We start from the raw sequence: 144,179 nt of genomic DNA, 5'->3' as shown, positions 1-144,179 counted from the left end.
CACTTTTATTTGCAGGTGTGCTTTCTAAATTTTCTAAATTATTGGATTGTGAGCCTCATAGTGTTCTGTCTCTTCAGCTCTGAACATTTGCAAGAGTTTAGAGATTTCTTGCCCAGCTCTTCAGCTACCTGTCCCGTACAGCATCATAAACAGGCAGATGCCTAAGGTAGAGGACGGTATACTGTGCTTAAGGCTATCTCTTTCTTTACCAGGTCTTTGTTTCCTAAACCAGTCAATACTACGGGAGATTTTCTTCTGTCTTTTAGAAATTTTCAAATTAATTCTTCAGGCTCTCACACTGTTCACAGAATAGCCAGATAGCAGAATAGCCGATAACCTATCACACAGTTATCTCATGGGGAAGCATAGTCAGGTGGTTGCAGACCTTCAGGTTATAATGTGTTACTCCATCTGTGCACAGCTGCTAAAAAATAGTTGGTTTCTCTTTCCCAAGCACTCTTACCCCAGTCTTCAGCTAGTATCCAGGATCTGCAAATGCCCCCAGGAGTGAAATGTTTGGAGATAATTTGACCTAAGTGATGAACACACAAATGGACAATGGCAAGACTGTATATGAGAGCAGACATGTGACCACACACTCTGTAGCAAACAGTCAAGAAAGGCAAATCAAAGTCTCTGCAGCAATCAGAACAGTCAGGACTTGGACAGTGACTATGGGCTTGCCTAATTTTTGCCCTCACTTACAACTCAGAGCCAACTGGAGAAAGCCAAATATGCTCCCCGAAACAATCATGTAAAATGCCCCACTTGTATGTAGTTAAGCTACCTCCAGCTTCCCCATGCTAACAGCCTCCGATGGAAGCAAACCTAAGCCTTCTCTTTTTTCCACCATAAACCTTTTCTACTACACTGCCTGCCTTTGAGTCTCTGCCAGCTGCTATGATGGTAGCTGTGACTTGCTTCCTATAGCAAGCTCTGAATAAATAACCTCTGTTCTCACTTGGTTTGCCTTTGTTTATTTCCACATAATTCATCTCAGAAGGGTTCGTCTCTCCCTGGAATTTTAGATTATCTAAATAGTTCATGATATTAATTTATGAGGTTTTGTTTTGAATTTATCTGATTTTTTTTCTGGTTTTGGCAGCAGACACAGTGATATGTCATGAACTCCTGCATTTTTGCTAGGAAAAGAGGTCTAGATCAAATGTTCTTTAAAGAATCCTCAAAGTCTGGGACAGTTATGGTGTTTAACTACATGAAGCCCAGCTACCATCTCACGATGAAAAATTCTCTCACAGACACAGAATGCTGTCCATGCTTCACACCTCCAATTCCTTAACCTCAAAGTGTCCTGGGAATTATAATTGAATGGTTTAGAGCAAGGGTTGGCAAATAAGGCCCTTAGGGTAAATCTAGTTAGCTATCTGCTTTTGTAAATAGAGCGTTACAGGAAGATAACCACACTTCTTTGTTTATACATTGTCTATAGACTTTGCTTAAGTGCTACAATGGCAGAGTTGAATAGTTGTGACCAAGAGTGTATGGCCCATAAAGGCTAAAATACTTACAGTCTGGCGCTTTACAGGAAAAGTTTGATAACTCCTAGTTTAGTGTATGTTTTTCAAATGTTGTGTTTTTTCAGCTTTACAGTTTTTACTGGATTCTTTCTCATAGTTTTAATCTCTCTCCTCATTGAGTTTATGCTTTTCTTTAAACACTTGAACATACAACAGCTCTTTTAAAGTTTTTGACTACTAATTACATCATATCTGTCATTTCTGCTTCTCTTTATGTTGACTAAGGTTTCTCCTGGTCATGAATCACATTTTCATGCCTCTGTAAGTACGGTGATTTTTAATTGGTATTGTGAGAGTTATACTGATGAAAGTCTGCGTTTTGTTGTCTTTCTTTGATGTGTGTAAGTATTTGGGTTAGTGACCAGTTAGCCAAGCTTTGTTAGAGCACATCTAGATTAGTTATAAATGTAGTTTAATTTTAATAAGAGTAGTTTAATTATGAGATCAGTTAGAGCATATCTGAATTAACTGTAAGAAGTGGTTTAATGCTAAAATGTGGAATTTCTGGGGTCTCTACTGAATGCTCTTGATATTTAACTATGTCTCTCTACTATGCCTGTTTAGAATTTGATATCTGACAGCCAGCCCTGTTCAGTTCATGGCTAGTGCCTTTTGTAGTTGTTTTCTATCTAGTAGTTATTCTTTGATCAGCTTCATAGAGTCTCACTCTATCCATGTGCAGTTTAGTATTCAAAAAAGATTCAAAGGAATAGTGTGCAAATTTATGGAACTCTTCATCTATGTAGCTTCCTCTTATCTTATGTTCTACCTCAAATTTAAAGCTATTGTAGCCGTCCTGAAACCTGATCAACTCAGTAATAATTGCTGTGCTCTGCTTTAGTTATTGCTTCTTGTACTGCAGTCTGGAAAGTGTCTCCAGGCAGAAAGCCAGGGTGATTGTAGGGCTCACCGAGTTTGTTTTCCTTCTCTCAGTCCTATGCTGAAAATAGTTATTTAATATATTTTGGATAGTAATTTAATTATTTACAGTAGAATGGGTAGTTTGTTACCACTAACAACACCATGGCTGGTTGAGTATTGATCTACTAGTCCTATTAGAAAAGCAACACAATTAAATGATAAATTTAACAGGAATGCAAGGTTTTATGGGCTGAATTTTGTCCCCCAAAAGTTCATATGTTGAGTTCCTAAGCCCCAGTATTCAGAACATGACTATGTTTGGAGACTGGGTCTTTCAAGGGGTAATTAAGTTAAAATGAGGTCGTTAGTGTGGGCTTTAATCTGATACTGATGTCCTTATAAGAAGAGGAAATTAGGACACAGACACACCCAGAAGGAAGATCATGTGAAGATATGGGGAGAAGATGGCCATCTACAAACAAAGGAGAGAGGCCTCAGAAGGAATAAACCCTGCCAACAGCTTGATCTCAGATTACTAGCTTCCAGAATTGTAAGTTTCTATTTAAGTCACCCAGTCTGTGGTACTTTGTTATGGCAGCCCTAGAAAACTGGTACACAGGGTTTACTTTAATTAACGTTAATAGTTGGTAAGCAATAAATGGATCTGTAATCATCTGCATGAAAGTAAAGGGGTGATATAAAAATATTTAACTACCAGTAAGGCATAATCAGTACCAGTAAATCAGAATGATGCCAGCTATATCTGCATTTACTGGTTGAATATAAGTCCTGAATAAAGTGAATGGGATAAAAAATTTGTAAAGCAAATATTCTATATTCAAATGGCAAATAATATATGTTGTTATATGAGCAAGTGTATTCATTGATGGTCTTCAAGTTATCTATAAACTCATTGAAAGTGTGAGCAATGTTATGGAAATTATTGTTCTTGTTTATTTTTTTCTGGAGATGTTTTTGTAGCATTCAGTATGTGCTGGTCAACATCTTGAGACCAGTAACTTAAGGAGAATCACTAATCTATGATTAGGTACAGTAATATGCTGTAAGTTATACTAGTATTTAATAACATAAACTTTATGAGTGTATACAACATTTTAAAGATATCTTCATATATTAAAAAATGTTATTGCTCTTTAAAAATAATAAAGCATGATATTTGTAGTAATAACATGTGACTTCTAAACCATTTGATTGATTTCTGAAATATGCTTTTAAAATGTCAACCTATCAAAAAACATCTGTTGAAAGCTACTGTGTTCTCAGTATTTAGCTATATAAAACAGTTACTCATCAGGGTAATAGTATACTGGGTCTAATAATCTAGTGGACCTACATACTGAGCACTATTCTTGGCCCAGAGAAGAGGGCTAAACCTAGGAAAAGAAAGTTTTGGGCCATGGTCATAATGTGGTAAGGTAAATGGTATTAAAAGAAACAAATAAACTGAAAGGCCTAAGAGAAGAGGCTGACAATTATGAGATGAAGTGTAAACCACAAGCCTTTCTGGAATTGCAAGATGTTAATATGCTGGGCTGCCTTAACAAAATATCACAAATTGGGTGAAATAAGCAAAGGGGATTTATTGCTTCACAGTTCTGGAGGCGAGAAATCTGAAAGCAAGGTGTCAACAGGGTTAGTTCCTTCTCAGGGTTGTGAGGGAAGGATCTGTTCCAGGCCTTTTTCATTGGCTTATAGATGACTGGTCTCTTCCTTGTGTTTTTGGTTTTTTTTTAAAAACATCTTTATTAGAGTATAATTGCTTTACATTGTTGTGTTGGTTTCTGCTGTATAACAAAGTGAATCATCAGCTATACACATACTTATACCCCCATATCCCCTCCCTCTTGCATCTCCTGCCCACTCTCCCTATCCCACACCTCTAGGTGGTCACAAAGCACCGAGCTGATCTCCCTGTGCTATGCAGCTGCTTCCCACTAGCTATCTGTTTTATATTTGGTAGTATATATATGTCCATGACATTCTCTCATTTTGTCCCAGCTTACCCTTCCCACTCCCCATGTCCTTAAGTCCATTCTCTACATCTTCATCTTTATTCCTGTCTTGCCCCTAGGTTCTTCAGAACCATTTTTTTTTTTTAGATTCTATATATATGTGTTAGCATACAGTATTTGTTTTTCTCTTTCTGACTTATTTCACTCTTTATGACAGACTCTAGGTCCATCCACCTCACTACAGTTAACTCAATTTCGTTTCTTTTTATGGCTGAGTAATATTCCATTGTATATATGTGCCACATCTTCTTTATCCATCTGTCGATGGAGACTTAGCTTGCTTCCATGTCCTGGCTATTGTAAATAGTGCTGCAAAGAACATTGTGGTACATGGCTCTTTTTGAGTCATGGTTTTCTCAGGGTGTATGCCCAGTAGTGGGATTGCTGGGGCATATGGTAGTTCTATTTCTAGTTTTTTAAGGAACCTCCATACTGTGCTCCAGTTTACACTCCCAGCAACAGTGTAGGAGGGTTCCCTTTTCTCCACACCCTCTCCAGCATTTACTGTTCGTAGATTTTTTGATGATGGCCTTTTTGACGAGTGTGAGGTGATAACACATTGTAGTTTTGATTTGCATTTCTCTAATGATTAGTGATGTTGAGCATTCTCTCATGTGTCTGTTGGCAATCTGTTTATCTTCTTTGGGGAAATGTCTATTAAGGTCTTCTGCCCATTTTTGGATTGGGTTGTTTGTTTTTTTGATATTGAGCTGCATGAGCTGCTTGTATATTTTGGTGATTAATCCTTTGTCAGTTGCTTCATTTGCAAATATTTTCTCCCATTCTGAGGGTTCTCTTTACGTCTTGTTTATGGTTTCCTTTGCTGTGCAAAAGCTTTTAAATTTCATTAGGTCCCATTTGTGTATTTTTGTTTTTATTTCCATTTCTCTAGGAGGTAGCTAAAAAAGGATCTTGCTGTGATTTATGTCATAGAGTGTTCTGCCTATGTTTTCCTCTAAGAGTTTGATAGTGTCTGGCCTTACATTTAGGTCTTTAATCCATTTTGAGTTTATTTTTGTGTATGGTGTTAGGGAGTGTTCTAATTCCATTCTTTTACATGTAACTGTCCAGTTTTCCCAGCACCACTTATTGAAAAAGCTGTCTTTTCTCCATTGTATATTCTTGCCTCCTTTATCAAAGATAAGGTGACCATATGTGCATGGGTTTATCTCTGGGCTTTCTATTCTGGTCGCATTAATCTATATTTCTGGTTTTGTGCCAGTATCATACTGTCTTGATTACTGTAGTTTTATAGTATAGTCTGAAGTCAGGGAGCCTGCTTCCTCCAGCTCTGTTTTTCTTTCTCAAGATTGCTTTGACTATTCAGGGTCTTTTGTGTTTCCATACAAATTGTGAAATTTTTTGTCCTAGTTCTGTTAAAAATGTCATTGGTAGTTTGATAGGGATTGCATTGAATCTGTAGTTTGCTTTGGTTAGCATAGTCATTTTCACAGTGTTGATTCTTCCAATCCAAGAACATGGTATATTTCTCCATCTGTTTGTATCATCTTTAATTTGTTTCATCATTCCTCATGTTTTTTCATATTCTCTGTATGAATATGAGAGAGAGCTCCAAATTTTCCGTTTTTTTGACACCAGTCATATTGGATTAGAGTCAACCCTAATACCTCATTTTGAATTGATTACCTAATTAAAGACTATATCCTCAAATAAGGTTACTGAGGTTCTGAGGGCCAGGACTTCAAAATTTGAATTTTGGGGGATTATAATTCAACTCATAACACAAGACAATTGAACAAATGACACAGTGGCCAATAATTCCTCTTTTGCAGTGATCCAGCTGTCTATTTGAAGTCCATTTCCAGTTAGATTTAGGACAGGAAGTGAATTAGGTTGGTTTGCATATAAACACGAAATAGCAGTGGTTTCAAAAAGCTAGCAGTACAGTTTTCTCCCAAGGGAAGGAAGACCACATCTAGACCAGAGTCTTCACGAATATTAGGGATCCAGCTTCATCCTACTATTGTATGAAACCTTCTGGACATCCATTATCAAGGCCACTTCATATTCTAAGAGATCTGCTAGAGCTCTAAAAATCATCACTGTATTCTCAGGCTGTTTCCCAGGTAGTCAGGTCTCATTAAACAACTTTCTTGGAAATCCTAAACACACTTCTACTTACATCTCATTTACCAGAATTTAAGCAAATGGATTGCTGTAGCTGAAAAATGTAGTATTATAGTTGGTTATATCACTTTTGTAAATAAAATTTTTAGTTTTTAAGTGAAAATGGGAAAATGGATATCATTTAGCTACTATAAGCCTCTGCATCATTTGTCAAGGATGATGACAGATATTGCAGAATGGAAAACTAACGCCCTGCAAACAGACTAAGGGTCAAATAAGAGAAGTTATTTTATTTAGAAAAACTAGAGAATTTCCCAGGTTCTTTAGAGAATTGCTCTTAGAGAGGGGAGAGTGGTAATCAATGGTGAGGGGAAGAGTTGCATTACCATTTACCCGTTTACCATTGTGAAAAAACACATTTCTAAGCTTACTTCTCTATGGGAACTCTGGGTATGATTAGAACAATTCCGTTCCTACACTCTGATAGTCAGCAAGATAAGAATAGCTAGGTCTGCAAAACAATGTACAAATCCATATTAGCTATGATGTTGCTGTCAGGGCATGAATTAACAATAAGGGCTGTAGGCCATGCTCAATATAATATAGGCTCTGATGTGTTCAATTAGATTTCTATATAGACAGACCAATAAAAATTATGTTATTACAAGCTACCAGTTATTAAGTCTACCAAGCACTGTGCTAATTATCAATTATCTAATTATTACTTTAATTAACTCTTTATGACACAGGTTACATTCCAATTTATCAAGAAGGACATTGAGGCTTAGAGAAGTTATTTAATTTTAATGGTAACACAGTTGCTTAGTGGCAGGTTTGGGATTCATAGCCACATCTATCTTACGTTAAAGCCATTATGATAAGATGAACTCTATATGAAAGTAGGCAGTAAAATACATTCTTTTGAAATCAGACAATTGAGGCTAAATCAGTTTTTTTGAGAAAAACATGTCATGGTTTTCTCTCTCTTCATGACATATTAAAAAAGGCAATCAAGTAAGCTAGGAATGTGCATCCTGGAGAAAGTCTTAGGGGAAAATAAATAATCTTTAATTATATAATGGCCTATAATATTGACAAGGCAGTACTGTTTATTCTGTATGGTCTCAAGAATAGAAGTAGGGAAACAGGGCTAATGTACTTAGGCTATAATGAAGTTAGTTTTTTGTATGTTTGTTTGTTTACTGTAATTCTGAGCTGTCCCCTGATAAAATGGGTAATTTCATAAAGTGTGGGTTTCTAATGTCAGCAGAAGTGTGTAAGCAGCGTTACTTGGGATTTCTCTGTGTCGTAATAGTGAATGGGTTAGTGGAGACGCTTTTGAGCGTCCCTGTTGTGGGTTGATCTGTGTTCTCCCAAAAGATATGTGGAAGTCCTAACTCCCCTAATATGCGAATATGACCTTATTTGTAAACAGGGTCTTTGCAGATATGATCAACTTAAGATGAAGTCATACTTGATCAGTGTGGGACTTAAATCCAACGACTGGTGTTCTAATGAGGAGAAAGAGACTTAAGAGACACACAGATACACAGGCAGTCATGGGGAAACGGAGGCAGAAATTGGAGTGAGGCATCTACAAGCTAAGGAATGCCAAAGATTGCCAGTAATTACCAGAAGGTAGGAAGAGTCAAGGATGATTCTTCCCTAGAACCATTGGAGGGAGTAAGGTCCTGCTGACACCTTGATTTTGGACTTGTTTCCAGAACAGCAAAGGAACAAATTTCTCTTGTTTTAAGCCAGCTAGTTTGTGGAACTTTTCATGGCAGCAGTAAGAAACAGATACAGTCCCGTTCAAACCTGAAAACCTCCAGTCTGTTCAAAGAGATTATAGGCCTCATGGAAAAGAATCCTGAAAATATTCCAAGGAGGCAGTGATCTGGGGTTAGTTTGTAACTAATGAGAAAAAAAAGTGAAGTCAAATAAGGAGAGGGAAACCATGTGAGCCCACACCCAAAGGTTAGAATAGGATGTAGTTTGTGTGTATACAGAAGGAATTAGGAGACCAGACTGACTGAGGCAGCTAGTTTGGAATATTGTGAAATAAGCCTGGGATGATTAAGTGTGGCAGACTATAGATGGTATGCAGTCCACTACAAGGGATTCAGTCTTTGATGGGTTAAGGAGACAGAATGAAGGATTAAAGCAAGGAATATATACAGAGAAACGGGTACGGGAATAGTCTGGAATCACCTGGAAGTTTGGCTAAAGAACAATGATGTAAGGTTAACTCTGTAAAAAATGAAGTTCTGGAAGTGGTGGTTAGAATACAAGAAAAAATAAATGTGGGCAATATTCAAGAGGGTGAAAATTACAGGAATAATTGATAAAAAGAGAGACAGATAACAGAGAGTGACAAGGAAACAGAGAAAAAGACCACTTAGAGTGCCCACGGAAGGGGGCAGGAAGGAGGGAAAGAAGGGGAACCAAAAATGGTAAACGTGTGTTTTGAATATCTGGGACAAAGGAAAATAGTGAAATGTATGTTTAGATCTCTTGTCTCTATAAAGGGTTAGGAAGTAAATACAGGTTTTTGCAGACCATAGTCTCTATCACAAGGATTTTACTCTGTTGTTGCATGTAAATAACAAAGATATATAATTTTCCAGCATTTTCCCCTTCAGGACCACATGATAATTTGCCATTTCTTAATACAAGTGGATTTTACAGATCCTCATCTGATATCCAGGTACCTTGAAGTAGATAGCATTGATTTTTAGAAACTGTGATTTAATGTTTCTTTTCTATGGCTTCAATTTTTTCAAATATTCCTTATCCTGAAATGAAACTTAATTTCATTTCACTGTGCTTTTATATTCTTTAGGCATGTGATAAAATAATATCTTGAGGAGTATCCAGGTATTAATGCAGTTAGAGGGAGAGTATTTCCTTCTGAGTATTTCTTCAAATGGAAGCCTAACAGTTTCCATGATAAAAAATATAAATCTGTACAAGTCAGAGAGATACATCTATTCTTTCCTTTCAGTAATAGGTTTGCATTTTTAACATGCCTTTCATGAACCAATGTCATTTCATTGCAGGTGATTGCTTATAAGCAAGTACTTCTGATTTTATCTAGATCATTTCTGATGCAGGGTGTTATGAAGGCTTCAATTAGGAGCGGAAATGTGCTGTTCTACTTTCACATTTCCTACAAAAATTTAAACCTAAATTCAAAACTGCCTGCCAGGTCCTTAATGTAAGAGCATCTTTGTTCATTTAATATTTTTGTCAAATAATGTATCATACCTATCATGGCATGTAATTGCTATGATATGTGTACAGTATTCAGTTCTTGATATTCCTTTTATTTATATAGGGCTCTTAGAAAATTATTTTTCTCAGTTTAATAAATGCTTTTTATTCCTCAGTATGATTTAAATAAACGCTTCACTGACCTTTTATGTTTCTTTTTTAATGCTACAAAAAGGGTCATATTCCTTGGTAATTGAAAATCAAGTGAATATTAACAATCTGGTAATCAGAGAGTAATTTTATAAAACACAGCCTATAAATTATTCACCATTTGAAGTAGTGTATTTATATTTAATTTTATAAAACTGCCTTCCAGGCTAGTGACAAGACACTTAGTGGTGCTGTGAGAAAAGTGGTGTATCTAGATCTCTTATATCATTTGATATATGTTTGAGAAAACATTTGGAAACTTCATTAATTTATGTAAAATTTGTAGAGTCGCTTTAACTGGATTACTGTACACTTTAACTTGAAGTTGAATTCAAGTGCACCAGGTTGATTCTTTCTCTTGGCAAGAAATTACAATGCTAATGAAGCTGGGAGGGGGATGATCCCACTTCATTCTCTGCTGTGTGATGTGAGGATTTAAAAAGTGAAAAAGGTTTTTGAGAATTGAATGATGAATATTAATTATTTGGGATACTGTAGCATTAGAAAGTAATTAGATAAAAGTCATTATAGGGTTAAAGATTATCTATTTTCCTCAAGTTGAAAAATGGTGTATTTCAAATATTTTGCATGTTTAACTGAGAATAGAATTTTGACTTAGTATCTTTCTCTGAGGAGCTCACAGTTCTTTTTTCTTTTTATTGGAGTATAATTGTTTAACAATGTTGTGTTAGTTTCTGCTGTACAGTGAAGTGAATCAGCTGTATGTATACATATATCACCCCCCTCTTGGACCTCCCTTCCCCTCATCTAGGTCATCACAGAGCACCGAGCTGAGCTCCCTGTGCTCTACAGCCGGTTCCCACTAGCTATCTATTTTACACACAGTAGTGTATTTATGTCAAACCTAATCTCCCAATTCATCCCACCCTCCCTTTCGCCACCTGTGTCCACACGTCTGTTCTCTACGTCTGTGTTTCTATTCCTGCCCTGCAAATAGGTTCATCTGTACCATTTTTCGAAATTCCACATATATGCGTTAATATATGATATTTGTTTTTCTCTTTCTGACTTACTTCACTCTGTATGACTCTAGGTCCATCCACATCTCTACAAATGACCCAATTTCATTTCTTTTTATGGCTGAGCAATATTCCATTATATATATGTATCACATCTTCTTTATCCATTCATCTGTCGATGGACATTTAGGTTGTTTCCATGTCCTGGCTATTGTAAATAGTGCTGCAATGAACATTGGGGTACATGTGTCTGTTTGAATTATGGTTTTCTCAGGGTATATGCCCAGTAGTGGAATTGCTGGGTCATATGATAGCTCTATTTTTAGTTTTTTAAGGAACCTTCATACTGTTCTCCACAGTGGCTGTATCAATTTACATTCCCACCAACAGTGCAAGAGGGTTCCCTTTTCTCCACACCCTCTCCAGCATTTATTGTTAGTAGACTTTTTGCTGATGGCCATTCTGACCGATGTGAGGTGATACCTCACTGTAGTTTTGATTTGCATTTCTCTAATAATTAGTGATGTTGAGCGTCTTTCCATGTGCCTCTTGGCCATCTGTGTGTCTTCTTTTGTGAAATGTCTGTTTAGGTCTTCCACCCATTTTTTGATTGGGTTGTTTGTTTTCTTGATATTGAGCTCCATGAGCTGTTTGTATATTTTGGACATTAATCCTTTGTCCATTGCTTTGTTTGCAAATATTTTCTCCCATTCTGTGGGTTGTCTTTTCATGTTGTTTATGGTTTCCTTTGCTGTGCAAAAGCTTTTAAGTTTCATTAGGTCCCATTTGTTTATTTTTGTTTTTATTTTCATTACTCTAGGAGTTGGGTCATAAAAGATCTTTGCTGTGATTTATGTCAAAGAGTGTTTTTCCTATGTTTTCTTCTGAGAGTTTTATAGTGTCTGGTCTTACATTTAAGTCTTTAATCAATTTTGAGTTTATGTACTAACATTTACATGCTCATTCTACTTCTGTCTAGAGGAAGATTCTGGGCTTTCAATAGTAAGATAAACTTAAACAGTATATTGTTTTATAAAATATGATAAAGTGAGTGGCATACAAGTTCATTATTTCTCTGACTCATATAATTTCCTTGTAAATGCCACATGTGCCGTGTATGCAATTGAAGATATGGTACATTCTATTGAATAAAAAGAGAAACTGGGATTTCTAGATAAGTTTTTCTATGGTCAATCTGAACTATAGAACTTTAATTTCCAAAGCCAGTAATTATTCCAAAAGGCATGATTACTTATAAAAAGTGATGAATCAAAGTAATATTTTAACCTACAGATTCCCGTGAGAGATATAGGCAAGTGATCCAGGGCCTTTATGTTTCCTTAATTCAATTATGCATTGATCAAATATGTATGGAGTATTTATTATGTGCTGTAAATTGTCCTGGACATAAAAAAGATGAATAAAAACATACCCATGATTCCAAGGATTATGCAGTCTAGTTGGGAAGACATATGCAGAATTGGGTAATATAAAACAATGTAGAACATGCAGTAATAGAAGGGTGCAAGGGACATTGGCCCTTGGAAAAATGGTTCAGTAGACAGAGCTTGAATATTTCCATGCCACCATTTTATTCATTACTTTTTCAAGAGACAAACAGGCTACCCTGTTTCCCATAATACAACACTCCAAATGCCATATTTCCCATCATTGCTTCCAAGTTTTGCTCTCAGTTCCATGGCTCTGGTCATCTGATATCTACTGTTAGAGGTAGAGAAACTTGAATGTAAAGAAGCTTCATCTGCAGGGCCCCTGTCTTAGCTTGGGCTGCTATAATCAAATGCTATAGACTTGGCAGCTTAAAAAGAGACTTTAATTTCTCACGGTTATGGAGGCTAGGAAGTCCAAGATCAATGTGATGGCAGATTCAGTGTCTGGTGAACGCCCTCTTCTTGTTTTCTCATTAAGTCCTCATATGGCCTTTCTTTGATGCTTGCGCGCGCGCGCGCGCGCGCACACACACACACACACACACACACACACACACACCCCGTTCATAAATTTAAAATCCGTTCTATCTATATCTTTCCTCACATGCACTCCCATGATTCCTCTCCAGTAAGTCCATCATTAAAACACCAGTAATTAGGGAAATAAGTGATAGGCAATTAAAACACATTCATAAATTTAAACATATTGGAAAGCTACCCATAATCAATTACATTTTAGTAGAACAAGAATGAGCAATCATTTCTAAATAATGTTGTTGTATTAAATTTATCTAATAGTGACACTCTACCTTAATCAATCCTAAATTGGATCATTATTTAATGAAAATAGGCACTAATTAAATACTCCTGATTTTCACTTGTATCATGAGATAAATTTCCTGATGAAATTCAGTGTGAGGATTGGATAGAGTTAGATTCCTGTTTTCAAATTTCACTACAATGGAGAGAGCTCATTGTAAGAGGAAAGGTTTTATAAGCTGTTGTCACTATAGTTCAGTAGCTGCAGTGTTGTTTTATGATCACAGATCAGACAACGCAGGAAAATCAGGATAAATCTAAATGGTACCAGTTTATTTTATGATCTGTGATGGTTGTAAATTGAGACTTGTATTCCTTATTCACGAAACACATAATTCTAGAACATAGGATCTGCAAATATCCTTAGAATCTCTAAATGGAATGACCACATTTTGCAAGTGAATAGTAGGCCCCTAAATACTGTAGATAAAAGACTTAGCTATTGAGCTGAGGCAAAAATCGTATTTCCTGACTCCCAACTTGTGCTTTTAGCAGTGCATCACATTCAACACTTTTCACATTAATGCATTTAACTGGCTTAGAAGTTACCCATTCTGTTTTCAACACAGCCAAGCACACCCCTCCTTTGATGTTGGGCTTTAGCAATGGCTGATGTAGAGGCATAATTGCTTCACTCTCTAAAGAATGCCGTGAAAGATGGTAATGTCTACAAAACCTAGATAGGTCTTCATTCTATTTGCGCCACTAATCTTTTCTACTAACAACTGTAAGGTTTGGAACTCCCTGAAACAATATATCAATACTTTCCACACATATCTTTGTAAATCATCAGGAGACAGACATCTCAATTTTCAGACTCTAAAACTTGAGGGAGAGATCATTCAGTGTGGGGCAAAAATAAATACCAAGAGAAGGGAAAGTAGAAGTTGTAGTTGGAAGAAAAAAGAAAACTTACAACTGATTTTAAATGCCTTGGTTAGTAATAGGCTTCATAATATTTTAAAAAATCATTATGATTGCATGTTAAATATCACCTACACTTGCATGTGTTCAATTACATAGCTTTTACAATTTCTTTACAGTTTCCTTTGCATGAGATATAGGAATCTTTGAATATGACAGGGAATATACTTAATTTATGTTCTTAGCTTTGCAAAATATATTAGTTTTAGACAGATGTGATTAATTTCAATAGAATTATAAAGATGACATCTGTGAGGGACAATCCTATTCTGACAAAGAGTGAAAGGGTTAAACAACCCCTTAATTTCTCCATTTTGGCAAACCTCCCAAGGCTTTCACTAAGAGACTGTTTATGCTTTCTGCCAGGTGGATGCAAATTCACTCTACAAAAAAGAATTAATTTACTAAGGTATGATGCATCTTTTCTCTTTTCTATTCTGGTAATTGAATATTCATCACATAACAAGTGCTGCTAATTTGCAGATGATTCCATTTACTGGCAAATAACGAACTTGTTATTCCTATCAAAAGAAGCAAGAATTGAAAAAATTTAAGTTTTTATTTGGTTACTACTGCTCAAATAACTTTAAAAATCCTCAGAACATACAATGCATTTCACTGTAAGGAATCATTATTTCGTAACTACACATAGGATTTAAGCTTTAACCTCTTCAAGAAATGAAGGTTTCAGGTTAACATTTAGTCAGTGTAACAAAATCTCTAATCTTAGCAAGGCTGTGTATTTGCCTGAATTTAGTAGTTTAGTGAAATTAAGAGTGATTGTGGGCATTTCCTTAGTTTTTAAACTTATTTAAGGTGGCTAAATCATTTAGGGAGCTGTTTTAAGAGAAGTTTGTTCTAAGAATCTTAATTATATACTTTGGTACTTAACAAGGAGGCTACTTAACTATTCTTCCCAAAGGATAATTGATAAAGTGACTTAATCATTAAATATATTTCTCATTTGCTGTAATTATTTTATCATTACAATAAGTCCTTTTATAACTTCTGTATCTTATGTTAAGTATTATTTCTGTTAAAAAATAGTGAAATGATTGACAATGGAGAGGCCATCTCTGATTATCCTCTATATAAAGGAAAACTTGCACCGTACACACCCCCACATTCACCCCCTATCATGTTGTAGGACTCCTCATTGAAAATATGGGGTTTAAGTGAAATTCTGGGTGCTGAATGGTGAGAGCATCAGCTTCATTGCTCAGCTGAGTCCAGGCTTTGTGTCTTAGGCAATAAGTTGGAGAATATGAAGGATTCTGTGGAGAAACTGGCTAAAAAGGAAAGTTTTACAAATTTTCTCATTAAGTGGCCAACTCCCCATGGAAGCATTCTTTATGGAGGTCCACCAGGAAACAAGGCTCACCCAAGTTCCTGTCAGCAATTTAGTGTCTGTGAACAGAGAGGGAAGAATCATTAAAAACTGAAGAAATAATCTAAAATGGAATATGAAGACTAAACCAACAGAGAACAAGAAGGGCACAGAGGATACAGAAACAATGACAAAATAGGGATATAATGGATCATAATGAAACAAGTGGAACATGTATGTTTTGGGTTGGAGGTGGGGAATGTACAGGAGAGGATCCAGTTCAGAGAATGTTAAAATCTAACTTTCCACTGTTGGATATAAATAGTCATGTTTAAATTTTAAAAATCAAGAAAAAACTTTATAAGTATATTCTTCAGAAATACGGATACAAATACAAGATTCCCCTCCCCCGCAAAAAAAAAAATTAGAATAGCTGAGTGTAGTTGCCTCTAGAGGATGGGCGAGGAACTATAGCTTTTCTGTATTATCTATTTTATGTAGGTAATAGTAATGTAGAAAGAAGTGCTTATAATGTAATTAAATGGTTTATAAAATATGTAATGGAGAAGGCCAATCAAAGTTTTAAAAATGAGTGTTAATTAATGTAGCTATTTTCTGATGGTTTTAAGGTTGTACGTGGGAGAAGTAAGGAGTGTGTAGGAAATTATATCACAATTCCTTTCCCCTCTAAGGAAGGCAGGAAAGGAGAGAGAAAGATCACAACTAACTTGCTGTGTGTCCCAGAAGATTACAGAGTGGCACTGAGAACAGAAACTCTTTGGATTGGAAAGAGAGAGGAAATAGAGAGAGAATCAGATGTAAAGAAGGATAACTCTTTTATGTGGAGGAAGATAATGTATCCTTCAATATTTGCTTTTTGAGATATTTATAGAGGTGATTCAGTGAGATTCGTATGACTGGTAACGTTCAGTTCAAAACATGTCAAGGATTCTGGTCCTGTGAATCTACCAAAGAAAGTTGAAGCAGTCTGCATTTAAGCTAAAATGAACTGCTCATCTGTGAAGTCCAGGGACTAACAGAACACTGAGAATGTACAGGCACTCTGAATACTGTCCGAGCCGTATCACCTACCCAAGCCTAAATCCATCACCAGCAAGGGGAATGGCATCACTGGCACAGGCTTAGGCGAATCAAAATCCATTCCTTATGTCTGGGAGGAAAACTGGTTCTTCAAAGGACATTGGTGTCTTGTGCAAAGAAGAAGGGATGGGTGGCCCTTTTATAGGAGCTATTATCATATCTATAAGTAGTTATAAGCTTGTTTCCTACTTTCAAGTACTTATAGTTCTTATTTAGTTTCTCCTCACAGGGAGCTGGGCTAAAAAGTTTAGGACATTGATACAAAATAGTAGAGATATCATAACACTTCGGCTTTTTACTTCAAAACATGAGATGTTTGTTTGAAGTTGATATATTTTTCCATTTAAAACATTTTTTTTCTGTGTTTTTCTTAATAAGAGGTCTTATTTTTAAAAATCAGGTATGCATTTCAAATTTGATTAATTTTTACACCTGTCATATAATTTTCCATGCTATGTATAATTATTTTTGTCCTGTTAGTTTGAAAAGATTATTAATAGATTTATTTCATTGAGACAGCCTAATATGTGTGGGGTAGTTATGTACTAATCATGGTGTATTATTCTATAAATGTACCTCAGTATTAATTTTACTATTTCATGTTTAGGGTTTATTTTCTCTCAATATACTCTAGTTTGTGAGTTATTTAATCAAGGTTATCTTATTATCCTAGTTTTTACAAAATGAAAATTGTTCTTTTCCTATGCTCTGTAGAAGTTTACTTCACAAAAGAATTATGAATACCTTCAAAGTTGAAACAACCTATGACAGTGTGAGCCTGAGAGCTTTTGGAAGATTTTTTTTTTTTAAATTTCAGCAGTTTCTTCTACAATTATTGTTCAGTTTATATTAACTAAATTTTATGTAATTATGCTGTTATATACTATCTTAAAAACTCAGCTATTTTATCTAGATTTTGATGTATTGGTATAAGACTATATAATGTATTCGATACTTTTTTTCAGTACTTTATATGCTTGTTCTCATTCCTAAATTTATTTATTTGTACTCTAATTTTAGTTGATTAGAATAGCTAGAAAATGTAGTTTTGTTGATTGTGTACTTCAGCTAGTATATTTGGTTGTTTGCGGTTCTTATTTCTTCTAAAAAGGAGAGAAGTTTATAACAGTATCAAGTAGGTGTAACATTTTTCTCAAATTGTCTTTATAGTTTTTTTTTTTTCTGCGTACATTCGAAGGTATGGTAAGGGAAAAGTGAAGAAGCAGTACTATATCATATTTTAAAATATGGCTTCTGGATATAGACTCTCTGGATTCAAACCCAGCTTTGGTACTTACCAACTCTGGAATGTTGAAGAAATTATTTAATCTCCTTCTGCCTTCCTTTTTTCAACTTGAAAATGAATTTTATAATGCCATCTAACTTTTAGGGTTAGCTTGGAAGTAAATTAATTAATACATGTGAAGAGCTTAAAATGCTACTGCCACAATGTGCAAGTTCAAAGAATATTAAGAGAAAAATCAAGACAGTTTTAGCTTTAATGCAGATTGTAGGCTTTATCAATGACAGTGATTATCTTTGCCCTATTTACTGATTTATTTTTTTAACCTCAGATTGCATTTTTCCAATATTTATCTCTCTCTTTCTGTGTTGTTTTTTGTTGACACTATGTAATTCCTTACTCCTCCTTTAGGGTTGGCCCAAAGCAACAGGAACCTGGGCACAGACCAGGTCCAGGGCTGCTGTTAGAATTCCAGCAGGACTTCATGATGAGTAGAACTAAAGAAAAAAGGATGTGTGATTATATGTTATTGTTTACACTTAACTTGAATGGAATAACTGAGAGGAGCCACAGGGCAGCAGAAGCTAGACAGTCCCTGGAGAGCACAGGCTCACTTTTCTGCGTAAGCGATATGCTTCCTCTTTAGGACTTTTCTTCTCTATCTTGACCCAACTCTTCCCCATTCACCATTCCCATTTGTAGCCCCACCACTAATTCATTAGTGTATTAGTCAGGGTTCTTCAGCGAACAGAAACAATGGAGATTTTTTATATATAATTGATCCTTAAATAATCTGAGAGTTGGAGCCACTGACCTTCCATGCAGTCAAAAATTTGTATATAATTTATAGTTTGTCCTCCATATCCGTGGTTTCTCCATATCTGTGAATTCAACTAACCAGAGATTGTGTAGTACTGTAGTATTTACTATTGAAAAATATCTACCTGTAACTGGATCTGTGCAGTTCAAACCAGTGTTGTTCAAGGGTCATATAGAGAATGGTTTGTTTATATATATACATATATACATATATATATACATATATATGTATATATGTGTATATATATATACATTTTATATATATATATATAGAGAGAGAGAGAGAGAGAGAGAGAGAGAGAGAGAGAGAGAGACAAGAGAGATTTATTTTAAGGAACTGGCCCACATGATTCTGGGGCTTTGAAAATCCAGAATCTTCAGGGCAGGCCAGCTGGTTGAGATTCCAGCAAGAGTTGATGCTGCAGTTTTGAGTCTGAAGGCAGTCTGGAAAAAGAAATTTCTTTCTTGGAAGACATCACTCTTTGCTTGTACGGCCTTCACCTGATTGGATGAGTCTCACCCACCGATTCTAAATGTTAATCACATCTTAAAAAATACCTTCACGGCAACATCTAGACTAGTGTTTGACCAAACAACTGGGCATCATAGCCTAGCCAAGTAGACAGATAAAGTTAACCATCACAGTTGGGATTTTTGTTATTAAAGTGCCATTGCTCTCAGACATGGAGTTTACTGCTGGGCTATTTGGACTGGATGTTGTGCAATGTGACAGCAATAGGACCTTTAACTCTACCTGATCAGATTCCTTTGAAACTTGATTATCTTCATTCTTGTGATTAACTGAGTGCAGCACATTCCACCACTTTGCCTGTTTTCTCCATGCATGACGACTGCCACCTCTTTTTGAGGTCTGAGTAATAACCTGTAGTTTTTCCTCAGAAAATACTAATGAAATAAGATATAAAAATGAAAATAATGCAATAAAGATATTCAGGTATGTTTGGAGCATATAAATACAGATATAAGCTACTCTAAAGAGGAGAGCAATTATATGGGAATTATCAAAATTAAATTTTATAATTTTTAACTACTTCATTAATTTGGTAGGTGAAATGACATATTACACTCTTTATTTGATTAATATACAAAAGTTTTTAACAAAGTGTAAGGAAAGCAGGAAACAAATTAAAAGCAAATTGTTGAGGTCATCAGAAACAGGGAAAGGCTGAGAAACTGTTACAATCTAGGAACCTAACGAGACATGACGAATAAATGTAATGTGGTATCATAGATGGGGTCCTGGGGTAGAAAAAGGACATTAGGAAAAACTAATGAAATATTAATAAAGTATGGCCTTTAATTATGTAGTTAGATCTGTTCATTAGTTGTGACAAATGTACCATAGTAGTGATAACAGTAGGGGAATCTAAATGTGGAATATGTGCAAGTTCTCTGTAATATTCTTGAAACTCTTTTACGAAGCTAAAATTATTCTAAAATATATTTTTTAAAAGTTTATTGAAAAGGCAAACTGTTGAATTTTGCTCCCAGCTATGATAGAGTAATGAAGACTAGGCATAACCTCAATCACAACAGTGGAAAAAATTAGGAAACAGTATCAATCGTAACAGTGAAAAAAATTAGGAAAAAATATATGAAAAACCTTTTTTAGACATTCAAAAATAGGCAGTATAGGACTGTAATCTCTGAGAGAAGGAAAACAAATGAGGTAAGCCTATGATTCCCCCACTTTTCTGCTGGAGGCAATTTCTGGACCTTAGGTACATGAAGAAGGAAACCAAACAGAATCCTATGTCGTCACTGAAATGAGGAGGTGATGATTATGTTTGGGGGAGTTGAGGCAGCAGCATTTGTAGGGCAGAATTAAGAAAGTTATGCAGAAAGTGAGCTCCAGGAAACAGAGTAGGCATCTCCTTGAGTCCTTACAAGAGTAAGGAGTAAGAGTAAGTCCTTGTAAGAGTTCTTACATATGGAAAGTCATAGTGTAGAAAGTCAGCAAAAATCCACCAGGGAGTTGTAAGTTCAATATTCTCAGAGCTCACAGTGTTGAGGAGCCGTTTGAGTTCGAATCAGCCAGAGTAGAGAATCCTCACTGATGAACTGGAATTTAGAAGGGACTCCAAGTGGGTCACACCTTAGCAGAGTAAAATACCTCTGTAGTGAAGGCTACTCCAGACCCTCCCTAGAAATGCCTTAAAAGTTAGACCTGAATGCGTTTGAACAAAAGAGGTTAGCAACTTAGAATAATCATATATATATATGTATATATATAGCTATGTACAGTGTGTATGCTATGTAATATCTTTGTATGGGGACAACTATAATTTTAGACTTATCTTGGCGATCATTTTGAAATGTATAGAAATATTGAATTACTATGTTGTGTAACAGGAACTAATATAGTGTTGTAGGTCAATTATACTTTAAAAACAAACTCATATAAAAAGAGATCAGGTTTGTGGTTACCAGAGGCAGATGGTGAGGAGGGGGAATTGGATGAAAGCAGTCAAAAGGTACAAACTTACAGTTACAAGATAAATAAGTACTAAGGATGGAATTTACAGCATGATAAATATAATTAACATAGTGGTACATTATATATGAAAGTTGTTAAGAGAGTAAATCCTAAGAATTCTCATCATAAGAAAAAACATTTTTTTCTATTTATTTAATTTTGTATCTATATGAGATGAATGCTCACTAAATTTATTGTGATAATCATTTCATGATGTATGTAAGTCAAACATTATGCTTATAATACAGTGCTGCATGTCAATTCTGTAATAAAAAAAACTGGGAAAAAAAGATATATATATACCTGAAAAGAAGCAAGCTAAACTGTCAATAACTGCCTGCCAAAACAGCACTTAACGTTCTTTATAGAAGACATTTTAAAAAGTGCACTCAATAATGCAGTTTTCACTAAGTTCAGCACCCAATCAAAAATCCTAAACACACCAAGAAGCAGGAAAATGTGACTCAAAACCAGGCATTTTTTTAAATCAATAGAAATAGACCCAAAAATGTCAGAGGTGATGGAATTAGCAAGAATCTTAGACGAGCTATTATACTTTTGTACAAATATTTAAATGAAAACGAACATAAAAAAGAGAAATGAAATATTTGAGAAAGAACTAACTGGATTCTCTGTTCTATTATTAGGAAAAGGCAAAGATTTTCGTTATTATTATTTCCATTCAATATTGAACTGAACATTTTGCTAATGAAATAAATCAAGAAAAAGAAATCTAGGCATACAGCTTGAAAAGAGAATTAAACAGCCTTTATTTGCTGAAGACATAATTGTACATTTAGAAATCCTAAGGAATCTAATAAAAGCTGCTAGAACTAACAACTGACTTTTATAAGACCATAGAACAGAGTTGATTGAAAAAAATCATTTGCATGTATAGATCAGCAATAGACATAATTTTTAAAAATGAGCAATAAAATCATCAAAAGCCTCAAAAATGAAGAATTTTTAGATATATTAAATAAAATGTTTAATAATTTTACAACAGAAACTATAAAACACTATTGAGGGTAATTAAAGAAGGTTTAAATACCTGGATATTTTTACCAGGTTCCTGTGTTGGATGACTCAATATTTTTTTTTTTTTTTTTTGCGGTACGCGGGCCTCTCACTGCTGCGGCCTCTCCCGTTGCGGAGCACAGGCTCCGGATGCACAGGCCCAGCGGCCATGGCTCACGGGCCCAGCCGCTCCGCGGCATGTGGGATCTTCCCGGACCGGGGCACGAACCCGTGCCCCCTGCATCGGCAGGCGGACTCTCAACCACTGTGCCACCAGGGAAGCCCTGACTCAATATTTTTAAAAGGGAAATTTGATCCAAGTTGATCTATAGATTCAACACAATCCAAATCAATATCTCAGCAGATTTTTTCTTTGTAGAAATTGATAAGCTGATTCTAAAATACATGTAACAATGAAAATGTCTTAAAATCCATTATTGAAATCTATTATTTAAAAAAGGGCTGAGTTGTATGATGTAAATTAGCTGGTTTCAAAATTTCCTATACTGTTAAAATAATTGACACACATTTGTGCCAATAAATTTTTGACAAAGACGGCAAGACAATTACAAAAGAGAAAAGATAGTCTTTTCAGCAACTGGTACAGACACAATTGGATATCTCTCTACATATTTAAAAAAGTGAATCTTGACTCTTACCTCATGTGATACATAATAATTTAACTCAATATGGATCACAGACCTGATTATAAAAGCAAAAATTATAAAATTTGTAAAACAGACAACCACAAAAAAGTATTTAGTAGAAAATGATTGTTATGATTGACAATGATTTTCAGATAGGCAAAGAAATCATGAAGCAAAAAAGAAAAAAAAATGATGAACTGACTTCATCCAAATCAAAAAACATCTGCTCATTGAAAATCACTCTAAAGAAAATGAAAATTCAGGCCACAAATTAGGAGAAAATATTGTAATAAATAAATCTGAAAATACCCTGTATTCAGAATATAAGAAATATATATGAAAATATTTTTGTAGCCTAAGTATTTAAATCTCTTAAAATTCAATCATAAAAGAACAACAGTATAAATATAACAAAACTATAAATGGGTAAAAAATTGAAGAGATGCTTTGTAAAGGAATGTATATGAGTGGTCACTATGCACATGGAAAAATGCTCAAGAGCACTAGTCATGAAGGAAATGCAATTTAAAACCATAATGAAGTAACATTACACACCCATTATAATGGTAAAAAAATAAGGACTTACCAAAATCAAGTATTAGCAAAGATTTGAAACAATTGGAGTATTCAGAAATTGCTGGTGAAGTGACAAAACCCCTTTGGAATACACCCTTTTTGTTCCTTACCAATTTTAGCTATAACTTTCCAGAGAACCTATTTCACTGCTAGAAATTTACCCAAGAGAAATGAAAGTGACCGGAAGTGGTCTGCGGCCTGTTAGGAACCAGGCAGCACAGCAGGAGGTGAGCGGCAGGCAAGTGAGTGAAGCTTCACCTGCCGCTCCCCATCGCTCCCCATCGCTTGCATACCCCCCCCACCCCCGCGTCCCGGTCTGTGGAAAAATTGGCTTCCGTGAAACTGGTCCCTGGTGCCAAAAAAAGGTTGGGGACTGCTGTACTATGGTATTACCAAAATTGAAAAGAAAAATAGTGTATAATTTAAATATATGATACAATGAAAACCTACTTTTGATATAATATTTTAATAAAAATAAGTAAATAATATAAATGGGAATTATCTGTTTCAAAATATTGTCTATTAATATTTTTCTTATTATACAAGAGTAATGAACTTTTTCAAGAAAAAATTGGCAAAAAAGTGTTAAAAATTACCTATAATAACATGTCTTGGATATTAAGACTTCTGTTTTGTGGGGCTTCCTTGCAGTATTTTATATAAATGACACAATATGTGTGTATGTGTATGCTTTTCGTATTATATTTCTTAAACTATGAAAAATATTATGTTGATAGGGATTATTTCTGGGAAATGGGAATCTGAGTGGTTTTCATTTAATTTTTTATTCTCTTCCATTTTTGGAAAATAAAATATGCATGTAATAATATAATCAAATAGATACTGACATAAAAACAAAATATCTTTATTAAAGAATAATATAGGATAATTTTATCTCCAAAATTTTTATATATTACTTGAACTTAATATTATCTGATGTTCTTATTTAAGACTAGTTTTAGTAACCTTTTAACATTTTGTGATGTCTATACAAAAGTTTCTGTTCTGATATTTCAACTTTGTAACTTAACTGTTTAAAAAAAATTAATGGTGATTTTAATTTCAGTATTTATAGCCAGGTTTTTTTATAATACGAATTCCTGATTCTTGTTTTCTCTATATTGAAGTCACTTTGGTTTAGTTGGATTATGCATTCTAGTACTTATTTGCAAGAGAGATTTCTTGATGCTAAATTTTAAGTGTGACATCTTTAAATTAATTACTACAAACCTCACAGAGATGCACCTAGGTCTGAGTTTTTATTTTTTTGTTTCTGTTTTTTTATAAAACATAAAAATGAACAATTTTGTCTAATTTATTTAAAAGCTATGTTGTTAAGTGTGTATACATTTAGAATTCTTATGTCTCCTTGGACAATTTACCCCTTTTCTTTATGTAACGTCCTGCCTTAATGCTGACAATATCCCTTGCTCTGAAGTCTATTTATTTAATGTTATTTTAGATTTATAGCTTTCTTTAAATCAGTCTTTGCATGGTAAAACTTATTTCTCTTAGCGTGGACAAAGACTTGTTTGTTTTATTGATCTTTTCAAAGAACCAGCTTTTGGTTTCATTGATATTCTTCATTGATTTCCTGTTTTTCATTGCAGTGACTTCTGCTCTAATTCTTATTACTTCTTTTCTTCTACTTACTTTGGATTTAATTTACTTTTCTTTTTCTAATTTCCTAAGGTGGAAAATTATTTTATTGATTTTAGACTTAGTTTTTCTTTTCTAATACGTGCATTCAACACTTTAGATTTCCCTCTCAGCACTGCTTTTACTGATCCCACAAATGTTGATAAATTGTGTTTTAATCTAGTTCAAAATATTTTAAATTTTCTTTTGAGTTTCTTCCTTTGACCCATGAAGTTTGTTTAATCTCCACATATTGTGAGATTTTCCAGTTATCTTTCTGTTATTGATTTCTAGTTTAATTCCATTGTGGTCTGAGATCAGTCATTGTACACTGTTGGCCTTTTCATAACGTTGGATGGGATTAACCTTGCATTACCTGAGGAAATGGTAATTGCTTCCACTGAGGCAGATGCCATGCAAGACAACATTAGTTTTTCCCAGGACCCACCGCCGCCAATCCTTCTTTGCTTTTAGACCTATCACTAGACTCAAGTGCTAGCAGGCCCCTAAGTGTGAAACATGAGGAAGTGTACTACACTCCAAAATAGCTTTCTGAATTTTTAATTTATACAAGCAGTATTCTGGGAAACATGTGTGAGAATGGATACTATGGGTGTGGGATAATGGTGGAAGGGACATAAAGTTGGATCAGGCCAAATTCATTGATATGGGCCACTAAGCGGAGATTCCGCATTTAATTTTGCAGCCTGAGTAGCTTGTTTGATTGTTGAAAGATAGACCAAAAGGTGGCCCACCATGAGTGAATTGGAAATGCCAGATCTCCCTTGGTTTTGTGGACTTAAAAATTATTCACAACCTAAAAGTTGAGAGTTATGTTTTATGCGGCAGGAATTTTTAGGACTTTAAGCCCGGGAGACAGCATCTCAAGTAACCTGAGAGAACTGCTATGAGGAGGCGAGAGGGGGAGGCAAGTTATATAGAAGTTTTGCAACAAAGGAAAGGTAGTCCAGAACATCAAAAGATTATTGTTGGGCTTCCCTGGTGGCGCAGTGGTTGGGAGTCCACCTGCCGATGCAGGGGACACGGGTTCGTGCCCCGGTCCGGGAGGATCCTACATGTCACGGAGCGGCTGGGCCCGTGAGCCGTGGCCACTGGGCCTGCACGTCCTGAGCCTCCGCGACGGGAGAGGCCACAACAGTGAGAAAAAAGAAAAAAAAAAGATTATTGTTAATTAAAGAAAACCAGATATCCCAAGTCAAGGAATTTAGCACTTTTCTGTGTATGGGAAGATGCAAGAGTCTGGCTCACTGAAATCATTCCTTTGATATGCACCTCAGCTCTCTGAGGCCAGTATCCTGCAGTTTTCACATCCTGAGTTTCCTCAGGGCTCACCATAGGGAGTGGCTGCAGTCTGATGGCTGCTAGATGGCAAGTATTCTTTCCTTCCTGAGTTCTCTCAAGGCTCACCAGCTCACCATCCATGGTGGCTGCAATCGCTGATGACTGTGACATCCTTTGTTTACTGATATGGCAGGAAGTATTCCATTTCTCAGTTTAATATAGAGGAAGGGATTCAGAGGCTTAGGGGCATTGAAATAGTAGAGTGGATTTGTCATTTAAGACCTACTAACCCATACTAGGAGGATCCAGAAGACATACCTTTCATCAATACTCGAGAAATAAATTTGTGAGGAAGCCCCGCCATCCTTGAAAGCTTCATTGCTCTTTTCTGAAGGCCAGACCTTAGAGTGGGAACCATAGCCACTCAATTGGGAAACTAAATTATTTCTCTTATTTTAAATTTGTTAAAGTGTGTGATATGTCTCAGAATGTGATCTATCTTGGTGGATACTTCATGTAAGTTTGAGAAAAATATTTATTCTGCTATTGTTGCGTGAAGTAGTGTATAGATGTCAGTTGTATCCATGAGAGTAATGTAGAGTTCAACTATGTCATTACTAATTTTCTGCCCACTAGATCTGTCCATTTCTGATAAAGGGGTGTCAAAATTTCCAACTATGATAGCGGATTCACCTGTTTCTCCTTGGAGTTCTATCAGTTTCTGCCTCACATAGTTTGACATTCTGTTATTAAGTGTAGAAGTATTAAGGATTTTTATGTCTTGGAGAATTGACCCCTTTGTCATTATGTAATACCCTTCTTTATCCTGATAACTTTCCTTGCTTTGAAGTCTGCTCTGTCTGACATTGACATAGCTACTCCTGCTTTTTTGTGAGGGGGGGATTAGTGTTAGTATGGTACATTTTTCTCCATCCATTTACTTTTAATCTGTATGTGTCTTTATATTTAAAATGGGGTTTTGTAGACAACATATAGTTGGGTTGTATTTTTTGATCCACTCTTATAATCTCTTCAAATTGGTGTATATCAGCCATTGATGTTCAAAGTGTTTATTGGTATAGTTGGATTAATATCCTCCATATTTATTACTATTTTCTATTTGTTGCCCTTGTTCTTTTTCTATTTTTGTCTTCACTCCTTTTCTGCTATTCATGGTTTTAATTGAATATTTTATATGGTTCCATTTACGCTCCTTTCTTAACATTGGTTATACATTTTTTACCTTTTTAAGTGGTTGTCCTAAAGTTTGTAATGTATATTTACAGCTAATCCAAGTCCACAATTAAAGTTATTTTAAATTGCCTTTCTAATTGTTCTACTGTGTGTGTCATATCAGAGTCTGCTTCTGGTGAATGCTTTGTGGCTTCAGAGTATGCTTTACCTTATAGATTTTACGCCTCATAACTTTTTTGTTTTGCGGTACGCGGGCCTATCCCGTTGCGGAGCACAGGCTCTGGACGCGCAGGCTCAGCAGCCATGGCTCACGGGCCCAGCCGCTCCGCGGCATGTGGGATCTTCCTGGACCGGGGCACGAACCCGTGTCCCCTGCATTGGCAGGCAGACTCTCAACCACTGCGCCACCAGGGAAGCCCCTGCCTCATAACTTTTAATAAAAGCTAGAAATATTGTATAAGAAAGTAGATGATGATATAAATTTTTTTATGCTCAGAGGTGAGTGTTCCATTTCTTTTGTCAGACCTTTAGTAGCTGGGCTTAATTGAGGTGTGTTGTTGCTATGAATATCCTCAGTGCACCACAGGATTCAAATTCTTCTCCTGATACCTTAAGGTTAGGGAAGGACCTAGTTTTCCAGAGGTCATTTTCTTAATGTCTGCTTCCTGCCTGGGTTTGAGTCTTTCCTTTGTGCTAGTATCTAGAGACAATACGTCTTTCAACTCTCCTAGCTGTATTGTTATTATTTGTACCCAGGTCTTGCTAGCTTGATACTGGGGGTTGGGGAAGGGCGTGCACTTCTGTTCTAACTAAGCCTCAGTCTCAGTCAGGCACTGTGTCTCTGTATCAGGGCATGTTCAACAGGTGCCCCTCCTCCAGCTGTAGTGCTGGGCAGAGTAAATATTCCTGCCCCTCCCCTGGTTAGTGATTTTTTTTTCACTTTCTTTTCTCCACTGCAATTGGTTTCTACCAGTGTCCTAAAATGGATTTTTTGTTTTTCTTCCCCTGCAGATGAAGGCATGTGATCCACGGGCAAAACAGGGGAGACAGTTTTGTTTCTGGTATTGTTACTGATTGCCTTTCCGTTCTGCTCTCTCAACTAGTACCACAAGAAAAGCTCTCTAAAGATTCTCTCTCATATTCCCTGTGAGTACCAGTTGGGGTTCGTGGGGAAAAGACCTCAACAGTGCAGGCTTTCTTTTATCTGTGACCTCCAAGGTCTTTACAGTCTGTGCTTAATTCAGAAGATTCAGCTATATCTTTTTATTGGCTTGTATGAAGCCCAGTGATGTCTGCCTCATTTAAGCAAATGTTCAGGACCCGTTTCTCCCTTTAGGCAGCTCTCTTTCTTTAAATTTATGATTATTCGATTGTCCTGAGACCTCAGTTCTTTGGTGAGTTTGAAAATATAATTTTCAGTTTCTCCAAGTTTTTCTTGTTGTTAAGTGTGGGGGCCACTCTCTTTTACAGCTGTTTGCATCTCTGAGCTTCATTATTATTATTTTTAAAATTAATTTATTTTTGGCTGTGTTGGGTCTTCGTTGCTGTGCGCGAGCATTCCTAGTTGCGGTGAGCGGGGGCTACTCTTAATTGTGGTGTGCTGGCTTCTCTTGTTGCGGAGCACGGGCTCTAGGCGCGCGGGCTTCAGTAGTTGTGGCTTGCGGGCTCTAGAGCACAGGCTCAGTGGTTGTGGCGCACGGGCTTAGTTGCTCCGCGGCTCGTGGGATCTTCCTGGACCAGGGCTCGAACCCGTGTCCCCTGCATTGGCAGGTGGATTCTTAACCACTGAGCCACGAGGGAAACCCTTCATTATTTTTTTTACTATGTTCATGAATTGTCTTTTAAAAACATTACAGTACCAGGCTGCTTTAATACATTAATAGCATTAATATTATTTAGAGGACAAATAAACAAGAAACAAGCAGTAAAAAGAAGAGAAAGTGGGATGCCCTATAGAGCCTGGGAAGAGAAATTAAGATTAAAATATAACTTCCAATATTGTCTATAATTTTGAATGAATATAATTTCCACAGTGACTATAAAATACTTTGTTCCAATCCCTGTTATTCTGAATTATAATAACTTATTACACTGTGGCTATTTATTAATGATAACCTTGTATTGCCAGTAAAGGTTAACTGATGTTGTTGCCTTTGAAATTGAAAAAGGAACTGAATGAGTCATGAGCATGAGAATAAATTCCTCATCCACATAGTTCATTAAGCATCATTCTTCTCTCATAGGATCTTATATTTAGAAACAGAGATTCTGGTCACCTTGAGAGACAATGTTGGATGCTTTTATTATTGTAGTAAGGCATTTTTTATTTTTACAGTGTGATCCAATATTCGTCTGACTTTAAACTGGCACATCAGCCCTCTGACTATCTTGCTCAGCATCCAAATTTCCCTTTCTTGTGTATCAAAGGGCAGTTGTAAAATTAATCAGCCACCGCCTACACATTAGCATTGCACAAAGTAATAAAATACAGGGATAATAAAATACAGGGATAATGATAATAGTCCAGTTTAATTTTCAGCAATAGGAAATTGCCAACAAATCAGGATATGACATACTATGTCTCCACCTTCTTGTGTACTGCTTTTTAATAAAATATAGAAACAGATGCACCCAGAGTTTCTTGACATCCAAAGAGTAAAATCTCAGTATAAGAAGCCATGTTTCAGATTTTCAGCTTTCAAAGTGGCAATTAGAGCGCTTGAGTAATGCATTGGAGAGTACCTCGTATCCAGCTTTTTTTCTTCTTTCTCTTTCTGTCTGAAATCCCAAGACCTAAATTTCATTATGGTGAAGTTTATCTCTGTAATGTACCTGATACAACGTAATTCATTTTAGGTCAAATGAATCTAGCAAGTTTATCGAATGTGTGGTTGTTGGTCAAAACTTTACCTCTAATATCATTTCCTCCTGGGATGTGTGTGTGTGTGTGTGTGTGTGTGTGAGAGAGAGAGAGAGAGAGAGAGAGAGAGAGACATAGATGTGTTTTAGTTTTCTTTCAGTCTGTGATCAAATAGAAAGTTCTTTTAAGGGGGATAAACATTAGGAGACTAAAAAACAAACCTTAAAACATCAGCATTACTGAGTCTGTACATTTGTTTAGACAAGTTTTGCATTTGTTTAGACAGCCTCCTTAGTCAGGCTGTGGTTGTGAACTGCCTTTGTTGTAACTTTATACCTGAGCATCTTAAGATGTTTGATATTTTGGCCTTTACATTTTCATGATCATATGAAAATTATTATGAGAATTGGGATTAGGTTTTCTCATCCTTAAATATTTCATTTGTAGTTTTGTTATTGGACTAATCATTTATTTCTATACTATACATTCTGTTTTAGTGGAGTTCAAATCCTGTCTCATGCATATGTACACCTTTAAATTCTTATCATTTTTAAAGCAGTGAATTCTTTGATAATTTAACAAGTGCCAAGCTAATTAAGTCTTAGACTCTTCTAGGTACATAAAAACTTAATTTAATTTAGTATATTTACTATCATGTCTAACCTCTTATCAAATTGATATTTTAAAATGTATTGAAAGCTAACCAAATATAAAAGCTAATTCCTATGGTATACATGATAATAAGGTGAGGAAATGAATGCAGGTTTAGTGTCAGAAGGCTTGGGTTTAAGAATCAGTTCTACTTCTATACCTATGTGAATTTGATGACTTCATTAAATTTTCAAGAGTTTTTTTGTTTGTTTTAAGAACCTCAATTTTCTCACCTGCAAAATAATTGGTAAGAACAATGCCCTATTGCTTCACAGAATTTTGTTATAATTACCATAAGTAAGGTATGTGAAAAAATTTAACTGCATATTAACCTTACATGTTTTAATTATTCAAGTTATATAGACAGAATTACTAGGTAGATACATAGATGGTTAAACAGATATGATGGATAACACAAAGTGAAGTTTTACTTAGTGGCCCTTCCTGAAAAAGGGTGAAGACAACAGGAGATACTCTTATTCGTAATAGAATGGAGTTTCATTCTACTAGCGATAATAACTTAATAAGCAAGACATCAAAATTTATAAGTGATTTGAAGAAAATAAAGAAGGGTAAATTGAAAGTGAAGGAATAGGGTAGGAATAGGAATAGATAGAAAGTCAACAAAGAAACAGCAGCCTTAAATAAAAGATTAGACCAGATGGATTTGATACACTGATACAGAACATTCCATCCAAATGCAGCAGAGTACACATTCTTCTCAGGGGCACATGGAACATTCTCAAGGATAGGCCATGTGTTGGGACACAAAAAAAGTCTCAAATATCACACCCTTTGCAAGAGCTCTCCTGCTACTCAATCTAAAGTAGCTTCCAGTCACTTCCAATAAAGTGACTGAGGTTAAAAAGACAACAGTAACTAGTGTTGCAGATGATTTGGAGCAACTGGAATACATACATTGCTGGTGGGAATGCAAAATCATGCATTCTCCTTAGAAAACACTATAGCATTTTCTCATAAAATTAAACATCCAGTTACAGTATGACAAAGAAACTTCACTCCTAGATACTTATTAAAGTGAAATGGCAATAAATATATGTACATAAATGTTCATAGCTGCATTATTTGAAATTGTCAAAATCTGGAGGCAAACCAAATGTGCGTTCACCTGTGAATGGGTAAACATATTGTGATTATCCATACCATAGAAAACTATTCAGGCATAACACAACATGAATCAATCTCCTAAGCTTCATGCTAAATTAAAAGAGTCAAGCCAAACACATGCATGATTCCACTTATAAGAAATTCTAGAAAAGGCATAATTTTGTGAAAGAAAACAGATCAGTTGTTGCCTGGAGCTGTGGTTGCGGGGAGAGAATTGAATGCAAAGGGACACCAGAAAATGTTTTAGGGTAAGGGAACTGTTCTATATTTTGATCTTTGTGATAGTTTCATTATTACATACAATTACCAAAATTTCTCAACCTGTATATTTGAAGTTGGTAAAATTTGCTGTATATAAATAATACATTAATAAACAAAAAAGAAAAAAAATCCCTTTAAAAATGTCACCTCCCCACAGAGGCCTCTGCCAACCACTCTATTGAAATATTTCCCTTTATACCTCAGAAAGTTAAGTGCTGTGGATGTCCATCTTTGAAGTTAATCCCTGCTCTGCTATAGAGGCTTATGGTCCATATCCCTGATCATTTCTCTGTATTTTTGTTTTACAGTGATAGAAAAATGCAAATGAAAAATAGACAAATCTAGATATTCTAAAGTTGTGGGGGTTTATGGAGCAGCCAATATAGAAATTCTCATTTTAAAGAATAATTCTTTAATAGAGCAAATGATGTTTTCTCAGCTCAGTATTTTTTGGTTATAAATGAGGCTTGGTGTTTTCTTTGCTTATTCGGAGAACAGAAGTACATTCTGAAGTTTTTCTTTTTTTTTTTTTAATCTAGGAAGGCTTATCAGAACATCTAGCTAACATGCATCTGGAAAGCAGAATATATTTTTAAAATATTTTTCTTCATAGGAAAATTATATTTCATCTTCTTATAAAGCAATAGATGCTGGCTTATCTGTTACTATGATACATACCTGAAGGCAAAGATAGCCTGGCTGTATAACATAACATTATCTATTCACCTACAACTACAATGTAAAACTACAAAAAACAAGCAAAATTCCAATTTAAGAGGATGTATCTGAATTGACTTCTGTTTAAGATTAGAAGTTGCAAATGATAATTGCTCTCTAACAATGAGAATAATTGAGGTAAGTTATAAATCTTTGCCTTTTAAAACCTATCAGAGAGCTGAGGACAAGTGCAGTAGATAAGTAAATATATGTGTATATGTGAGCGTGTATGTGTGTGTACGTGTGACACAGATGAAAATAAGACCATGGAACAAGTAGGCTAGGCAAAGTGAGCATAAAAAATATGATGAAGGTATGTTAATATCACATAAAGTAAAATTTAAATCAGAGTATTATCAAAGATAAATGCAAATATTTCATAGTGATATATTAAAATGTTAGACAATTTATTAAGAAAACATAACAATTCACATGATGTCATCACCTTTTTACAGATATTCAAAACATGTGTGTTAAACATTGGCAAAAAAAAGGAAATCCAGGATCATATCTGGATATTTTATTATCTGATATTTTATAAAACAAGTAGACACAAACTCAGTAATAATGTAGAACACTTGAACAACGCTATCCACCAGCTTAGTCTAATGACATGTATAAAGTGCTATCCCCAAATGGAGAATACATCTTCTTTCTAATTACTCTTGGAAATATTTACCAAAATCATCAAAAGACTTGGCTATGACAAAAGGCTTAATCTATGTCAAAGAACTGAAAACATAAAACATACGTTCTGTAGTGATGATGGTATTACATTAGAAGTCATTTACAATGAAGTATTGATAAAGTCCATAAATATGTGAAAATTTAAAGACACGTTTGTAACAAACCATGACAAAAAACTATGAGGGGATTCAGAAAATATTTTAAACTGAATGATAAGGGAAACAGAACATTTTTTTTTTTTGGTGGTTGAAGTTAAGCAGTGATTAATGGAAATGTATAATATTAATAACAAACTTCTCATACAAATGCCTTATATTAAAAAATAAATAATTAATTACCAAAGCTTCCAAAATAAGAAGCTAGGAACATAAAAGCAAATTAAACCTAAAGAGAGGCCATCATAAAAATAGGGGTGAAAATCAGAGACATAAAAATGAAGAAAGAAATTTTAAAAATCAAGATAAACACTGATATTTTTGAGGCTAGTAAAATTAATAAGCCCTTGGTAAGACAGTTGATGATGGCAAGAGTAAAAAACACAAATATCACTATCAAAAGATCCTGTAGACATTAAAAAGAAGATAAAGGAATATTATAAGCATTAGGCCTATTTCTGATACATCCACAACATACTATAAATCTCAAATACAGTTTGTTGGGTGAAAGAAACTAGACACAAAATATACTTGCCATGTGATTGCATTTATATGAATGCTAAGAGTCGGGAAAGCTAATCTATGGTGATACTAATCAGAAGTGGTCACCTTTGAGAGAAGAATTTACTGGAAATAGGCACAAAATAATTTTCTGAGATGATGGCAATGTGCTTTATCATCTTTTGGGTGGAAGATGTATATGTTTAATCAAGTATTAAAACTCAGTTTCCAGAACCCTAAGATCTTCACATTTTATTTTACATAAGTTATACCTTAAATAAAAGAAAGATGTTTTTGATCAATTTCACTTCACTTTCTATCATTATATGCCATGATTTATTAGTCTTGTATTATTAATTTTCTTATGCTTTATTTTTCCATTAATATTTTTCACTGTGTTTTTCAGAGTGTGTGTGTGTGTGTCTGTGTGTGTCTTCAATAGAGTTAACGTTGAGGTAAGAATATTTCTAATAGAAGAGATCCAAAATTGTGGTTGATTCTTGCTATATTCTGAATGTTTGTGTCCTCCCAAAATTCATATGTTGAAATCCTGACCTTCAAAGATGATGGTATTAGGAGGTTGGACCTTTAGGGAGTGTTTGAATCAGGAGGGTAGAACCCTCATGAATGAGGTTAGTGCCTTGTAAAAGAGACTCCAGAGAGATCACTGGCCCCTTCTGCGATGTAAAGACACAGTGAGAAGTCAGCAGTCTGCAATGTGGAAGAGGGCCTTCACCAGAACCCTACCATGCTGGCACCCTGATCTCAGACCTGCCACTCTGAGCTCAGACTTCCAGCTCCCAGACAGTGAGAAATATATTTCTGTTGTTTGTAAGCCACCCAGTCTGTGGTATTTCATTACAGCAGCCCAAATGGACTAAGGAAACTCCCTTTGCTTTACTCAATTTGCCTTGACATGGTATTTATTAGACAGCTGATACGAATTTCCTAGATAAAATTGATGTATGTTAAGAAAAGAATTTCTGTAAGGTATCTAGATATAAGAACTCATGCCTGCTTGAGTTTTTTTGTTTTTTCTCTTTATTTCTTAAAATTACCTTCACTGCTACAATAATATTAGGTGGTTTCTATTAAATAAATTAGATTTAATTAATTGCATATGCATATAGATATCTATGTCTCCAATTGGTTCGTGGCTCTTATTCAATAAGTACAGAGAAAAAGGAGAAGAAGCATATCCAAGCTCTGCTTTTAACAGTTGCAAAGGTCCTGTTTTCCTATATGAATGATAATGATCCCGCTGAACTGACTATTGTTCTCATTCTCCTCACAGCTGGCAGATGATATAGTAGAGACAGTCCTAATTACCTGATGGTCTATGAATAAACAAGGGAAAGATCAGTAGTTTGGTGATTTAATCACTGAATAAAATTAGTGTGGGACTCATTAATTTCCTTTTATATACAAACCACCATAAAAAGGCTCTTTCAACTGATTTCAGTATTATTGCAACTAATTAGAAATTTTAAGTAATATTATCTCATACAGTTTTCCTCCAATAACAATACTGTTGAACACTTTCTCTGCTGGAAATGTTATTGAGAAGCTGTTTAAATTACTGAGGCACTAAAAAATCAACCTAATTGAAGTATAAGGTACCATTTTTAAGTGTACATTCTTCTGATGAGTTTTGCAAAATTTATACACCCATGTAAGAACCACACAATCAAGAAATAGAATATTTCTATTACCCGTGTGCCCATCTCAATCAATCGAACCCTCCCCACCCCTACGCCCAGCCCAGGAAACCACTGATTTTGTGCTTTTTATTCCTATAGATTCTGTCCCTATAGATTATTTTCATGTTTTTTAATCCTATTTTCTCTCACCTAGTTAGACCCTTTTCCAATGAAAGAGAAATAAACCAATTATATCTGAGATCCAAATAAATTAAACTACTTTTTTCTTTTTATTAGAAATTACTGAATACTTACATTTTTCTGCTGTTCACTTAGCAGTGTCATGTGGTCCTGTTATAACATTGTGAATGAATTAATAATTATTACTAATAATTCATTTATAAATTGGTTTCACTATATAGCCCATGCAAGAGTCATTTGAAAATTACGTATTGAGTGTGTGCCATGTTTTAGGCACTCTGCCAGATGCTGATATACAAAGTTAGGAAAGACATACCAGCTAAAGGACGTAAAGCACAGCTGACAATTATAATTTTGGGTGATGAATGAGTACGGGGCCTTTGGAAGTGCATGTAGGAATAGACAGTACAGTCTCCCACCCTTTTTTTTCTTGGACTCATAGAAAAAAGTTTGAAGGAAGTGACATCTCACCTGAGACCTGAAGAAAGTACAAGAATTTGCAGGTGAAGATGCTGGGAAAATAAGCTCAGTTATAATAAAGAGCTTGAGCAACAGTCAAGAGCCAGCATTCAGCTGAAGCCCATAGGTAAGGTAACGAGCAAAGTTCTTGAAGTTTGCCTTATAGGATTTGTATCAAAGACGATAGGAAGCCACAGGAAGCATTTAAGGGGTGATGGCATCATCATATTTTGGCAAGGTTATTCTGGCTTATGAGGAACATTGACGATCGTGTGCAAAATTTCAGAGTTGATGCTATAGGTTTGGAGAGAAGCAGATATATTTAAATATATTCAAGAGAGAAAATCAGTAGTAATTGGGGATTGATTAAATATGTGTGTGGAAAGAGAAAGCAGTGTTTCTGAATTTGATGAGTGAAAGATTAAATCATTTATTGAGATATAGGAAGCCTAAAAATATGTCCACTTTGAGATGCCTATGAAATATTTCTAATGAATGAAAAGAACATTTATATATTCTTTACCTAAATCCACCAGTTGTTAACAATTTGTCATTTTCCTTCTCTCTTTCCACACACACACACACACACACACACACACACACACACACACACACACACATACTCATGCACAAACCCTCATGTTTATAGCAAGTTATAAATATCATGGCGCTAAATACTTCAGCATACATCCTCTAAAAACATATTTTACTACAGAACCATAACTATCACATTATTCAAGAAATGTAACATTGGTACTTCACTGTTATCTAATATGCTATAGTCCATATTGAAATTACCCAGTTGTTCCAAATATGTCTTTTATACATAGTCATTAAATTGCTCCCCTATACTCACACACACACACACACACACTTCTTATCTAAGTATAGCAAATATGTATAGTAAAATGTTTACCTGTATGTAGTAACACTTATACTTTTCAAATTCTTATGAGTCCAAGGTTTTCTTCAGAAAACAGATTTACTTCACTTTTAGAGGATAAGGATGAGGGTAACAGTATAATCTGATGATGATAAAAATAGAATGAAAGGGACCCTAAATATCCTCACAAAATGTTAAAAAAGTATAGTAGTATACAGTGTTTCACAATTTTTACTTAGATGATTTTTCCACATATTAGCAACCCAACATATCTTCATATCTGACATTTGGCATGGCTATAACTCTTTTCATGAATTTCTGCCTCCAGCAAAATTCTTACATCTTTAAGAAGAGTTATGATTCACAAACTAGAGTTTTTCAATCTAATTTTGTTTTTGTTTTGTTTAAGCATCAAAGCTGTGTAGTATTTCATGAGATTATCATACACACACTCACACATGCACACACATTAGGATTTAGGAGTTGGAAGGAAATTCCCTGAATCAAAACACAAAATTTGAAAAAAAAATTATATGAAAATTGCAGTTTTTGAATGATTATCATGCTTACTATTTTGCTTATCAATTGCTTATATGAATAAATGTACATTAGCAGTAAATTGAATGTAACTTTCAATAAACTTACTCAAATTGAAAGTTTCCTGTGGGGTAGGTTGGGATGTGATTATTCCTAAGAACTTTGGGTTTTCTAAATTAGATTTAAGGAGCCACAAACTGAAAAGGACACTGGCGTAGAAAGAGATCTGTTCTTATACCAGAACTTGACTGGGTTGTTCATGTTTCAGGGATTTCTTCACTTATTAAATTAGGATGTTGGAGTAAATACGTTTATAAGGCTCCTTCCTATAATAATTGTATTGTAGAATTTTATAAAAACTTGAAGGCAAGATACACTTTGTGTTGCTGTGCCTTAATTTGTTTCTTCCTTATGGGTTCAAGAAAGTCAAGTGAGTTCTTGGAGTTATGATGTTGCAAAGCTGGAAAAGTCTTTGTGGTGCTCAAGTCTATTTCCTGACAGATTTGAGCATATGTTTTCATATTCCATTTTGCAAAAGCTTTGAAATCTCTCACTGTGGCAATTCCACTGCCTCTGACCTTGCTTATGTAGCTTTTTCTCATAAAAGTAATTGCCAAAGTGAGAAATAAATGGAAATGGCTTCCAGTAACATGGATGACTGACCTGATCAAAAATTTCTTGCATGAAATATACTGAAATGCTGGGTAAAATAGAATCACCATTTAAAAATCAGAGTTGAGCTCAAGAGAAAAGAAGGAAACATGCTGGATTGAAGAGTGAACTCAAAGTAGGAATGGAAAACTCATGATTTATCAATAACTAGGAAATGATGGATAATGGAATAAAATTGGAATTAACCTACTAGCAAGGGACTTTATTTTGTTTTATTTTATTTATTATTTTGGCTGCTCTGGGTCTTTGTTGCTGTGCACGGACGTTCTCTAGTTGCAGCAAGCGGGGCTACTCTTCGTTGTGGTGCGTGGGCTTCTCTTTGCGGTGGCTTCTCTTGTTGTGGAGCATGGGCTCTAGGTGCATGGGCTTCAGTAGTTGTGGCTCGCAGGCTCTAGAGCGCAGACTCAGTAGTTCTGGCACATGGGTTTAGTTGCCCCGCAGCCTGTGGGATTTTCCTGCACCAGGGATCGAACCTGTGTCCCCCGCACTGGCAGGCGGATTCTTAACCACTGGACCACCAGGGAAGTCCCGGGACTATATTTTAAATAAGGAAATATGTATGCAGTTTTATCCCTTTTGAGATGGAACTAAAACCCCTACATAAAGGAATATCCCTCAGTAAAAGTAAATGACTAAGAAAACTTCACTCAACACACTGAAGGAGTTCAGAAGTAGATAGTTTTCCCAAGACTGAGAAGAGAGGTTTGGAAATCAGGCATAGGGATAAGGATCCAATAAGATAATTAAACTTTAACCTAAAGCCACATGAAGTGGGGGGTAAGAATACAAATGTCCAGATTTATATTTTGTCATCCAGGATGTGCAGTAATCCATAACTATAGGTTAATATTAAAATAAAAACAGTATCAGTGTAAGCTCTGGACACCTGTAGATGTAAACTTAAACTGCTTGGTAGAAGCCTGTCCACAAATCAGGTTGCATACAAGTTAGCAAAACAATCCCAAACTAAGCATTGGCTAAAGAAGAGCTCACATTTAAAACTTTGAAATTTAGAATTTGAAAAAGAATAGATACATGTATATGTATAACTGAATCACTTTGCCGTACACCTGAAACTAACACAACATTGTTAATCAACTGCACTCCAATATAAAATAAAAAGTTAAAAAAAATAAATAAAACTTTGCAATCAAAGAGTTATAAGTGTGTATGAAATAATTAAAGGAATGAAAATGGCACAGAATTACAATGGAAGTTATAGTATAATAAAAACAAAGCTATTATAGTGAAATGAATAGAAATTATAGGAACAAAAAGCAAAATTAATAAGAACTACATAAATCTTCTAGAAAAAATATCTACATCTATATAGCTGTATCTCTATTTACATCCATATTTCCATATCTATAGCATCGATATAAAATAATGAGTGGACAGGTGAACAGTCAAAGCATAACATTAAACACAGCTAAAAAGAAACAGTTTAAAATTTAATGTGAATCTGAGGAAAGTATGTAAAATAGGTAAAGGGAAGGAAAATGTGAAACAGCAGTTAATGACCAAATTATCTCTAATAGGAATGCAGAAGATAAGATTAGAGGTAATGATATTCACAAAGATAAGAGAGGCAAATTTTTCAGAATTAAAAAGGCAATAGAAATATTTAGACTTAAGAAGCGTAATGAATGTTTATTAAGATTATTAAACATAATTTCACTCCTACAAATACTGGAGTGAATACCAAAAATAAATAAATTTCAAAATCAACTGGAGAGAAAAGGAAGATTATCTACAAAGGAACAAATTCTTAACAGCAGACTTCTTACTCAGAGAAATATGTAAGACAGGAGATATAATACGTGTTGAATGCTGAAGGAAAAGTCATTATCAACCTAGAATATGTTGGTCATTATTGGTCAAGATGAGAATAAAATAAAGACGGTGTAATGCATAGAAAAAAATCACTACTTAGAGGTCTTTATTGGAGAACTAGTTTTAGGTATATTTATTAAAAAGAAAACTGAACACAGAAAAAAGGAATGGATGATACAAATACTTACTATTTAGTTTTATCAACAAATATCTTGATAAAACTAAAAAGTAAGTAATAATGTGGTATTTTAAAACATTAGAATTAAAATGTTATATTGCAATAATATGGAAAATGGATGTAATCCGAACTAAAACTTTAAATTCCTTGTAATTTTCTGGAGTAGACGAGAGGAACATCTGTAGATGGGCAACAGTTACTTAAGAAACATGCTCTGATTCTCAGATACAATAGCAAAAAAGCTGTAGTAATATTGTTTAAAAGTATTCATACTTAATATATGACATTTTGTTTAAAAAAACAAAATGAATGTACTATTTCCAATCTATTAATTGGGAAAAATTAAAAAAAAAGTGTATGTGGAGTGTATTTTTCTCTCTTAAAAGAGAGAAAAAGAAAGAGGTAAGTAAAGTAAATAGAAAATGAACAAGATGGTGGACATTAATTCAAACATATTAGCAATCAATATATTTATACAGTTTAAAGTCATATGTTAAAAAATATTTTTAAATTATTTATAGATTTGAGAAAGAGAGAGAAAGGGGAGACCTAAAACATGTCACAGACAAGCTGAAAGCAAAAGCAGGTAACAGATATTCTGAGATAATAATAATAACAGCAACCATAACAGCAACAACAACCAAATAAAGCTGTCGTAGTAATATTAGTAGCAGATGAACTGATTGTAATTGGTATTAGGATCGTTAGTTGATTCTAAAATAAATAATATATGAGAAATATAAAATGATCCTTGATCTTTATGCACCTAATAAAAGAGACTCAAAATATTTCAAATAAAAGCTTATCCAATACAAAGGATAATACAGAAACCCTTTGGGAGATTATAACAGAGTAACTCAGAATGTGATACAATAGGTTGCAGACCTTAGTGCGGATATAAAAATTTTTGAGTAACAAGAAAATAGCTTGTTCTAATTGGATGGAGCCTGCAACATATATTTCAAGTACACATTATTTTGAAGCACATCCTTGAAAATCCTTTTCAAGGATTATTTTAAAAAATTGATCACTTATCCATATGAACCAGCAATCCTCTCCTGGGTATATATCTGGAAATAATGAAAATACTAATTCAAAATATACAGGCACCCCATTGTTCATAGCAGCACTATTTACAATAGCCAGGATAAGGAAGCAACAGAAGTATCCATCAACAGATGAATGGATAAGATGTGGTACATATATACAATAGAAGATTACTCAACCACACAAAAGAATGAAATTCTACCTTTTATAGCAACATGGATGGACCTAGAGGATAGTATGCTTAGTGGGAGAAGTCAGACAGAGAAAGACAAATACTGTATGATATCACTTATATGTAGTATCTAAAAAGTAATACAAATATATATATATGTCTGTGTGTGTGTGTGTGTGTGTGTGTGTGGCAAAACAGAAACAGACTCACAGATATAGAAAACAAACTAGTGGCTAGAGGAGAGAGGGTCAAATTAAGACTATGGAATTAGGAGATACAAACTATTATGTATGAAATAGATTAGCAACAAGGATATATTGTATAACACAGGGAATTATAGCCTTTATATTGTAATAGCTTTTAATGGAGTATAATCTGTAAAAATATTGAATCACTATGCTGTATACCTGAAACTAATGTTGTAAATCAACTATACTTGAATAAAAAGTGAAAATGATCATTTATTAGGTTAAAATGATCCTAAAAATGTTGATCTTATATTGCAGAAAACTAGCATAGTACTTACACTTTTGGAAGTAGTAATAATAATAATAACTACACTTAAAATTCATGGAGGTCAAAATAAGTGAACTAGATTTATCGGTATCTGTAAATCGCGATAACAAATTGGTAAATGATGCATAAAATAATGTCTTTTATGTATCTTTAAAACTATACAAAAATCACATACATTTATGCAGTAAATGGATAGGAGAGATATATGTTAATCTTTAGTGCTTACCTCTGTGTAAGATAGTCCTGCGTGGCTTATGAGTGTCTATAACATTGCTAAAGTAAAAAAGAAAAGCTTAAACACATCTGTCAAGTTGTTAACATTTGCTAAGTCTACGTAATAGAATATGGGTATGTGCTACATTATTATAATTTTGGAAAATTTTATATTACAAGTTTCATTAAATATGTGAATTCAAAAGAGTATTCACAAAAAAGTATTATAATCATCATCTCCGTTTTATGGTTAAAGAGACAGAACAGTGCAGAATAGTTAAGTAATTTTATGTATGGTCACATAGGGAGCAAATAACATCACTGTTAAGTAACACAGCTAGGATTCACATACAAAATGATGGGTTTTAAATTTCAAGCTATTTTCACTATACCTAATATTCACTAATCCTGTTATAATATTTTAATTTTCTTTAATTAATAAGGAATATTTTAGTATTTAAGGGTATAGCGATGCTATCTCATAATAAGGATAACTTTTAAATGATTCATTATAGGTCAGGAACTGTACTCCACACTTTATTGCTTTTTCTCCTTTAATTCTTTCATTTAATCTTCACAACAACCCTATAAAATAGGCGCTATTGTTATCATCTCTTACTTTATAAGTGAAGAAACTTATTACCTGATCTCTTACATATTGGGATTAAATCCTTATAGGAATTAACTTTTTATATCTAAGCTTCTCACTATGCTGCGGCCATTGCTTTATTAACCATAATCATTCATTACTAAAGAGATAAAGCATAACTGATTTAACAAAATATAACTGTAAATTTCATAGTTAATTTTAGTGGAATTTTAAAGAAATACAGAACTTTAAAAGGCAAAGAATTTTTTCGAATTTGAGAATATAATGTTTTCTTTTTCAAGAACAAGAAAAAATTGGATAATAATTTTATAGATATTTTATGCATGTTTAGAAGGAAATCTGAGAAAAATATTTCACATTATTGTACTCATCATCTTATTTTCATCTTATAATTATTTTTCCTGTATGGTTTATAAATTCTGTAAGTTAAATGATATAAATACTTCTATGAACTAAAAGTCCAAATTAAAACTGAATGGAAATTGTGGACAGTAACAAGGTTTCTCTCTCTTTGTATGTGTATATTTTTATACCAATTCAGATAATACATAAATAAATGGATCAATAGATAGATATGTAAATACATAGAGAAATCGCTCCCTGATAGAATAGTAATTTTAAATATACAGTAAAGAATGGAATTAGAAAATCAACACTTTGCAACTATCATATTAATTAATTTAGCCAAAACAGACAAATAAAAAACTGATGCTAAGATCAGTTTATGAAAGTTTGATGAGGAACAATATTTTACAGGGTTCCAAAGTTTCCTCGCACAAAATATTTGTTGACAACAAATGGAAAAATAATATATTTCTTTATAGTGGATAAACCTAGTAGATCTTAACAAAGTTATCTTATGCTATGAATAATTGCATATTACTTTGTGTGAGTTGTACATCAATTAGGTTGATTAAAAAATCAGTAAAATGTCTAAAGCATCAGGAGGGGATCTGGGGGAGGAATGGGAATATTTCCATATCTTGAATGTAAGCGTGTTTACTTGGTGTATCTCTGTCAAAATTCATCTAACGACACTTAAAATGAGTGCATTTTATTTAACATAAATTGTACCTCAGTAAAGTTGGTTATAAACATTCTACCTAAGTTTACTACCCATTAGATTTACCTTCATATTTTAGTGAAGGTTCTCTCACTATTTTTGCTATATCAGGATTTCTGTCTGTCTTTAACTCTATTATCTTTACCTCTTTCTTCATCTCTGTCTTGATTTCGATTTCTATATCTACTTCTTACTCTATATCTAATTGCAAATATGCGGCTATACCATTTCTCTCATTTCAGTTTTTCATGACACAGTATTTCAAAAACATTTGAAAAAATATTTCAAAACATTTGTCAACTATATATTGACATGACAGCTATATATATCCTGAAATTGCTATTTAAATATTGTTAATTATTAAAAATATCCTTCATTATTTGTTATTAATATTGTTTTTTGAATTATGTTATTTAAATAATAGCAATTAATATTTTAATTGATTTATTTTTTTACATATTGCTAATAATTTTCTTTAATATGTTTATTTAAGATGTTAAGGTGTTTGGACTATTCAGTTTTGTGATAATGCCCTAGTACACTCAAAAAAGTACTGTGACCGAGTGGTAGAATACCAGGTACTTATTTTTTGACACCAGTAGATGCTCTAATTTTATTTTTAAAACATTCATTTATTAAGGACAAGAGGTTTAAAATATGTCAGTAATTTTAATTTGTATCTTACTTAAACTTATGAGGTTGAATATGTTTTTATATTTTTCATTGAAATTTCTTTTACAAATTTCTTTTTTCATTGGTTTATATTGTACATTTTTAAATTAAGACATTTACTTCCTTTTTCTTGATTTTTAAAAGCTCCTCACATATTAAATAATCTGATATTTTTGACATGTATTCTACAAATATTTTAATATCCCATGTATTTCTTTCACCTAGTCTTTTTTTTTTAATAGAGAATGTTTTACATTTGACTCTTTATTTCACATGCTATTTCTGTTGATACATGAGGGTATACAGCATTAATTTCCAATTAACCACTCGTCTCAAAATTGTTTACTTATAAGCCATTCATACTAATTTAATTCTAGCCAAGGGTATTCAAAACAAATTCCTGGTTCTAGCTTTTACTAACTGTAAGATGATACTGTTGTGACGATTAAATCAGTCAATGCATGGCTATATCCCAAACTCATTCATTTCTTTTCTCTCCTTCACAGCACTTACCACTCCCTGAATTTATTTTTCAAGCCTTCATCATCTGCTTCTTTCTAGTTATCTGTTGCTTTACCATAAAGCACCCCCAAATTAGTAGCTTAAACCACAGTTTATTACCATCACTCACATTTCTGTGGTTGATTGGGCTCAAAGGTGTGGTGCTTGCCTGGGAGACTCCACTGGGGTGTGTGTCAAAGATGGCTCACTCATGGGCTGGAGAAGCTGGCTGTCAGCTGAGAGCTCAGCCACATTCTTTTCATTGTTCATGCCACCATTTCTTTCCATTGATCATACAAGTCATGGGGACAAAATTCAAAGGAAGTGGAATTATTTTCAGTCTCAATAACAAGAGTAGCAAAAGATGTGTGACCATATTTAATTTGCCAGTCTTCCCCATCTCCTTGATGGTGGAGCATCTATGTTTTTTAACTGCTAATTCTCAACCACTAGAACAGTCCTTCAGATTCTCTAAGGTATGTCTTATTATTGTTCCTGTTATATTCCATTTATCTACTCATTTTTGCCCCACACCACACATTTAAATCAACTCAATCCCACTTCTGGGTATATATACAGAAAATTGAAATCAAGATCTTAAAAAGATATCTACAGTGTTCTCAATAGCCAAGATATGGGAACAACTGAAAAATCCATTGACAAACAAGTGGATAAAAATGTGGTATATACACATAACTGAATACTATTCAGCCTTAAAAAAGAAAGAAATCCTACCATTTGTGATAACAAGGGTGGACCTGGAAGACATTATGCTAAGTAAAATAAGTCAGTGACAGACAGACACATACTGTATGATTTCCTGTATATGAGATATCTAAAATAGTCAAACTTACAGAAGCAGAACGTAGATTAGTGGTTTCCAGAGGATTGGGAGAGAGGGAAGTGGGAAGTTGTTCAGTTTATAACTATAAAGTTATACAAGATAAATAGGTTCTAGATATCTGCTGTACAACTTAGTACCTATAGTTAACAATATGATATTGTACAGTCAAAATTTTGTTAAGAGGGTAGTTCTCAAAAACAGAAAAAATGTAAAAGGACACAAGGAAAACTTTTAAGTGATGGACATATTTATCACTTTGATCGTGGAGATGGTGGTATTGGTGTATGCCATCTGTCCAAGCTCATCAAATTGTGTACATTAAATATGTGCAGTTTTTATATATCAATTATACCTCAATAAAGTTATAAAAAATACTCTAGTTTTATAATACATTTTAGTACCTGACAGGGCTGTGTATATATGTTTTATTGACCTACATGAACATAATACTAAAGAAAGGCTCTTTACTTCCAAGCTGTATCTTATTTTGAGAATACTTTGTTGGTTGGAGGTACTAGAGATGAGAAAAAGTTGTATTTTTCAATCTGGCAAGTTCTGGGTTGTATATGCCATCAAAATTCTGCTTGCTAACTTATTTTTGTGCCCATCTTTTACTTATAGTTTTTATTTTTTGCAGCTAAAACAGCAAAGGCCAGGTTGTCAACATTCTATTTTCCCTGGAGTTCTTCCTGTGCAGTTCCAAAAATTCATTAGGTACATTTTTAATCTCCTAAGTAACCTTACGTGAGAGTTTTACCAAATATTTCATCACTACAAAACACATGTCTCCAATTTCTCATCCTCCTAAAACAGTTCCCTTGACATTTTCCTAGTCTCTTCTGTTTCCTCGGGGCCTGCTGCTTGTTGCAAAGGCAATGCCAGATAATTTTGGTTTTTATAATGGCAATACCACTCTTCCGGTACCAATTTCTGAATCAATCAGCTCTCACTACAGACCACAAAAACTGAGAATCATTACTTACCTCATGAGTTTGCAGGTAAGCTGGGGGGTAGGCTAATCTCAGTTGGATCTGTTTCCTGAACCAGCAAACTAGCGAAACCATGTTCTTCTCATGATGAAAACAGAGATGTTGTATACATGCTTTTCTGGCTTTTGGTCAAGTTACTGTCATCAATATCCCACTGGCCAAAGCACATCATAGGGCTAAACACAAAGCCAAGGGGCAGGGGAAATATATTCTACTTCTTTAGTGGGAGGGGCTGCATGGTAAAAAGGATGTGAATATTTAAATTAATAAAATCTAAGAGTACTTGCAACCTCCCTGCTTCGCTGATGTAGGTTTATTTCATTTCACACTTATGTCAAAGAATAGGCCTTTGGCATTCTGTCTATGGACACAGCCTCTCTGGAAAGAGCATAAAATGTACCAGGAAGTAAATGAATACAATGGTTTCAGAGTGTTATGCATTCTAAGGTATTATCAGTAAGGATTAACAAATAGGCAGCATTGACTGGTAGTTGAGCTCATGTAATAAGACACAGACTGCCTTGGTTCAAATCTCATTTTTCTCTGATTACTAAGTTGACTACTTTTTAGCTGTTATTACAGATTTCTTATACTTTATTTGTTTTCATTTTCTTTAAGAAAAGTATAATTATGATAGTACCTAGTTCATGGAACCTTCATCAACATTGAGTTAATATATGTAAAAAAATATATGTAAAAGCACATAAAACAGTGCTTTGCATATACTAAGTACTAAGATTAGGAAAGGTCACTCTGAGGAGATGATATTTCAGTTGGTAGTTGAATGATAAAGCAAAATCAGCTAAGGAGATACGTGCAAGAACATTTTAGGCAGAAGATACAGCAATAGAAAGGCCCAAAGGAAAAAAAAGATCTGGACATCACTGAGGAGCAGGAAGAAAGTCAGTATATTGTTCATTCATTCACTTGAGTTTCTTCAATGAGGATAAAGATCATTACCACACTTACCATTTTAAAGTTTTTTTATTTTTTAATTTGGGCTTTTCACTTAATTCCTACAAGGCTTGTTTATTCTGTTATCTTCACTCTCTTCACAACATAGAATTTTGAAACTTCGAATTATCATATTTTCCTCAGTGAGTCACATTTTTCCTCCTTAATGAAAATGAAGACGTCATTCTCCAGATCCCCCAGACAAATGATGGTTGGAGTTTGCTTTGATTTCTCAGCACTCTTATCTCATTTATCCATTTACAGTCCAGGTTTTATGGATTTCTCTTAGGAGTTATCTAAAGTACTGTTTTGTCCTCCTGGTAGCTTCATTTACCATACTAATCCAGCTCAAAATCACTTCGTTTATGATCTGTCTCTTAGTTCATTTTAGTCAATGTCTAAACAGATATTAGAATACTACTTACAACTGTCTTATCTTTCTATAGCAACTGTCACTCCCCAAAATGCTACCCCTACTCTTACTTAAACAGTATTTCCACTGATGAGAAGAATGTTATAATGAAGAGTCCTCAGCTTGACAACAGGATCTTCAGTGTTTTCAGTAATAATTCTTTAAGTAATTTACTTAACATTTCTAAGGCTAAATGTCTTCAGCTTTAAAATAGGAAGTGATATTTCATTCATTCATTCATTTTTCTAACCATTTAGCCATTCAAACATACATATATTCAATAAATATTTATTGTTTACTAAGTTCCAGGGACTCAACTATAAGCAAAGAATAAAAAATGAAAAAAAATCCTTCACTTACAAGGAATGTGAGTCTCACCTTTTATATTTTTGTGTTTATATTTCAAAGAAAATCAAACAGAAGACAAATGAATGCAAATATAGTAGTTCAAGAAAAGTTTATCAACATCTGAAATCTAAGTATAGTTGTGGAAAATCACGTTTCCTTAGATATCCATTTAAAACTTTATCCTTTGTCCATCTAAAAACTGTTTTTCTGATATGGTAATTTAAAATTATTCTATTTATTAGATAAAAACAATAAAAATGTACTAGTTATGGTTTCTCCAAACTTACTTCCATGGAGTAGATTTGTAGGAAACATTAAAAAAAGGGTCATATGAGGTGCTTAATTTTCCGGTTTGGCAATGACTCAGAAAATCTTTGTTTTAAATAATTAAGTCATTTTCATCCTTGCCAATGCACACTTTAATTAAATTGATATCAATGAAGGTAATACAGCCTAAAAACAACATTACAGTGGATTTAATGTTCACTACCTTCTATACTGTTTAGATTGGGATAATTAAACCTGGCATATTTCTTAAAGGAAAATAAACCACATCAATTTAAGATTACTCTTCAATGAATTTATTTGGTAGTAAAATCTTTAGCATCAAATATTTAAAACAGCTTATGAATATATTTTATTCCCTCAAATATACTAATGAATTTTTAATACTAAACAAATGTTCTATTTTATTTCTTTTTTCTGTATATGTGTGTGTCTGTTTTATTTCATCTAGCCAAGACTATGTGTTAATGTTTAAAGTTGATTTCAGCAGACTCTATTTATAACTCATAAGAAACCTTAAGATGGATATATTTTTTTTTCTGTATAGGTGAAATAGTAAATCCTGACTTCACAGACTTTAAGACTAAATGAAAGGAGGATTTAAAAGAGGATCTAATATATTTATAGGCCAAAGACTGGGAAAGTCATGTCCTCAAATGCTCTGCCTTTTTCAATGGAAAGCTTTCTTGCTTTTAAGGATTAAGATATTCATGTGAAATCTTCATTTCCCTTTGCTAGACTCAAATTCATGCTCTCAAACTGAACTATTTTAAGTAAGAGTCTGTAAAGTATCTTGCCAAAATCTAAATGATATTTCACAATAAGATCATGAATTAATCTTGTTTGAACTACATAGAGGGCCCTTTCATAACACCATGCTTTGGGGGACAGTTTCAGCTATCATGGTCCTGCTTTACATTAGGGTGGCCCTCTGTAATTTTATTCATGATTTGTCTTTTCTCTTTTGGCCTCAATATTTTACCTTAGTTGTTTTTAATTTTAATTTTATTGCCGTATATTTGGTTTACAATATTGTGTTAGCTTCAGGTGTACAGCAAAGTGATTCAGTTATACATATACATATATTCATTCTTTTTTAGATTCTTTTCTCTTAGAGGTTACCTCAGAATATTGAGTAGAGACTCCTGTGCTATACAGTATGTCTTTGTTGGTTATCTATCTTATATATAGTAGTGTGTGTATGTTCATCTCAAGTTCCTGATTTATTTCTTCCCCCCACGTTTCCCCTTTGGTAACCGTAAGTTTGTTTTCGATATCTGTAAGACTGCTTCTGTTTTCTAAATAAGTTCATTTGTATCAGTTTTTTAAAAAATTAAATTCCACATATGAGTGATATCATATGATATTTGTCTTTCTCTGACTTACTTCATTTAGTATGATAATCTCTAGGTCCATCCATGTTGTTGCAAATGACACTATTTCATTTGTTTTTTATGGCTGAGTAATATTCCATTGTATATATGTACCACATCTTCTTTATCCATTCCTCTGTTGATGAACATTTAGCTTGATTCCATGTCTTAGCTATTGTAAATAGTGCTGCAATGAATATTGGGGTGCATGTATCTTTTCAGATTATGATTTTCTATGGATATATGCCCACAAGTGGGATTGCTGGATCATATGGTAGTTCTACTTTTAGTTTTTTTGTTTTTGTTTGCATGTTTGTTTGTTTTGGCTACAACAAGGGATTGAGCCTGGGCCCTCGATAGTGAGAACACAGAGTCTTAACCATTGGATTGCCAGGGAGTTCCTTACTTTCAGTTTTTTAAGAAAACTTCATACTGTTCTCCATAGTAGGTGTACCAATTTACATTCCCACCAACAGTATAGGAGGGTTCCCTTTTCTCTACACCCTCTCCAGCATTTATTGTTTGTGGACTACACTGTACCTCACTATAGTTTTGATTTGCATTTCTCTGATAATTAGTGATGTTGAGCATATTTTCATGTGTTTTTTGGCCAACTGTATGTCTTCTTTGGAGAAATGTCTATTTAGATCTACCCATTTTTTGATTGGGTTGTTTGTTTTTTTTGATATAGAGCTGCATGAGCTGTTTGTTTATTTTAGAGATTAATTCTTTGTCAGTCACTTCACTTTTAAATATTTTCTCCCATTCTGTAGGTTGTTTTTTGTTTTGTTTATGGTTTCCTTTGCTATGCAGAAGCTTTTAAGTTTAGGCTCCATTCATTTATTTTTGTTTTTATTTTCATTAGGAGGTGGATCGAAAAAGATATTGCTGTGATTTATGTCAAAGATTGTTCTGTCATTGTTTTCCTCTAAGAGTTTTATAGTGCCTGGCCTTACATTTAGGTCTTTGACCCATTTTGAGTTTATTTTTGTGTATGGTGTTAGAGAATGTTCTAATTTTATTCTTTTAGATGTAGCTGTCCAGTTTTCCCAGCACCACTTATTGAAGAGACTTTTCTCTATTGTGTATTCTTGCCTCCTTTATTGTAGATTAATTGACCATAGGTGTGTGGGTTTATTTCTGGGTTTTCTATCCTGTTCCATTGATCTATGTTGCTGTTTTGGTGCCAGTACCATACTGTTTTAATGACTGTAGCTTTGTGGTATAGTTTGAAGTAGGGAGCCTGATTCCTCCAGCTTCATTTTTCTTTCTCAAGATTGTTTCAGCTATTTGGGGGGTTTTGTGTATCAGTATTTTAGACCCAGCAGAGTTTAATACATGATTTGCGCTTTGATTATTTAAGTTTATATTTTATGAATTGCTTCTAAAATTGAATATTCATTTTTCCTGCATATTCTTTTCTTCTTAGTTAGGAATATAACACAGCTGTTTTACTCTCTTAAGTATAGATAGCTACTGAAGACAAGAAACTTTCTAAGGATAGTCATCCCAGGTAAATGATAAATCAAGGTCTAAATTTCTTTGTTTTGATTAGTGTTGTTCTTTAACACAGTAAATTTTATTAACTCTCTATTAATTTATCAAATAAATTAAAATTTAATCATTTGTCTTATTTTTGGAACTCAGTTGTTTTCTTTAAAAGGAATATATATAGTGTATATTTTTCTCACTTTAGTCATACTTACCTTTCATGTTACAAGACACTTTTATATATATGGTCCATTCACTGGTGATTCCTGTACAAAAGATCACCTGTGAAAATCTGTAATTAAACTATTAATATATCTAATTTTGCATTTGGAGGAATATAAGGAAAACAAAGAATATAAAGAACACTAATAATAATAATAAAAACAACAACAACAATAAAGTAGTTTTTAGGGTTTTTTTGCATTACTTCAATTTCTGTTATTTCATTATCTGCTTAATTCTAAAGAGGCTCAAGAATTAATTATATTTTGTCTTGAGGTACATAGTCATCATGACTGATTTATTAAATTCTTGCAACAATATGAACACAAATAATACTGAAAGCTTTATACTGGTATATTTGTTTATATGGTATATTTACTTTCTTCACGTTCTCTCTTCCACCTGTTCTCTCTTGAATCTGCTCCAATCATGCTATCTTTCTCGCAGTCTACTAGCACTGCTCTTGTCAAGGTTATTCGTGGTCTCCATGCTGATAAATCCAATGGTCAGTTCTCAGTGTTCATCTTACTTGATTTATAAGCTGCACTGATATGTCGATTGCTCCTTCACTTGTCAGAACTTTTCACTGGACTTCCAGAACAAAATTCTCTTGGTCTTTGCTTATTTAGTGGCTACACCTTTAATCTCCTTTGTAGGTTTCCCCTTTTCTTCTTGATTTATTAATGGTGGAATACTCCAAAGTTGAGAATGTCTTTAAAAATCTGTTCTTTGCCATCTGTGTTCTCTCTTGGTGAACTCATACCGTCTCAGGGTTTGAAATACCATTTGTATTCTGAAAATTCCAAATATGTCTTCAGATCTCTCATCCTAAATTACAGACAGATATACAACTGCCTACTCATCTCCACTTGCATTTCAAATAGATATCTCAAAGTTAATACGTCCTAATCTTTCCCCCAAACCTTGCTTTTCCCTCTCTCTTCCCCTTTAGTGTTAATGGCAACTCCCTTTTTCCAGTTTTAAATATCAGAAACCTTGGGGCCACCCCTTTACTTCTGTCTTCCTCCTACATCCCAAATACATTTCTTCAGAAAATACTGATGGATCATCATATATATCTAGAAGCCAACTACTTATGTTACTACTGCAGTCCAAGCCATTATTATACCCTACCTGTATTTCCCCAATAGCTTCCAAATATTTGTCCACAGAAAGTCAATTCTGAACACGGTAGCCTTAGGGATCTTGTTTTATCAGGATAATGTCACCCCTCTGCTCTAAATTTTCCAAAGGCACTATTGTCTAAGATTACAAGCCAGTGTTTTTATAAAAGCCAATAAGACCTTACATGATATGAATGCTTTTGCTTCAAATTGTACTACTTTCCCTCTTTTTCACTCTCTTCTAGCCTTATTAGCTTCTTAACCCCTATGGACCACACCAACCAAGGTCCAATTTCAGAGTCACTGTGCTAACAGTTCCTGATGTCTGGAATGCTCTTCTTCAGATATCTGCAAGTCTCACTCCCTTAATTAATTCAAATTGTGAAAAAACTATTTGTCATAGTCTGTTCAGGCTGCTATAAAAATACCATATATCAAGTTGTTTATAAACCACAGAAGTTTATTTCTCTCAGTTCTAGATGCTGGAAGTCCAAAATTATGGTGTCAGCGTGGTCAGGTTCTGGTGCAGGCCCTCATCTGGATTACAGACTACCGACATCGCGTTGTGCCCTCATTTATCAGAATGAGGGTGAGAGAGTTCTCGAGGGTCTCTTTCTTAGGACCCTAATCCCATCCATGAGGCCTCTACACTCTAGATTAGGTGATCTAATCACCTCCCAAATTCCCACCTCCCAATCCCATCACATGGTGGGGTGAGGATTTCAACATATGAAATTTGGGATAACACAGAGATTGAACATAGTGACCTGTTCAGAAGCCACTGACATAATAGAGGCTAAAAATAAAGAAGGTTGACTTAAGCAAGGGCAGTGGAATTGGAAAGAGAGGGTTGATTTTTAGATACTGTGCAATACATCATACATCATTTCTTATTTTAGTGTACATGGTACAGAGAGTAGAGGAAAAAATCAAATTAACCTTCATGAGAGCCTGACCATTGTTGGTTTTTGCTTGTAATATGTAAACCTTGTTTCTGTTTAAAGGGACTGGCCCATAGTTCACTCTCCAATAAACATTTGACAAATAAGTTATCATATCAATTTTAACACACTAACTTTTCATAAAATAAAATAGGTCTGGTTAAGCCATAAATCATATAAATAGACTCTTGTATCACCACGACTCTAAACAAGATCTCAAAACAGTAGGTACTTAACAGTCCTTATAAATAATGATGAAAATTCTTTACTGATTTTCTCTCTAGATTTAGTATGATAAGCAATCTGGAGTCACTATGTTGAAGAGCATCTTAATCTACTCTAACACTGAAAATTATCATAAACCTTTTGAGTGCTTTGTTGAAAGGACTGTACATGTGACCCTGACCATTATTTACCCTAATGATTCTAGCATTGATTACCCACTCTGTACACAGCAGATTCCTTCATTTTCTATCCACAGGAACTTTTGCACCGGGGTGTTTCCCTGCTCTGTGATACAGGCAAGGAAGCTAGGCTAAGCTCATGGTTGCTGCCTTGATGCTTTGATGGAGGAGGAGATTGGCTACCCTGATATTAGGGTATTTTTAGCACCTTCCATTTTCCTTCCTTTCCCTGGTTTTAATTAGCATTGGTGATTTAAGGCTGACTACATTTTTCATCCAAGTTTTTCTTTCAAGTCACTGATCAATAACTCATTAATGAAGCCAGAAGAAAGAGAACGGAGCATTCTGAAATGTCCACTACCACTCCCAAAAGCAAACAAATAAACATGCCAGTTGCTGCACTGAGGAAATCATTCAGCTAGCTAAATCATGCAGCTGCTACGAGAAAGGATAACTGATTTAGTGAGAAGGGTGCTAACATCCCTAAATATTCAATTCGATTCATAGTATTTAAAAGATAGCTTTAATGGCTATTAATATTTACATTATCATTTTCAATTTAACTTTCATGAAATGTTATACAGTCTTAATAATACAGTTTTCAAGCTATAGTTCATCTTAAGAGCCATTAATTCACCCTTCTCTAAATAGAGTTCTTTAGAAGACCATTACATTTTGAATCTCCAAAGGAACAGAGCAGTGTGTGATGCATATCCTCAGTATTCATGCAGAGACTAGAGAAGGTCATTTACACTTGTGTGCCAGACATTTCAAAAATAAAGCGAAAACGTGGAGGTCTCAGTGCACAATACAGGGCATTGACCACTAGGTGGCAGAAGTGCTCCTTCAGCTCTTCTGCTTCTCCTGGTGTGGGCTGTAATTAGGTCAGTGTAAGTTAAAGTAGGGCTGAGAGATGAATAAAGTAGATTTTCTCCTCTGGAACACACTGCAGTTTAATTTCACTTCTTTCTACATTGTGCGATGAAGGTGGATTTAACTTTTAAAGGCAAAGAGACAAACCTCTGCCAGGATAAATGAAAAGACTCAGGGAGGGCAACTGGCATAAAACATAAAAGGAAGGAAATGCTTTCTGGCTGTTTTCCTAATTTTGATATTCGTGTCATCGTCAGAAATCATTTTCAGAGGTAAAGTGCTATATGTATTATATAAGGAGGGGGGTGACTTCTGAATCCTAAAGGGGCATGCTTGTGGGTGTAGATGTTAAAAATTTCTCCTACTGGTAGCATTAAATAAAATAAAACTATTTTATCCTTGAAGCTGTTTTTCTAATTTTGCCAGCAGCCAGAAGCATTTTAATCTGAAGGGAAAACTCCACACCCCAACACAGATTTCCCTTTCCTGCTTGTATGAGTCACTAAGGAGGGAAGTGGTCCTGAAGGTGAAAGTTGAAACTGGGTGTTCTATTGAATGTTGTGTGTCAGGGGCTCTGGGGAGGACAGGAACCCCTCAAAAATGGGAACAGGCACTGTGTGTTAAGCAGCCCCAGTAGTTATCAGGCCACACTTGGGTAGCTTCATTATCAAAGAGCATCAGGGGTCGCTTAGGTAGAAATGGTGAGGAAAGGAGAAGAACAATCACAGGAAGATCTCTCCTTTCCCAAACTGCTGGTCATGGCTTTGAATAAGCAAAAGTCAGATTTTTTTTTAAAGAAAATAAAGGCAAATAAGATATAAGAACAGGCGTAAATAATCATGTTTCCTGATTTTAAATTCTCTAGAGGTTGAGAGCATTCAGCTAATTTAGACTGTATTTTTTTTTTTTCCTTTGAATTACTGGTCATCTCACAGCAATGAGAGGAGGAGAGATTGGCAGCCTTTAAGCTGCCCCAGAGGTAATTGAGGAAATAAGCTCAGATATGCTAAGGTTCTTCAAGTAATTCTTGGATTTTATAGAAAATGTTTAGGGTTGGACTTGAGAGTGCTTTCTCCTGACACCTCTTCAACATTGCCCTGTTGCTAATGTCTTTGTGTTTGTTACCCAAAGATTTGTTCAAACATATTGAAACTGGAAATCCACCTGGTTAGCAATACCTACTGTTTGTGCAGGCTGTTTTCCATCTGTAGCCACAGATGATATGACTACAGACTTTGTGTGCAATTCAGGGTTATTATGTTTGCCTATGGAATCATAGACAATCACATTAAAGCTATGTGCAAACATGGTACATGACTAAATTCTCCATTCTTGAAATGATGTTCTGTGTATGTCTCAATATTGTAAGAAAGGAATAGGAATGGAACAGAGCAAAGAAGAAGGCAAAGAAATAAAGAACCTGAAAAAGAGACTCTTGAAATCTTTTTCAAGGGCAGAGTCACTGTATTGTAGCTTCTTGTTCCACTTACACTGTTTCATTTGCTGACAGACACTAGTTAGGTATGGGAAAACTAAATATTGATAGAATGAAAGCAGAAAAGACAGGTGATGAATTGTAATTATACGATTATAAAGACAGTGGACTGATCCCTTATGTATATCTCAGATCAGATAGATATTTTATCAAGGTCTGGAATTTGGAGACAAATGTTTGAAAAAGATTCTGTTAGTTAATCAAAATTTGTTGAAAAGATACAGTGTAACTAAGAAAGTAAACACACCCTCATACACATAGGTACACACACACACACACACACACACACAGACACACAGACACACAGATTGGATTTTAATTGAAAACTGTTAGAAATCTTCATTTACAGTCATATCATATCAATGTCAAATTCCTTGTTTTTGTTTTACACTGTAATCATGTAAGATGTGACCATTTGGGGAAATTGGGTTAACGGTACATGAGACCTTTGTACTGCCCCGCAACTTTCTGCAAATCTCTATTTTAAAATAAAAAGTTTAAAATATCAAAAAAATTTTATTTGTTTTAGAATACAATTATAAAATGAACTTTGGGAAGCACATATTTGGTTCACTTGTTAACTTCATGAGAATAGTCTATTCAATCTTTTTGAAGCATAAACTGTAATCTCACCAAGTTTATAAATCAGGAATATTTGGAAGCAGCATGAACAGTCATTGAATGTGGTATAAACAGGATCAAATTCTGCCCTAAGAATATTTCCAGTGACCTGTTGTTTAGATGCACAGCATGAATCAGAATCCAAGACACTGATCTAGGAGTAAAGATTCACAGCTGGGCTTTGGCTATCACCCTATTGTTATCCTCCCATGTCTGTTCTCGTGGATGTTTCTGCAGACCCTTCACTGTTATCCATTTCATTTAATTGCTCATTTCCATGTCCTGAGTCTGTGAAATAGCAAATGAATAATAATTCTATTTATTTTAAGTTCTCAGACTGAGAAATGCCTAGCATGTAGTGGATATTTGATCAATATTGGTTGAACTAATGAAAAAATAGCTAGTTATGACATGCAAAGCTATCGAAGTTCTATATGTAGAACTAGAACTAAATCCCAAGTTTCTAATTTCTCTATCCCAAAGGTGGTCGTTGTTTGTTTTGATGTTGTTGTTGTTTTGTATTTATCAGAAAATATTGCCTAGTGTTTTTGTTTTGTTTTGCACAGACATTTTTAATGTATGTATTCTTTATCCCTCTTTGGAGAAGTATAGTTGGTTATCCATAGTGTGAAATATTCTCAAACTCAAACTTCTTTTTATTAACTAAGTTAATCCCCCAAAACTTTTACAGTGTCAGTTCTGCCACTAGTTATATAAAGGTAATCTTTAATTTGTATTCATTCTGCAGAAGTATGTTACTCAGTTTGAGACATGATGTATTTCTTATTTATTTTATTCAAGCAAAATTTTGGGAAAAAAATAACTTATGATCTCTGTATAATCATCATTATAACAATACAATTAGATGTGTATGTCAATTGATTACAATGGGAAACTTCTGTTATTTACTGGTAGAAGAAATGATGATATTCTTTATTGATCCAAATTACAGAATGTTGTCTTCTGTAGAAACACAGTTATTGAATAACCTAGGTCTTTATTAGGCTATAGGGTATAAATATAAACACATATATTTTAACAAATTTTTAATAACTGTGTTTATATTATCTTAGAGTAGTAATATATAATTAATTACAATGAGGCTCATTTAAATTTCTCTTTTTATGCAAAGCTTTTGCAAATATATAGACACTAAAGATAAATATACAGTTTGATGAATTGTCATACACTGAGCACATCTGGGGGATCGGAATCCAGTCAGGAAAAAAAATCACCCCTTAAGCTTCATCATGCTCCTTTTCAGGTATTATTCACCAACCTAGAGGTAATCAGTACCCTGACTTCTGACTTCATAGATTAGCTTTGTCTCATTTTAAATTTTATACACTTGGAATCATACAGTATGTATTGATACTTCTAGGAGTCTAGTTTCTTTCACTTGACATTTATTTTTGTGATTCATCTGGGTTGTTGTGTAGTTGTAGTAATTGTAAATTATTCATTCTTAGTGCTGTATAGTGTTTCATTGCATAAATATAATACAAATGATTTGTTCATTTTATGCCAATATTTTCCAGCTTGGGAATATTAAATATAGTGCTGTATAAACATACCTATACATGCCCTTTGTGAAGATTATACAAGCTTATATTTGGAAAGTTTATACGCAGAAATGTTGGGTAAAATATGTACATTTCCATTTTTTGACATACTAAAAAGAACTTAAAATAGATGCATAAACATAATTTTATTAGTGGTACATAAATATTAAAATTTATCTATGTCTTTGCCAACACTTGTTATTCTCTGTCCTTTCCATTGTAATGATTCTGTTTTTGACTCTTTCCATAGAAATAGTGATCAAACCAGGAGATGTTTACAACCATATAGACAGTAGAAACAGTTAGTTGACTCAAAATCATTTATTTGCTTTATCTCAGTTAGTTGGCCAATTTTTTTAACCTATATATTAACCTGACATATTCTTTAGGGTATCACTGTAACTGCAAAAAGAAGAGTATAATAATTCTTTATTTCAGAAATCAGAAAAGACCTTAAATAAAGAAGGCAGTGTTTGACCTTATAACCTTCAATAAGTGAACATCAAATTAAAGAGCAAATGAACAATTCCCTTGTTATTAAAATAATCATGATTAAAAAAAAAAGGTTGTAACACAAAGTCCAAAAAAATGTTCATTATGCTTCTACCACTTCTGTTAAATTAGGCCCCAAGAGTGAAATCTGTATGAGGCATACTAAAGCATTTGCCAATCATGAAACAAAAAAATTTTTGCCAGAAGATTCTGGGAAAACTAGATATCAATCTGAAAATTATATATCCTGCAGAATGTGTCAAATACAAATATTTATATTAAATTAATGAAAACATTTTTTCTTATATAAAATTTATTTTATGATTTCTTTCATAAAATCGCTAAATACTTCCCAAATTCTATAATTATAATCGAAGCTACTCCTTTTACTTTTTAGTGTGATCAATAAATTTTATTTGATATGTTTTCAATAGATTGCTACATGGCCAAAAATGTGATATTTATAAAGCTATTCAGCATGCCAACACAGTTCTCTTCAGTCAAAATTGGCAAAAGGTATTATAACAGTCATGAGTGATCTAAATTACAGATATTGTTTCTTATATAAGCACAGGCACTTGATTAATAAAAGGTTTTGATTATTAGAGTATCAGGGCAAAATCTTTAATATGTATGTTGAGAGAGCTTTTGCCAAGTTTTTATGGAAATAAGTCCAAATGACTTCCTTCCAGTTGATTCATTGTATATTATGGAAATATAAAGTCCCATATTTAAGTAATTAAATTTCAAATGTCTCATGTTCTATAATTTAATTAATATTTAGTCAGAATTTATTACATTCAAGTAACTGTGCAAAGTGTTATCTGTGCAAGGGATATCCTTTCCTGAGAAAATAATATTAATTTTAAAAAGGATCGGTACCATACCTAAAACAATTGTCCTTTTACTTATTTACTGTCAGTTTCTACTGCTTTGTTAAGGATTGTAAATCATTCCATGACTTTATCTTTTTATATTTTTAAGCACTTAAAATATTTGGATCTGTCATTAATTTTTAGACACAATTATTTTATATATTTAGAAAATTGGAAATTACAGTGAGGATTTATGGAAACACAATGACTACTTAGAACACTGTCCTACAAAGCTATGAGGAAAGATTTTGTGGTTTTGGGGGGGTTTTGGGCAAAGATTTTAGGGAAGTTGTAAATAACAGGCAATATTTATTATCCTTTGCAAATTCAAGTAAGGGACAAAGTTAAGGGCTCAGTGTGGGAAGCAGTGATCTTGGTTGGTCCTTTCAGCTGAATCTAAACCCACTATCTAAAATCACTGTCAGTATCAATGCCTTCCAAAAAACAGATTTATAATATAAAATATTTTTGAAGAAAAACAGCTGATTCATTTCATAGCTTCAGAACAAATTCGGAGAATTCCAGTAAATCTCTCATCTTTCTTCCCCTGTGTTTTCTCTGATAACATGTCCAATATCAGGAGACTGAACTTCTCATTGCTTACTAAGTTAGCACTTTAATGGAAATTATTTGAATTAAAATAACATATACTTTTTTTAGTGGAGAGAAAATTATCTCTTTCTCTACAAATTCTTATAATACAAATGATTATCAGCATGAGCACGTGTGGGCATGCACGCATGCGCGCACGTGTGTGTGTGTGTGTGTGTGTGTGTGTGTGTGTGTGTAACAGGAAGGTGAAATAGCAGCGGGCAAAGGGCCTAAAGAAAATGGTCTGTTCTCAGTGAAAAATGTCAAAGGGTTGGACATTATCAACCATTTTATCCAGATAGCAAAAGTACATTTATGCGTTTACTATCTATCACCTTTCATGTCTCTTCTTTACCATTTTTATAAAGAAGATATTACAGCTTTAAATTACTGGTTGAAGGAACACTTTTTTGACCATTGAAATTTTAGGAATTTGGTTCTCCTATTTCAATGAAGTGTGGTCACTCTAACAAATGTCTCCTATGTAGGTTTCAGTGTTCCTCTGAGATTAGAAAAAGCTTTGGCAGACAAACATCAAATGAAATATGATATCCAGGCAGTCAATCTTGTCTGACCTTCATTCCCACATGGTCATGATAATTATAAACAATTAGGCCTTTGTTTTACAACAAAGCATTTTCTTAAAAATGCAGGTTTACTGCATCTCTATATTGGTCAAATTTTAAACTATCAATGACGTTTTGACTTTCATATTTTTGAGCAATTTTGGTCATAATCTGGTCTACCACAATTCTCTTTCTCTGGCTCTGTCTCTCTCCCTCTCCCTCTCGAATGGTACATTGCAATTCTCAAAGTTCTTCTAGATTGACTAAAATCACAAGCTCAAGAGGTCAGTTCAGATAATTCAGTCAATGCTTTACTCTTTATATGTATTTTTATAAACTCTGAAGCAAGTATTTTCACTGAATCTTATGTTCTGGGGTATTAGAAACTAGAAACCATACAATACAAATGACAGAGTATTATGGAAAACGAATTATATTAGAAAAATAGAGAAATTAATGTAAATTTAGATTGTAACAAATATTAATATGGTATGAAATAAGAATTAAATTTGCTATACTGCTTACTTGGAGTGGCCCACTTCTAAGTAAAATTTTATAATTCTGATAATATGTTCATTCTACTTCATAGATTAGGGAAATTCAAATATAAGATGTGAGAACTACTAACTTAGATAAACACTTTGATTTGATATTGCAATACTAAGGATTAAAGAAATGCAGATCCAAGAGACAATTTCTGATATATTCTTTCATGCACATGTACTTGCATTAGTATTTCAGTTTCATCTTTCAACCTTTTTTTCTGCTTTTGATATTAATTTAAAATTATGCTGATAAGCATTGCTTTAGAAGGACATATGTAAGGAATGTTCTCATCGTAAGGACTTTTTTTTCTTTTATTTTGTATCTATATGAAATGATGGATGTTCACTAAACTTACAGTGGTAATCATTTCATGATATATAAGTCAAATCATTATGCTGTATAACAAACTTATACAGTGCTGTATGTCAATTATATCTCAATAAAACTGGAAAAAATAACCCAGTTACTCTCTATAATCCACAAAAATCTTAGAAATTGTCAGTATTAGATATCAATGGAATTGGAAGTAAAGGTGAACCTAAACACTGAATAATTGAAAGTTTGTCTAAAAAGCAACTCAACTGTTAGGTATATATACCACTCTGTGCAATACCTAGGCAGCAGATTAGAGGTTCTTTTGCAGGAGAGCGTAAAACAGCCAGTCAATAGGCAAATTACAGTCCAGGGTACTGTGGTGATAACAAAGTGGTTAAGGGACGCTTACATATTGAATCACGAGATCCTCAGATGTTTTAATCCACAGAGTTCCCAGAACTTTGTCAGTTTAGCTTAACATGTTACCACATCTAATATGGGAAAAGTCTTCTTTGGGAAACCTAAACACACCAAAAGCTAAAATCTGTAGACACTGAAGTCAGGGAATCCCCTGTGAAATGGCTTACTACCATAAAATTCACATTTGACAATCCCTATTTATACATGTAGAGCTTCTGATAACTTTTGTTTAGACCTTTTCTGGATATTGTTATATAAAACATATATAGACATATATAGGCAGGGAATATCATATTTAATGGAAAAACAGGTAAACAGTAATTATTCTTTTAGAAAACACATTTAAACATCATTTGCTTATATTTATTTTATTAATATCCTAGTATTAGTATGCTTAAAGAAGATGAAGGAGGAAGGAAGAGGAGAAGAAAGAGAAGAGAACAGGGAAAATAAGAGCAACACTTTTCGGACAATGTGATAGGAATATTTTATCTTATTTGCTCACGTCAAGAGTAGATGTTAAAATCATATCAGGTTTTGCTTGGGCCAGTATCTTTAAAAAGCCACACATCTGATAAAATGTAACATCTCATAGTGAGGTTATACAGCGTGAAAGTTTTTTCAAAGTAGCAATTTATAACTTTTGAACAAACTTTTTTTTTTTTTCAAATACAGATTTAGGTGTATTTGCAAATACATGCAATACTCTGGTGGAAATAAAAGCTTCACTAATAAAAAAAGAAGTAAACACATTTGATAGCTATCTCTATTACCATTAAATTTGTGATATAAAACACTTTGATCTAATTAGTTAAAAAGTTTAACGCAAGCAACATTTCTGTAATTTAGTAAGACATGAATTAACTTTTTAATGGTTATGATTTTTATTTTAACAATAACCTATTTTTGTTTGTTTTCTTTTAAATATATTTATGAGAACTAAGAGGTGGCTTTTAAGATATCATACTTATGAACACAGTATCTATACTATTTATACTAGAAAATTCTTGAAATAGGTTTTATTATGTCTGAACAACCTTCTAGGCACATTAGTATATATTAATCAGAAAAGAACATAATGATTATGGATGACTTACCTTTCATCTGAACTTGTTATTACTATGGCCATGTAAGTTTCTAATTTTGATGGACTATATGTTAAGTTTGAGTGAACAATTTCAATTTCAGTATACTGAAAAATAGCATGGATTGCTACATAAATATGACCCTGGGTAAATAACTTATTGATTATTACTTCCCAATTTCTCTGACATGAAACTTAACATACTATTGCAAAGGACAAGCTAAATTGATCAAGTTTTTGTTGTTGTTGTTTTGTGTTTTGTGGTTCTTTTTTTGTTTGTTTGTTTTTTTGCGGTATGCGGGCCTCTCACTGTTGTGGCCTCTCCCGTTGCGGAGCACAGGTTCTGGACGCGCAGGCTCAGCGGCCATGGCTCACGGGCCCAGCCGCTCTGCGGCATGTGGGGTCTTCCTGGACCGGGGCATGAACCCGTGTCCCCTGCATCGGCAGGCGGACTCTCAACCACTGCGCCACCAGGGAAGCCCTGTTTGTTTTTTTAGTAGTAAGAAATATACACTGAATACTTACTATACCTTTGGGTTATGAAATGGAAACTACATTTATTTAATACTTAACACTTTATAAAACTCCTCTTACACATATCTTTTAATTGTTAGGTACATTATGAAAAGACTGTTTCCCTTTAGTGGTTCTACTCTCTTGAGAAGAAAATTTTGGTATTATTGATATTATTTAGAGAAGAGGGCACTTTGGGTGTTTAGATATCAGAGTTAAGTCCCAAAGAATCTTGTATAGTGATTTCATGAGAATAAAATTGGCCATGTAGCATATATACAATAAATTATAGCAGAGATATAGAAACAAAGAGAAATAAAATACTTTTTAAAAATGTTCATTAATTTCCATACAAGAAGTGATTTAAAGGGAGCACTAAACTACAAGAATAATGTATACACTTCAGTTAAGGGAATGAAAGATAGCTGTTCATGGCATAGAATCAACACTGATTCTTGGTATATAGATGACATGTTTTTTACTGGCTCCTTTTTTGCCATGTTGCTTTCTATGGATTCTATACACAGCTATGATGTACGGAACTGGAGAGCAGAAGGTGAGCCTTACTGTGTGAATAAAAATGTGTCTTTTGGTTACAAGTACAGGAAAGAGTAAGATGTCAGTTCCCTCTGAGATGAGGAAGAATGCCAGTTGAATAATTTCATGGACTCTTTTTGTGTCCAAAAGGTTTCATATCATGCCTTTCTGTGTCACTTCAGGGAAGCTAAGAGACATTAAACTTTGTTGAATTCTCTTTTTTGAATAGCTATGTTAACTGTACATTTGAAACTCCAGATTGGACCATGATCTACATAGATATCTCTCAAGTTTTTAAGGCAAGAAAAATTCCTTCACTTATTTCAAAAGATCCCATTATAACCCTTATAAAAACAGTTCAAGCCCTGAAGCATGAAATTTGATTGCCAACTCATCTACTTACATTGCTCCCTACACAGTATCATGATAATGTATCCTTGAATTTTAGTGAGAGATTTATTTCTACTACAGATTAAAAACCAGCTATTCCTTTCAGAAACACATTTGCCACTATCTTTTTAGATTAGAGAGAACTTTGTTACTAGCATTTAATGTTGCTGCATCTGGATACAAGTTTGTTTATGCATATGGAAACCAGGAATACCACAATTATACTTTCTGGAATTTGTAAAACTCCACAGAACACAGAGCTATTTGTAGAACTGCACAGTATCCCCAAGAAACATATGAATATCATATTTGTGCAACAAAAATGGATCTTTTGTATTGTGTCCACATTGATAAGTCTACTCTGGTCCTAGTCATGGAAATCTAAGCCTGCGGATGCAAATTCAAATATATATGGTTTAAACTGGGACTAGTTTGCCTACCTTCTTCACTAGAGGAAAAAAAAACCTTTTTTTTTTTAAGTGTAAGAATAGAAGCCATTGTTAATGGTGCACACACCCAGAATAATCAGCCACCTTGAATTTGTAGCAGAAGAGATTTGTATTTGCCCACAGGAAGAGATTGGAAGTTTTCAAGACTCTGTATTTCTCCATTACTGATAATTGGTGAATAATTTGGTAGAAAGTTAAAAGACAAACACATATCACTGACACTAAGTCTTGAATTATTAGAATGACTTTATATTGACTCGGTCACATATCAAAGTGTTTATAAAAGTAAATTATGATAGTAAAGTGATATAGCAAATTGATAGCATGTCTGCAGACAAGAAAAATAGAATTAAACAAAGGAAATGTTGAATTTGGTACTCTGACTGTACACCTTTACAAGATACAAAACTGCAAAGAAAATGTGACCTTTACTCAGTAAGTTTGCTATTGATTGTATTACACATGAAATAGTTCCAAAAAACTTTTTTTGTATTTATCGTAAGATTAAGGAAATGAGTAAATATACTGATGCTCTTGAGAAACAGCACTTTCACTGTGGGAGAAAGACAAATACATATGCTGAATGTGGGGTGGGGGGGCACTGTACTTTTAAATTAGAATTTGAACTACCTGTTCCAATTCCATATTACAAAATTCAACACCTATTCATGATAAAAAAAACTCAGAAGACCAGACATAGAAGGGAATGTCCTTAACTTGAAAAATGGTATCTAGGAAACACAGCAAATTTACTCTTAATTGTTAAAGGTTGAATGTTTCCCAGGAATATCAGGAACAAGGCAGGGTTTTTCCTAGAATTACTGGAATAAAAACAAACCTAAATAAAACCCGGAAAATTTATAAGCAATATGATATTGCCAGTAGAATATTTTGAATTTGTAAAAAGATGCCAGAATTAAAAAATTATTTTAGGAAGGTTATAGGATGCAAAGTAAAAACATAAAAATCAGTTATATCTCTGAACTCTAGATATGAATAATTAGAAAATAAAATAAAATTAAAACAATTTCATTTACAATAGCATCAAGAAGTATGAAATACTTAGGAATAAATTTGACAAAATATGTGAAAGACCTGTACCCTGAAAATTACAAAACACAGCTGAGGCAAATCAAAACTAAATAAATGCAGAGTTATACCATATAAATGTATTGGAAGGCTCAACATTATTATAATATAAATTCTTCTCAAATTTATCTATAGATTCAATGCTATCTAATTACAAAATCACAGTGGATTTTTAAATAGAAATTGAGAAGTTAATTCTAACTATATTTGCAAATACAAATGACCTACAAGTCAAATTATATTTAGAAAATAACTGAGTTGAACGACTTATACTTCCAAATTTCTAATTTATTATGAAACAACAGTAATAAATACAGTATGATATTTACATAAAGATAAATGAATAGATCAATGGAACAGAATTAGACTGATACATATATACCAATTGATTTTTGACAAAGATGCCAAGGTATTCAGTGGGGAAAGGATAGTCTTTCAACTAGAAATGCTGGAATGGTATTTGGTCACAGTGCCACAGAGTTACCACTGGACAGATCTGAGAGAAAGAAAATATGAATTATAAAATAAGGTAAGATCTATGATAAAGACAAAAACTATACTCCTGAACCCTGCTTATAGAAACAGCAAATAAAATATTGCTGGTAAGTGAAAGAACCTTGAATCAAAGATTTTAAAAAGTGAGATGTGAAACTTTTCTTAATACTTCTTTGGTATTTAGAAAGGAGTATTACAAAAAGGAGTTAAGTATAGATTAAGAGAAATAGAAGCAAATCTGGACTTTAAAAGTAAACAGAATAATAAATCATTTTGCAATCAATTGCTAGTTCATTAAATACAAAGTCAACTCACAGCATATATTATGTAGTATCTTACAGCTTCTTCCACAGTTATTTTAAGTCTGTATTTCAGTAGAAGCTCAGAGCCTATTGCTAAATTCTTGAGCACCTAAGGGCATATTTTGTGCACCATGTGTGTTTTTCATAGTTTTGATAGGGATTTTAAAAGTATATATAGGATTTTTCATAGCTTTATAGAGCTCTTCATTAGCTCTAGGAGAGAAAGGCACCTTTTTTTTTCTGAGTTAAATTCATAGCGTACTCAGAGACTGAATACATTGATACTGCATGCAATGTCTTAGAACAGGGGAAGGGAGGCATTAATTACAAGAAAGTGTAATTCTAAATAAAATAATTTCTTTGTTACTATTTTAAAATTACTACTGAATAGTAGTTCCTAACACAACTTCTCCAGAAGTTATGCTAAAATTCCTGTGAAGACAGGCAAAAAATAAAACTGAACAGTGAAGAGACTTTTATTTCTGGGAAGATGGAGTAGATATCTTTTCCCTTTTATTTGCACTATGTAGATAAAATGCCTTAGCATTGTGTATAAAACAAACAAGATTTTGAAGGGCAGGGAGAAGAAAATAACCAACTAAGACTTCAGAATCTGAGGAACAACCTGGGGGGATTTCCCTGGATTTTCCTTTTTTCTCATATAGCCCATAGCAATTCCTGGAGAAGCCAAGTGACCTGGAAATGCTAACAGTTACAGACAAAAAAAAAAAAAAAAAAAAAAAGCTCCTAGGAAACCCTGCTGTCTTTAGGCACACAAATCTTTAAAACAAAATAACTGCTCCACTCCAGATAAACAATATAAAATAACTATGGCACACCGCCCCCAACAGAAGGCAGAGAATCCAGACTTCCACCGTCACTAGGTTGTAGCTTCCATTCCAGAGCGGTGTCAGAGAAGGAAGAGTTGGAAATCAAGAACATTCATCACCAAGCAAGGGTTCTCCCTCTGCAGCATCAGGGGAGACTATCTGGAGAGCCTGGAAGTCCCCACCTGGAGTTAGTGAGGTCCTTCACACCATCTTCCCTGAGGCGGTATCAGAGGTGGCCTAGTGCAGAGTCAGGATTTTCATCATCTTTCAGCTGCAGTGAGTGCACTCTTCCCTTCTGAAGCATCAGTGGAGCCATGTGGGAAGCAGCAACGAGACACTCATTGCACAAACAGCCAAGGTAGTATTAGTGAAGGCATAGTGAAGAGCCTGAACCTGACTCCAGGTCTAGTTGTAGCAAAGGGCCCCTTTCCCTCAGAGGCAAAATGGAGAACCTGGACTTGTTCCCCCACCTGGCAGTAACAAGGTGGCAGCACCCTTCCCCAGCTGGAGCAGTGCCAGAAATAGGTGGCTAAGACACAAGATTTAAGTAAGATCCAGAGTCTCACAGCAGATTACTTAAATTGTTCAAATTTCAATCAAGGTCACTTATTACTTTAAGAACCAGGGAGATCTCAAATTAATGAGAAAAGATAACAGATGCTGACACTGAGAAAAAAATGGAAATTAGAATTATCTCAAGGACTGTAATATCAGCTATCAATAAAATGCTTCAGTGAAAATTATGAACATGTTTTAAATGAGTAAAATATAGAAAGCTTCAGAAAAGAAATATAAGATATAGAGAAGAATAAAATGGGAATTGTAGAACTGAAAAAATACAATAACTTAAATTTTTAAAATTCAGTGAGTAGGCTCAACAGCAGAACTGAACGAAAAGAGGAGAGAATCATTGAACTTGATGATTTAACAATAGAAAGCACACAATCTGAATGACATGGTAAGCAAAAATATGAGTAAGCACAGTGTTTCCCTTTTCTTCTTGAGTTTTTGAAATTTTGTTTGACAGTTGAAGGAAAAATCATCATAATGGCTGATGTGGTTCTAAATGTGTGTAGAAAGAAATTTTAAAAATAATTCTATTATAAATGGGGGAGGGTAAAGCCATGTAAAGAGAGATCATGTTTTTATAGGTCACATGAACTGGTAAAATGACTACAATAATAGACTGGTAAGTCATGCACGTATAATATAATTCTAACAAATTCTAAAATATGTTTATTTAGCCCACAGAAAAATAAAGAAAAAAGCAGTGAAATGAAAAACAAAGAGAATAATGAGAAAACATATCAATACAGATGATATTTGGGTCCATAAAACAATATTCATCACATTTAAAAGAATTGGAATCATGCAGAATTTTTCTCTTAACCACAATGGAATCAAACTGTAAATCAATAAGTGAAGGTTTAACAGAAAATCCCCAAACACTTGAAAAGACTCTTCTAAATAATCCACAAGCTAAGAGAATAAAAGGAGAATAAAAAGTACATTGAACTGAATGAAGATGAAAATATAACATCAAAATTTGGGGGGGCAGAGCTGAGCTAGTGCTGAGATGGAAATTTATAGCATTAAATTCTTACTTTAGAAAAGGGGGTAAGTCTCAAAACAATATTCTAAGTTTCTCCCTCAAGAAGGTAGGTGAGAGAGCAAAATAAATCCAAAGCAAGCAGAAGAAATGAAACAATAAGAACTATCCATGAAACTGAAGCAGATGAAAATAGAGAAAAATCTTTAGCTCAAAATAATCTTTACACTAAAGTGGCATATGTTGAGGTGGAATATTCTTCTACCCTCCGTTAGACCTATATGTCAATTAAACAAGAGAATGCTTGTAAATATCCCCAAACAAGTATGACCAAGTGCTGTTTGCAAAGACGTGAAGCAATTCAATGGTAGAAGGGTAGTTTTTTGAAAAAAATGGTGCTGGAGCATTTGTATATTCATAAGCAAAAACATGAACCTAGACTTAAACTCACACCTCATACAATGATAACTTAAAGTGGATTATATATTTACATGTAAAATGTAAATTATAAAAGTTTTAGAAGATGACAGAGGGAAAAAAGTCTTTGGGACCTAGGTCTTGAAAAAGAGTTCCTAGGCTTGACACCAAGTACACGATTTGTAAGTAAAAATTTGGCGGAATTAAATTTCATGACAACTAAAAACTTTTGCTCTGGAAAGATCCTGTTAAAAGATGAAAAGGCAAGCTACAGCTAGGCGAAAATATTTGCCAACTTATCTAACAAGGGACCAGTGTACAGAAAATATAAAGAATTTTCAAAACTCAATAGTAAGAACAGTAGAATAGTAGAACTCCACCGTATTTTCTCTGAATTCTCTGAAAATCGAGTTAAAAATGCCTACAGTGAAATTTGATTTTAATGATTAACAATAATGTATGTGCAATGCTGCAAAAATAGGTTATTATCCAGTTCAGTTGTTTTTCTGTTTTTTCAAATCACAATAATGCTCTGTGTTACCTTTGAACAAATACTAAAACACATAAAAAGTCATTAGGAACCATTAACATAATACTTTATTTTTAATATCTGGTAGAACTGAAATATTTTTCTTGTAGCCATCCAATATAAACCCCAGAAGGTAACCATAATTAAAAATTGTGTGCATTTTTGTTTCACATATGTTGTTACACATTTTGCAGGAATGTATAACGTCAAATAAAAGGGTTTCCAGACTTCTATTTTAAAATATACACTGAATGGTGAGTCATAAATATAGATTCTTCAAAAGTTATGCTAGGGCTTCCCTGGTGGCGCAGTGGTTGAGAGTCCGCCTGCCGATGCAGGGGACACGGGTTCGTGCCCCGGTCCGGGAAGATCCCACATGCCGCGGAAAGGCTAGGCCCATGAGCCATGGCCGCTAAGCCTGCGCATCCGGAGCCTGTGCTCCGCAACGGGAGAGGCCACAACAGTGGGAGGCCCGCGTACCAAAAAAAAAAAAAAAAAAAAAAAAAAAAGAAAAGTTATGCTAAAACTTCCATGAAGACTCACTAGAAATGAAAATGTAAAGAGTAAGTATTTCAACTATAGTCAGCCTTCCGTTTTCAGGTGTTCCGCACACAGGCGAATACAGAGGGCATTTTGGTATCCGTGGGCATCCTAGAACCAATCCACCATGGATATCAAGGGGCAACTGTAATTGATTAATCATACATATGTATAGTTACATATTTTAAATAAATTAAACATCTTTATTTATCTTATATATGTATGTATGTATGACATTTTAATTCAATTAATATGCAATTTATCACTTCCCTGGTTAGTGCATATGGATCTACTTAATTCTTTTTACTGGCTACATGATTTTCTAATAAATGGATATATCCTATTTTATTTATCCATCCCCTTAGCTTCTTTGCAGTGTATACAAATGGTGTTATAATAAACATTCTAATATATTACCTCTACAAATACACTGAGGCTGAATCTTCATAAGTGATTTTGAATTTTATACCTAGTCAAGTAGATTTTTAAGCATGAAAATCATAGAAATATATTTTTACATATGTTGGGTCTCACAAAACCTGCCATCCATGTGCCATGTTTAAAAATAATTTTAAAATAGTTAAAAGTAGAAAGGAGAAAGACACCTTATTATAGATTTTTAAGACTATCTAATTGTAATTCTTTTTAAGGAGTTAAGGAATTACATTATTTAATGTTAAATTAACAACATTATTAGAAACAAAATTAATTTAGCAGCTTCTTGGTAAACAATTAATGGAAGAATACATTCTTAATATTTTTAAAAAATTGTCTCAAACCAAAAACCTGTATTGTATTCACTAGTAAACTGTAGAGTCATTCCTGTTAAATTCAATACAAGAATGGCATTTTTACCTTCTATCATTGGAAGTTGATGCAAATTCAATAAGGAAATCAAGATATAAACATTAGAAATAGGCAAATCAATATATTGTCAATTTCAGATGGAATTTGTACAGCCTAACAAACTATATCAGTTGAAAAACTGTTAAGAATTCTGTCAAGTTTTTGGTTACAGAAGACAAGAATGCAGTGGTTTATAATAAATGGCAATAATAGCTTAGAAAATATAATGAAAAATAACTATTTACAAGAATTATTGGAGTTTAAGTGGGTCCAGTATGTAATTCAATTCTTTTCTCCACCTGACTTTTTGATATATAAGGCATAAAACAAAGACATTGAATGGATAGAGTATGAACATCATCCTTATCACTAAGATGATGTTTAAAAAATGAGATGAATCTGAAGGAAATTGGTCTTCTTAAAATAGTGAACCCAAGAATTAAAGAGCCTTACAACCTAAAATAGTGCTGGATCTCTGCATGCCTCCCAACATGGTGGCCTGCCCTTGTAAAACATAGTCTGGAGGATTACAGCAGTACATGCTGGCTCTACGGACAGTTCATTCCCAAGAGGCAATGGAGAAGAATTCTTGGATGATTGCACCAAGTTTCCCCTTGCAAAATCATCAGTCAGATTAAGTCACTCCACTTCAAGTTAAGCTTAAGGGACAGAAAGGAAAAAGAAGTGGAATGCTAGTGGAGCTTCTTCCATTTGGAAGGAAACAATAGAATGTGAGGGAGAAGCAATCCAAACCAACAATAAGCAAGCACAGGAATATACTGTATAGGATAGATATGTTTTGTGTAGTATAGATATGAAGACATCTATAACAGCTGAGAGGAAAAAATAAATAATTTGATTAAATGTTGAGAATCATCTAGTGTTTCTCAAGGGAAAACATTTATTATAATGCTGTTACATCCCCAATAGGATGTCCAATAGGACATTGCTTTCAGTAAACTCTGTGGTATGTCTGGTTTAACATTTAGTCTGCCATCTCTGAAGAATGACCTTTCTGCCACTTACATGTACTGGCTGCAAAGCAGTTTGAATTGGGCCCTAGGTCAGCACCCAACATGTGAAGTAGAATCATGAGACATTTTTGTAAATTGTTCTCCAATTTTGAGTTATTTCGCACTTCTGATTTAGAGATTGCATTAAGTAGTATATTTTAATAGAAACCATCATTTAAAAATAGTGTATATGCTTTTATTTTCCTCTGCCTTCCTGCAGTGCTATATGATAAAAAATTACAGGGCTTAATTATATATTTAAACTGAATGATCAGAAAGTCTTGCTTGAGCAAAGAAAACAATTAGGGTTATATTAATCAATGGAAATATCAGTATGCTTTAAAAATTACAATTCTTGATGGAAAGTTCAAGATAACTCTAACTTCAGCTAGTTGGAACACAAAAATATTGAGAAATAAATGCATCTGATTTAACTGGAGTCGTACTTCATTGACTGAGTGTGGAAGAGAAAGCAATCAATGATTAGATGCTTACCACAGTTGTGGGAGTTGTTGAGTATGCTGTCGCTGACTTGGGAAATATATCTAATTAAGGGAAGTTTGCCTTAACGATTTGCCTTAGGATCACAATTAGTGGAGACCTCTAGGGACTGCGGTTTCTACTTAGGGTCTTCCAATTGGACTACACTGCTCTCCAATATAGAAAATTAATGAAAGCTTCATGAAAAAGATACACTGTCTGCTTTACTGAATCAGTTCCTTCTAAGACTATGTTTCCCTTCTTAAATATTAAAGTGCCTTTCTACATCTTAAAATGAAAAGTTTCACAAATACTTCTATTTATGTATAAAGTATGGCTTTTTCATTTTAAGTTATGACAGATGGCAGCTGTCTTTAATGGCCAATGTGGAGATGAATGATTGCCTAGAGGTTCATTTTTTATTCAAAAATTTTTTGACAGCCAACTAGGCAAACTGATTTTCCATAGAAGAAGGGCAACATGGTGCTCATCTAACTCATGTTTTCAATGGTAATGTGTGTTATATAATAGTTCTTTATATAATACACATTGAAAAAATTGTGATAGGCAGCTTATAAAATGGCTCCTAGTGATCCCCGTCTCTTGGTGTTCACAAATTTCGTTATCTGCTCTCCATGAGTAGACTGGGTCTACTGATACACTTTTTTTTTTTTAACATAGTTATTGGAGTATAATTGTCTTACAATGGTGTGTTGGTTTCTGCTTTATAACAAAGTGAGTCAGTTATACATATACATATGTCCCCGTATCTCTTCCCTCTTGCATCTGCCTCCCACCCTCCCTATCCCACCCCTCTAGGTGGTCACAAAGCACTGAGCTGATCTCCCTGTGCTATGCGGCTGCTTCCCACTAGCTATCTGTTTTATATTTGGTAGTGTATATATGTCCATGCCACTCTCACACTTTGTCCCAGCTTACCCTTCCCCCTCCTCGTATCCTCAAGTCCATTCTCTAGTAGGTCTGTGTCTTTATTCCCATCTTGCCCCTAGGTTCTTCATGACCATTTTTGTTTGTTTGTTTTTAGATTCCATATATATGTGTTAGCATATGGTATTTGTTTCTCTCTTTCAGACTTACTTCGCTCTGTATGACAAGACTCTAGGTCCAACCAACTCACTACAAATAACTCAATTTCATTTCCTTTTATGGCTGTGTAATATTCCACTGTATATAAGTGCCTCATCTTCTTTATCCATTCATTTGTTGATGGACACTTAGGTTGCTTCCATGTCCTGGCTATTGTAAATAGAGCTGCAATGAATATTTTGGTACATGACTCTTCTTGAATTATTGTCTTCTCAGGGTATATGCCCAGTAGCAGGATTGCTGGGTTGTATGGTAGTTCTATTTTTAATTTTTTAAGGAAACTCCATACTGTTCTCCATAGTGGCTGTATCAGTTTACATTCCCACCAACAGTGCAAGAGTGTTCCCTTTCTCCCCACCCTCTCCAGCATTTATTGTTTGTAGATTTTTTGATGATGGCCATTCTGAATGCTGTGAGATGGTATCTCATTGTAGTTTTGATTTGCATTTCTCTAATGATTAATGATGTTGAGCATTCTTTCATGTGTTTGTTGGCAATCTATATCTTCTTTGGAGAAAAGTCTATTTAGGTCTTCTGCCCATTTTTGGATTGAGTTGTTTGTTTTTTTGATTTTGAGCTGCATGAGCTGCTCATAAATTTTGGAGATTAATCCTTTGTCATTTGCAAATGTTTTCTCCCATTCTGAGGGTTGTCTTTTCATCTTGTTTATGGTTTGCTTTGCTGTGCAAAAGATTTTAAATTTCATTATGTCCCATTTGTTTATTTTTGTTTCCATTTCTCTAGGAGGTGTGTCAAAAAGGATCTTGCTGTGATTTATATCATAGAGTGCTCTGCCTATGTTTTCCTCTAAGAGTTTGGTAGTGTCTGGCCTTACATTTAGGTCCTTAATCCATTTTGAGTTTATTTTTGTGTATGGTGTTAGGGAGTATTCTAATTCCATTCTGTTACATGTAGCTGTCCAGTTTTCCCAGCACCACTTATTGAAGAGGCTTTCTTTTCTCCACTCTATATTCTTGCCTCATTTATCAAAGATAAGGTGACCATAGGTGCGTGGGTTTATCTCTGGGCTCTCTATCGTGTTCCATTGACCTATATTTCTGTTTTTGTGCCAGTACCATACTGTCTTGATTACTGTAGCTTTGTAGTATAGTCTGAAGTCTGGGAGCCTGATTCCTCCAGCTCCGGTTTTTTCTCCAGATTGCTTTGGCTATTCGGGGTCTTTTGTGTTTCCATACAAATTGTGAAATTTTTAGTTCTATTTCTGTGAAAAATGCCAGTGGTAGTTTGATAGGGATTGCATTGAAAGTGTAGATTGCTTTGGGTAGTAGAGTCATTGTCACAATGTTGATTGTTCAAATCCAAGAACATGGTATATCTCTCCATCTATTTGTATCATCTATAATTTCTTTCATCAGTGTCTTATAGTTTTCTGCATACAGGTCTTTTGTCTCCTTAGGTAGGTTTATTCCTAGATATTTTATTCTATTTGTTGCAGTGGTAAATGGCAGTGTTTTCTTAATTTCACTTTCAGATTTTTCATCATTACTGTATAGGAATGCCAGAGATTTCTGTGCATTAATTTTGTATCCTGCCACTTTACCAAATTCATTGATTAGCTCTAGTAGTTTTCTGGTATTATCTTTAGGATTCTTTATGTATAGTATCATGTCATCTGCAAACAGTGACAGCTTTACTTCTTCTTTTCCGATTTGGATTCCTTTTATTTCTTTTTCTTCTCTGATTGCTGTGGCTAAAACTTCCAAAACTATGTTGAATAATAGTGGTGAGAGTGGGCAACCTTGTCTTCTTCCTGATCTTAGTGGAAATGATTTCAATTGTTCACCATTGAGTACGATGTTAGCTGTGGGTTTGTCATATATGGCCTTTATTATGTTGAGGAAAGTTCCCTCTATGCCTACTTTCTGGAGGGTTTTTATCATAATTGGGTGTTGAATTTTATCAAAAGCTTTCTCTGCATCTATTGAGATGATCATATGGTTTTTCTCCTTCAGTTTGTTAATATGGTGTATCACATTGATTGATTTGTGTATATTGAAGAATCCTTGCATTCCTGGGATAAACTACACTTGATCATGGTGTATGATCCTTTTAATGTGCTGTTGGATTCTGTTTGCTAGTATTTGGTTGAGGATTTTTGCATCTATGTTCATCAGTGATATTGGCCTGTGGTTTTCTTTCTTTGTGACATCTTTGTCCGGTTTTGGTATCAGGGTGATGGTGGCCTCGTAGAATGAGTTTGGGAGTGTTCCTCCCTCTGCTATATTTTGGAAGAATTTGAGAAGGATAGGTGTTAGCTCTTCTCTAAAAGTTTAAGAGAATTTGCCTGTGAAGCAATCTGGTTCTGGGCTTTCCTTTGTTGGAAGATTTTTAATCACAGTTTCAATTTCAGTGCTTGTGTATGGTCTGTTCATATTTTCTATTTCTTCCTGGTTCAGTCTCAGAAGGTTGTGCTTTTCTAAAAATTTGTCCATTTCTTCCAGGTTGTTCATTTTATTGGAATATAGTTGCTTGTAGTAATCTCTCCTGATCCTTTGTATTTCTGCAGTGTCAGTTGTTACTTCTCCTTTTTCATTTTTAATTCTGTTGATTTCAGTTTTCTCCCTTTTTTTCTTGATGAGTCTGGCTCACAGTATATCAATTTTGTTTATCTGCTCAAAAAACCAGCTTTTAGTTTTATTGATCTTTGCTATCATCTCCTTCATTTCTTTTTCATTTATTTCTGATCTGATCTTTATGATTTCTTTCCGTCTGCTAACTTTTGGGGTATTTTTGTTCATTCTCTAATTGCTTTAGGTGTAAGGTTAGTTTGTTTATTTGAGATGTTTCTTGTTTCTTAAGGTAGGATTTTATTGCTATAAACTTCCCTCTTAGAACTACTTTTGCTGCATCCCATATGTTTTGGGTCATCGTGTTTTCATTGTCCTTTGTTTCTAGGTATTTTTTGATTTCCTCTTTGATTTCTTCAGTGATCTCTTGGTTATTAAGTAGTGTATTGTTCAGCTTCCATATGTTTGTATTTTTTACAGATTTTTTTCCTGTAATTGATATCTAGTCTCATAGTGTTGTGGTCAGAAAAGATACTTGATACGATTTCAATTTTCTTAAATTTACCAAGGCTTGATTTGATCCCCAGGATATGATCTATCCTGGAGAATGTTCCAAGAGCACTTGAGAAGGATGTATATTCTGTTGTTTTTGGATGGAATGTCCTATAAATATGAATTATGTCCATCTTGTTTAATGTACCACTTAAAGCTTGCATTTCCTTATTTATGTTCATTTTGGATGATCTGTCCATTGGTGAAAGTGGGGTGTTAAAGTCTCCTACTATGATTGTGTTACTGTCTGTTTCCCCTTTTATGGCTGTTAGTATTTGCCTTATGTATTGAGGTGCTCCTATGTTGGGTGCATAAATATTTACAATTGTTATATCTTCTTCTTGGATCGATCCCTTGATCATTATGTAGTGTCCTTCTTTGTCTCTTTTAATAGTCCTTATTTTAAAGTCTATTTTGTCTGATATGAGAATTGCTACTCCAGCTTTCTTTTGATTTCCATTTGCATGGAATATCTTTTTCTATCCCCTCACTTTCAGTGTGTATGTGTCCCTAGGTCTGTAGTGGGTCTCTTGTTGACAGCATATATACAGGACTTGTTTTTGTATCCATTCAGCCAGTCTATGTCTTTTGGTTGGAGCATCCTTCTCTTGTGTTTTCTGCCTAGAGAAGTTCCTTTAGCATTTGTTGTAAAGCTGGTTTGGTGGTGCTGAATTCTCTTTGCTTTTGCTTGTCTGTAAGGGTTTTAATTTCTCCATCAAATCTGAATGAGATCCTTGCTGGGTAGAGTAATCTTGGTTGTAGGTTTTTCTCCTTCATCACTTTAAATATGTCCTGCCACTCCCATCCAGCTTGCAGAATTTCTGTTGAAAGATCAGCTGTTAACCTTATGGGGATTCCCTTATGTGTTATTTATTGTTTTTCCCTTGCTGCTTTTAATATTTTTTCTTTGTATTTAATTTTTGACAGTTTGATTAATATGTGTCTTGGCATATTTCTCCTTGGATTTATCCTGTATGGGACTCTCTGTGCTTCCTGGACTTGATTAACTATTTCCTTTCCCATATTAGGAAAGTTTTCAAGTATAATCTCTCCAAATATTTCCTTAGTCCCTTTCTTTTTCTCTTCTTCTTCTGGGACCTCTATAATTTGAATATTGATGCGTTTAATGTTGTCCTAGAGGTCTGAGATTGTCCTCAGTTCTTTTCATTCTTTTTTCTTTATTCTGCTCTGCAGTAGCTATTTCCACTGTTTTATCTTCCAGGTCACTTATCCGTTCTTCTGCCTCAGTTATTCTGCTATTGATCCCTTCCAGAGAATTTTAAATTTCATTTATTGTGTTTTTCATCACTGTTTGTTTGCTCTTTAGTTCTTCTAGATCCTTGTTAAACGTTTCTTGTATTTTCTCCATTCTATTTCCAAGATGTTGGATCATCTTTACTATCATTATTCTGAATTATTTTTCAGGTAGACTGCCTATTTTCTCTTCATTTGTTATGTCTGGTGGGTTTTTGCCTTGCTCCTTCATCTGCTGTGTGTTTCTCTGTCTTCTCATTTTGCTTAACTTACTGTGTTTGGAGTCTCTTTTTCACAGGCTGCAGGTTCGTCGTTCCTGTTGTTTTTGGTGTCTGTCCCCAGTGGTTAAGGTTGGTTCAGTAGCTTGTGTAGGCTTCCTGGTGGAGGGGACTAGTGCTTGTCTTCTGGTGGGTGAGGCTCGATCTTGTCTTTGTGATGGGCAGGTCCACGTCTGGTGGTGTGTTTTGGGGTGTCTGTGGCTTTATTATGATTTTAGGCAGCCTCTCTGCTAATGGATGGGGTTTTGTTTCTGCCTTGCTAGTTGTTTGTCATGGGGTGTCCAGCACTGTAGCTTGCTGGTCATTGAGTGGAGCTGGGTCTTGATGTTGAGCCAGAGACCTCTGGGAGCTTTTTGCCATTTGATATTACATGGAGCTGGGAGGTCTCTTGTGGACCAGTGTCCTGAACTTGGCTCTTCCACCTCAGAGGCATAGCCTTGACACCTGGCTGGAGCACCAAGAGTCTGTTATCCACAGTGCTCAGAATAAAAGGGAGAAAAAGAAAGAAAGAAAGAAAGAAGAAGATATAATAAAATGAAATAAAATAAATTTATTAAAATAAAAAATAATTATTAAAAAAACATTTTAAGTAATAAAAAGAAGAAAGAAAGAAAGAAGAGAGCAACCAAACCAAAAAACGAATCCACCAATGATAACAAGTGCTAATAACTATACTAAAAAAACCCAAGAACAACAGCAAAACAAAACCCGGGTAGAGAGAACCCTAGGACAAATGGTAAAAGCAAAGCTATACTGACAAAATCACACACAGTCGCATACACATACATACTCACAAAAAGAGAAGAAGGGAAAAAAATAATATATATCATTGCTCCTCAAGTCCACCTCCTTATTTTGGGATGATTCGTTGTCTATTTAGGTGTTCCACAGATGCAGGGTACATGAAGTTGATTGTGGAGATTTAATCCGCTGCTCCTGAGGCTGCTGGGAGAGATTTCCCTTTCTCTTCTTTGTTTGCACAGCTCCTTTGTTCAGCTTTGGATTTGGCCCCGCCTCTGCATGTAGGTCGCCTGAGGGCATCTGTTCTTTGCTCAGACAGGATGGGGTTAAAGGAGCAGCTGATTTGGGGGCTCTGGCTCACTCAGGCCGGGGGGAGGGAGGGGTACGGATGCGGGGCGAGCCTGCGGCAGCAGAGGCCAGTGTGATGTTGCACCAGCCTGAGGCGCGACGTGTGTTCTCCCTGGGAAGTTGTCCCTGCATCATGGGACCCTGGCAGTGGCGGGCTGCACAGGGTCCCGGGAGGGGAGTTGTGGAGAGTCACCTATGCTTGCGCACAGGTTTCTTGTTGGCTGCAGCAGCAGCCTTAGCATCTCATTTCCGTCTCTGGGGTCCGCTCTGATAGCCATGGCTCGCGCCCATCTCTGGAGCTCCTTTAATCAGTGCTCTTAATCCCCTCTCATCCCACACCAGGGAACAAAAGGGCAAGAAAAAGTCTCTTGCCTCTTTGGCAGGTCCAGACCTTTTACCGGACTCCCTCCCAGCTAGCTGTGGTGCACTAGCCGCCTTCAGGCTGTGTTCACGCAGCCAACCCCAGTCCTCTCCTTGGGATCCGACCTCCGAAGCCCAAGCCTCAGCTTCCGGCCCCCGCCCACACCTGGCGGGTGAGCAGACAAGCTTCTCGGGCTGGTGAGTGCTGGTTGGCACCCATCCTCTGTACGGGAATCTCTCCGCTTTGCCCTCCGCACCCCTGTGGCTGCGCTCTCCTCTGTGGCTCCGAAGCTTCCCCCCTCCACCACCCGCAGTCTCCGCCCGCGAAGGGGCTTCCTAGTGTATGGAAACCTTTCCTCCTTCACAGCTCCCTCCCACTGGTGCAGGTCCCGTCCCTATTGTTTTTTCTCTGTTTATTCTTTTTTCTTTTGACCTACCCAGGTACGTGGGGAGTTTCTTGCCTTTTGGGAGGTCTGAGGTCTTCTGCCAGTGTTCAGTAGGTGTTCTGTAGGAGTTGTTCCACATGTAGATGTATTTCTGATGTATTTGTGGGGAGGAAGGTGATCTCCATGTCTTACTTTTCCTCCATCTTGAAGCTCTTCTACTGATACACTTTTAGAAACAGAATATGGCAAAGGTGAGAGAATGTCAATTCCAAGATTATTCTGTTAAAGACAGTGAGTCCCATCTTGCCTGCAATCTCTCTCTAGATCAGTGCTTGCTCAGTATAGTGAAGCAAGCTGATATATCATGAATGGCCGTGTGGTTTTATGGAGTAGCCCACGTGTCAAGGGACTGAGTGTATCTTTCAGCTAATGACCAGTGAGGCACTGAAGTCCTCTAACAGTCCACAAGGTGCTGATTCTTGCCAACAACCACGTGAATGAACTTTGAAATCAGATCCTTCCCCAGAGGTTTGAGATGTCTCCAACCCTTTTTGACAACTTTATTGCAGCCTTATAAAAGAGTCTGAGAAAGAGGAACAACAGAAAAATTGAGCCTGGATTTCTGACACAAAGAAATTGCAAGAAATAAATGTTGGTTTAAACCATTTTGTTTTAGAGTAATTTGTTATGCAGCAATAGATAACTTATGCAAACATACATGCCTATAATGTTTAAAATAGACGACATTATCCCAGAGAATAACCAACAATGAAGGGAAAATGGTATTACTGGTATCACCAAAACTTCCTCATAATCATTTGAGTTCAGCAGCTATACTAAATATTGCTATTCTTAGAGTGTATGCAACTATGATGTATACACTAGTGGATGCAAGCATTATTCTATAAATATAGAAGCTTAGTAAAATTCAAACAGCTGGCTTCCCTAAAATAATATTGAGTTAGAAAATAATGAAATCAGCCTCCAGATACTTTTTGAATTAATGAGACTCTGTAAATATACAAACATTCTGGTATTCAGTAAAAGAGCAATTTATAACTATTTAAAAATAAATTAAATCAGATTCTTTAGATTAATGATATAAGCCTGTTGTCTGCAGTTTATGCTGGAAGTTTTTGCCCCAGTTTTTTATTCAGATAGTCTTTTTTTTTCTTTTTTTTTTTTGTGGTACGCGGGCCTCTCACTGTTGTGGCCTCTCCCACTGCGGAGCACAGGCTCCGGACGCGCAGGCCCAGCGGCCATGGCTCACGTGCCCAGCCGCCCCGCGGCATGAGGGACCCTCCCAGACCGGGGCACGAACCCGTGTCCCCTGCATCGGCAGGCGGAATCCCAACCACTGCGCCACCAGGGACGCCCCAGATAGTCTATTTTTTAAAGCAATTTTAGGTTCACAGCAAAATTGAGTGGAAAGTCCAGAGATTTCCTGTATCTCCCCTGCCTCCACACTTGCATAGCCTCTCCCGTTATCAACATCCTCCACCAGAGTTGTACCTTTGTTACAACTGATGAACCTGTATTGACACATCATTGTTGCCCAAAGTCCATAGTTGACATTAGGGTTCAACAACTTTTGGTGTTGTACATTCTATGGGGATAAAGAAATGAATAATGACATGTATCCACTATTATGGTATAAGTTAGTTTCACTTCCCTTAAAATCCTGTGTTCCACCTATTTATCTCTTCCCTTCCATAACCCCTGGCAACCAGTGATCTTTTTACTGTCTCCATAGTTTTTGTCTTTTCCAGAATGTCATATAGTCAGAATCTTATAGTATGTAGCCTTTTCAGACTAGCTTCTTTCACTTAGAAATATATAAAGTTTCCTCCTTGTCTTTTCATGGTTTGGTAGTACAGCTCTTTTTTAGTTTCAATAATACCCCATCATCTGGATATATCACTGTTTATTTATCCATTCAGCTACTGAAGGACTTCTGTCTAAAATTAATATAGCTATTCTTTTTCTCTTTTGATTAGTGTTAATGTGGTATTTCTTTCTCAATTTATTTGCTTTTAGTCTATATATGTGTTTATATTTAAAGTGAATTTCTCATTGACAACATATACGTTGGGTCTTGTTTCTTGAATCACTCTGACAATCTTTGTCTTTTAATTGGTACATTTAGACCATTAACATTCAAAGCGATTATTGATATAGAGGGACTGATATCTACCATATACACTACTGCTTTCTATTTGCTGACATTTGTTCTTTTTTTCCTATTTTTATCTTCCATTCCTTTTCTGCTTTTTGTGGTTTTAATTGAGTATTTTATATGTCTGTTTCTTTCCTTTCTTAGTATAGAAGTTTTCATTTTCTCTTTTTTTTACTTTTTATAGTGGTTGCCTTAAAGTTTTCAATATACTTATACACTTTTACAACTAATCCAAGTCTACTTTCAAATAATACTATACTGCCTTACAGGTAGTTGAAGTACCTTGTAATAATCAAATAATCCTAATTTCTCTCACTTGTATCATTGCTATCATTCATTCTGCTGATACAGAAGCATATATAAGCATACACACACAACCACATAAGCATACATAACTAAATACATTGTTACTATTATTTTGAACAAACTGTTGTCTGTTAGATCTAGTAAGAATAAGAAATATAAAAGTTTATTTTACCTTTACTTATTCCTTCTCAGATATTCTACTTTCTTCATTTGTTTTTTTTATTTTGTTTTATGCTGTTTAAAGAATAATGAGTAGAGCGATGAAACCAGAGTGAATCTATTATTAGTGATTAAGTTGATTGAACAAATTGGGTGAAGCTAGATTTTGCTGAGCTTTGCTTTGAAGGGTAATAGTTTTTATTTTATCCTGAGGTCAATACATTCATCTAAGATAATTAATAAGGAAATAATATATTGAAATTAATGTTTACTTTTCCTTTCTTTATGAAGACCCAAATTTCTGACTTTTATTTTTCTCCTTTTCTTGAAAGAACTTCTTTTAACATTATATGCAGGGCAAGTCTACAGCAACAAATTCTCTTATTTTTGTTTGAGAGAGTCTTTATTTCTCCTCCACTTTTGAAGAATATTTTGCAGGACACAGAATTCCAGGTTGATGGGATTTTTCCTCAACGCTTCAAATATTTCACTCTATTTTCTCTGTTTTTGATGACCTTGAAAGGTTTGAGGAGTTCCAGTCAGGTATTCTATGGGATGCCCCTCACTTAGTATTTGTCTGTTTTTTTTTTTCATGATTAGATAAGGATACTGTGTTTTAGGGAGGAAGACCATAGAGATAAAGTGCTATTTCATAACATTACGTTATATTAACCATGATCACAAGGCTGAGGTAGTCTTTGTTCACTTCCTCTACTCCAAATTACTCTTTTTCACTCCACTTTCATGCTGTATGTTTTGGATGGATGTCACTATGCATGGTTAAGTAGTTATGTTTGATGCCTTTAAGGGCAGAATATTTACGTAAATTATTTGGAATTCATTTGCACATGAGATATTTTAATTCTGTATTTACTCAATTATTTATTTATATCAATATGGGCTTATGGATATTTATTGTATACTGAGGGTTATAAACTAATATTTCTTTGATTCAGTTGCTCAGTGTGTTCTAACTTGGCCTTTAGGAGCTCCTTCATTGGTTCCTGTGTTCCATTTACATAACCCATTCATTGTGGATGTTATTTAAATTATGTTTTGAGCAGATATTTATTGTCACTAAAAGAGGCTCCAGGCTCATCTTGTATATTTCCTGTCCCAGTTCTAGAATCAACCATTTCTATCTGGGACCCTATTTCCTTTTATTAAAGAATGGCATTAGAAACCAAGCTCTGGACATGAGATATGGTCTTTGTTACTGGGGCATCCTTATTTTCATGTCCTTTCAGCTTACAGGTAAAGGAATCGACATATGTGTGTGGATTAGTTCATGCATATACACATAAATATTTCTCTATGTAAACCATCTGTGTCTATATTTAGTTAAAGGGTTCATACTAATGGCTCCAACTCTAATTCATTACCACATGGATCTCCCTAGTATTGTCTTCTTGCTTACATATTACCTCCCACTCCAAGAGTGAGATGCCTGGCTCCATCATTAGCCGTTCATTTCTTCTTTATTTTTGTTGATTTCCATATACATATATAATGGTAGAAAAATTAACATGTAACCCTTGGGAAAACTATCAGCTAGAGTACAGTGCTTATGTACAGTTCCTTTGCCTTTAACCTTACAGACTTCTCTCATTTCCAAAGTTACTTAGGTCAACACCTTCACCCCAACTCCTTTCAGCAAGGTACTTTCGTACATTTGTAATACAGTTAATATACTCTTGCCAATTCTACATACCCTCCTGGAATTTCCTGACTTTGAAATGATTTTCCTCTAAGTTTGAATCTATTAAAAGTAAGCTTTTGTGCTGTAAAGTTGTATGGCTTTGGATCAATGCACAGGGTCATGTATCCACCATTGCAGTATCATACCGAAACTCTGCCCAAAAACTTCCCTTGTGCTCTTCTATTCAACCATTGCCCCTCTTCCTAAAACCAAGGCTAACATTGATTTGTTGCTTTCTTTGTAGTTTTGCCTTTTACGAAATGTCATATACTGTCAATTCTTGTTATTCATGGTAGTAGTGTTCTAAAAAGTCATTGCAAACACTCGATTAGTGAATACCAAACCAAACCACTGCTTCTAGGGGAAATTCAAGGCTAGGCTCTTATGAGCCTTTGGTCAAAACATTTTTGTCAACCAATCTACATACAACCTTATTTTATGTGTGGTTCAGTTTGTAAAGATATGTTATTTAATATATATTATTGCTTCATTAACATTGAACCCACAGCTAACAGCTGTAACATGTCTGAGTGAACTTTATCTGACATATTTTTTCTGTAAGACACATCACAGCCTTCTTGAACGTAGGAACATGAAACAGCACTTCAGTGTTACATTTGGGGGCCATTTTACATAGAGAAATCATGAATGAAAAGCACAAACATGCAAAAAAAAGTGGCACTAAATAGACTGAAGATACCATACTTGTATACATTTTGAGAGCAAAAATAAGAAAGCAAAACGTGGCCTTGTCCAACATCAGCTGGGAATATGCATGTAAAGGGACTACACACATGTGTTCAAATAATCACCGAATCACTGCAAGTATTGATTTCGGAGTTACAAATAAATTTTAGCAGTAGGCAAATTAATAAAAAAGGAATCTTTGAATAACAAAGATCAACTGTAATTGTAATATAGTATGTAGCTTTTTCAGACTGCCTTCTTTCACTTAGTGATATGCATTTAAGATTCATTAATTCATTCTTTTTTTTTTTAATGGCTTGATAGCTCATTTTGAAAAAAATCACTGAATAATATTCCATTGTATGAATGTACCACAGTTTATCTATTTAACTTTCAAGAGACATCTTTGTTGTTTCTAATTTTGACAGTTATATATAAAGTGACTATAAATATTCCTGCACAGGTTTTTGTGTGCACATAAGTTTTCACATCAGGTGGGTAAATTTCTAGGAGCGTGATTGCTGGCTCATATGGTAAAACTGTTCAGCTTTGGAAGTGTGATGGTTAAAATTTGTCAACTTGGCTAGGCTACAGTGCCCAGTTGTTTGGTCAAACACTGTTGTTTGATGTTGTTGTGAAGGTATTTTGTAGTTGTGATTAACATCTACAATCAGTTGACTTTTAGTAAAGGAAAGGAACTTGACACTGTGGGTGGGCCTCATCCAATCAGGTGAAGGCCTTAAGAGCAAAAACTAAGGTTCCCTAGAGAAAAAGGAATTCTTCCTCAAGATTGTGACTGAAAAATCCTTCCTGAGTTCTCAGCCTACTGGCCTGCCTACAGATTTTAGGCTCACCACCCCCCACAATAGTATGAACCAATACTTTGAAGTAAATCTCACAATTTGTACACATACACACATATATCATATTGGTTCTGCTCTCTGAAGAACCCTGACTGATACAGTAAGAAACTGTCAAACTGTCTTCAAAAATGGCTGTACCATTTTGCATTCTTATTAGCAGTGACTGAGAGTTTTGTTGTTCCTTATTACAACAACAGTTGGTATTGCCAGTTTTTTGAATGTTAGCAATTCTATTAGGTGTGTAGTGGTACTTCATTTTTTTTTTTTTTTTCGGTACGTGGGCCTCTCACTGTTGTGGCCTCTCCCGTTGTGGAGCACAGGCTCCGGACGCACAGGCTCAACGGCCATGGCTCACGGGCCTAGCCGCTCCGTGGCATGTGGGATCTTCCTGGATCAGGGCACGAACCTGTGTCCCCTGCATTGGCAGGCGGACTCAACCACTGCACCACCAGGGAAGCCCGCTTCATTGTTTTATTTTAAAATTCTCTAATGAAAAATTAATATTAGCATTTCTATGTGATTTTTTTATCATCTGTACATCTCTTTTGATGAGGTGTCTCCAGATCATTTGTCCATTTTTTAATTGGGTAACCACTGCTCTTATTGTTGAGTTTTAAAAGGTCTTTGTTCATTTTGGGTATAACTTCTTTATCAGACATGAGTTTTGAAAACATTTTTACCCAGTCTGTGGTTTTTCTTTTAATTCACTTAGCAGTTTCTTCCACAGAGCAGACTCCTAAAATTTTAATAAGGTCTAACTTAACTTTTTCTCTTTCATTCATATTGCTTTTGATTTTATATCTTAAAACTCGTCACTAAACCAAAGATCATCTAGCTTTTCTTCTACATTTTTTCCCAGATATCTTATGGTATTGTGTTTTATGTTTTAGTCTATGAGATCATTTTTTTAAATGCTGTAAAATCTGTATCTAGATTTTTGTGTGTGTGACATTTTGTTTTTCCAGCTCTTTTTGTTCAAAGAACTACCCTTTCTTCATTTTATTGCCTTTTCTTCTTTGTCAGGGATCAATTGATTATACTTATGAATCTTCTTCAGAGCATTCTATTTTGTTTCATAGATCTATGTGACTATTCATTTGTTGGTACCACTCTGTCTTGATAACTGTAGCTTCGTAGTAATTCTTAACACTGAGTTTTTTAAGTCCTTCAACTTTGTTGTTCTATATTGTTTTGGCTCTTCTAGGTCTTTTACCCTTACTTAAAAACTTTAAATTATTTTGTGAATATCTCCAAAATGTAATCCTGACATTTCTGTTGAGATTTTATTCATTATCTAGATCAAGGTAGTAAAAATTGATATCTTAACAATATTGAGTCTTCCAATACATAAACACTGAATATCTCTCCATTCACTCGGTGTGCTTTGAGTTCCTCCATCAGAGTTTTGTATTTTTCTGCTTATTGAACTTGTACATATTTTGTTAGACTTATACCTAAGTGATTCTTGGGTGGTATTATAAATGGTATTTTGTTTTTAATTTAAAATTTTAATTGTTAATTGCTAATATAAAAATTTGACTTTGGTATATTAATCTTGTACTCTGAAATCTTTCTATACTTGCTTAAGATCCAGAGGGCTTTTTTACACCTTAGTCTTTGGTCAGTAATCATATAACCTGTTCATGAAGACAGTTTTAGTTCTTCTACCTCACCTGTCTAACTTTTATTTCCTTTTCTTTATTTTTTCACTAGTTTGGACTTGTGGTATGATGTTAAACAGGAGTGGTGAGAGAAGACATTCTTGTCTTGTTGTAAGTCTTAGGTGGAAAACATGTAGTTTCTCACCATTAAGTATGATGATAGCTCTAAGTTTTTTGTATCTCTTCTTTATCAAGTTGAGTAACTACCCCTGTATTCTAATTTGCTTAGAGTTTTTAAAATCATGAATGGGTGTTGGATTTTGTCCTATGTACTTTCTGTGTGAATTGGAATAAATATGATTTTCCTTCTTGAATTTGTGAATTTGATGGATACATCAATTGAATTTTGAGTGTTGAACCAGCCTACATACATGGAATAAACCCCACATGGTAGTGGTTTATAATTATTTTTATACATGGTTGAGTTCAATTTGTGAATACTTTGTTCATGGTTTTTGCATCTATGTTCCTGAGAGATATTGGTCTGTGTTTCATTTCTTGCATTTTTCAAATCTGATTTTATTTGTAGTATAACGCTGGCCTCAAAGAATAAGTTATGAAGGATTTCCTCTCCCTTTATATTCTGGAATAGATTATGGAGAACTGGTAATTTTTTCCTTTAATGTTAGTTAGTATTCACTACTGTAACCCAATGGACTGATGGATGCTTGCCTCTTCCCTCCCTCCCTACCTCCCTTCCTTCCTTCCTTTTCTCTATCTTCCTTCCTTCCTTCCTTCCTTCCTTTCTTTCTCTCTCTCTCTCCCCCTCTTTCTTTCTTTTCTTGTGGTTGGTCCTTTCTTTTGAAGGCTATTTTTAAAATTAATTTAATTTATTATTATTATTTTAATTAATTTAATTAATTATTCAATTTCTTTGATATATATGCCTATTCAGAGTATCTATTTCTCCTTGTATGAATTTTGGGAGTTTGTGTCTTTCAAAGAATTTGCCTATTTCATCTATCTTATCAGTTTTGTGGACATCAAGTTATTCAATTTATTTCTTTAGTAGTTCTTAGTATCAATGCAATTAGTAGTGATGAACTGTTTCATTTATTGTATACATTATATATATATATATATATATAAAATGTATGTATATATATGTATAATTTGCATCTTCCTTCCCATGTTAGTCTACTAAAATTCCATGACAAAATACCACAGTGGCTTAATCAATAGAAGTCCTGGAGTCTAGAATTCCAAGATCAGTATTACAGCAAGGTTGATTTCCATGAGACCTCTCTTTCTGGCTTGCAGATGGCTGTCCTCTCACTGTGTCCTCATGTTGTCTTTCCTCTGTCTTTACATGTGGCGAGAGATCTCTGGTGTTTCTTCCTCCTGTAAGAATACAAATCCCGCTAGATTAGGGCCCTACTCTTATGACATCATTTGACTTTCATTATCTCCTTGGTAATACAGAGGTAAGAGACATAAGGCCCTTGTCTGCAAAAATAGTCACATTGTGGGTTAGGGCTTTAACATATGAATTTGGTGGGGGTCAAAATTTAGTCCCTATTTTTCTTGGCTAGAAATTTATCAATTTTATTAATCTTTCCAAAGAAATAAGCTTTTAGTTTTGTTGATTTTCTCTGTTAATTTTTAAATTTTCAATTATAGATTTATGTTCTAGTTTTTGTTTTCTTGTACTTGCTTAAAATTAAAATTAAATTAAATTAATTGCACTTATACTGTGGTTTTCTAATAGTGAAGTTTAGATTGATTTTAGATCTTTTTTAATATCTAAATTCAATGCTGCAAATTTCTCTCTTTGCACTGCCTTCAGCGCATTCTGTGATTTTTTAATATACTGTATTTTCATTTAGATTAAAATATTTTTAAATGTTCATAAGACTTGTTTATTCACATTTTTAATAAATATTTTGCTTCATTTCTAAATATTACCGGATTTTCTAGCTATCTGTCTGTTCCTGATTTCTAGCTTAATTCTATTGTGATCTGAGAATATATTTTGTATGACTTCTCTTCTTTTATGTTTGTTATTTGGTTTTATGGCCCAGAATGTAATATATCTTGGTGTGTACTACAAGCGATCTTGAAAATAGTACATATTCTGCCAATTAGATCCCATTGATTGATGGTGCTGTCCAAGTCAACTCTATTCTTATTTTTTGTCTGCTTGAACTATCAATTACAGAAATTATGAACTATAATAGTGGATTTATGTATTTCATCTTGAAGTTCTATTAGTTTTTTGCCTTATGTTTTTTCATGCTCTCTTGTTTGGTGCATCCACAGTTTATGTTATGTCCTTTTTGGAGAACTGACTCCCTTTTCATCATGTAATGTTACTTTTTATCCCTGAAAATCCTCTTTATCTGAAATTAATTGACCTATTTCTAGTGTTGTATGATCAGTGTTATCATGGTTATCTTCTCCATCTCCCAGAGGGAGAGCATGTGAAGACACAGCAAAAAGGTGGCCACCTACAAGCCAAGGAGAGAGGCCTTGGAAGAATCCAACTCTGCTGACACCTTGATCTTGGAATTCTTAGTCTCCATAATTGTGGGAAGATAAATATCTGTTGTTTAAGCCACCAAGTCTATGGTTTTCATTTTGTTAGTCCTGGAAAAGTAATATATTGATACATGATATTATTATTTTAAATATTATAGATCTCTGTAGGATGTGAATTCAAATTAATAATAAAATTTTAAATTATTAGTAATTTTTATATCTATTTTACTGTCTTGCTTGCAACCTGTTGTAATATAATATATAATAATATAATTCCTTCCTCTTGCATCTTCTCCCTCCCACCCTCTCACTTCGTCCCAGCTTACCCTTCCCCCTCACCGTGTCCTCAAGTCCATTCTCTATGTCTGCATCTTTATTCCTGTCCTGCCCCTAGGTTCTTCAGAACGATTTTTTTTTTTTTAAGATTCCATGTGTATGTGTTAGCACACAGTATTTGTTTTTCTCTTTCTGACTTACTTCACTCTGTATGACAGTCTCTACACACTACAAATAACTCAATTTTGTTTCTTTCTATGGCTGAGTAATATTCCATTGTATATATGTGCCACATCTTCTTTATCCATTCATCTGTTGATGGACACTTAGGTTGCTTCCATGTCCTGGCTATTTTAAATAGAGCTGCAATGAACATGGTAGTACATGACTCTTTATGAATTGTGGTTTTCTCAGGGTATATGCCCAGTAGTGGGATTGTTGGGTCGTATGGTAGTTCTATTTTTAGTGTTTTAAGGACCCTCCATACTGTTCTCCATAGTGGCTGTATCAATTTACATTCCCACCAACAGTGCAAGAGGGTTCCCTTTTCTCCACACCCTCTCCAGCATTTATTGTTTGTAGATTTTTTGACGATGGCCATTCTGACAGGTGTGAGGTGATACCTCATTGTAGTTTTGATTTGCATTTCTCTAACGATTAGTGATGTTGAGCATCCTTTCATGTGTTTGTTGACAATCTGTATATCTTCTTTGGAGAGATGTCTATTTAGGTCTTCTTAACATTTTTGGATTGGGTTGTTTGTTTTTTTGATATTGAGCTGCATGAGTTGCTTGTAAATTTTGGAGATTATCCTTTGTCAGTTGCTTCATTTGCAAATATTTTCTCCCATTCTGAGAGTTGTCTTTTTGTCTTGTTTATGGTTTCCTTTGCTGTACAAAAGCTTTTAAGTTTCATTAGGTCCCATTTGTTTATTTTTGTTTTTATTTCCATTTCTCTGTGATGTGGGTGAGAAAGGATTTTACTGTCATCCAAAATAAAAGTAAATATGGAAACACAAGCTTTAAATGATACATTAAACAAGATGGACTTAATTGATATTTATAGGACATTCCATCCAAAAACAACAGAATACACTTTCTTCTCAAGTGCTCATGGAACATTCTCCAGGATAGATCATATCTTGGCTCACACATCAGGCCTTGGTAAATTTAAGAAAATTGAAATCGTATCAAGTATGTTTTCCAACCACAATGCTATGACACTAGGTATCAATTACAGGAAAAAATCCGTTTTATCTATTTTAATGAATAAAAAGAAGCTTCTCTCTTTGCTTTAATTTCTACCTGTATATGATTTCAAAATGACTTAGTAGATGCTCTCATTACCCTAACTATGCCTGCATGCAAAGAAAACTTACCACACAATTCTCCACTGAAAATTATAAAACATTGATTGTATTGAAGCTGAATCTGTATTATTCCCTTTTGTGGATAATTAAAGTTATATTTGAACATATGTGAGGTGTTTTCACTTAGCTCTAAACATATGTATATTTGTTTGCGTTTTAAGTTCCTCTTATTTCTTAGTGAGTTAAGTTTACTGTGCTACTCAGTATAAATTCAAATGCAAAATGTTGTTCTATTTGATTAGATGTGGTTTTATATATCTTCAAATAAAACTATTAAATGTGTTTTATTAGTTATTAAAGGTTTTGACATAAAGCATTCAGAAGGAGGACATGGTAGATTTGATTATGCATTTATCCCATGGCCACATAACCATGAATCTCAGTGCTGTACTAGAGAAAATGCCGACATCTGGAGCATAGTAGGGACTTAATATTTCTTGTGAATAAACTGAAATGAGGAAAATAAACTCCCTGATCAGCAAATTGAATGTCAGAAATTCCATATACTAATATTCTGCAGTTTTAAATACAAGAAGCTCTCAAGTCCTCAATTACAGCTTACATACTATTAGTGGAAAATTAATTTAACAAATTTAAATAAGTTGTTAGGGTCCTCTGGAGTTTAGAAGGAGCATAAATTTTAAAGAGGCTATGAGGTGAAGGTTTCAAAAGGGAGGTTGTCTAAATGTAGACACATAGCAACCCTGGGGAACAGAAGCTGATATGGTTGAAAGAGATAGAAAGCCTCCAATATAGTTCCTGATAATCATAAAAACTTGGCATCATTAGATGAGAAGAAGGGAGGCAATGTAAAGAGTCATATATCGTTAGAGTTCCAAATTATTTCACTAGATAAATGCCTAAATTTCACAAATAATGTTTATCAAGCTATATTAAATTTCATCATACTATGTTTATGAATGTAGGAACAAGTCTAGCAAATTAAAATATATCCTTAAAAATACTATAAAATATTTGCAAATGATGGATATAGTTTCCTTGCCTTTGAAATTTTCATTTGACAAATACCTCATTTTTCAACAATGCTAAGCATGGCAGATATGTATATTTTATCACCTGTAAAGTATGCTTAGCCTTTCTTCTTTTCCCAGGGTTAAAGAAAAGCAATGTCTGTCATAAATACATATTAGTAATGCAAGTAGTTAAAGACAAATTATGTAATTTGCATTTTTTATTCTCCTTTAGTTCTCAGGATACAAATTTATTTTGGCTTTGGGGAGTTCCATTAATGTTCATGATTTCATACTCATTAGATAAGCCAGAAGATATCATTTAAAAAATATTTATTCTTTTTTGAAGTCTGGCACTTGAGATATCTGTCTCCTAAACAAATTTAGTTTTTGCTTCTATACCACTGCACATAATATCTGTGTACACATACTTCCAATAAATACTAATTTTCACAATGTTTTTACTAACACTTATAAATCCTTCTTTCTTTTTGGACACCTTTATTGAGTATAATTTCATACCATAAACTCACCCATGTTAATTGTAAACATCAGTGATTTTAGTAAATGTATACAGTTATACACTCTTCGCCAAAAACCAGCTTTAGGACATATCTATCCCCCAACTTCCTCCATGCTACTGCAGTCAATCACTGCTCCCATCCCTATCTCCAAGCAATTCTAATCTTGTTTTGTGTGTGTGTGCTCATGTGCACACTACATTTTCCATTTTCTAGACATTTTACATAACTGAAATTATGTACCATATAGTCTTTTGTGACTAGCTTCTTTTTCTTAACATTATGTTTTTTGAGATGCACTCATGTTTTGTGTGTATTTACACTTAGTTCAAATTTACTTGTAAGTACACATATACGTCATATTTCACCCATTCACCAGTTGAAACATATTTTGCTTGTCACAGTTTTGAAGTATTATGAATATGTTGCTATGAGCATTTGCATACAGGTATTTCTGAGGACATGTTTTCATTTCTCTTGAATATATTCCTTAGAGGAATTGCCAGGTCCTACGGTAAGTGTATATTTTTCTTAAAACACGCACACACACACACACACACACACACACACACACACCAACCGCCAAACTATTTTCTCAAGTTTCAGGACCATTTTTCATCCCCAGTAGCAATGTTTGAGAGGACTGGTTTTTCTGTTTCCTCCCTGACACATGGCAAAATCAATTCTCTTTAATTTTATCCATTTCATTGGGCACACAGTGGTATCACATTGTTGTTTTAATTTCTATTTCCCCAATAACTAGGATTTTGAGCATATTTTTATGTGTTTAAACATCTCCTTTGGTTATGTGTTTATTTAAATCATTTGCATATTTATTTATTGGGTTGTTTATCTTATTGTTGAGTTGTTAAGAATTCTTTATATATTTTTGATACAAGTATTTACTTTCTGAGATTTATATTTTGAAAACATTTTCTCCCAGTCTGTGCTTTGCATTTTAAATTTTCTAATAGTGTCTTTTTAAGGTCAAACCTTGAGAAAGACAGAGAAATACAAATATCATATGATATCACTTATATGTGATCTAAGAAAATGATACAAATGAACTTATTTGCAAAACAGAAACAGACTCACAGATATAGAAAACATATTTCTCGTTACCAAAAGGGAAAGGTGGGGGGGAGGGATAAATTAGTTTATACATAAAATAGATAATCTACTATATATAAAATAGATAATGTACAAGAATCTATTGTATAGCACAGGGAACTCTACTCAATATTCTGTAATAACCTGTATGGGAAAAGAATCTGAAAAAAAATGAGTATATGTATAACTGAATCACTTTGCTACACACCTGAAACTAACACAACATTGTAAATCAACTATACTCCAATATAAAATAAAAATTAAATTAAAAATTAAAAAAATAAACAGCCATGTCTATGAGATATTTTTAGTAATTGTCGTTTGTCCTGAAGAGACCTGAATGTTTTAGTTGGCTTTGCAACAGTTTAAATTACATTCAAAACTTCTCGGCAAAGACACATATATATTGCCTTTATGATGAAGTTTATATACTTATTATGTTTTTCTTATTTTCTCTGATATAATATGGAGTATTATTAGTAGTACATACACATGCTGCTTGTGGACTTGGATGTGAATATTCTTTTTCAGTGTTGAGGCAGCATGCTTGTTTTGCATTTTATAAGGCTGTTCTTAAAACAAAACAAAAATTTTAAGGATTGCATCTTTTCCCTACATTAGAAGCAATAAATTAACTTCTGTGTATGCTTTTCACCACCATAAGCATAGGGTTTGTGATTAAATAAAGTTGGATAGATTTTGTATGATAAAAAAAAGGTTGTTAATTTTGACAAAGTACAGTTTATCAAGATTTCCTTTTTATGGTTCCAGCTTTTGTTTCTGTCTAAGAAAGTTTGCCTAACCCCAAAACACAAAACAAATTTATCCTATGTTTCATGCCAGAGGTTTTATGATTTTAGTTATTACATTTATGGCTATGATTTATCAATACTATGATGTAGTTATTGTGAATAGAGTGTGGTGAGAGTTAATTTTTTTTTGTCATTTGTGTATTCAGCTGTTTTACCACTACTTATTGAAAATGTTATACTTTACCTATTGAATTTCCTTGGCACCTTTGTGGGAAAATCAATTAACCATATGTCTTTGGGTCAATATCTGACTCTCTACTATGTTCCATTTATCTATATGTCTAGTCTTGAACTAATAACACACTGTCTTGACTACTGTGGAACCCCAAAGTACATTTTGAAATCATGTAATATAAGTCTTCCAACTTTGTACTACTTTTTCAAAATCGTTTTGGCTACTGTAGATACTTTGGATTTCCATATAAATAAAAAAATCAGCTTGTCACTTTCTGAATAAGATCCAGGATTTTCACAGAGAAAATTTTTAATCAACATATCAGTTTAGAGAAAATTGCCTTCTTAACACGACTGAATATTCCAATAGATGAAAAGGGTATGATTGACACCTTATGTAGATTTTCTTTACTTTTTCTTAGCATTGTTTTACAGTTTTTAGCATACGTGCATTGCACATCTTCCGTTAATTTTTTATAATTTATTTTTTCTTGTTTTGTTAATAGGACTTCTGTAAATTTGTGTCTTTAGATTGTTTGATAATTGTGTATAGAAATATAATTGATTTTTGCATATTGATTTGTATCCTGTGACTGCTAAATTCACTCATTAATCATATCACCTGTGAATAGACAGCTTTGCTTCCTCTTTTCCAGTTGTGTGACTTTTGTTTTTTTGTTTTTTTTACTTATTGACTAGAACCTCCTTTCCAATGTTGAAAAGGTATGACAGCAGATTTCCTTGTCTTGTTCCTGCTCTTAGCTTTCTAGTGGTTGCCATAAAGTTTACACTGTATATTTTTAACTTACCATAACCTATTTATGTTATTATTGACTTACATTGGTTAAAAAACTTTTCCCTAGAATATCTTCATTTGCTTAGTCTCCTCTTTCTGCTGATGTGTGTGGTGTGTGTGTGTGTGTGTGTGTACACTTTGCTTTAAACAGTCACATGGATTTTAAGAAATCAAGAGAAAAATAAAATTGTGTATATCAATATTTTATAACTGCTCTTATATTTACCATTTCCAGCATTCTTCCTTGTTTCTTTTCCAGCAGAGTTATAAATCTAACATCATTTCCTCTTGATCTGAAGGGCTTTATTTACTATTTCTTGTAGAGCAGTTCTTCTAAACATAAATTCTCTCAGGTTATTATTTTCTTAAGTCAAGAACTGGTTTTATTTTACATTCATTTTTGAAAGATAATTTTGCTGAACGTAGAATTTCTGATTGGTAGTTTGCGTTTGTGTATCAGTTTCAATTTATCATCCCTCTCCCTTATGTTCTCTGTTGTTTCTGATGAGAAATTAGCCATTAACAGATTGTTGTTTCCATGTGTGATGCCATTTTTCTCTTGCAGTTTTTAAGATTTTCATTTTAATCTTGGCTTTCAGCAGTTTGATTAGGGTGTGTCTATCCCTAATTCACTTTATTTTTTGATTCTTCATGGATTTTATTGAGCTTATTGGATTTGTGAATTAAAGTCTTTATCTAAATTTTGGAAGTTTTCAGCTATTATTTTTTTCCAGTATATACTTTTCTTTCTCTCTTTCCTTTCTGGGAGAGTTACTTATATGTTGGTTTGCATAATATTTTCCCACACCTCTCTGTCTCCATTCATTTTTCTTTCAACTTTTATTTCTCTCTGATTTTTGTATTAATTACTACTAATATATCTTCCAATTTAATTCAGTGATTCTTCCTCCATCTCCAAAATGCTGCTTAACACATCTAGTGAAGTTTTTGTTTTAATGATTATACATTTTGCTGGTAGAATATTGTTGCATCATTCTTAGTATATTTCCATTGGTGTTGAAAATATTTTTCCTTTAATTATTTAAAAATATTTAAAATGGGGCTTCCCTGGTGGCGCAGTGGTTGAGAGTCCGCCTGCCAATGCAGGGGACATGGGTTCGTGCCCCGGTCCGGGAAGATCCCACGTGCCGCGGAGCTGCTGGGCCCGTGAGCCATGGCCGCTGAGCCTGCGCGTCCGGAGCCTGTGCTACGCAACGGGAGAGGCCACAACAGTGAGAGGCCCACGTACCGCAAAAAAAAAAAAAAAAAAAATATATATATATATATATATGTATATATATATGGTTGTTTTAAAGTATTTGTGTGCTCAATTCAACATGTGCCCACACTGAGTCAGTTTCTGTTGACTATTTTTTTCTTCCTGAGTATGAGTAATGGTCTGATTTTTTTTTTTGTGCTCTTCTAGTAGTTTTTGGTTGAAAACTGTATATTGTAGATTATACTTTGTAGAGACTCTTCTTTGTTTTATTTTTAAGATTATTGGTTTTTCGTTTGCCTGGACTCAAATAGCAGAATGTCTCCCTTACCTTGTGTGTTACTAATGTCACCATACATTAATTTTTTTAAGCCTGGCTCCATAAAGGTCTTCCCTGTGCCTCTTTTCTCTGCAAAGTAGTCAGCCACCCTGAGTCCCTAAAGCTCTGCCGATGGGGCTATATTTGTGTTGAGAGACAGTTTCAATATTGGGCAAGTTCTGTAGTTTCTCTTGAATTTTGCTTCAAAGGGCTCTCTCAGGCCCTGTCATGTGGCAACAAGGCTACAGTTCCTACAACAGCTTAGCCAGAGTAAACATTTCTAAATTTGTTGTTTACTTTTTTTTTTTTCAGTGCTTTGAAAAGTCCCTTTTGGACGACTTAGTCCAGTTTTATATTTGTTTTTTTAAGAGGAGAATTGTCCAACTATCTTTACGCTACAGTTACAAGAAATAGCTCCCTGCATAAAGTTTTTAATCAATACAGTACAAATATTTTGAAGAGAATGGAAACATATTTTCATTTACAGATCTTCTGGGCTAAAGAAAGTATGGTGCTCACAGATATTAAATAATTTTGAGTTAATAAATTACTGTAATTTCCATTCCGTAGTCTTTTTTCGAGCACAGTTTCATACCAAAAAGAACCTTTATAATACTAATAAAATTTCAGTTTATCCTCTAAATAGAATTTCAAAATCACTTCATTCACACTATGTAATCTTTGCTTCAACAATGCTCTCCTCAACTTATCTAAATATTTATTTTTTCTTCGAACTTGTTTTTATCATACTGTAGTATGATGAGATATCTTTACTTTTCCATAATATTGTACAAAAATATCCCCCAAATTCTCTCATTGTTTCAGTGTAAGAAAGTGTATTTTAATCTGCAGTTTATCTAGAGAGATTCCTTGATTTGTTTTTCCTATGGTGCATAGTATATAAAGATAAAAGCTTTCCTACTCTGTGTTTATTGCCAGGAACATATAAGTGATATGTAAGTTAATCTGTATCTTAAGTATTCTGAAGAAGTTTTCACAATTAATTGCAATATTTCACTGATTGGCAACTTGATAGTGTCAGGAAAATTTCCATTAGATCTTCAATAAATCTCTTAAATGTTAGGTTTACTTACTTTTGCCATAATATCAGTACCTATGTTTAGTTGGTTTCCATCTTTGAATTAAATTTAATGTATTGCAAATTAATTTTGCTTTATTCTGATAAGAAGTTATTTCCCTAAAATGTTTTTTGGAAACTAAATGATCAAAATCTCAAATTAAATACCTTTTTATCAGTGCATTTTTTAAAAGTTATGAATTGCTAGGAATACTTGAAAGTATGTTTCATGAAGAAGGACACAGTACTAGTATTAAAATTAAAATTAACCTTGGTTCTCCCATGAAAGGATCTTTCCAGTGAAACAACAACTTGTATGTATTGAGCCAATATTAGTCTATGAGAAATGGTTTCTCAGATGCCATGTTTCAGCTGTGATTAGATCACATCCCCAAGGAATTTGACTATAATTTTCTTTTACCAGTGTAGAGAGTAGAATAGTTATAATCTCAGTAGAAATCTATGAGACATTAAGAACTTAATCTTAGAGAACTAAAAGCAATCTGGGACCCCAGGGTTATCTAAAGATACAATCTTGGGGAAAATATTATGCTTTCACTGTTAAAAGACTTAGTTATTCAGATAACTTTATATTTTAGTATATTAAGCGTATTTGGAGATTTATTTAAACAACTTATAATTCATGTCAAACTTATAAATTAATTGAAAATAAGATCTGTCTCTCAAATCCATTTAAACAAGCAAGCCGTATTTCGTGTTCTGACTTGGTGTTCCCCAAAGGCTAGTGATTGATCAATTTTAAACAGTGGTATCCACCTCTCAACTGATCTTCAAACCTAGATGCAAATTGGTTTACTAGAGATCTCTGTCTCAGTGTCCTGTGGGAATCTCAAGCGCATGGTATAAAATACCTCCTTCCTGAACTATTAATGCCCAAGCTTGCAAACCAGTGACACATTCCCCAATTCCCACTTCCAATTTATTTTCCTCATTGACTTCAGAATTATCTATCTAAAGCACAAATCTGAGTAGTAACATCAGACTGGTCACCATTCCTTGATTATCGGGTGCTTTTTTGTGTCTCCATTCTTTTATGTTATTACTTCTATCTCTACATCCCTTCTTGGTCCTCTGAATACCAGAAGACATCTCCTGTTATTCAAGACCCAGTTCAAATGTCACTTCATCTGAGATACTGTATTATTCATGCTCTTTAAGTTTTCAAGGAAAAGGCATTCTCATATTACTACCAACATTGTTAGTTTATGGTAAGCCTACCTGGAGGGTTTGGGGGCATTATTTATTTATCTGTATAGTCACCCTAAATGTTACTGTTTCGACATAGAAGGTGTATGGTTAATGAATGGAATTATCAACCTTTTTATGATCGTAAAACATTTTGGTATATTTTCTTATGTCAATTTCTATAAATCCTACCTTAGATAAATCAAGGTTAGTTTATATGACCAAACAAAATTAAAGTATAGTACTTCATTCTTAATTAATATATACTTCAAGATGCTTGAGGGATGGTATGTTCATATTTCATTAATTCTCAAACACATGTATGTCCTCCTCCAGTAACTCTTCAATTTCTGCTTAAAGTTGGAGAAAGATGTTCAAGGAGGGAAATATGAAAATGACATGTGCAAAGACTATAAAAACACAGAAACTGAGCCCCAAACTTACGTAGAATAAGTGTCCTAAACCTGATTTAACTGACTTGACTGATGTATTAGGTAGGGTTTGACCAGGGAAGTATACCAGGATGAGTAATATGAAATATGGGGTTTACTATAGGGATGGAATTACATAACTGTGGAAACAGTTGAAGGATTCTAATGAGGACTTACACCATTGTCTGCTGTGAGCCTAAAATTGCTGTAGGTCAAAACAGCTGACAGGCAGGGTAAAGCTTGCCCTGAAAAAAAAGGAAAGCAAAAACAAATTGGAACCTATAGGGACAAACTGAAGCATGTGTGTGTCTTTAACTGCCTTCAACCTCAAAAATGCTAGTTTCTTCCAGAAGTTGCTGGCATCAGTTACAGTGGGGCTGCACATGTGCCATGACTTGGAGCAACTCAAGTAGGAGAATTGGGATCTAGGGTAGTGGCCCACACGACAGGGTGAGTCAATATTGGCAACTCAAATAAGCTCAATTGAAGCTTGGAGCATCATTAAGGACATTTCACCTTCAAATTTGCACACAGTTCTGTTGTGCCCCAACTCTAACCTAGAAACAGAGGGAAGAGAACTGAGGGGAAAGTAGTTTGGGCATAGCTAATTGTCAGAATAAAATCACCTCAACTGTTCCTTTGTCTAAAAGTTAGTTAAAATATAATCAGCTTTTATATGTGGCGTTTCTTATGGTTTCTTTTGTTTGAATTGTTCAGCAAATATTTCAAAACAAGTAGAACTGGTGTTTTAAAATACTTAATTTGTCTTTGAGTTATAAGTTCTCTGTTAATCATCTTATGTCAGTAAGCTAAAAATAAGGTCTCTTCCAGTATTCCTCTTATATATCAATTTCTTACCTGTTGGGAGCCTTATAAGATCTAGATTTATTGAGCAATTTAACTTTATAAAAATAAGTACCAGATCAAAATTACACGATGGGTTCAAATACATCCAGAGTGTAATCAGAGTTTCATGCCACTTTATTGTGGCATAAATTCCATACTTATGTTTTCTAATGCCAAATAAGCAAAAGCACAATTTGTATTTATGTGACCAAATAAGGAGAATTACATTTGTTTTTAATAAAGTTGTTATTGAAGAGTACAACACACTGAGTATAATCTAATAATGACTTTTTTCTACAAATTGCTGATCTAAAATGTAATTTTGTATGAAAAAAATATCCAGCTGTGCTGTCTTTTGTTCCCATTCTGAGAATCCTTTATTTTATTATTTTAAGTGAATTACTAAGCTTAACTGTTTAAGATTGACTTTGTTTTAAAATCATCATGAACTGAAATTAAATATCTCTCAATATTATACATTTACTAACAGCTTTTATAATCAGAGAGATCAGTTAATTGGAATATTTATTTCTACTTTGGTATAATAATAAAGATAATTTTCATTTATTGAAACAAGACATTTTGTGGGAGTGTGTAATGTACCAGTTATATCAAAAAATAAAATCAAATTTTAATTCCTACTGTAGCCTGAAGAAACAGCAACAACAAAAACTCCATGTCTGTGTGTTGAATAATATATCTTTCCCTAAGCTTGTTTGGTACAGTAAACTCAAAGTGGACACAAAAGGAAGACACTCAGACTGCCTCTTAATTTAAAAAGTACTAAAAATTCAGATAAATTCTTTATATAAATTAATTTCATAATCATTGATTGTTCATGCATGTGTATGTATATTGTATATACATTTATGCTTGCATGCATCACATATAACATACTTTTTTTTCTCCTAAAAAGCTTGAATGGTAGAGTGGTTTGGCAGATTGCATTTTTATTTTTTTTTTTTCAGTTTTACTGAGCTATAATTGATGAATAGCCCTGTATACATTTAATGTGTACAGCAAAATGACCTGACTTATATATAGGGCAAAAAGATTACCACCCTTTTTAGTTAATATTCATCACTTCATACATAGTTAACAAAAAAAAGAAAAAAAAATTTTTTCCTTGTTATGAAAACTTTTAGGATCTATTCTCTTAGCAGTTTTCAGGTATAGCATACAGCAATATTAACCATACTCATCATGTAGATTCCTTATTTCAAAGATAGCTAAAACAGTATTTCCCATTATGCATTCTCTTTTAATAATACAATTTTGACAGTAGTCTCATTGTGAAGTGGTGTCTTCTTTTTCCTCTTGGATCTGGATAAGTTTGTGAACATGACAAAAATAATGCTCTGTGACTTCTAAAGCTGGGTTGTCAAAGACAAAATAGTTTCCATTTGATTCTATTGAGACACCTTTTCTTGGAACTGAGGCATTGTGCTGTGTGGAAGTCCAAATAGAGTATGGAAACGTTCACATGGAGAGAAAATTAGACACCCCCCCCCCCTTCCCCAGACATGTGCACACAGTGGCCCTGCTTGAGCTTCCAGGCTGCAGCCAGTATCAATTTACTAAGTATGTAACTGAGTTTTCTTGAAAGTGGATAACCTGGTCCTCTGTTAAGTTGCCCCAGTTGAAGATAGAAAGAGATGAACCAGCCTCACTTGTTCCTGCACATACTCAGATATTTTAACAAAATAATTGTTTTTGTTTTATGTCATGATATTAGATCATAAAAGGCAATTGAGTTTCCACTCGGTTTACTTGGAACACTTGCCTTTAAAGTCCTGAGTGCCTCACAAGAAATCCAAGGCTACCATGCTGTCAGGATGCTCAAGTCACATATAAGACCGTTTGTAGATGTAGACAAAGTATCATCTGCTTGACAGTCCCAGATGACATCTCCAGTGGCAATCACCATAAACTATCAGACATGTAAATAAAGAAAACTCTAGATGAGTCTTGCCTCCCTCTGGCCAGTAATTGCTAATCTATGACTTCTTCCCATTGAGTCCTTACATAACAAGTTGAAGAGAGAAACCACCTTACTGTGCCCATTTTCAATTGGTGTCTCACAAAGTATGTGAGCATAATAAAATGGTTGTTTTAAGCCATTAGCTTTTTGGGTAATTTTTATAATAGGTAAATAGATAGCCATAATAGACTGTGGTACCGGTAATGGAAGGCTACCTTTACAAAATCTAAGATATGATGCAGTGCTGTTGGTATGGGTCGGTAGAAAGAAGCTGAAAGGGCACTGAGGAAACCATTAGTGAAATCCTAAAGGGCATCAAAGACAGTGTTAGTAAAAGTATAAAGCACAGTGAGGAGGCTGTAAGTGAGGGTTTAAAGAAAAGAGAGGAAAATGTTACTGGAAGCTGAAGGAAAAGAGACCCTTTTATGAAGAGGCAGAAAGTATAAAACTGACAACTATAGTAATGTAGAAAATAGAGGATATACTAAGAACTTGATGATCTGAGGTAAAGGGATTAGATTTCCAAGCAAAGTTTTGAGTGTGCTGTCTATCATTTTCTAGCTGCCAAATATAAAATGAGAGAGGAGAAAATTTAGTATAAATATAAATGATCCTAGACTTGCTGAGTTTGTAAATGAAACTGTTTCTCATTCCTAACCTCCCCTAGAAGAAGAGTCATAAAGTAAGAAATAGCCATAGTTCATAGATCAACTCTCGGGCACTGTCAGAAAAATGTCTCATGGTAAAGATGAAACTAAGGGTGCAACTTTAAAAGTGTTTGTTAAGACCTCAAAAGTACCTCATAGACCCTTTAACACACACAAAAGGCCTTCCAAGTATCTTAATGGCATGTTCTGTGGCCATTGCTGTTAAAAAAAAAAAGGGTTTCTAAGAATCTTGAAAAGCTTATCACGTGGTAAATTCAAAGGGAGCCCCTGGTGAAAGGTTTTTGTGGATGTGGCCTTTGTCTAATGGAGTATATTATAAATGGATACCACAAAACAGAGATTCTTTTTAAAGAAATGATATCATATTGAGTCGAAGGCAAGAGAGACTATATAAAATAAAGGAAGATTTTCACACTCCTTTAAGGAATACAGGCAGGAAGCAGGCTGAGAAAACCACTCATCTGCAACCACAGGCCATTTCTTATGGAAAAAGAAAAATGCCTCAGAGGGCAAAACCAAGATCTCAGGTCATAGAGCCTGGGGCCACCAAGAAATCCCAGGCATGAAGATTTAGCCCTAAACAGTTAACTGACCACAGTGCCTGGCTGGATTCAGATAATTTTACAGACCAGTAACTGTTGTGTGTCTCCTGTTTTTGAATGGGAGTGTCTATATCAGCTATTCTATGCCTGTCCCATCATTGTGTGCTGCCTATGTGGGGAACGTATAATATGTCTTTAGTTCACAGTTTATCAGTTTGAGAGAAATTGTATTCAAAGAGCTCTGCACAAGGTACAGGACCTGAAGAGCCTCAGCTGTAGCTGAACCAGATTTACCTGAGAAGATCTTAAACCTTGATGTACTGATGATGTTATAGGAGAAGGCTTAGGGGCTTTAGGGGCAGGCACTGCTATATTTTGTATGTGAGAGGGAAATGGGGAAACGGATTGTTTTAGTTAGAAGGCAGACTGACAGATTGTATTTTCCAGAGATGCTTACAATAATATCACCTCTGCCATATGCTCATCTTATGATGTGATTTGGACATCTTTCCCTCCCACTGAGAATTGAGGTCTATATTGTCTTCCTTTTAATCCCAGGCTTGTTAGTATGGTAGCAATAGTAAGACTATGGTACATCCAAGGATGGGTCATAAAAGGTAATATGGCTTCCATATGATTATCTTGGAACACTTGCTTTTATAGACCTGAGCAACCATGAAATATATGTTGTGAAGAAATCAAGGCCACATGGAGAGGCTGTATGTAGGTGAAGCCCTCACCTTTTGCATCATTAAATTTAATTGATTTATATTTTTTATAATCATGACTATATTTAGGTTTATGTCTCATTTTATATTCAATGCATTTATTTTTTTCTCATTTTAGAAGAGAGAAAAATCTCTTCTTTTGATTTGAAAATATTACATTTTTTTTGTTTGTTTGTGGTATGCGAGCCTCTCACTGTTGTGGCCTCTCCCGTTGTGGAGCACAGGCTCTGGACATGCAAGCTTAGCAGCCATGGCTCACGGGCCCAGCCGCTCCACGGCATGTGGGATCCTCCCGGACCGGAGCACAAACCCGTGTCCCCTGCATTGGCAGGCGGACTCTCAACCACTGTGCCACCAGGGAAGCCCTGAAAATATTACATATTTTTTAAATCTGGTGGTTGTTTATAATTTATTAAAACTCTGGATTACCTTGCAATTTTCAGTAATTGATTTATCTTTCTCTTGAGCCAGAGTAGACATTAAGATTCTCTTTTGTCTCGTGCACCTCTTCATCTCACAATATTAATGTCCTCTGTAGTTTTAGTCTACAATAGTAGGGATAAAATTTCCATTTCTTTTCCATTTTTATTCTTGCTGTTTTTAGATGACAATAATTTTTATTAAATTGTTCACTCACCTTTATCTTACGTATTTGATTAAGCATTTTCTTTGATTTTTAAATATCCATTCAATAGGGTATCCTCCAATAAATATTTTTGTGTCATAAAATTCCTGAGGTATCTTAAATTACATATTTATTTAACATATCAGTTTAGTTTTCCATAAAAATAATAGTATCATACAGTCCTTTATCTTGTACACTTTGAAAATATTTTTCCATTGTGCTCTTGTCCTTAGTGTGGTTGATAAATCTAATAAAGAGTTGATTAGAATTTTTTCCACTGTTCTAGAAAATCTTAGTTTCACTATTATGTGTCTGGTTGTGGCTTTTTAAAAGATCTTGCCTTTATACTATGAGACTTTTTAATATGAGATGTTTCATCTTTCTCTAATATTTGGATCTGTTCAATCCTTACTGTTTCAATATTTCCTCTGCTCTGTATATATTTTAACTCCTTCTAAGATTCTTATTTTAGGGAGTTTCATGTCTTTCTATCTTATAGATACCTCAGGATCTTATTCCTTCCATGTTTTTTATTATTTTCTGATGATTTCTAGAAGGCTTTTTAAACTTAATATTCCATTTCAATAAGATAGCACTTTTGGCTGTATTATTCAGTTATAAAATCCTTCTACTGAATTCTTTATTTCTAACACAGGTATTATATGTTTATGAAAATAATTTCCATTTGATTTTACTTTATAATTTTCTCATCTTCATTTACCAATAATTTGTATAGTAGTTTTGCTTTCCTTTTTCAAATATTTGATTTTTCTGTATATCATACCTTTTATCCTTTAGGAGATTAACAGTATCTAGATCAGAAAATAGAATACAGAAATAGAGGCTGAAGCCCCAAACTTTTGAATTTAATAACTAGGTTGAAAGTAGTCAAAGACAGACAAGCAGATGCACTGAGATTTTCTACCTCCAGATTTTCCACCCCACCCCCCAAAAAGTGAACTGCTTATCAGTTCTCTTTATCTTCCTCTTCATTCAATTATGAAGTGAATGTCTCCCCTGTTAGTTAATCCTCTAGCCCTTGAGAAATGGAGGGAAGGGGGAGACAGCAGGGGCTAAAACATCAGGAGGCCCATTTTGATTTGGCTATATTTATGGGCGGGGAGAGAGGGGCGGGCGAGGATTGACATAACATTATATTACTTTCAGGTGTACAACATAATGGTTTGATATTTGTATATATTGCAAAATGATCACCACATTCTCTACCATCTTCTCTACATTAGGATCAGTTTATATTAAGCAATACTAAGCACCAGTAAAATATATTTTCTATTCACCTCACCCAGACTATTATTTAAGTAGAAAATTGCATTTTTAAAAATAGCATATTTTAGCCATTGCTATTATACTCTCTATTGGATTATTTTTCTCTTTAGATGTAAAGAGCAATATGCAGAAAAAGAAGAAACTAAGAGAAAACTAAGCCCTGGTACCTCATGTTTGTTTCATTGTGGACTAATCCATTCTTTAATTATCCCAGGTAATCACTCTTCTTTTAACTCTGTCCACAAAGTTTTTGATACTCCTCCCTTCAAGAGGTATAGCCTAATCCCACATCCCTTTTTTGTGGGCTTGATTTAAGGACATGCTTCTAACAAATAGAATTAACTGGAAGCAGCAATGTTTGCCTTTAGGGACTAGACCATAAAAGGCACTGTAGCTTTCTCCTTGCACTCCTGCTTTCTCTCTGTCTTTGTCTCTCTGTCTCTCTCACTTTTAGATTGCTCTCTGTGAGGGTGAGTTGCCATTTATGAGGATAGTCAAACATCTCATGAAGAGATACGCATTGTGATTAAATGAAGACTTTTTCTACTAGCCATATGGGTAAACCATTTTAGAAATAAAACTTTCAGCCCTAGCCAAGGCTACAAATGACTGTAGCCCTGGGTGAAGCCATGCCTGCTACTTCTGGAGAGACCCTGAGCCAGAACCACCTAGAGAAGTTGTTCCTGAATCCCTGAACAACAGAAACTCTGGGATAACAAACGTTTTCTGTTTTAAGCCACTAAAATTTTGGGTAATTTGATAGGCAGCAATAAATACCTAATACAGCTTCTTGAAACTTAATAAGCTAGTACAATTGGGTTTAATTTCTCTATTTTTATTATATTTGTTTTTCTCACTGTTTTTTTGAATTAAGATGAATAGTAAGAGTATGCTTAGTTCTATAAGAAACCTCCAAACTCTCCTCCAAAGTGGCTGTACCATGTGTGATTCCACCAGCAATTAATAAAGAGTTCTTGTAGCTCCACACCTCACCAGCATTTGGTGCTGTCAATGTTTTGGATTTTGACCATTCTAATAGGTGGTTAGTAGTATTTCATTAATTTTCATTTCTCTAATGGCATAGGATGTTGAACCTTTTCATATGTTATTTGACATCCATATATCTTCTTTGGTGAGTTGTCTAAGATCTTATGCCTATTTGCTCATTTTCTTATTGTTGAACTCTAAGAGTTCTTTATATATTTTCTACACCAATCCTTTATCAGATATGTCTTTGCAGATATTTTATTCCAGTCTTTGGCTTATCTTTTCATTTTCTTTGACAGATCAGATGCTTATAATGAAGTCCAGCTTATCAATTATTTATTTCATGGATCATGCCTTACTTGTTGTATCTAAAAAGTCATCTCTGTATCTAAGTTTGTCTAGATTTTCTTCTATATTATCTTCTTGAATTTTACATTTAGGTATTTATTCCATTTTGAGTTAATTTTTGTGAAGAGTGAAATGTCTTTTTCAGGATTCATTGTTTTGCATGTGGATGTCCAGTTATTCCAGTACCATTTTTGAAAAGACTAACTTTCCTTCATTTACTGACTTTTTGTAGCATACTTTTTAAAGCTCAGTTTTATTTAGGTATAATTTTTATGGCATGAATTTAATCAGTTTTAAGTATAAGATTAGATGCCTTTTGACTAATCATTACAGTGTGGAGCTACCACCGTAATCATAATAGAGACTATCTTCATCACTTGAAACAGTTACCTGAGACCTTTCTGTAGTTAATTTCATACCCCAGTCCCAGTCTATGGCAAGTAGTGATTTTATTTCTGTCACTATAGATTTGTCTTTTTGCAAATTCCATATAAAAGGAATTATACGTTATCCTCCTTGTATGTCTTTTCACTTAGAATAATTCTTTGAGATTCATTTGAGTTGAGTGAATTGATTATAGTTTGGCGCTTTTATGTATATATCTATGGGTTGACCAAAAAGTTCATTCGGGTTTTGTCATACGATGTCATGAAAAAACCAAATGAAGTTTTTGGCCAACCCAATACTCTAAATATTTGAAGACAGAACTTTCTGTGAACCTACTCATTTTCATCAACATACACCTACAGTGGAGTTTCTGCATCACATGATAAGTAAATATAAAACTGTGAGAAATGGTAATTATCTTTTTGCATTCTTAGCAACAGTGTATGAGAGTTCCTCCTCATTCTCACTCAGCCTTACTATCTTCAGACTCTTTAGTTTTAGCTATTCTGCTAGGTATGTAGAAGTATCTTACTGTGGCTTTAATTTGTATGTACCTAATGACTAATGGTGCTGGCTACCATTTTAACGTACTTTAAGTATTTTCTTCAGTAAAGTGTCCAGTAGAATATTTTACCTATTTTTACTGTTTGTTCAGTTAATAAAAGCTATTGCTTTTGTTATTGAATAATTCTTTATATATTTTGAATAGAAACCCTTTATCAGATATATGATTTGCAAAATTTTATCCCAGTCTCAGGAGTGATTTTGTATTTTCTTAACCATTTGTTTTGAAGAGAAGTTAATATTTTATGAAATCCAAATTTTATACACTATAATCATTTCATAGACCAAGGACTTTATTCTTCTTTCTTCTAGAAACTTTATAATTTGACCTCTTACATTCATTTCCATCATTCATTTTGAGTTAATTTTTGTCTGTAGTATGAGTTATGGGATGAACTTCATTCTTTTAGATATAGATATCTAATGTTTTCAGAACTTTTTCTTTTCTTTTTCTTGGTAAAGTTTACCCTTTCCTCTTTTCTCATTTTTTTTGTAAAGAATACACTTTACTTGTTGTGGAAAATAAATTGACCATATATATCTCATTTGGACTCTATAATCTGTTCCCACTTATCCATATGAGTCCCCTATACTCCAAAACCACACTGCAGGTTACTTTAAAAATATGAATTATTTCTTAGCTATTACTGCTGTATTGAATATTCTTTCTTTGTAAAGCAAACGAAAACTCAAAAAAAAAGAAAAAAACTGAACTCATATACATACATAAAGATCTGCAATGCATATTTGGAAGTGTTTAGGGAAACTACGAACTTTTTCACCATAAATGAAGAGGGAGATGAAAAATCATTTACCAGATTTTTTTTTCATTTACCAGATTTTAATGATTGAAAATATATAATCATGTAAGAACAAATGTTTGGCTCATTTGTATTTCCACCAATAGAGTTACAAAATATAAAAATCTAAATATGATGACTGTAGTGGTTCACTGTGAATATTTATATTAGATATAAAGGTGATTTTAATTTTCCAAGCTCTTCAAAATTTTAGTCATACTTCTCAAAAATAATTTGTTATAAAAGTCATTAAGATATATGATGGCTTTTTTTTCACACCAAGGAAATATAATGTCACAACATCACTAACATTGAAATTTAGTACTCTCAGATATTCCACTAAAATCCTACATGTTTCTTAAAAGTCACATCTCTGTTTAACATAAGTACAAAATTAAAGACTTGATTCAATGATTTCCATATATATTTGTCTTACAAAACCCCATAATTAACAGAAAGAGTAAAAGGAAAATGAGATACAATCCCATTTGGTATGTATTATATTATATTGGGATTCAGAAATTTTGGATTCAGGCCTTGTTTTCCCAATAACTAGCCAAGTTTTTTTTTGTATATAAACTCTAGAGCCTTAGTTTTCTCACTGGTAAATGATAAAAATTGGACCCAATATAATATCTTAGTAATTTTTTTTTCAAATAATGATCAGTACTCTAGTTTCAGCTCAGACATGTAGAGGGATAAAAAGAGGATAACTCCCACACTTATGAGAGAGTGAAAGAACAAATTGAAAATTAATTACTTTCCTTGAAACTATAAGAGACTGAGATCACAGGATAAACAACGCATCTGAAATCTAAAGACAGATCTGCAGCGAGACACAGAACCTGAGTATTTGCCTACTTGGCAAACACACCACCTATGCCACTATAACCATCTAATCCAGTGAGAAGATACAGCTAGAAATTTGTAATACATTGCTAAAAGCCAGATGGGAACACACAGTGAAGAATGTACATCGTTTTGCAAGCTTTTCCTTCAGGAATACCACAAAAAGCTCAAAAGACTATTTGGGAAAACCATGAGAAAGATTCCCTCATGGTGCTAGCTAGGGAATGGGAATAGCAACCACTATCAAATATGGCCTGGAATCCATCTCCCTAACTTCCCTATGGAAGAAAATATTTAATCTTCAGGGTGGAAGACAACAAAATTGTAGACAGAGGGCACTGGTGGGAACCCACTTCAGCTGGTGGTTGGGGAACAGAGATATCAAACAAACAAACAAACAAAACCTCTAACTCTAGAGGAAGGAATGGCAACCTACTAGAGCCAACATATATCTGGAGGAGAGGCAGGAATGTTTCCAAAGGCCATATCCCTGAGACCCATGTTCAGAATGTCAGAGAACTCTCATCTCTTCTCCCTCTACCCTGAAAGGGACAACTATCACCATAAGTGTTGAGTATGCATAGTTTTGGAATACAGCTGGGATAGTGGTAAGAGAGTCTCTTGAGGAGCAACACAGAGAGGAGAAGCAAAGTCAGACAAGGATACTCAAACTCTAGCAAATTTCCAACCATGACTAAATTTTGTCTAGGTGAAAACACACTACACAAGAAAAACTTAAAGGCCTGAAAGAGAGGCTCTCATTGCCTCCCCCACCCATATATATATATATATATATATATATATATATATATATATGTAATTTTTGACTGGCCTATCCTATACAGCATTTTCAGATGCCAACTAAATGTACGTGGCATACAAACAGACAATAAAATTCACAATCTAAAGAGGCAAAACGATTATCAGAACCATAGTTAGATGTGACACAGATTTTTAAATTTTTAGAAAGGCATTTAAAATAGCTATGATTAGTATATTAAAGACTCTAATGGAAAAGGTAGTCAACATGAAAGATTAGATTGGTGATTTTAGCAGAGAAATGGGAAATGTGGGAAATAATTAAATTGAAATTATAGAAAAATTAAAAAAAAACCACACATAAAGAAAGAAAGTTAAGTATGTGTTAGATGGACTCATCGGTAGACTGACTAGATTAGGAAAACAGCCTAGGAAAGATCCAGCCAGTTTGAAGATAGGTCAATAGAATTTCCAAAGAGAGGCAGAAAACTAAATTAAAAGGAAAAAAAAGTAGAAAAAAAAGATAGACCAAAGGATCCATGGCCTGAGGAACAATATTAATATCATGCACTCTAACATATATCTAGTTGGAACCCCAGGAATATAAGAAAGAGAGAACTGGGATGAAAATATACTTCAAGGAGTAGTGGTCAAGAACATTCTAAATTAGTGACAGATACCAAGCAAAATACCCAATTTTCTCAGAGAACAAGTGTTTAGCAAGCAACACTAAACAAATAACAAAAACCTATGTATATCACATTCAAACTGCAAATAAGAAAGATAAAAGAGAAAAATTTAAGGGCAAGTAGAAAAAAGAGACACATTGCTCAGAGATAAAGTAAGAATATATCAGACCTCTCACCTGAAAGCATGCAAACAAAAATATAATGGACTGATATTTTTAATGTGTTGAAATAAAAATTAATTTACTTTTGATGGGAATGTAAAAATGATAAAACCACATTTTCAGTTAGTCTGGAAGGTTCCTTTTCTGTTTATACTTTCTTTTTTAAAAATGTTTTATTTTGAAATAATTATATTTTAACAAGAAGTTGCAAAGATAAAGGATAGTACAGAGAGGTTCTGTGTATCTTTCATCCAGTTACCCTAAATGGTTATATCTTACCTGCTTATAGTACTATACCTGAACTAGGAAATTGACATTGGTACAATATGTGTATATAGATCTATGTCACTTTATAATGTGTAGAGTCATGTAACGATCACCAAAATCAGGATGGAAAACTGTTTCATCCACAAAGATCTCACACCCTCCTCTCCAATATCCCTAACCCCTGAAAACCACTAGTTTGTTCTCCATCTCTATATTTGTGTCATTCAAGGATGTTATATAAATATAATAGCATGCTATGTAATTTTCTGATGCAAGATTTTTTTACTCAGCATAATGCTCTTGACATCTCTCCAAATTGTTGCTTGTATCAATAGTTTTTTCTTTTAATCACTGTTTACTATTCCATGGTATGGATTTACCAGTTTGTTAAGTCATACACACATTGTAGGGTATTTAGGTTACTTTTATTTGACTATTACAAATAAAGCCGCTATGAAAAATCACATACAGTTCTTTGTGTGCATATAAGTTTTTATATCTTTAGAATAAATGCCTGGAAGTGTGATTGCTGAGTAATATGGTAAAGTATGTGCAATTTTTTCTTCCAGAGTGGCTGTACATTTTACATTCCTACCAGCCATAAATAAAGACAAAAAAATGGAAAGACACTGGAAATTTAAGGTATATAAATCACTAACAAATTGATGAGAAAAAGGAAAAACAACTCCTGCAAAATGGAAAAAACAAATGGCAAATCAGAAAAGCAAAAGAATACAAATGGCAGTTAAAAATGTGAAAATATGGTCAGCTCACTAGTAATAAGGGAATTAGTTACAAGCCAACATATAGTAAGACATTAATTCACAATAACAAATTGGCAAGAAATTTAATATTCTCATAATGGCAAATATTGGTAAAAAGAACAAGCCATTGGAACTTTTCATATTTTTTTGCAGAATTATCTTTGGGCATCACCACTTTGAGGAGCAATTTGGCACTGTCCAGTACAGTCAAAGATGCAGCTATAACACAATTCAGTGGAAGCATCTCTAGGTATGTACCCTAGAGAAACTCGTACGTGAATGCATAAGGATTTAGCAGATGCTGTTGATGCCTGGCCCATGTCCCTTTGGCCTGTCTGAGTTCACCTACTGCTTCTATAAACAGCTATTGACCTGCTACCAGACCCTAACCTTGTGTGTCTGGGTCTTCCTTCTCTATTTGAGCCCTTTCTCTGGAAACAAATGGGACCTAAATGGTGGACATGGGAGCAATCAGGAAGTGCCTGTGTGAACACTGCTGAGGGCAGCTCTCAGCATAGGGCACGGGGAGAAGGAGCTAAATGCTCCAGCCTCCTTGTACTCTGGTAGAGTAATCCTGAGACATGTTCCACACAGTCCCTAGTGGAATCACGCCCTGGTTGCTCACGGTGGTATTTATCTTGTTAAACACTACTTTATTGCCCATTTTCTCTTTCCTGTTTTCCTTTTCCTGATTCTCGTTTGTGGTGCCTGGGATACCCTCTGAAATAAATTGTCTGTCTTCAAATTCTTGGCTCAGTTGGATTTGGGAAAGGGGTACTCAAACTAAAACAGTATAAGAATGTTCATTGAAGTATGGTTTGTAATAATGAAAAATTAGAAAAAAATGAGTTTGTTTCCTCTTGTTGTTTCATACTATGGTAGCAAAAGAAATCAAGAATTTATTTTTCCATCTAGAAGAATTAAGAGTTTGTATCAATTTAATACTCTCTGAATTGGGAACATTAATTCCTAAATTTATAAGATCACCTTATATGGGGGTCAATAAAAGGAATGTCATAATTTGGTATAACTGTAGAGCACACATTCAAGTGAAATACTACGTAATGGGATTAAGTGCATGCTTGGAAATAAATACAGTTATCAAGTTCTGAGTGAGTGACCATGGGAATGTCCGTTCCCAGACAATTCCAAAAAGCCAAATAGATAGTAATTATTGTATTTTCTTTGGTGAATCGACAATTCAATTTTATTATACCTTGTACTAGTCTGCTTAGGCTGCCATAACAAAATATCACAGACTAGGTAGTTTAAACAACAGAAGTTTATTTTATCACGGTTCTGGTGATTGGAAGTCCAAGATCAAGGTGCCAGCAGGGTTATCATTTGGTGAGAGCTCTCTCCTGGGGCTGCAGACAGGTGCCTTTTTGCTTTATGTTTACCTGACCTCTTCTTTGTGTGTGCTCTGAGAGGGAGAGAGAGCAAGTGGTAGAGATAGGAGCTCTGTGCTGACTCTTCAATAAGGATACTAATCCCATCAGATAAGAGATCCACCCTTATGATCTCATTTAACTTTAATTACCTCCTTAGAGGTCCCATCCCTGGTCACAATAGAGGTTAGGGCTTCAACATATGAATTTTAGGGGACACAAACATTTAGTTCATAACATACTTTCTATTCTCAAGATTTCTTAAAATAAGTTACAAGGTACCCATCTCCCACCGATTACTAAGAGGCTTTTGAAATTATATACAAATAAATTATTTTTCAATCTTGATTTTGCTTCTAAGAAATTATTACAAACTGTAATCATATAGGATATAAGATTTGGAATAAAATTTATCCACAGTAAGTACCCAACATAAATTGCTATGTGTTCTTGGCAAGGTGCCAAAATCATACTCTATATCTAGATACAGGAAGCTGTGAATTATATTTATTTGAATATTGAAAAAAACTTCTTAATATTGTCCCATAATATATATTCTTAAAATATTCACACATTAGACCTAGATATTCCATCTGGAAAATGCTAAACATACATGTTCTCTGCCTTCACATATAATTCATCTTCATGGTAACCTAGTCCCAGAACAACTCAGGTGCCCAAACTGAACACTGTGATATGTATATCGGCTGTCAATTAATAGGTATTTTTTATATGATTTTCTCATAAAGAGAGTTAATACAGTATAGATACTTTTTCTCATTTTATGTCATGTCAGACATACTGCTGTTTCAAAATTGAAGTTGTGTGGTGGTGGTGGTTGTTTTGGTAAAAGAAAGAAGAGGAGGAAGAGCAGAATCAATTATATGATTTTATTATCCACTTCTCTCCTTTGGGCTATATTGCAGCTGCTATTGTTGAATAGTTGATATAGAGTTAAGTCTGGAGAAAAGAAATTGATATAGTATAGTAAGGAAAAATTCAATGACTATCACATTGAACATCTGTACATGGGATATCATTATTATGGCTATTACTTTATTACTTTCAGGGACTGGATTCCTGTTGGATTCAAATGTAGTTCTTCTAGATATTGTTGTTATATGATCATCTCTGACTTTCTAAGATATTTCCTATTCCTCAGGGGCATAAAGACTGGAAACTACATATCCTGACCTTTGGGGTTCAGTTATATTAAGCTGGTGAGAGGCAATCTCATGAGATTGTGTAAGAGTAGAAGCCATTGTTCTCAGGTGGTAGTGGAGGGTAAATGGGTGAGCTTTGGCAGGTGGTAGATATGTTTTTATTTTTCCCCGTAGATTTTGGGTTATCCTGTTGATAACTGTCTTCTGAGGTATGGTAGGCAACTGAAATCATGAATGACTTCCTGAGATTCCTTTACTTAAGAATTGCTTGAAAGCAGACTTTTTGACCTTCATTCCCCCACCTCCCAACAATTGTATTGGCCTCTAATTCTGTGTATTAAACCCTTTCAGATGTGAAATATTTACAGTGCCTTCAATTTTAATAACTGAATACTGACTATTTGGTAGTGTATATTTGGCATTCTCTGATGCTGATAGCAAATGCTTTTTGTTTTATTAATGGTTTTATGGTTATGTGAGGAAAATCCCAGAATTAAAAAAAAATGATTTTATTAAATTACCTAGGTACCTCATCATACCCAAAGCTCTCTTTGTTTTTCCTCATTGTTTCAAAAGATCTTCTTTAGAGATTAAAAAACTCGATGCTAATGGTTTTCATCTTCTGTAATGTCAAAAATTGAGAAATGGCAATAAAATAAAATTAATTTGTCAGTATATTATGACAAAGACTCTCACCTTGACCAAACTCTTGACTGGCTCCTTGGAGCCTGACTAGATCCAACCTTGGTCATGTCCTCAAGAGTCCAGTTTAAGCAAGAATCCTGTTAAGTGAGAAGTCACCACCCTGGATATCTGATCAAATTCTTCATCTCCTACTATCCCCAAGGGATAGCTAATCACCCTGGCCTGCCTTTAGTAATAATTGTGTTGAATCTATTAAGCCAGAATCACCACTCACCCATAAGGTTTCCAACCACTGATGCCCTTAAACTGCCCCTTGGATATAAATCCCCACTTGTCCATGTTGTATTTGGAAATGAGCCCAGTCTATCTATACTGAGGTCTCTTTTCCTCTATTGTAATAGCTCCTGAGTAAAGTCTGTTTGTTTCTGCTTTATCTGTGGTCTGGCTCTTGGTTTTCCTTAACAATTTCTTTTATATTGTTTTATTTCTTTTTAAACTTTTGTTATATTATAAAAGTCACAAATGAAATTTGTCCAAACTTAGAATAAAGAACATTGAAAAAAATGAGATAAAAATATCACCCTAGTCTTCTTAATCTTGTCAAAAGATACTAAGATAGGTTGGACCATGGAAGACTCTTTGAGATTTCCAAATAAAATAGCAAATGTCAAGTTACACTGCATCATTCCAGGAACTACAGAGGTTAGTAGATCTCATTCAAGACTAGAAAAAATCGCAATCTAGTGAACAGGTTTGTGGTTAAGATTACCTCAAAGTTGGAGGGCAAATATTTAATAAATGACAACAAAGAAACCAGATCTTGGTACAATAACATTAAAAAGTTAAATGATTTTTTTAAAAAAATACATCATTGAGAAAAAATTTATTTTGATATTTCATTTTATTCTCGTAGAATTGTTAACATTGCTGATTTTACCTAAATTATGGCAAGGATTAATTAGAGACCTGAAGCCCTGAAGGAAGTAGCTTAACTGTTTTTCCAGAATTTCCTACCTGCAAGTCCTAGAAAACTCCCAAGGGCAAGTTTCACATGTCTGGCCTCGTTTAAGACTGAAATCATTTTTAGGAGAAATTCTGAAGGGCTTAGAGGAAGCATCCAAAATTTCAATTGCTTCTCTGAAACCTTGGAATCCTGCCTGTTAATAATCTCCATGCTCTTTGCTTAGAATTTACCCACAGAATCAACTGACAGGAAACTGCCTGTCACCCTCCACCCTCCCAGCAAGACTGTGCCAAAACACTCATCAGAAACCACAATGACAAAAATAGATCCATTGACGACTATGCATTGACTAAGAAATAGATGTACAGATTCAAGCTATCTTTATTCTTTTTTCCTTGTTTTGATGATGGTGGTAAAAAGAAAGAGAAAGCTACGTAATAGCATCTGGGCAAACAGCTTGTACACTAAGTCCAGCCCTATGTAAATTAAAATATTTGAGTTCTTATAGCATCCCTAAAAAGCATGGCATTCAATACAAACACCACAGACATTCAGTACAGAACATCTCACTGCAGTCATGCTGCTGGGTAGAGCTTGCAGCAACAGAAGCAGTAAGAAAAGAAAATTCTCTTTGTACAGCTGAATGGCTGCACTAGAATTTTCAGTGTTCAGATGTAATTAGAAAACAGCTGTGAAGGAAAATCAATTGTTCCTGGTAGTCAATGGCTAATTTTCCACAATCAAAATAAAGAATGCAATATGACATGTTTGTAATGAGCAAGTAATTGTTTCTCTTTTGTTTATTGTTTTAACATTTTTCCCTTTATTTGTGGGAGCTGTCACTTGCTTGCTTCAGGACAACTTCTCCCAGTCTCTGCTTCTCCCATCCATATTTAAAAACTTGCAACTGCCAAGCAGGCTACATAGTCCAGCTCAGTTTATTCGAGATTGCCTTACTTATGATGATGATTTGTGGACTAGCAAGGAAATATTGTCCTTGCTTTTATGAATTCGCAATAAAGCTTCCATAAATGGAATTATTATTAAACACTAGCATTTATTCATGGGATTTAACTTTGATTCATTCCGCAAAGGTCTCATGTGTCAAAATGATGTAGTTCCCAGAATTCATTGACCTGCTGCTCCAAGTGTCTCTGCATTGCATAACAAAACAAAACTAAAACAACCACAGGACCCTTTTTTATATCCTTCCTCTATCATTAGCATAGACAGGAAGGGATTGCTGCAGCAGATGGATAGAAAAGTAAACCTCTATGGTGCACAATTGGAATGTAGATGGATGGGAAATGAACTTAAATGTTACAATAGATCAACGAGAGTAAATTTGTTTTATCATGCAAAAAAGTCTGGTTGAGAAATACCAGGAGGAATAACACTCCTATGCTGCTTTCAGCATTAAAAAAAGAAAAAAATACTTACATTAATTGGTGAAATTAACCTCTCTTATTATTTTCTATACTTACATTTTTTCTAGAACATTCTTTGATAGCTACTGTAGTGACAGTGGAAGAGAGTGAAATGAATAATAAATCGGGGTTGACTCAGTTGCTGTGTAATCTTGGGACCATGCCTTAATTTTAGTTTCCCTTCTATTTCTTTATAAGAGAAATATGATAATAAGTAAGTGAATATGGGCTCTTTCTTTTCCTAATAATTATGACACAAAGTACACTAGTACATTAATTAATATTTGCAATTAAAGTTCTGGAGGAAAGGCATTCCTCAACTTTTCAAAAGTGCACGTTTAGCAACCAATAGCCAATAGTGATAATTAGTTTCATAAAGTCTGTTTATGTCTATGATTGACACATAGAAAGTATAGTTGAAAGTATAGTTGAAAGTATAGCTGAAAGTATAGCTGAAAGTATAGTTGAATTTTTCCTCAGCTTTTATCTTCAGAGAGCCTGCTCCAGAATCTGGGTGGTGTTTGTTACATACCATTTACTGAGCCCGAAAAAGGCATTATGGGCCAAAGTAACAGGTTATAAAAAAGGAACTCTATGTTCTTACGAAGCAGTCTAAATTATTGACTGGGAACTCAAGTTTGAAAAACACTGGTACAATTCAAATTTTGTGGCTAATAAATATTATAAATTTTAAACTGAAATACATTTTTCAAATGGCTAAGGTACCATGTGATTTTTAAATGAAATTTTAGAAGGCACTATCCTACGTGATTATCTATCCACCTTTATACTTCATAATTTGGGGTAGAATACTTGTAATTTAATATTCAGAATCATCTAAATGAACCTTATATTTTCACTTCTTTACCTCTGCTTTTCTTTACCCTCAGCACAGAATGCTCTCTCTTCCCACTTCCCATTTTTTTTGGAAAAGCACCACAGGCAATGTCAAGAGATGTCTGATTGATTTTAAATGTATTTGTTTTAAGAGTAGAATTTCATATGTACAGTTTTAAACTTTGTGCAAGAAAACCAATGGAAATTGGATAAGAAAATGAAATAGTAGAAGAGAGCTGACACTTGTCATCCCAAGACTATAGGAAGAGGCAATGTAATTGAAAGCTATTTAGGTGTAATTATATATACATTATAGGACCAGACAACCAATTTAAGTGAAGGAGAAAGAAAATAAACAAAAGTATGATGAATTATCTACATTTCCAGGATGATAGCTATTATCATATATATATATATGTATATATATATATGTATACATATATATACCACATACTTTCTCCATGTAGCCAGAAACCTGTCACCTACCACCCTGACCATATATCTGGTAAAAAATATTTTCTCATCTGGTCACAAATACAATCATATGACAGATGCTGTGTCAATTATAGTTTATCTTTTAGAAATTTTGAAAATTGTAGAACAACATACAGAGAATGAAGACTGTAAGTTGGAGTTACCTTGTGACAACCTTAAAGGTTTCATAACATCCAACTCCTGCTGCTGAAATTCCCAGATCTTCCCTTTTCCTTGTTCTGCTCGGGAATTGTTTCATCAGCTTTTTCTTTGATTTTGTGATTAACCCAAGAACTTTTCTAAGAAGCTTTTATCACTCAGCTATCCCTTTTATTTATTCAGTTGGTTTGTGGTGCATGACACTCAAATACATTAAAGCAATAAATAAATAAAAATAATACAAAAGTTAGTATCTGAGAGTGGGTCACAGGCAACTGATCTTGAATGAAAAGTGTGGTTTTGGAATTCTTCAGACCAAGAGGGGGCAATAAGGAATGCAACACCCCATGGATGGTAATGTAATAGCCATAACTGGCACTGGTAAAATACCTAATCAAATTTTGATTTCTAAATCCTCTGAGTCTGTCTTCCCACTGACAGAATCTCGTGGAAAAGATAGCTGCTTCCATAGATAAATTTTATAGGGTGTAAGCAATGGCAAAACTGAGGAGAGAGCTAGTTGCTTCAGATACAATGGAATATTTAACATGAAGTGTAACAAGCCCAAATTCTTCCATTAAATAATGGAATGAAAATTAAGTTGGACTCTAAGCAGGGCAAAAAACCCCGAAACCAAACCAAAACAAAAACTGACTATTTTGACAATAGGAATAACAGGGATAAAAATCCATATTCAGAGATTGACTCTAAATGTTCCTGAAATTTTGCAGAGGCTGGAGTAGTACACAATTCAACCAGATTTGTTATGTAAAAACCAGGGTGTTGATTAGAATACACTATGAGTCAACTACATTGGGCATATCTTGGAATATGCAGACAATTTGGAGTGACCCCCTAACCTCTGGAATATCTTTCTTCTCCATCTGAAGAAGTTTCTATTTTATATTCTTTGCTAACAGAAGATGTGATTTTATGCTGGGAGGAGATAATTATTCTCTGAAATTCCGCATTCAGGGCCACATCTGTCATTGAAGCTTTCCTTGCTGGATTAATAAATTTACTTTCAACAAGGTCATAAAAATAGCATATGTAACTGACTTGGAAAGAAGAGTTACATATATAAGTAATTACAGGAATTTGGTACAGAATGTTATCAAAAACCTTATGGGAATTTTCTCAGTGAGTGTGAATATAATTTTCAAGCAGGTTGGATTTTTTTCTGCATATGCACTCAGCAGATAATTATCTATTATTTGCTTGGGAAACCATGTGGCTAAAACAAACTTGAAAAAAAATAATTATCTACTCTACGTTCCAATTTTTAAATTTAAAACTCTCCATGTAATACAGAGAATGCAGAGTAATGACAATGGGAAATAAAAATGTTGAATTAATTCTATCTTCTACATAACTCACCTGGTCTATATTCAATTCCTGCATCCATAGTTACATATTCTGACTTCTCTTCTGTTACATAAGTTGAAATGTTTCTGATCCTACCTAAGGCTAAATCCTCTGCAAGTACTCTGGATTCCCTTTAATCTACTCAAGGATGTTGCTCCTGCAATTCACCTTTCTCATTCCATCATCAAGCTCTCCTGTCTACTAAATCATTTTTGTAATCTATAAACTTTTACAATCTTGAAAAATTAAAAGTAAACCTCATCATGTACCCCTTCTCCCCATTCAACCCTGATTCTTAGCTTTTATTTATGGCAAATGATTAAAAAGATTGTTTTATTTATTTTTCAACTTCCTCTTCTCCCACTTTTTCTAGCACTCTCTCCAATTCGGACTTTATTTTCACCACTCAACATGAACAACTCTTGTTAAAATCACCAGTGATAACGGTATTGCCAAATTCGAAATTCAACTCTCCAATACTCATACTAGTAACTTAAAAATTATTCCCTGAAACAGGAGATTGCACACCCCTTCCTGAAATGCTTTATTCATGTGATGTCTGACATCACTCTTTCTTGGTTCATCATTCCTTCTAAACCTTTGCTGGTTTTTCATTATCGCATTGAATCTAAACTTAGGAATGCCCCAAGCTCAATTCTTGGCCATTTTCTCTCTCTACATTTATCCTCTAGCTGACTTTGTCCAGTTGTGTGATTTTACTACTATGTAAAAAGTGATGACTTCCAAATTTACATCTCAATTACTAATTTTTCTCCTGAAATTCAGCTTCTTACAGTCAGATAATGTTTCCTTGGATGCCTAGTAGGTTTATTTAATGTTACCGTGTACAAAATCAAATCGTCTATTTCTTTTCCTATGTCTCTAAATATTTTCTGAAGAGTTCAATGTTCTCATTGTTATACACTATTCCAATGTATAATTATACCACATTTGTATACCCACCTACTATTTGACTTTGTTCCAGGTTGGGGATCTTATAAATAGTGCTAGTATGAACACTTTTTGCACATATTTGGAAATTATATGTGCTTTTATTCTAGGTATATATCTAAAAGTGAAATTGGAGGGAATGTATGAGATCAACTTTAGTAGATAAAAGCCAAAAGATTTCTGAAGTGGTGTGCAAATATACACAGCCATCAGCAGTGTATGAGGTCTTCATCTAAGGCAAATTATGACCAATACTTGGTGCTTTGTCTTTTTTATTTTGCTTTTATGTTTGCTGATTAGTAGTGCTTCGTTGTCATTTTATGTACATTTCTTTCATCACTACTGAATTTGGGCATCTTTATGTGTGTCCATTTGCCATTTGGTACCCTTTATTTTAAGTGCCTGTATCAGACTTTTTCCAAGTTCTATAGGATTGACAGGTTTTTTTGTACAGGTTAGTTAAATATTCTGGATACAAGTTCTTTATTAGAATTGTGTATTGCAAACATTTTCTCTCAGTCTATGGCTTTTTGTCCTTAAAGTCATAAATATGGTCAAAATTATGTTTTTTTCTTTATTGTTATTGATATTTATGTCCTTTTTATCAAATATTTCATACTATAAAGTCAAAATATGATTCACCTATACTTTCATCTAATAGCTTTACTGTTTTAACTTTTATATTAAGATTTCCAATCCATTTAGAACTAATTTTTTGTGTATAGCTTGAGAATGGGGTTAATACTAATTTCTTTTGATTAGGATTATACAGACTATATATATCAATTTAAGAAGAGTGGAAATATTAAAATTTATTGTCTTCAAATCCATGAACATTTACCCGTCCTTTTGAGTCTTTTGTAATTTCTGTATTTATATCATCAGTTCATCTTTCATTAAATTTATTACTAGATATTTAATGACTGACAAGCCCATTATAAATTGGTTCATTTTAAAATTTTAGTTTCTTTTTGTTTATTGCTGGTATAGCTAATTCATGTAAATTGGCCTTCTATCTAACAACTTGCTAAGTACACTTATTTATACTGATAATTTGTAAATTTTTAGTAATGTCTATGTTTACTACCATATCCTTTGTGAAAAGTTAATTTTATTTCTTTCTTCCCAAATTTTATACATTTTATTTATTTTTATTGCCTTATTGTACTAATAAGGATTGTACAATGGTACCAGAAAATGGTGATAGGGAGTATTCTGCTGCATTTCTGAGCTCAGGGTAATGCTTAAAATTCTCATTATTAAGTATAATGTTTGAAATAGGTTTTCTGTTGTTATGTTTAAATAGAATTTTAAAAAATCCTTCTATTGCCTGATTTCTAAGAGTTTTAAAATGAATTCATGTTGAATTTTATGAAACCCTTTTTTGTGTAGCTATTCAGATGATAAAATGACTTAAATTTATATTTTAAATAAAAAGAGTTGCATTGATTGAATTTCAATTTTTATGCAACTCTTTTGTTCTTGGAATACAAGCAAATGGTATTTTCTTTTTATAGGTAACTGGATTTGATTTGCTAATATTTGTTTAAGATTCTTGCATTTATAGGGATATTTGCCTTTGAGTTCCTCTTTTTAGCATTTTTAATGATATTTGAGCAACAAATGTATCCAGTTTCAAACGATAACTTGGGAAGTGCTTTCTTCTTTCCTAATCTCAGAAGTTTATTTAAGATTGCTGTTACTTCCACCTTTAAATATGGAAGCATTCTCCAATAAAACTAAGTGGTTTTGTGGATCGCATTCTGGGACATTTAAAAGATTCAATTTCTTTGATAAATAATGCCTCTTCAGATTATGTCTTTTTGTTAACCATATAGAATCATGTTTTTCTAGGAATCTCCTCATCTCATGTAAATTTTACAATTTAACATACGTATGTTCATACCTCCTTATCATCTTTTTATGTCATTTGAATATGTAATGATATGCTCTTTTTCATGTCCGTTATTTGATTTTTTAAAAATTTGTTTTTCTTGATCAGTATTGCTATGGTCTATAGTTTTGTTTTTGTTTTTGTTTTTTGCGGTACACGGGCCTCTCACTGCTATGGCCTCTCCCGCTGCGGAGCACTGGCTCGGGACATGCAGGCTCAGCGGCCATGGCTCACGGGCCCAGCTGCTCCGCAGCATGTGGGATCCTCCCAGACCGGGGCACGAACCCGTGTCTCCTGCATTGGCAGGTGGACTCTCAACCACTGTGCCACCAGGGAAGCCCTGGGCTATAGTTTTTAAAAAGCGCTCTTTAAATAAAATTTGATGTTTTTGAATTTTGTCAGTGTATTTTTTCATCCATTGTTATAGACTGAATATATGTGTCCCCACCCAAATTCGTATGTTGCAACCTAATACTCAAAGTGATGGTATTTGGAAGTGGAGTGTTCAGGAGGTGATTAGGTCATGAGGATGGAGCCCTTATGAATGGGATTCGTGCCTTTATAAAAGTGACCTCAGGGAGCTCCCACATCCATTCTGCCATGTGAGGACACAGTGAGAAGATAGATGTCTGTGAACCAGGTAGCAGGTCCTCACCAGACACTGAATCTGCCAGTGACTTGATCTTAGACTTCTCAATGTGCAGAACTGTGAGAAATAAATTTATGTTGTTTATAAACCACCCAATCTATGATATTTTTGATGGTATCCCAAACAGCCTAAGATACTCATTGAGAGGTATGTAACAAAGTTTACAAATATGATAATAGATTTATCTATTTAACTATTGTGACACTATGTTCTCAGGTGCATATACATTAAGAATTGTTTAATATTCCTGTTGAATTAACTATTACTATTACGAAGTGTCCTTCTATACTACTTCACTTAAAGTTACTGTGTTTGCTATTAATATAGATTTTGCTAGATTAGTATTTGTAATGTCTTTTACCTTCAGACTTTTTGAGCTCAAGTGGAAAATCTGCAGAGTGCAGGGCTTAAGCTTACTTCTCTTTGACTCCTCTTATTTAACTTAACTTATTTCTATGTCCTATCTTTATGGGAAGCTCTTACCTCCAATTTTTCCTATTTAGTCATCTGAACTGTCCAAAAATTACTCTGGCTCTGTGACTCTTAGAATTGGCCTTTCGCAGCAGATTTACTGAAGAATCAGTAAATTTACTTAGAGAAGAAGCAGATGTAAAACGTCAGCTCACCTCTCTATGATTCCTTTATCTCTGGAATCTTGATTCCTCAAGTTCTGTGAAACTCATCGGTTCTTTTATGTCTCCATTTTTTTCCATTTTATCCTGCTTTTCTTATAGTTCTTGCTTAGAATATTGGTCTGGTGCAAGCAATTCCATTATGGTCAGAAGAAGTGTTAGAGTAATCATTAAAAACTATGTATATTGCATTAGTCCTGTGCTCAAAACATTCACATCACACTTAAATCAAAGCCAAAGTCATTACCAAGGCACAGAGTCCCTATATGATCTTAACTGCTCAGATCTAATATTCTAGAGTTCATCTCCTATTTCACTCTTCATTGTGCTTCAACCATTTTGACCCTTTGTTACTATTTCTTTATATTCCAAGATTAGCACATACTACTTGTACTTCTGGAATATTCTTCTCCAAATATTTGCATTACTCATTCCTTCTCTGTATTTAGTTCTCCTCTCTAAGGCCATTTTATACAAGGCCTGCTACATCAGTCCATGTCCTGCTGATGCTATTTTTCTTTTGTCTTAATTGCCATTATCTCCCCCGTTATAGTATTTATTTGTATTTATTAAGGGTTTGTCTCTTTCTCTCTACAGTAGATTATATATTCCATGAAAACAGGGACCTTGTCTGCTTTGGTCACTGCTCAATATCCAGCATTTGCAAAATTTCCTGGAAGTATATACAAGGTATTTAATAGATATTTGTGTACTATGTCAGCCAACACTTACACCTTGATTTGCATTGATGTGCCCAGAAAATTTTTCTTTCTCTCTAGACATGAAAGAATAGATTGATGTGGAAATCCTGAAATCTTTATTAAAAATAAGAAAAGGAAACAAATACAAAACACAAGAACAAAAACAACAACCCCAAAACTAACAAACAAATAAACAACCTTTAATTTAGAATATAATAGAAATTCTGGTATGTAGATACTTCAATTAAATTTTGAGTTCCTGAACAGGATATGTGATAGATACTACCAATCACATATATGATAGTTTGAATTTCATAGGAAAAAAAAAAAGACATTTAAGTGAAATCATACAGTGTTTGTCTACTTAGCATGATACCCTCTAGGCACATGCATGTTATCACAAATGACAAGACTTCATTTTCTTCAATGGCTGAATAATAATAATATTCAGTCATTGAAGAGAATATATATATATATATATATATCTCCATATATATATATGGAGATATATATATCACATCTTCTTTATCCATTCATCTATTGATGGGCATTTAAGTTGCTTCCATATCTTGGCTGTAGTAAATAATGTTGCAATGGACATAGGAGTGTATATATTTTTTTAAATCTAAAAATCAAATGGACAAACAACTAAAAAGAAACTGAGTCATAGATACAAAGAACAAACAGATGGTTGCTAGAGGGGAAGGAGGTGGCAAGAAGAGAAAATAGGTGAGGGAAATGAGAGGTACAAACTTTCAGTTACAAAATAAATGAGTCACGGGTATGAAATATACAGTGTGGGGAATACAGCCAATAATTATATAATGTCTTTGTATGGTGACAGATGACAACTGGACTTATCTTGGTAATCATTTTGAAACGTATAGCAATATTGATCACTGTGTTGTGTACCAGGAACTAACATAGTGTTGTAAGCCAGTTATACTTCAAAAACAAACAAATAAATACATGAGAAAAGAAATCAGATTTCTGGAGAGGGTTAGGAGGAGGGGGAACTGGATGAAGGTAGTTAAAAAGTACACACTTCCAGCTGTAAAATAAATAAGTACTAGGGGTGTAGTATACAACATGATAAATATTATTAACATTGCTGTGCATTATATATGAAAGTTATTAAGAGAGTAAATCCTAAGAGTTTTCATCATAAAAAAACCTTTTTTTTTCTATTTATTTAATGTTGTTTCTTTAGGAGATGATGGATGTTCACTAAATTTATTGTGGTAATCATTTTGAGATGTATGTAACTCAAATCATTATGCTGTACACCTTAAACTTATACATTGTTGTATGTCAGTTATATCTCAATAAAACTGTAAGAGAAAGACATTTAAAAGTGACACAATATTTGAGGCATGAAGGGGAACTCTACAGAAAATAGATACTATTGTATACAGTTATAAGAAAAATAGTCACCAGAATTATTTGTAAAAATGAAGACATAATTAGATAACGTTTAGAATGAATTTTCTAAGCATAGAAGGTAAAAGCCAGTGAGTTAAGAGTTAAATAGAAGGTGCAGATGTACAAAGATTGAATTCAGAGTACTCTCTTAACAAGCTCAGGAAAAAGAGTGGTGAAATCATTTTGCTGGAGGAGGGGTAGAGGGAAGTTCCATGGAAAATTTTTATTAGGATGATGGACAGGCATGTGTTATAGATTGAATCGTGTCCCTCCAAAATTCATATGATGAATCATTAACCCCCAATATGTGACTCAGTATGTGACTGTATTTGGAGATAGAGTTTTTAAAGTGATAATTAAAGTTAAAGGAGGTCATTAGAGAGGGCCCTAAAGCAATATGACTGGTAACCTTTTAAGAAGAAGAGATTAGGATATAATACATGAATAGAGGGAAGATCATGTGAAACATAGGAAGAAGATGGCCATGTACAAGCCAAGGGAAGAGGCCCTCAGGAGAAATCAACCCTGCTGATACCTCTATCTTGAACTTTCAGCCTCTAGACTGAGAGGAAATAAATTTCTGCTGTTTAAGTCACCCAGTCTGGGGTACTTTTTTTTTTCAGCCTTAGCAAACTAATATAGCATGTTTTCAAGCTAAGAGCAAAACATGGAAGAAGCAAGATGAATAAAGCAGTGAAGAAATGTAGGTAATTGTAGCAAAGACAAAAAAGGAGGTAGGGGGTGTGTCAAGAAGTAGCTTAGTAAAAAAAAAAAAAAGAAGTAGCTTAGTGAGATAATACCAGAGAACTTTATTAAACCTTATAACGATTTTTTAGCAAGGGTAGTTAAACAGCTGTATCAAAACACAGACTAAAATTCAGCTGAATATCACAGGTTAATTTGCAACACTTCAGAATTTACTCAAGGAGTTTGGACTCTAGACTCTCTAACATGTATATAGATGCACCCACTGGGGAAGTTCTTTTGTCACTCAGGACCTCTTGGTTACTTTCACGTATATCCAACCCAAATCCATTATCATTACATACATAGCTTTGAGTAGGAAATATGATCAGTAATAGTGAACTGACACTTTTAACAGTTACATATCTTTCCAGGAGAAAATTTACAAATTTTTAAAGATAACAGTAAGAGTGAGAAGTGCTAAGAAACCAGAAGGACAAACAAACAGTGGATAATTTAAATAAATTCAGTGAGCTTTAACAATTCTTAAACCAACACCACCTTTACAACACAAACAGATTTCTAGGTATTTAGCAAAATTTAGAAGAGAGCCAGAAAATAATAGCCAAATAGAGCAAAGAATATGAAAAAATTTAGAAAGAAAATACTATAGCCTTGTGTTTTGTTAAAAGAGGGTAAAAAGAAAATCTGAAGATCTGAGTATTTGAGTCAGTATGGACAATTTCACTGCATGGGCAAGCACTGTGTGGACTGGAACCCTCAATCTCAGCAGTGGGTTAAATGCCAGCTGCATCGACTAATTTGGGAGTCGGGCATAGTTACACACACACGTGCAGGTTCATCAAATCTCTAGTTTTAAATTATATTATGATATTCCTTTTCTGTCATATGGATTATTCAGGAATATTTGATTATGACTTAAGAGTTCTTAAAACCCCTATCTTACTATAAATTTTACATGCAAAACTAAGACGTTTTCTCCCTTTATTATTTACTTTCCACACTGCTGATTTACATTTACTATCTGTTAAATAAAGAGATGTGCCATTGGTTTCTGAGTAATTACTTTAGGAGGAAAAAAACCTTATTGTTTACAGAAATGTTTGAAAAGTATTATGTCTTTTTAATTAATAGCAATTTGCATCAGCCAAAAATTCCAAGTTCAGAGTTCCCTAACTCCTTCACTTCTGTTTTTTTTTTCTGTTTCTTATAGAATTTTGACCTCTCTGTCTTTTGCAGGTGATGATATTTAGATTTCAGAATGCACAAGAGGGTATTGTAATTCTCTGCAGGCAGCAAATCTCTAGCCATTGATATGTGTGTCATTTCACAAGACTCTCAGGCACAGCAATGCTATAATTTGGAAATAGATTACAGACCTAAAACAACTTCCCATTCTGATTAAAACAAAGTTAATACTTTAAATCTGCTTATTTTGTGTTAGAGGTAGCCTGTAGTTGAACATATATATTAAATTTTGAAAATGAACAAAAACATTTAGCTTATTCCAGTAGCATTTGGAATGGTGGATTCATATATAGAATATTGAATTAAAGAAAAGACCCCAATCATCTGAGTATAAACATTGAAATGGTGCAAAATGAGGAAAGTAGGGGCGGGGGTGCATAAAACAGACACTTGAGAAATTTTTGAAGCATGATTCTTTGTCTTCTTGAACTCGGATTTAAAGGTTGCTTAGCAACAGTGGCAGCAACAGCTGGGATACCCTTGATCTTGTTGTGTAAACTATTAAAAATAGGTGATGGAAAGTGGCACCATGGAAACAATGACTATACTGAAGCAGGTGTCTGTAATGCTGCTTTTCAGTTTAATGTTGGAGTGTAAATTACAAAAAGAAAAAAAATAAAATAACTATGCCTTTCATTCTCTTGGACTTAGGTAACAGATATATTTCTTGCTTTTTTATTTTTCTTGCAGTTTCCCAAACATGTTGGTTCAGTAAATTGTTGATATTTTAACTGATTATTTGATATTTTATTTATATTTCTAAAACCATTTCAGAATGTGATGAATTCATTTCTAAAGTCTTTTAGAAAACAGTCCATTTTTTTAAATAACCAAGTTCTCATGGAATCTAGATTCTACGTATCTATTTAACATGAATCAATACAGAGTGCTATATAATTGTCGTTGTGCATACATCTTTCAGGTCTCTCATTTATTAACATTAATTTTCAAAGGCTGATCATCTTGTACTTGTTTATTTTAGATTGATAGGAATCACCCTTGAATAATTCCTGGATCTTGTTTTATTAGTAAATTTAGTAAATGTTTCTAATAATAACAATATAAAATATTGTTATATAAATATTTTATATTATCAAAAATTTTATTTTAAATAAAAATATTGTTATAAAAATTTTATTATAAATAAAAAATTATAAATAATTTTATTTATAATAAAATTATAATAAAATAAATATTTAAAATAAAATAAAATAAATATTTAAAATAAAAATTATAAATAAAAATATTGTTATATATAAAATATAAAAATATACTCCTATCTATCTCTCATGGACTTACTCTTTTATATTGATAAAGACAGCAGTAAACAATGCCTCAGTTCTTCCTTTCAGATAGCTTTGTAAGATAACCACACTTGATGACCTAGACTGTCAGTGTAAACCTCAGTGTTGGTCAGAGTTGGGGGGGCACTTTTCCAACAATGTCACTTAAATCAAACTTTTCCTGTCCTCAAGTCAACTTGTTTTTCCAGATATTCAATTGATGCACCATTAAAAAAGGAATAAATGTTAAGAGATTATATTTTTAGAGCATTTAAATAAAATATATAATGATTAGAAGAACTTTTTACTCTCATTTCACAGATAGGAAACTGAAGGCCTGAAAGGTATTAATCTTAACAAAGGACAGAGACTGTAATTTGTAAGGTAATATATCTAATTAGTGATAAAAGTGAGATTTGAACCAGAGTTCTTTCCGCTGTATTAGGATGCTAAATTTAACCTCTTATACTACAGATTTTAGAACCTTGGGAAGATTTGATTATTACTGAATAATATTTAAGTGATAATACATTTTGTGGGAATTTTTACTCATTTTAGTTTTGTGAACTCATGCATTAAATCTTTATCTTCATAAAACTCGTGAAAACAAATTTAAGATGTATAAATAAAGAATATTGGGGAAATCATATCCCATTCAAACACAAGAGAATCCATTGGCACTAAATTGAAAAGAAACACAAAGCAGTGAGTGGTGCTCCTCTCTAGCCTTCTGTACCCCAAGTTTGGAAGCAGGCAGATGTGGCAGGAAGTTTGAATTCTGCAGAACAACGGCAAACATAATTCTTCCATATGAGATGGGTTTTTGGAGCCATGCTCAGTGTTTGAAATCAAAGCATACAGTGGGACTCTTCTCATAAGAAGGCAGAACTCACTGCCTATGAGTATGGCTTATATTATCCCTATAAAAATCCACTAAAAAAAGAATAGAAATGATCATTTCAGCAAAGTTTCTAGATGAAATATTACTATTTAAAATTCATACAATTAAAAATTAGAAACTGAAATATAGTATATAAAAATTATATACTTTTAAACAATAAAGCAGAAGGAATAAAGAGATAAATATAATATAAATATAATTCAAATCCTGTATAAATAAAATGATCAAACATTACTGAGGACCATTAAGAAAGTCATAAATAAAAGGTGAGAAAATAAGATTTTATATATAGTAAGATTCAGTACTATAAAGTTACCAGTTCTAAAAAATTAGCTATAAATTAAATGGAATTCCATTTAGCCTCTCAATAGCATTTTTCCTGGAACTAGACAAGCTGACATTACTAAATCATATAGAAGAGTAAATGATCACTAACTGCCAAGATAATTTTGCAAAAGGACATGGTGTGTGTAATGGCCCTGCCTTACACCATATCAAGGGAATTCTGGTTTTTATCAAAAGAAGTGCAAACTATCAGAAAAGTTATTTGATGAATATAGTTCTCAAATTAATTGATTTGAAAAATAGTCACTGAACCCATAATTATATTTTAAACTATTCATTGAAGTTGTCAGTGGAGTTAAATTTAAGTACCAAGAGAGACTGGCTTGGCAAAATTTAAGTTAGCTGTCTATTCTACTGCTGCTTATTCCTATCACATTGTAAAGGAAAATTTCAATAATCTTTACAGAGTGAAGTAAGTCAGAAAGAGAAAAACAAATACCGTATGCTAACACATATACATGGACTAATTTTAAACTTATTTTGAGGAAAAAATTAATGTAACAATACATTCCTTTTGAACTGTTTTGAAAAGTGTTGGAGTATTATCCTGCCCTAATTGTGAAGGTGTTTCAGAAGAATCATTTTTGTTCTGTGTTACTATTTTCAAATGTAGCAATCTTGTTAGCTTGTGTAAATTTAAAGGGCATTTGCAACTTCTGCTTCTCTACTTCTCACATAGGCAGAATCTCTAAGTCACCTAAGGAAATCAGGCTCAAGTCCTTTCTTTTTTGTTATTTTTTTTAATTGAAGTATTGTTGATTTACAGTATTGTGTTAGTTTCAGATGCACAGAAAAGTGATTCAGTTTATATATATATATATTATATTCTTTTTCAGTTTCTTTTCCATTATAGGTTATTACAAGATATTGACTATAGTTCCCTGTGCTATACAGTAAATCCTGGTTGTTTATCTATTTTATATATAGTGGTGTGTATCCATTAATCTCATAGTCTTAATTTATCCCCTGTTTCCTCGTTGGTACCCATAAGTTTGTTTTCTATGCCTGTGAGTCTGTTTCTGTTTTGTAAATAAGTTCATTTCTATTATTTTTTAGATTCCACATATAAGTGATATCATATAATGTTTGTCTTTTTTTGTCTGTCTTACTTCACTCAGTATGATAATCTCTAGGTCTATCCATGTTGCTGCAAATGGCAATATTCCATTCTTTTATTATGGCCAAGTAATATTCTATTGTATATACATACCACATCTTTATCCATTCATCTGTTAATGGACACTTTGGTTGCTTCCATGTCTTTGCTATTGTAAATAGTGCTGCTATGAACATAAGGATACACGTGTCTTTTCAAATTAGACTCCACACAAAAACTATCGAGCTAATAAATGAATTCAGCAAGTAGCAGGATACAAGATTAATATAAAGAAATCTGTTGCATTTCTTTACACTAACAATGAAATATCAGAAAGAGAAAATATTTTAAAAATCCCATTTAAAATCACATAAAAAATAACATACCAAGGAATAAACCTAGCCAAGGAGTGAAAGACCTATACGCTAAAAACTATAAAACATTGATAAAGGAAACTGAAGATGATTCAAAGAAATGGAAAGATATCCCATGCTCTTAGATTGGAAGAATTAATAATGTTAAAATGGCCATACTACCCAAAGCAATCTCGAGTTTTAATGCAATCCCTATCAAATTACCCATGAAATTTTTCACAGAACTAGAACAAATAATCCTAAAATTTATATGGAACCACAAATGACCCAGAATTGCCAAAGCAATCCTGAGGAAAAATAACAAAGCTGGAGGCATAATCCTCCCAGACTTCAGAAAATACTACAAAGCTACAGTAATCAAAACAGCTAGGTATTGTTATAAAACAGACACAGATCAATGGAACAGAATAGAGACCCCCAAAATAAATCTGCACACCTAAGGTCATTTAATCTTTGACAAAGTAGGAAAGAATATACAATGAAGAAAAGGCGGTCTCTTCAGCAAGTGGTGTTGGGAAAACTGGACAGCCTCGTGTAAATGAAGTTAGAACATTCCCTCACACTATACACAAAAATAAAGTCTAAATGACACCGTAAAACTTCTAGAAGAGAACATAGGCAAAACATTCTCTGACGTAAATCATAACAATGTTTTCTTAGGTTAGTCTCTCAAGGCAAAAATAAATAAATAAATAAAAGCAAAAATAAACAAATGGGATCTAATCAAATTTAAAAGCTTTTGCACAAGGGAAGCCATAAACAAAAGTAAAAACCAACAAAATATACAAACAGTTTGTACAACTCAATATCAAAAAAAAAAAAAAAACAATCAAAATATGGACAGAAGAGCTAAATAGACATTTCTCCAAAGAAGACATACAGATGGCCAGCAGGAACATGAAAAGATACTCAACATCGCTAATTATTAGAGAAATGCAAATCAAAATCACAATGAAGTATCACTTCGCACCAGTCAGAATGGCTATCATCAAAAAGTCTACAAATAATAAGTGCTGGAGAGGGTGTGGAAAAAAGGGAATCCTCCTACACTGTTGGTGAGAAAGTAAACTGGTGCAGCCACTATGGAAACAGTATAGAGGTTCCTTAAAAAACTAAAAATAGAGCTAATATATGATCCAACAATCTCACTCCCAGGCATATATCTTGAAAAGACAAAAACACTAATTCAAGTCCTTCCTGATTAACCCTTTATGAATCTATGGTCCATTTGATATTTTTAATATATTAATGGGATGTCCATTACTGAACTAATTTTTTAATTCATCTGAACTAAATTTATTTATCTTCTAAAACAGAGGTCCCCAACCCCTGGACAGTGGACCACTACTGGTCTGCAGCCTGTTAGGAACTGGACTGCACAGCAGGAGGTGAGCAGTGAGGAAGTGAAACTTCATTTGCCACTCCCCATTGCTCCCCATCTCTCTCATTACCGCCTGAACCATCCCCCATTCCACACGGCCCCCCACCCCGAGGTCTGTGGAAAAATTGTCTTCCATGAAACCCATCCCTGGTGCCATAAAGTTTGGGAACCACTGCTCTAAAAGAGTCAATCTCCATGGGACCATGTTCCAGTGTGCAAAATATGTAATGATAAATAACAAGTAAAGGAAAGAAATCGTGTCTTTCAATGTTACAAATGTGTTTTTAAAATATCAGTGGCTCCTGTGATTGTCCATACATCTGGGTTGAAGTTTTATTAGGTTTTAGCTGCTATCAAATTGCTTAATTAGGCAAATGCTTGAGCAAAAATTCAAAATTTTCTAGGGAATATTTTAGTTGTTCCTGAAAAATTAGTGACTTTGTTCACAGTTGATGTAGAAATCTACTTTTGTGTGTGAGTCATTGTTAACTGGATTTGAGAACCAGATTAGCTTGCTTCATATCCTGGATCTACCACTTATTAGCTATGTGACATTGGGCACATTTTTATTCTTCAATTTTCTCATTGATAACTGCTTCACATGGTTCTTATGAGGGTCAAATGAGTTAGTACATATAAACCTCCTAGAAGGAGTGTCTGACACAGCCAGCACTAGCTGGGTGTCAGCTGTGATGATCTGGTTGACTGAGTTGATGATCCCACTCAAGCTCCAGGCGTTCCCTTCAGAAGCACTTGAGATTTTTAGGATAAACATATGAAGCCTAATGAAACAAAATCAGAACCTCCCTGTGGTCTAAATGCCAAATATTTATTTTATTGAAAGGGAGGGCTAATCTATGTCTAAAATACATGAATAAATTTTAATCATGCCAAAGAAACCATTTTTAATTTAGCTTTTATCCTTTTAATTTGCCTGAATGTCTATTGTTAATTTATATCAATTCTTTTTTTTTTGACAGTAACTGAGTTTAATAGATTAATGAATCTACTATATCTATAATTATATTTACAATAGACAATCAATAGAATCTTTAAATAATAATAGCAATGAAGTGAGATCTGATTAAAGGATCATCTGGTAGAGAAATAAACTCGTATGTTACATGTTTATAAAGACAAAATCATAAGTAAGTCGCTCAGTTTTGTGGCTAAACTTATCAATGTATTTATATAGGAAATCATACAGTTTTGCTTATTCCTTAAAATACAGAATATGATAGTGCACATTATTTTTTTAAATGTTTGACCATATTAGCAATCTATGAACATATGCTCAATCAAAATCATTCAAAACCTCACTCAAAATGGACTATTAACATCCCAGTCTTCTTTTCAAAGGCCAATAATCTATCAATAATCTGCATATCTTTACCAAAATACACACAGGGTTATATGAACCTGAAGAAAAAATATTTAACATAAATTGTAACATAATGGACATTTTCCCCACTAATTTGTATCTTAGTAATCTACTAATTTTTCTAGGTAGCTTATTCTTTTTACATACTACTCCAAAGTATGGATATAGCCATCATTTTCATTGTTAATCTCTAGTCTCTAGGCATTTAGGGTGTTTCCACTTTCTTGATAATGTGAATGGTGTTAAGTGAATGTCAGTATATACACTTCTCTATTTTATAATTGTACCTACCCAGGGTATATTCCAAATGACGGAATCCATATATTTATTTTAATTTATACTAAAAGATTGTCCTCTAAAGTAGATGTTCCAATATAAAACATGTACTAAGAGGCAAAACTACATTTTAAGGGTATTGTCTTAAAATAATACACTAATGCTTATATAAGCTACTGAATTCAAGTAAGAAACAGGTAGTAATATTGATAATAGTAATTTTGGTTCACCATAAACTTTAGTTAAAAAAACCCACAATATTTTGTAATATACTTGTGCTTCTAGTTTAATATTATATTGTGTATTTTGTCCAGTATCCTTTTCACAATGATTGCAATGATTTTTTGATAACTTTCCATATGGATATGTTAATTTTACTTTAAAACCTCCATGGACATATAGTGATATATTAAACCAGAGAATAACATTTCTACATCTTAAAATTATTATAAAGACATTATGATGCCCTTCTCCCTTATTAGAAACATCCTGAAGAATAACATAGTAGCTTGGAAAACCTAAAAATCCGTGAAATTTCTACGGCTTTAAAACAAGGCCCTGAAACAAATTCATCAACTTTACTTTGGTGGTGTGATTAGTTGCTTTCTAAAGCAATAAAGAATGTTGTTCACTACTTCTTGTTCAGAAAACTGTCACCACTTAGCTTCCAGTTATCACTTTCTCTTGGCTTTCGCTGGCCACTCTATATATCTTACTGATTGGTCCTACTTCATTCCCCTAGTATCTTAATATTGAAGGTTCTGAGAGTTGAGTCCATGGAATTCTTCTCTTTTCCTTCTATTCACTCTCTTTTTTTTTTTAACATCTTTATTGCAGTATAATTGGTTTACAATGGTGTGTTAGTTTCTGCTGTGTAACAAAGTGAAACAGCTATACATATACACATATCCCCATATCTCCTCCCTCTTGCATCTCCCTCCAACCTTCCCTATCCCACCCCTCTAGGTGGACACAAAACACCGAGCTGATCTCACTGTGCTATGTTGCAGACCTTTTTTTTTTTTTTTCCTGGGGGGTGGAGGTGATAATCCAAGCTTAGACACAGTAAAATAGAATAATTATTAAATTGCATGTGAGTTCATCAGACATTATGAGTAATATCCTGGGTCAGGACTCATATTATTTTCTTCTAACATTTACTGCATCTTTTTTTGTAGGCATAGGAGGATAGATTGGAACAAAGAAAAAATTATCTGTTGCTTATTAAATTTATTCCCTTAAAGACCTACTTAGGGAAACTGGAAAGATTAGAAATTTGACCATTGAAATTAATTAAGCACAGTGAAGTCTCTTGAGCCCATAAAATTAGATAAAGTAAAATTGAAAGAAGCAAAATCTCAGTAGACATATTTATCTAAATTTTGGGCACTAAAATTAATTCATAAGGACAGGAAAACTGTAGATTAGGAAGATAAAAATTGGTTTTCAATCTCTATTGTATTTTTGTATTTGCACCATGAGACTGTTGGAAGAAATAGAGTTGTAACAAATTATTCTATTAAACACAGCATCTTTTGCAATTGGAAGAACTAAGCAATGGCAAAAATAAGGATAAATATTGGAACTTAGGTATGTGATAAATAATTCTGAAGTATTTCCTGTGCAAAAGAAAGTAACAAATGAAGGGTAGGACTTTTACCACTATCATGACACCCAGTGCTCACTCATTTATGGAAGACATCTTTTATACTCTGTATGAGGAACTGTGATAGACCCTGGGTAGATAAGTGTGGACAAAACACACACGGTCATTGAGATCATGAGCAACTGGTAGGGAAAGTGTATATTGAACAATTGAAAACTCAAATAAACGATACTTACAAAATGTCATACATGGATGAAGGAAAACATTAGTGTACTATAAAAGAGAAAAATCTGTGTGGATTCTTAAGAGTTAAGATTTAAGCCAATACCTGAAGAATAGTTGACTTTTTCAGTGAAAAACAAGATGAGGATTTCTAAAAATGAATAAAAGAAAATTTGAGAAGTAAAGAGAATTTGTAAAACATCTTTTTGTAATGAGGGGTTACTAGAAATACTGTATAATTGCTGGAAAGTGTTGCATTTATTAGAGATTACTGAGGTCTTGGGTGTTGTGTTCAATTGATAATAAATTTTGATCTTTTTTAACATCTTTATTGGAGTATAATTGCTTAACAATGGTGTGTTAGTTTCTGCTTTATAACAAAGTGAATCAGCTATACATATACATATATCCCCATATCTCCTCCCTTTCGTGTCTCCCTCCCACCCTCCCTCTTGTTGGTCACAAAGCAATGAGCTGTCTCCCTGTGCTATGTGGCTGCTTCCCGCTAGCTGTCTATTTTACATTTGGTAGTATTATAAGTCCATGCCACTCTTTTACTTTGTCCCAGATTACCCTTCCCCCTCCCCGTGTCCTCAAGTCCATTCTTTACATCTGCATCTTTATTCCTGTCCTGCCCCTAGGTTCTTTAGAACTTTTTTTTTTTTTAGATTCCATATATATGTGTTAGCATACGGTATTTGTTTTTCTCTTTCTAACTTACTTCACTCTGTATGACAGACTCTAGGTCCACCCACCTCACTACAAATAACTCATTTTTTTTCTTTTTTGGCTGAGTAATATTCCATTGTATATATGTGCCACGTCTTCTTTATCCATTCATCTGTTGATGGACACTTCAGTTGCTTCCATGTCCTGGCTATTGTAAATAGAGCTGCAATGAACACTGTGGTGTATGGCTCTTTTTGAATTATGGTTTTCTCAGGGTATATGCCCAGTAGTGGGATTGCTGGGTCATATGGTAGTTCTATTTTTAGTTTTTTAAGGAACCTCCATATTGTTCTCCATAGTGGCTGTATCAATTTACGTTCCCACCAGCAGTGCAAGAGGGTTCCCTTTTCTCCACACCCTCTCCAGCATTTATTGTTTGTAGATTTTTTGATAATGACCATTCTGACTGGTGTGAGGTGGTACCTCATTGTAGTTTTGATTTGCATTTCTTTTAATAGAATGAGGTAATATATTTGCAGTGAAGAAAAAGAAATAGAAGGCACTAGAAGTGCAAATATGTTTCTTAAATCCAATGAGTGAAAAAAAATGAGTTTGCACAAAAGATATTGGAGTTGTTTTGCTTAAGGAAAAGCAAACTTTTAAATAGGATTTATATTATCAATTAGCTTTGCTTCTGTAGAAGCTGTACTACAGTTACATATAAATATGATAAATATTCAGCAAAAATTGTGTAAAATATAGGAATTTTAAAAAATGCACAGTTTTTCTTCACTGTGTGGCTTTCAGAAATTGAAGCACTTTAGCAAAGTATTTATCCCATGATTTATATTTCTATTAAGAATATTTATGTATTCCTCTATAAAGGCACACTTCCCATTGATATATTTGAAAGAGGTGTTTTATTTTTACCCACCTCAGCGTTATCCATTTGATAATTGCTTCTGTAAGTTTCATATTCAATTATTAAGTTAAATAATATTTATATACAATTTTGCTAATTTGTTACCTTCTCTAAAAAGTAAGCTCCCAAATTGTGCCCTTCTCTATTTTGTTCATTGCATCTGTCTAGTGTCTTTAATAGGGATTTATAAATATTTGTTGAAGAAATAAATTAAAACATTACTTTTTAAGATTTAGAATTGATTTAACAATAGATACTCACAAAATAGAAGCAAATATATGTGCACGTGTTAACTTAAAAAATTCAATTTTGGAATGATGTGGGGCAAGACTGTGTACCTATGACTCGAAAAAAGGTGGTTCAATTCCTGTCACACAGTTAAAGAAACTAAAGTTTTAAGACAAATGACCCACTTAAGGTCATTCAGCTTTAAGTGGTAAGGTTAGGAGCAGACGCAGAGTATTCTGTCATAGAGTAGGGCTCTTTCTATTATATGATTGATCTTCATTCTGTGAATTGATTTTATGTGGATTCGTATGCAAACTGATATAAGAAAACTACTGATTATTTTCATCAAGTAGATTCAAGACTAGTTATATGCTTTTTCTTTTTACACTGCCTTTCCTAAATCATGAGGTTGCTGCATACTTGAGTTATAATTATTATAATTATTCTTCTTTCCTGAACTATCTTTACTGTTCCCTTGAGACTTTTGCTTGATCTACATGATGAGGCTTGTCTAATAAACTCTGCCTCTTGACATTATATCAATAGTTAGGTTCTCAGTGGAGTACATTACAGGAGTTAAAATTGTAGTCTCTGGCACTGGACTTCATGGATCTTACTCCTGGCTCTATCATTCACCAGTTGTGTAACTTTCAGCAAGTTATTTAATCTATCTGAGCCTTAGGTCTTCACAAGTAAAAGTAAGATAGTAAAAGTATATAGCTCAATTACTTTAAGTCAGAAAAATTTGTGGTAGGGCAAGATGTTTTTGTTTGTGTGTGTTTAAGCCTCCCTCCTTCCCTTTGAGTCCATATATAATTCATTTATGAACCATTTATCTTCAGGGCAAAGGCAGCATTTAAAATTGTATATTTAAAAAATGAACATAAAAAAAGTATATAGCTCATATAGTTGTTGTAAGGGCAACATAAGATAATTCATCCTAAGAACTAGAAGAATTTCTGATATATAATAAACATTACATATAATGTTAGGAATTAATAATTTTATTCCTCAGGAATACTCCTCTTTTCTTCCAACAAGATTAAATACACTGTACTACAAGCTCTCAAAACATAATATTGCTCTCTTTTACAACACACATAACACTTGTACATTTCACATTTATTTGGAGAATTTTTGTTAAGTGTTGGACATTTCTAATATATAATTTCCATGAGAGCACTCTGTCTTTTTTTCTGGCTTATCATTACATACATGATAGTGATTACAATGACCACCACATAGTACATACTCATTATGTAAATATTGAATTATGAAATGGATGAAAGGAGATGAATGAATGAATGAATTACATA

The 144,179-nt window shown here is 34.0% G+C and overlaps 1 long non-coding RNA gene across 2 annotated transcripts; it reads left to right on the top strand.

Moving 5' to 3' along the window:
- Positions 1 to 36,831: 36,831 nt before the first annotated feature.
- LOC307195249 lies at positions 36,832 to 115,796 on the top strand. 2 transcript variants are annotated; one of them, XR_013830759.1, is made up of 3 exons: positions 36,832 to 36,865; positions 115,361 to 115,433; positions 115,709 to 115,796. It is a non-coding gene; the product is annotated as an uncharacterized lncRNA (long non-coding RNA). The 2 variants fall into 2 exon arrangements; XR_013830760.1 differs by lacking the exon at positions 36,832 to 36,865 and adding an exon at positions 108,952 to 109,194.
- The last annotated feature ends 28,383 nt before the right edge of the window (positions 115,797 to 144,179 follow it).

This window comes from Stenella coeruleoalba (genome assembly GCF_951394435.1).
Source record: "Stenella coeruleoalba genome assembly, chromosome: 12".
NCBI classification, from domain to species: Eukaryota; Metazoa; Chordata; class Mammalia; order Artiodactyla; family Delphinidae; genus Stenella; species Stenella coeruleoalba.
Note: the sequence above shows the minus strand (reverse complement) of the source record. Positions and strands in the feature narration are given on the sequence as shown.